We start from the raw sequence: 134346 nt of genomic DNA, 5'->3' as shown, positions 1-134346 counted from the left end.
GTAGGACACTGCTTAAACTATAAATGAGGACAGTATTTTAATTATTTATATGTAGGCATATCATTCTGAGGAGACTGTGGGATTTGCCATAAATGTCAAGACTGAAAATTCAGAAATTATGACAAAACAAAGTTGCATTTAAGGCTACACTATTGTTTTAACTGTATTGTAAGCTGGTATTAGACAGATGGATCCATGAGAGTGTTAAAGTAGTAATTCCGTTAATTGAAGGGACAGTTCTACATATTGGGAAATTACCTTATTTGCGTTCTTGCCCTGAGTTAGATGAGATCAATACCATCTGTCAGTTAGCTTTGCACAAAGACTGGAAACAGCTTGCCTGGCTCTGTCCAAAGGTAAATCGAAAGCTCAATAATTAATTAGTTTAATCTGTAAAAAAAAAAAAAAAATCCCTTTATTCTGCGTATCATATTTATGCAGTGTTCGGTCTCTATCCTTGAACAGCAATACTTAAAAGAGAAACAATTACAAATTCAATAATGATGCTTTGCAGCCTAACACAGAACATTTGATTTTTTTATTTTTACATAGTTCATTAGAATGTGCAGTGTGAAAAAGGAGATATGTTGACATGTTTTTTGCCCATGTGTGATGTGGACTACTAATGCATCTGAGGTTTGGGAGAACAAAGCACAACAGAAAAATACAAAAAGGAGAAAAAAGGGTTTTGAGTGACATTAATGTGAAATTATGGCCCTAGTTTGATCTTTTCACAAGTTGCATAGTTCTATGCACCGGTCATACAAACTATCCATTAAATATTACAAAAAAAATGTGGAAATACATTTGGTACATCTGGTACAAAAAGATGACCCCGAAGTGATGTAACAGGAAGCAAAGAGTCACGTGAAGTTACGTATTTAAACCAATACAGTCCTTAAAAAACAACCTTAATTAAATTAGACAGTTGTAAAAATGTAAAGCTCAAATGTCAGCAAAGGTCTATACAAATCTAACATGGAGCACACTGTTGGCCTGAAGTATGCCAATAAATACATTTCAAACTAAGTATGAAGAAAAAAATCTTTTACAGGCTACACTAAAACCAGACGCGTGCAAAAACCATGCCATTAAACATCAGTTAATGAACAGTTCTTAAAGAACTTAGCTAATCAAAAGAACAACAAATCATTAAAACCATATGGTCAGGAGAACTGTAAATAAAGAAACATCATTTGTGAACGAAAACGATCTCTAGTTGAACACTGTATTCCTCTCAAACCTAGTTGAGAAGAGATTTGATAAATAAATATAATCTGTTGTAGTTTCACATTAACATGGCAATCAAAAACTGTTCCTGTATCTAACAATTCACCTAAAGCTCAGCATTCAGCTTTGACAGGTTTTTAAAACTATCCACACAGATCTCTGTGGCAGTGAAGCCGACGATGCGGCAGGAAGGCACCGTCGGAAAGTACGCAAGTCCACTGGATCTGGCTTTGCTCCTGAATGTCAGAAACAGAACCGTCGATATAAAACCGAGATGGACTGTTAGTGTTAGTGGTAGGACCGACCCTTATCCCTCCTCGTTTGGTATCTATAGTGATGGTTTTACAATCCAACACACCATCTGTCCCAACGTAACAAGGAAAGGATGGCGCGGTGGTTGCGGTGGTGGGAGGAGGTGCAAGAGTCTGATTCTGCCTTTGAAGACAAAGATCTTCACCAACCCTCCTCACATACGTGTCAGAAACTGCGCTGAGATCTCAGAGCTCGTCATGGTTCTTGGTGAGGTCCTCTCCATAGTTGGTGGCCTGGCTTCCCACAAACATGTTCCAGTTTCCAAGGATCTCTTCTTTGGTCAGCATCTGGTCCTGAGGAGGGACAAGGGAATTGCAAGATAAGTAAGCCTTATTCTAACAATATCCATTTAAAAATATGTGACAAAACAAATACATTTTGTTTTTTCTCAGGCCATGGCCACAGCAATGATAAAATTCAAGCTGTATCCGTAAAGATGCATCTGTGTAGAATTCTAGTGTAAGCTGAAAAAGGGTGATCATATAAAAAGCACTTTCAAATTAATCATTATTAAGTGTGGACAAGACCTCATACACAAGATGACAAGAAATTGATCTTAAACACGTTGATGCAGCTGAAACAACGCACCTTGTCCTGGTCAGACTCGTACACCAGATGTCTTGCCTCAGCTTGTGCATGGTCGTAGTCTTGTGGCATAATCCAGTGGCGGATTTCGTCCTGGTCCATTTTACCATCTTTGTTCAGGTCTCGGAAGTCAGAGAACTGTTCCCTCTCAGTCTTGACCCAGTCCGGCTCCGGACCCCCGTCCTCATGAGCAAACATGTCGGCTGAAACGGCCAAGGACAATGGAATTGAAAAAGTTAAAGTTTTAAGTTAATGTAAAAAAAAAACAAGAAAAAAAAAAAACGATTTACACCTCAAATGTCATCTTCTGTGATGCCAACCATAGTAGGCAGAAATATTTCACATTCAACAAACACAGCTTTCATTCCTTCATCAACACTAAATATCTACAAGGTAGTGGAATGCAGTTCAAAACCATAAATGAACAAAACCCAAAGACACATATACACACACACGTAAAAGTGGGGGTAAATCAAAGAAAGGTAATGGATTTTGCTAATAAAATTATGCAAATAACAGCTATGCTGATGATACCCAACTGTATTTTCCTGTCTCTGTGACAACTGGCCTGTTGTTGCCCTTTTCTGTGTAGAAGGTTTACCATTATGAATTTCCATCTTTACTATATTTACTGTATTCTCATTTATCTGTTTTATGCTACTAATTTTTACTTTATGGTTGTATTGCATTGGATAGCATATTGCTATGCTTAATTATTTCAACCAATTCATTTAAATTCATTACTTAAACTTACCAATATACTCATCTTCATCCACGTGTCCGTCGCCGTTCTTGTCAATGTCCTCCAGGGTTTCCTGCATTCAGAATGAGTTAATTATGTCATTAAAAGGGAGACACAAGGGTCAACAATAGTGGAACTTTCACTTTGAGTAATAAATGAGAAACATGTCGCCCCAGGCAGGATGAGTGAAGGTATGAGGGTCAGCTTATAGTTGGACTGGCAGACTGACACTATAATTACAGGATTCCCTGCTAATGAGAGCCAAACCCTCCACATTAAAAGATGATACACGTTAGCAAACATTGTCTTTTAAAGCCCTAGTAGATGGTTTCCTCTCTCACATCCTGGATTTGACAGTGTGAATTTGACTGAATGGTTACTTAAAGGCTTGCTGTGTGAGCTGATCATTAGTTTACAACCACACTAGGGCTGAACGATTAATTGCATTTGCGATAATATCGCGATATGTTAAAACGCGATTTCCTAATCGCAAAGGCTGCGATTTGGTCACATGACTCGCGAGAGCAAATCAGTCTGCACTCCGCAGAGAAAGCATCAACTAGCACGCTAACGCTACACTGTACCTTTTTAGTTTTAGTTTAAAACTTTTACAGCCATTTTAATAAAATGAAGGGTTTTATTCTGGTTCGAGTCCATACGTACAGTTAATGGATACAGGAACGCAGAACTGAAGGCTCGGTTGGCAACGATTAGCTCTGATTAGCGGTTAGCTCCGTTATAAAGATATGAGTGGAGGAGCTGCCACTGAGAGGGGTAACAGTCAGACTGATAAATGACGTTCGGGGAGCTTTCACAGCAGCGTGGCCGCGGTGTTTCAACAGTTTTATTAGTACAGTTAATCCCACGGCAAGAACACCAGCAACTAGCTAACGTAACGATAGCCTCCCTGAGCAAGTGCACACGACAGCACGCAACTTCCCGAGGGGGAGGGGCTGGAGGCAGCTCCTCTCTATGCACTGTAAAAAAAAAAAATACACGTGTGTGTGTGTGTATACTATATTTTTACTTTTTTTAACTGTCTAGTGTGTAATTGTGTGTTGTTCATACTATAAAATGATTTATTGTTTGTCTTTGTTGAATAATACAGAAGACAAAGAGCTTAAAAATTAATCGAATCGCAATATTTGGGAAAAAAATCGCAATTAGATTATTTTCAAAAATCGTTCAACCCTAAATCACACACATGTACACTAATTGCAATGCATCTGGGCATAACACACGCAGCTACACAGATTGAAATGACTGTATGCATCCTTACCTGCAGGTGAGATGCCCTCTCTGAAACCTGCTGAATGATTAATAGCCATGTAGCTTCTGTAGTCTAATCGCTGACTAATAATAAACATGAACATCCATCCATCCATCCATTTTCTTTACCCACTTAACCTGTGAAAGGTTGTGTGTAAACAAGAAAGGATATGTCCATTAAAAATATAAGACCTATAGACCACTATAGACCCCTGTAAACACTGACAGCGTGACAGACGTTCTGTACAATTCAGAAGCATCCAAGAGGCCCATCACAATCACACTAGTCTATTAATCTGACCGAACTAATCTATCAGTTCAGTCAGTAACATACTTATTTACTACTATGGCCAATACTATACAAAAGAGTTGGATTAATAGTCTAAATCACATATTAAACCAGGAATAAGGGTGTAACAACCAATGGCGTCTAACAACATATTCAACCAACCAATCTGCTCAAAGTGCTGATTGGTTAGTTGAATATGTTGTTAGAGTCCAGAATCTTCCACAGGTCATACTAAAATTAACCTGGCATACCAAACATAAGCCAGCATGACGAAGGAAACGTAATGTATTCGAAAGAGGTGTTTGCGAATGTGTGTTGTGATATAGATTTGAAATTATAACATCCAGCCCTACTATACAGTTGACCTTATTATAATGACAGCAGTCAGAAAGCCATCTTGTAAGCCTTTAGGGAAAGCAGAGGAAAATAAAAAGCAAATAGGAATTAGAGTTAAACATCAAAAGTTCAGATTAAGAATGGTATACAATGTACACACAATGTATGTACTACCACTAGCTTATGGGTATTGAGAGATGTTGGCTGGAAGAATCCATGGTTATTCATAACACCACAGATCAAAGGCAGACAGGTAACCAACCTACAACTATATTGGAGGCTCTGTGGCGACCTGGAGGTGAACCATACTCATGTGTCTGGAGTTGCACTAAACTAAAGCCTTTCTGGGACAATATTTACACAACAAGGAGACATTATAAAAGACATTATGGGATATGCCATTCCAAACAACTGTGCTGTGATACACTGTACCTACTAGAGGAAACGGAGGAGGCTATCCAAGGATGAAAGAAACCTCTCAGTGTTTTTTCTCAGTTTACAGTGTAATGCAGTGGAGGTCTCTGGCCTCTGAAAGCAGATATCAGCAGGTAGATACGTGAAGCCGGACATTTAAACAGAGGGCTTCGTTATGTGAATGAGTTTGTAGGTGCACAGTTGACTCAGTGAGATGACTTCATGTTCCTGCCTGAACTTGTACTACAAGCTCCATTAGTGATCTGTCTGGCTAGCCTACACTTATGTCCTTTCTAAAGCTGTAAAGTATCTCTTTTTTTCCTTTTCTTTCCCCACGTAAACCATCAATTACTCATTGTTGCATGGTTGTGTGAAAGATGTGTGTTATAGAAAACGAGTCTAACCACTTTTGTTAGAAACAGGCTAAGCTTCAACCAGATTCACCACAATTAGTGAAGACGCCACTGGCTGGCAACATTCGATGATGTCATAAAAATGAGAGATTAATAATTAACTCTGTCAAATGGGTAGTACAACTTTTATGAACATAGCAGCATAGTGCATCACTGCTAACATTTGCCACGCAACTGTTCCATGAAGCCAAATTTATATTTAAAGATTGGGTCTTAAATGGGACAGTTGGTCTATCCCACTGGACCTGTTCCAAAAAAAATACAGAAAGTCAATAATTTCCCTGCCCAGTTAAAATTGCATAAGTAGTTATCCAAATGTAGTACATTCATCCAAGTGGCCCCTAAGATTAAAGACACGGAGTAGAAACTCAAATCTGTTCCAGTAATTAAATAATATCTCTTAGTGGACAGACAAATTGCAAAACTCTAAATTTATGGAATTTCATTTTCTCCTACATGCAAATCTTAACTGTGCTTAGTGTACCCACAGACAGACTAGCCTTGCCCCTTTCTAATCATACTTAATTACCATGTGGTTACAGAGGGCTTACCAGAACCACGATATCCCTCATGTGTTCAAATTCCTCAGGGTGGAGGAAGGATGTAAACTCTTCTCTGTCTGCTGCAAGGTCCCTGTTCAGATCAGCCGTTTGAAACCTCCTCTCATCACGAGGGAGCATCTTCTTAAAGCTGAACTGGTCTGTTGCTTCATCAAACTCCTCCGGGTTGGCTAAAGAAGAGGAATTAAAATCAGGTTACCGTCATGTGTATAAATAGCTACTTTATTACTGTATGTAAAAAAAGAAAGGACATAGCTGCCGAAAACACCCATACCGAGGTAGTATCCGTATGTGGCTTGCTTGTACTCATCCCATGAAATCTTGTTGTCTTTGTTCAGGTCATAATCTGTCCACACCTTTGCCACATTCTCATAAACGTAACGCTTCTGTACACGTTTTATCCAAGCCTTGAGTTCAGCTGTGGTGATGTAGCCGTCGACGTTGCCGTCTATCCGATCCACTATTTTACTGTAAAGCAAGAGAATAAAGACAGGAAGCATTTGTTAGAGTTATTATATATACTTTCAACGCTCAAACAAGATGTTGAAGATCCAATATAGGCACTTCATCTTATTTTCAAGGATAAATGACGAGCACAAAAGGCAAGTGTTTGTGCTGTCTCACCTCAAAACACTGAGCTACTATTCTTACCAGCAGACAGGAGAGAAAACAAATATTTGGTAGTACCATTTTTACTATTACGGGATGTGGCTTCAGCAGGGAGGAGCAGGCAACCCCCTTTCAGTGAAGAATGCAGTGTAGCTGGGGTGTATTCTTAGACCTGGGTTGCCACGTTGTGATGTTACAGGGGTGACAGGGTCCTCCCACTCTCCTCACCACAGGAAAGAGTTTTCTTTGGGAGGAAAGCCCATTTAGCCAACGTGTGTTAGGCTACATGGTGCCAACTTGACATCTAGGCAGTGGCGAAAAAACACTTTGAAGCACACAAACAGAACCACGTAGCACATGAAGTGTAGATTATACAGTGACAGCAGCTATATATGAAGACTGTCTACTGCCACACAACTTTACTCAAACTTCACTACTTACAAATGGTTCTTTAATGTATAATTTGATGTATAATTAAGATTTCGGCTGAGCAATTAACTCTGTAGAGTAGGAGTGTGTGCGAATAGTACCGGTGGCGCAATAATGCAGCGTTTTATCTAGCCTTGTAGATTTGCTGGCATGCACATCTTTCTCAGGCACTTGTGCTCATGTTGTTAAATTTTAATGTCCTTAGCCAGAAAGGTTACACGCAACATACTCCAGCAGGAGAGAAGTGAGTGTGCGGGATTGACAAAAGCAAAGGCTCAAATGAGCCTGTGACAATAACACCAAGAGACTGATATCAAAATCAGCTCATGTGTCAGAGTAATGATGTGCTTACCTGAGCCTGTCTTTGCTCTCCTCGGGGGTGAGTTGGTCAAATGTTCTGGCCTCCTCTTTGCCAAGAAAGGCCTCATGGTCGTATTGGAAGCTTTTATTGTCTTCGTGGGCAGGCCTTCCCAGTTCTGGGTCATGAAGAACTCTCTCTTTCCTTAACGTTGGCTTACCGTGCACCACAACAGTGCACAGAAGCGCAGCATACACGAAGGAGAAGACGTCCATCAGTCAGTGATGAAGATGGAGGTTCTTTGTTGTAAACAGGCCTGTGACACTACAATGCACAATAAGCAAGCGGCTGTGTAGCCACTTTCACTGCTTGTATCGACCGACACACACTAACTTTTCTTTCTGTCTTCAGCAGCGATGTGTGCAACAATGTTGCAGCTGCGCAATAACCAAACCTGTAGAGAGGACCTGAGGCTGCAGTCAGGTCCACTGAGAATACTTCCAGTCCTCACTCAAACGGTTTTAGGCAATCCTGTCCCCCTTTGAGAACTTGCGCCCTATTTCCTGAGGGAGGGATGCAACCAAACTGGGATTTTCTGCCGCCTTACGTACATCCAATCACAGTGTCCGTTTCAGGCAGGGCCCAGCCTCCTCCGCTGCCAGGATCCCTGCCATTGGTCCGCAGGATGTCGGTAACACGAGAGGGATTCAGGGCGCCACGTTGCACGCTGACGCTCAAACTCAGCTCAGCTCACTATGGAGTCAGAATGTGTCAGTCTGAAACCAGTAAGGAGGGAAAATACAAAATTATTACAGCTCTACAACTAAAACCTGCAGAGCTGCTCAGCTCATGTATCATGGTCGTGTTTCCACTCGTACCAACATGCACCCGCCATTACGGCGTGGCTGTGTGTACATGTTACGAGCGTACAGGTATGTGCACGACGTATAGGGTTCAAGCCCCCATTGCTTATGCACTGTCACCCACATATATGCAACCCTGTAGTATTGTCTCGGCTTTAGTTTGTAATGTAACAAACAAAGCAGGTAGTTGTTGAAAACAAACAACAACGCACTTAAAAATCGTTTAGGTGGCCTGGGCACATGGTCAGACATTGTGTTTGCGTGTTTTATAGACACTGTTGTGAGTCTTTGGATAAAATGAAGTGAATACTGAGTACATGCTTTTGTTAATGATATACTTCAATAGTAGTATGCACTCAGCACATTGCACCATCTAGAGTGAGAAAATGTAGCCTATGTTTGGTTGCTGAACAAAAGCTGTTTGGATATCCCCTAGAATATATCTTTGCACATTCCTGCAGCTCTTTTATTGTATTTTTTTCTATTCTATAGGTTTTTTTTATGTTTATATATGCACCAAAACACCAAAGCAAATTGCTTGTATGTGAAAACCTACTTTAAACCAGATTCTGATTATGATTCATCAGTCCACAATCTGAGTGTGAGAATGATTTTTTTTTATGGAGAATAATATCTGCTAAATCATTTGAGTTTTTAGGCTTGCAAGTTACTTGGTAGTTTGTATTTTAGTTTAGGGACTGTAGGGGAAATAAAATATTCTGGGTGTGATGCTTAGGTCCAGCACCAACAGAACTAGTTCAGTTCATTCATTTAGTGGCAGTCAAAAGCATTTAGTAAGCAACTCTTTGTTAGAAAATGGCTGGAGTAGTCACCATTTTGTTATGTTTACCATGTATATACTGTTGTGAGATACTGGGAGAAGGGTACTCGGATAAGGGTATTGCAGTATTTCTAAGTAAAAAAGAGCATCCAAAGAAAATATTTGGAGTTGGATTTTCTTTTTCCTGAACTACTTTTGAGTTCCCTCACATTAAGTTTTGTGTGCCCTTGCAATATTTTTTGATCCATAGGGACAGTTAGTTTGTTGGTCCAGTCCAGTTCTAATACACTGCCAGTTTAGGGAAACGCTCAGATGCAGATACTACAGAAAGGAGAGATGATGTGATACTTTACATCATGCAGTTATTGCACATTACTCTATCCTACTCCATTATACAGCCACTGGCTGTTAGCACAACTGCTGCTTATCTGCCTGGCTCTAGTGGTTGGAGCTGTGGCTGTGGATATTGCTCAGACTATGACTACATTTGTGGTTAAATCTATGATGCTATGGATATGGCTATGGTAGCTGCAGGCCTACTGTAATTACTTTTTAGAGCTTCTATTAAAATTAGCCAAGAAAACATTGTAAAGCCACATAGGATTTAAAGCCACGGTGCTATCGAATTTGACAAATGTGTTACCAATACACCACAGGAGTTCAAGAATACAGTAACTTCATTAACGCTCAGCCAGCTCAACAATGTCAATTCACTTCCCACAAACAACCCCAGCATGTAGTTAGTGTTATACCCCTTGAAAACGAATGTGTCACAGCCTTAATCACACCAATGCACAGCCATGACTACAGCCACAACCAGTGACAACAACAGCAAAAGATATTTCATGGCTGTAGTCATAATCACAGTTTTTTTAAGTGCAAAGTTAACTTATTCCAATTCCTGGCACCATGGAGCCTAAAGGGACCTTTACATGGAAAGTATTGCAATGAGTTCTACACGGTGAGATTTAAAATTTGGTAAAAAACACTGGTATCGGATCATACTCTGTATTGGTAGATACCCTGAGTTAGGGTATTGGGAGAGAAAAAGTTATATCGGTGCATCCTGGTATTAAACCTAGACAATCACGAGGCAGCAACACTCTAGTCTGTAGTACGCCTGTTACTGTGATATTATGGAGGTGTCCCGGTTTTGTTAACTTCATGCTTGCAACAATGTTTTGAGAAAGACGCAGAAATAGTTTGCATGGGAAGAGGGTGCAATCGTATGACTAGAAGAATCACATTGCTCAGAAGCATCTCAACATGCTGTAATATGGAAGAGCAGACTCCGTACCCTGGAAACAACTTGCTGACACTGCCGTGCCTAATCCTCCTTCATGGGCAGGAGAGACATGTACTTTGCCATTCATCAGTAGCATAATAAGCCAGCACATGGCACTTTGCTGTTTAGCATAAATAGTACACCCCGATTTATGATTATAAAGGGGCCCTGGGGCTAACTAGCCTCTTTATTCAATTAATGAATAGTTAAAATATTTAAATTAGTCCTGCCTGGTCAATTTGAATCAGTGTGTTGTGCAGACATGAAGAAATACAAATGTGTTTTTCCCAGTGAGATACATCTCTAAAATGTACTAAAAATGTATAAATCAACAGAAACTTTATAAAGTCTGGGCTATATTAAAATAAAAATACTTATTGATATTAGACTAACAAGCTTGATCTACAAGAAGAAATTATATTTTTTGTAAACAATATTATAGATGTTTCAACTTTAGCCATGGCGCCTAACTATATATTAACTATATACAGTATATTAAAATATATACCATTTTATCGGCGTTGTCCCCGGTTAACAGTGGATGCTTTTGAGGCATAGCCAATGTGTTAAAGGTTATCGGGAAGTTGGAATTAATCTCAAACAATAGTAGCATGGTTGAACAACTGCAGGCATTAACATGTTGGAGAGAGAAAGTAGATGGGAAGAGTGGCTTTCAACATGAATATTTCACTGAGGAATAGAAAAGGGAGGGGGTTGCAGCTACAGGGGTGTTCAGTTAACCATGAGATTACACACACTGCAGAAGGCATTTGGTTAATGTAATTAAGAAAACCCTATGGTGGGAGACACAGAGCATTAGTGTCCGCGATATACAGTTCTGTGTGGCCTTTCCTGCCCCACGCTCACAGCTACAGACTATTTATCTGATTCACAATATATTTTTTTTTGGTGGAGCGAAAGCTTTGTAGTTTGTTTATGCGTGAAAAATTAATCAGAACGTGCATATTTAAGTGCTTATGAATAACAGTTCTTACACTAATTTATGGACGTGAATGTGACTGTTACCATAAAATTTTTTTTTTTTTTTTTTTTTTTTTTTTTTACATTACATATTGGTGGTACTACTTACCTGGAAGGAAATGCGTCTTGTTTTGAAGATAATTGTTTGATTATTCAGCAATGTTTTATTCAATATTAGTAGAAAAATAAGCAGTCTCTTCTTGAAGCTTTTTGAACAGATGTACCCCTATTTTTAGTGAAGATAAAGCCAGAATCGCATAGATGTTGTTAAGGTAATTTCTCAGCTTTTTGCTGTCAAAGCTTAGTTTGTTGCTTGACCAAATCGAGGTAAAGTTAAGACTGTGCTTTGCTCTGTGCTGTCAGTCAGCTGCAACTCAGGCCAAGTTCATCTTCCTGTTTCGCTTCACCAGGGATCAGAGTGGAAAACAATTCAAACTTATAACACAATGATGATTTTAATGTTACACCCATGTTATACCCAGAAAAGTCCCGTTTGCTATATAATATTTGAATTAAAGCTAATTACTTAGTTGAAAAAATTCATTGGCAACTATATTTTGATAATAGATTCATTGTTTTAGTCATAGTTCAAGCAAAAATGACAAACATTTATCTTCTCAAATGTAAGGATTTAATGATTTTCTTTCATTTATGATAGTTGAATGAATATCTATGGCTTTTGGGCTGTAGTTGCAACCCTGGTTTAAAAAGGGAAAACATGTATAAAATGTGCCCAAAATGTATCTTACATGCTTCAATAAAGGTGCTAGCTAACATTTTCCTTACGTTGTTCAATAAAAGAGTCAAAAAAGCAGATTAGACTAAAACAATCACTGGCTCACAAAAAAACAATGAATCTTATTATAACCATGTGCTCATTTATCTAGAGCAGGCCTACCTGCCGTACATCATCCTTGTAGGAGAGAGAATTTGGCACATTTATTGTTGTGACCTTTGAAACTACAATGTCATTATTTCTTAATTTACTTCTCTGCTTTATTTTTGTCAGGCACTGTAATTCCACCAAAGTTCCTCCATTTATTTTTTCAAATTGTTTGGGGTTGCAGTGTGTTCTTGGGATTTCCCTGTGCTGTTCTTAATGAATATGAGTTTTGTGTCACCTTCACTACAACAGTTTTTAGTCAGGTTTCAGGTTGGTGGAAGAGTTGAAGTACAATATTGATTTGAATGAACAATAACAGGGAATATAGAGTCCCTCATCACACAATTACTCTCCACAATTTCCCTCTCCCTTGTGAATTTTCATAGTTATAATAACTCACCGCCCCTACTATTCTGGATAGATTAATAAACTCCCCATTGCTGCCACATAGGAGAAAAGAAACCTTTGCTCTGTTTAATGACAACTGTAAAGTGGAGGCAATCATGGGATGCCTCCCATGACATTTCCCCGTTCCTGTCCGCTCCACTTATCTTAGACAAATGGCCGTGCCAGGCCACTATCGAGATGAAGCGTTTTCCCCGAGTCATTACGTCTGTCACTGGGGCCATTTCCATATTGAAAAATCTGAAACAATAAACGACGCCTGAGCCTTTAATAACTGTGAAGGAATCATATTTGGAAAATTGCATTGAAGCAATAACCTTTTCTCCCTGTAATTAGATGACAGAGAGGTCCTGGTTTTAATTAAGTCAGCAATTTATAGTCGCACAGCCATACCTCAGCGTGCTGATTAGTATAGGAGGGATCACAGAACAGCGTTGCCTCAATTTGAACAGATTTGATCTAGTAATTACTGTGTTATATGGCAAAGGCTGCAGCGAGTCTCAGACTCAAGACACTCTTGATGCAGTGCTCCGTGAAGCATGGCCCTTCCCATCGTTACTTGAGCTGCAAATATGTGGCGAGCAAGTGTCTGTCTGAATAGGTCTTCAAAGGGGGTCATCAACAGAGGACATAATGTTTGAGGAGGCATATTAAGGTGTGTGTGTGTGTGTGTGTGTGTGTGTGTGTGTGTGTGAGGGGGGATTTGTTTTAGTGCAGCATCATTTTATGCTGCATCTTAATTGATCCCATTGGTCACTGTTAAACGTTAACATTTGCAGGAGGGGGCAGAACAGTTGCTGTTTTAGTGCTGTGTTAATAAACATGGCAATTTACTGTCAATTTATGTCCTGACAGGTCGTAATGGAGACCATGAAAAGAAGATTAGCTGGAGCTGTTACAGCAGACCGTCTGGGGACCGCCATCATGAGACTGTGGGGACCAGTGCTTGTTGTGTGAGCTGGCACCCCTCTGGCTTTCTGTAGCTGTCCACATGATTGACATTAATGGTCTAGTTTTCAGAAATAATGGTAAATTTGTGTTCTTTCTTTTGAGAATATGACATTCATCACTTTATACAGACATGCACCTATTGGCGATCAGAACAATAGCACATGGCAGCTCCCTTGACACATCATTAGTGACATCAAACAGATGCTTGTGATCTGTGCCGCTAATTTCATTAGCTTCTCCAGCTAACCACAACAGTGTGGTAAAGGCCTGTGTTGCAACTAAGGAAGAGGTACAGCTACATCCTTCATGGGGAGTAAGGTATACAATATCACGTTCTGCAAAAAACTCAATGATTTGACAATACTGTGACACATTGTAAGGGGTAGGATGTCTTTAAAATTGAACTGGAAGTGCACACACCTGGTAGAGATCAGAAGAACAGTGTGTGTAGGCTCCTCATGTAGACTACTCCCAATCTAAGCAATGTGAATCCCAGTGGCCTAATGGGAGAATGGGGTTAATTAATCCCAGAGGACATCTTAGATTGAGGAGAGGGGCTCCTCAGCCCCCTAGGTCTTCCCCACATAAAGGTCATACTTCACAATAAGGCAATGCATGTGTTGCCCCTTTGATTACTTCTCATCCTCTCCCTCAAAACATCTAATTTGATTGCCTTCCTTCAATCAGCATAACTATATCGCCTGAGAACAAACCCTGGAACACACTGGGACATCAAATAAACTAATACTAAATGCCGTCCCCAGGCTTTGAATCATCCATAGATCTGTCACAAAGTGGCCTTAGAGGCGATAGAGTCTGGTGCTAAGTGTCTGCCACTGGCTAAACATCATTTGTGTGCTGACGTGAGATACTAAAGACTGTCTCCAGGCCTTGGCTGTTTTGACTGTGGGCTGTGATTTATTGGTCATCATTTGGGTGACATTTTCCTCTGGTCCAACATTCTAGTCAGTTGGCATTACGATACTTTCTTTACACCTTCTCTGCACTGTGGCATATTTGAGAGAAACTGTGCTCAAGTGTGCGCATGTGCCACAGATGCCATTTCCAGCCTTTGTGCTGTTGCTGCAGGGTTGTTCTGTGACAGAGGACACTCGGTAGCTAAGTGTAGCCACAAAGATGTTATTACTATCTGATGTAAAAAGGTTTGTCTCCATAGTCTAATGACCCTAATACTTCTCAGAGCACTGCATCAAGAGATCAATGCAACATTGGCTTATAATTAAAACACTGAAACAACAATCCAAAAACTAAATATCAATACTTTGTCTGTACTACATCTTCTTCCTCACTGTAGGTTATCCAGCAAACTGGTACACCTGCAAACTCTTTCTCTGTATCGTCTGACTTGATCGCCACGCCTCCATCCAGCAGATAGGATGGTGGTGGAGTGGTTTTGGCTGCAGAAAGAGTGTCTCCCCTGTGCAGCAGAGCAGCTCCTGTCCCCTCCTCTCCCTGCAGCTGGAGCTACCAGAGCCAGATGCTACGTAGCTCCACCACCCTCTGTCCCCCCTTTCTCTCTTCCAGGAGGATGGTGCCCAGAGAGGAGGATGACAAACATCTCTGCCTCCTCTTACTGACGGATTTGGACGACCTGACTCCAGCCCTGCACTGTTCCAACCACCAGCACAAGATGTTGACTTAATGGAAGGGGGTTGGCTGTGGATTGGTCCATATGTGTTTGTATTGGGAAAATATGGCAGGGTGGTGTCTGTGTATTCAATAGGACGTGTGTGTGTGTGTGTGTGTGTGTGTGTGTGTGTGTGTGTGTGTGTGTGTGTGTGTGTGTGTGTGTTTTCACCTAGCCCAGACTGCCTACATCCATCATGCCATGGTGCTCTGGCAGAGAGTGGGACTCAGACAGCTTCACTAACACACGGTCAGTTAAATTGCCTGTTAAATTGTCCTGGTCTGCAGCTATCTTAGGTGTAGATAAAAACACTGCACTTAAAGCCTGCACTTAAAGGCAGAAATTGTCAAGTAAATGCCAACCTCCTTCCATGCATAGAGAGGGAGAGAGGGAGAGACAGAGATCCTCTAAGGGAAACATATTTCCATTACAAGACAAAATACTGCGACACACACTGTGTCTATTGTAGATGCCACAACTGTTAGCCTACTTGAGAGTTATTTCTCAACCTAAAATATCAACAATAATCTTTATATGTTGTTGTTGCTGTTTATACTCAGATATTATGAGCTATGTATATTATACTATATATTCCAAGACTAAAACACTTTTTTTTAACTTTGGAATATTCAAAAAATTGTCCAAGAAGCCAATATATATATTGTCCATATGAGATCCAGGCTCACCTGATCAATAGGCTAAATTATGCATGAGCAGCAAAACTGTATTACCTCTTCATCAACCTTCACTGTGCTCCCTTAATGATTAAGTCACAGTCTCAATCCAATACGTTTGACATTTCTCTCCATGCAACCAGATGGAAAATTAAGGCTCATTCTTTTAACATTACTAGGGTATTATGAATAATTGCCTAAATCCTACTTGTGTACCTGGAGCAGAAAGCTTTAGGGAATTGCTCTCCTGTAACCAGTGATGTAGTGCTAAAAAAGGGTGGGTTAGTTAAAGTCTCTGGTCAGTGTTTGTCATAAAGAAAACTGCTAAAAATATAAAGGAAAAGCAGTTATACTTCATCTGACATGAATTTAGATTTTGATGATTTGTACTTAGATTTATACAATTGGTAAAATCTAGAGAGAAAAACTTTCTTAAACTCTACACTACATAACTCAGCAGTCTGTGTAATGAAATGATACTTAGTTAACAAAATCACACTTAATGCTCTGAAATGTTTAATAGGTTTTGCTTTGGTTCTGGATTTGGCCCAAAAGTCAAAATGGCAACCTTTGTGTGTATTCAAATGGATTTTTAAAGACTAATACGTATTCATTATTTATACTAGCTTTATATTAATGCTATCTAAAATTACTTTATTATTTAATGGATCTTGAAAATTGGGATTCATATAATTAGCCATCGGGTGAAAACATGACACCAAAATTGAAATAATCTATTGACACACATGGGTCTGTTTTTTTCTATTATACTCAAAATAATCATGTTAGATCCATAAATACTTAACTGTAAATAGAAAAACAATTTTTGTTCTTGAAACATATCTATATTATCTAATTAGATGTGTCAGATGCATGTTATACAATATTTAAGGCATTAATAGCGGTATTAGAACCTTGATAAGTAGATGGATGGACATAGTCTGCCAACATAAACTCAGTGATATGAGAGGTCATCTCTATTGACACACCAGGGAACTACATACATACATTAACTGCATCAATGAACAATGTGTGTCAATGACTTTAAAAACATCAATATGTGTCAGCAGCCATTAAGATGTTAACGTTTGCATCAACCCATGGAAATATTTTTATTTAACAGCTCCATTGTGTAACATAGAGAGAACCTAATGTATAGTTAAATCAGTTGTGATAGTACTTATAAAGTTACATTTGTTCTCACACCTTGTTCATCATGATTTATGATGTGAAAACCACATATTTGATAAGATATCGTTCATTTTTTTTAAATTAACATTGATAGATGAATGGATAGATTAATATTGATTAAGATTAGCAATACAACTATATCCTCATAATCTGTGCCCCCACCTGAACCTCATTCACGTGATGCCAAAAGTACATAAACATAACTTACAAGTTATCAAAACAGTTTTCATTTCATTCTATAATGTAATTGATGCTAGAACTCAGAGGTAGTGGACTCAAACGGTGAAAGTAGTCATTCAGTAAACCAGTTCACCTGAATACAAACAGTGCCTGGTCACCTTTTCTTCAGCAGAGCGCAAATTAACCCAGCAGCATATTTAACTTAGATATTTAACTCCACAAACCATCACTCAGTTTTGTGTGTGGGTCTCTAGTTGGGCGCTAGGGGGCAGAAAAGCCCCACAAGTGGCGATGAGTGTGGCAGAGAACTGCTGCAACACACAGGCCAAGTTTTCTCCTATCCGTTATCATCTGAAGATGTTTTTTTAAGATTTCGTTTTTGGTTCGCATAAAGAGCTTTAGATATACTTGGTTCGAACTTGTTTTTATTGCTTTTATTGTTAATAATTACTTGTTAACTGTAGGCTAAGCATGGCCCGCCGATTAATTAAAAGATACCTATATGTGTGATTTAAATGAATTCTTGAATATTAGTACAACTACTTACATTGCAGTCCTTTAAAATATAGGGATATCCTAAAATATCACATTATAACCAGAAATTCGGTTACCGTAAGTCAAAGTTATATCACTGGTTACAATCATATCTGTACATAGTAGTCAAATGTTTGTTTACTTTGTTCAGCTTTGTTGTCCTTGTTTTTGCCGTATGTCGATTTCTGTGTACTTTGAGAGCAACAAAAAGCCCCCTGTTTGTGTTTACACTAACTTGGCCATTAAAACGGATTCTGATTCTGATTACAGTGGCACATAGCAATATAAGGACTATTTTTCTTGAGTAGCTGATGTTATTGCATGCGTCAATTGCATGCGTCAATTGCATGAGTCTTCCCATTGGAGTGCTTTTACTTTGGGTCCACCTGACAATATTCTCCCTTCCTCCGTCGTATGGCTATCTGTCTCCCAACTTTGAATCTTGAGTCTTTTTCAGGTCTGCCTTTTGTTAAGGGAGATGTGACGAGGTCGTGAAGCCAAAGTTCAACTTTCTTGTAGGCCCTCTCCAGTGGTGGCTGAGCAGGCAGGGGACATTGCGGGGGATTTTGGCTAAACGTCCCTCCATCTGCTGGCCCATCTGAAGAGTGGCAAATCTTTAACTTACACAATGCAACTTATGAAGTGTGTGTGTGTGTGTGTGTGTGTGTGTGTGTGTGTGTGTGTGTGTGTGTGTGTGTGTGTGTGTGTGTGTGTGTGTGTGTGTGTGTGTGAGAGAAAGCGCGCATAGGAGAGAGATGCGATGAGTGGAGACTGATTGAATATTCATAACCACACTTGACACAGTTTTATTATATTTTAGTATAACGTGATCTGCGTGATTGATACCAGGTGCACTTTTACGCACCACACGTCCACAATAATCCTATAAATCCCAATGTTTGCAGGTTTGGATTAGCAATTAGGATAATTTGCTGCTTTATTATTATTGTGGTATCTATACTGAACCCTTTCTTTACCTTGGATCATGCATGTGCGATCAATTTATTGTATCAGTATAACTTTTGTTCATGAGGCGATTTCTCTCATTTGAAATCGAATTCCTTATTCGTCCTGGGCGTGCGGATTGAGAATCATAACCTCGGATAAATGTATTACTATAAAAGCAAATATATTAATTTAAAATCCAAACGCGACTCCGTAAAGTGGAATATGTAATGTGTTATACCAACTTTTACACGCGCGTTCAACCGCACTCGTGTGATTGATAATGATGACAATGTCCAACCTCCGTACTGTTTGGACCCTCCGATGACGGGCTATAGTGCTCGGGCATCAAACTAATGCAGGGTGACCGGGGGCTCTCTCTTGCAACTAAATCTCAGAGCTGTCTTCAAATCCTTACATGTCAAACAAATATGAAAACAAACACACATACTCTCCTCAGTAAATGGAATAGAGTTTACTCCCATTTTCTGACATAAATATGATAGTAAACCTGGTGCAAGTTACATAAGAAAACAACTGTTTTCATGTTTATTATTCGCACTGTGAAGCATCATGGTGATCATCAACCGCCAATCATAGTTTAACCATAATTATTTATTGAATATTACATCTATGCATAAACGACTAAACGCGTCTTGGTTTGTGAGCTTCCCTTTTCTGCACCAACGCAGGAGGAGGGTTGCATCTGTTAGGGTCCAATGTTAGTCTTAATTACTGGCCTTCATGTTCTCCACGGCCCTCAACCGTCTTTAATTAAAACCTTGATTAGGGGGGAGGAGGTCTCGGGCAAGACTATTACCAGATGGGTTTCCAGCAATAATAATAAAGACTTTATCCGCTACCGCTGCTGCTGCCTGTGTGCCATAAAGCGCAGAGCTCGCTGCCCGTCCATATCAAAGCACAGCGAGCAGAAAGAGGCTGTTAATTACGCCGGTAATTACTTGTCTAATTACGGTTCGTTTGTGATTAGATTTAGAAACGTTTCGTGGTCTATACAGAGGCTTTCTGTTGCCAGTACTCAGGCTTAACACTGTATAGGCTGAAATGTAGTGTGTATCCACAGCGGGGTGCTGCTGAATCGGGCCTATATGAGATGGAGTGAATAAGATCAATAGTGAAGCACTGACCCGAAAGTTATCTTTATTTTTCTCACAGAAGTTCTCAATAATCTATATGCTCAAATTGCCACCAGAGTAAGTCATAAACCTATTCGCTTTTCTTTCTCGCCTTTTTGTCTGCATTACATTTGGCACATTTTTTTTTTTACAACCCTTCCCTTCAGAGTTTGGCTGCCTTTAGTGAGCTTTCTTAAAAGCAGTGAGGAGGTCATCTTAAATGTCACATTTTAACAACGAGCTTTTTCAGCACCTTTGAGAGCCTCTGGATCCCCATCAGTGTTAAAAGAACATTTGCGATGTGAAAAACAGCAAAAAAGCCAAATCAATAATGCATCTTGACATATACCGCAGAATTGCATATTAACAATTTAAGATTCGCCACATTATGAATATATCTTGCCAATGGTCTGAAAGTCATTATCAGTGCGTAGCCTCGCCGCCGCTTTTATATTCAAGACAGACAAACTTGCAAATAACAATCAGTTCAATTATCCTCAAAATATTTACTCCAGGATAGGAGTTGTCATCCAGACCAACGTGCACAGAGAAGGAGGGAGGGGACAAGAAGTGATTTTTTTTGCTGCACTGTGCGTTCATTTTCCAGACGGTTTGTCGTCGTTATTGCCTGATTTAGTGTGTGTTGTTTTACACAGCCCATTTATCTGTGTGAGTTCACGTACAGCGTTGTGCCGCTGCATCCATTTATAGCTACAATATCACACAGATCTGCGTTGAGTTTGTCACATTTGGTGTTTTATGTTCTTCTCCTCTCTTGCATTTATAGACTTGTTTGTAGAAGATCCAACTGGCCCTCACATGCGCATTTATTCGGACATTTGAACATTTTTTTCTTTTTGCAGTTTTACGCACAGAAATAGTCTCTATCCATCTATCTAAATTGTGTGTAGCTGGGTGCTCCACTATGTGACCATGTGTGCAACGTTGCCGACAGTATAATTACCTCTCCTCCTCGGATCCTCTCTCTGCTCCTCCTGCAGCAGGTGCTCCGGCCTCTCCGACCCTGCACAGAAAAGTGCCAGAGGCCAGGTGATGGCATTATTGAAATGATGTCTATTTTTAGGCGCACACCCGCCCCCTTCATCAGCAGAGAAAAGAGGCAGGAACCGAATAAGATCTTTACAAATGCCATCCCATCACCTGTCACTCACCATGCTTGTTGAATCGTCGGGAGGTGAGCCTCTATGCAAAAAAAGTAATGAGTTGTTACCATCTTCTAGTGGAGGAGAGATCCAGGAAACATTAGACATTAGATAGGCTATAATTAAAATGTTTGATAGTGAGTCAAATATTTCAGTGTAAAGAATGCTGTGGGGAAACAACTCTAAAGCGTTTACTGCCTTGTTTTTTGCAGGATGATGTTCAGGACATGTGTTGCCCACTTGACCCTTGACGAAACGTTATTCTTGTCAGTCAAATGTCTTAATGTGTCATAATTTGGTCCTTAGTTTCCCCCAGCTCATTTCAACGATTTTTCAAAATGTGTGTATCCTCGAAAAGACAGATTACACATAAAGCATCATTATGAGTACAGACACCTGCGAGTAAGAGCAGATCATCGTGGTCCTCATAAGATGGATAGCTGTTTATAATAGAAGATGATTAAATAAATGAACAAATAGATATGATCATATAAATATAAACTGGTAGGAAGTCTCTAATGCAGCCAACAGCAGCAAGGGTTAGAGCCCAGCATCAGCCCTGCCCTGGGGATTATGTATCATGACCATAACTACCATACCGTGTGTTGGCTATATCGCACACCATGAATTACACAGGAGAATGCACAACCTCCGCTCTCAACGTTATTCATAAAAATCAGTGAGATAACAGCCCTCACACAAGTGATGGCAAGACAATTTCGGTGCAGACCGTTGCAGAGGCAGGTGACAAGAGTTACATTTCATGCTAACATTTACACGTGAAAAATAAGTCATGCAAGTTGTGTTACATTTCCAGTCTTGGTTGGATTTGAACCTCAGACCTTGACATAATTTAGTGAGTGAATATATCCGCAACTAGAGGCAAATGCTCTGCACACATGTCGGAGCAAGACAATACAGTTGTGTTTTATTTCTGCTTAGAAAACACTAAGACTTATGTTAAATCTTAAATGTAAAAACAGCTTATTTCATATTTTGGTACTGCCCTTAAAATGAAAATATACTTGAGAAAGTAGTCATTACATAACATAAGTCAGCATCAAGAAACAGCTGTTCATTCCAATATATGATCTATTCACCAATTAACAGGTGATATGCTTAAACATTCTGTCCACATGTGAAGTCAGTTTTGCTTTAATTATTTGTCAATCAACTTCAGTCAGTTGCTCGTGAAAGTTACACAAAGTCCAAGTTCGAGATGGTCTGTTAACTACAAATCATAGGTGTTATATAGATACAATCCTCTCTGGTGGGGCTGAATCCAGGCCAACACCCTTTAGCTGATGCGTAATTTACCTCGCCGTGCGTAATTAACTGCGTCGCCGCCAGACCCCGGTATGTGTAACACTTTATTTTGAACGGTGCAATACGTTTCCATTAAACGTTATTAAAGCGCAGGGAGTGACGAGCTCTCATTTGTCTTGTCAGGACATCTGACAACCTCGTTAGCTCCCATTTTCCCCTGTCAGCTCACAGCGCGACACGGACACTGACTTCAGCCACTCCTGGCAAGCGAGTGATAAATGTGCCTACTCAGCCCTGCGCAAAACAGCAGCATTATTGTTGCCAGCACGAAGCATCAGAATCAATCACAGACAAGTCTGCGTTGCAGGTGTCAGTCTTACGTTTTTTTCTTTTTAGATCCAGCCCACTGTCAATCTTTAATCTAATTTAAAGGGTCATAGATTTGTGGCATAATATCCCCTCGTTTGGACTTTCTCTCTCCAGTCTGACTCAGAGGACTGACCATGTGCATCACCGCCGACACAGCCCGCATTTAGCGCTGCACACAGGCCTCACTAGCAGATTAGAGGTGTCGCAAATAGAATTGTTATGCATATTTGTGAGCAAATGGAGGATCTTGTTATTTTGCACTAAAGAAAGGGGGAAGAAGAACACTTAATGGCATGGGATCTTTCCGCTCGCTGCACTTTCAGATGCAATTGTAGATCGAAGTCAGACTTGTCACGTTGAGCCAAAGTGAATTCCTAACATCCAGGACGTGCCTGTCTACTCCGGACAAATTGCATCCAATCACCCCGGGGGAATTCGGCTAATGTCTCGATCCAGGGACGGGGGAGCATGGAGAGAAAACAAATCAAACTCTGCACACAGAGCGTGTAGGGCCTATTAAAACATTTCACACAGGGGGACAGAGAGAGAGAGACGAGGAGTCTGTGTCTGTGCATGTGTGTGCGCGTGCAGTGTGGGGGTTATTAGGCTATATTATCTTTGGGCACTGTATCTTAAATTTAAAATATGACCAATCTAAACATCTCTGCACACTACATTCCGACTGTTTGAGAAGCAGTCAGCAGGAACAGGCCTGACGATTTTAGCCACTGCATGCCAGATCAGGCTCCATTTTGACTAACTTTGGCCTTTCTTTACAATTTTAACACTATCAGGTTCTTTTTGAAGCGAAAAAATTCAAAATGCAATTAAAAGCCCATTACTTTATGCATATTTTACAAAGTTTCAATCACATGTAAGGCCTATTTTACAGCCAGTTTAAAGTTGAAGTTCAGATCAAACTTACCTCCTCGTCTCCATTGCAATTAATCCTAATTAAGATGGATGAAATGCCCCCTTTGAACGCAGCATCAACTCTGCGTGCACCCTCTGCTTTCTGGTAACGTGCTCGGTCCCCTGGACATTTTTCTCTGTCTGCTACAGCGGCAGTAAACAATAAGCTCATGAGGCGTAGGCTATGGCAGCATAATGTTCTGCATGGTTAGAGAGGGGAGGTCGATCATTACACAATTTGTTTCAAATTTGATCAGTCAGAGCGAGCAAGAGATTGACATATCCCTGGAAAGCTCGCACAGGGATCCTTTAAGTTAAATATATTCCCCATAAGTTGTATTCATGTGTCTATGCAGGCCTGTTCACATCAACATTTAGGTGGGAATAATGTCAGATATTTAACTTTTATTAAATGTATGTGGTTGCTAAATATGCATGGCAGTGAAAATTGGGATCACATGAAAATATAGGCAGATCTTTCTTTATCATTAGTATTGGAGTTGCGAAACAGTTTCCATATTTAACAAAATCAGAAAAACTGTGTGTGTGCGTGCGTGCGTGCGTGCGTGCGTGCGTGCGTGTGTGTGTGTGTGTGTGTGTGTGTGTGTGTGTGTGTGTGTGTGTGTAGGAGGGAGGGAGAGAGGTGGCGTTGTGCAGCAGCGTGGTGACGGCAGAGGGAAAACCGGCTGGACAGATTTGCGTTTACGCCTGATCTGCTTCTGGAGAGCGGGGCTGTGTGGGAAGGGAAAGGGAGCACCTGGCTCGACCGCTGTATCCCATCTCTTTTTATTGACAGTCTGATAAGCAGGGACCAAGCCGTGCGGTTTCCAGCGCGGATGTCGAGCACCCTGCTGCGTTGCACAGTATCAAGGCCTCTTAATGGCTGTCCCTCCAAATAATGACCCAAACACAGCCAGTCCTGACTGGCCCGTACCTGCGCTGCCCCGGTCTCTTCCTGAGAGACAGGCGGCGGCGTGGTTGCCCATTTACTCACCGCCTTGTTCAAATTGACACAAACATCAGAGGTTGTGAAATAGGATTCGAGGCTTTTAGCCCGCCTTAGTAAAAGGGAAGCTAAGCCCCATTAGGACAACTTTATAGGGCTGTAGAAAAACAGCCTTCAGTTGTCTCCGACATAATTTATGTTTATGATTACAATTTGAAATGCTTAAAACAAAACTGTACTAGGATAACACCAGAGCTTTGGGGATGTGTCTAGGCCTACTGTACTGTCATGAGGAACAGCGAAAGGCATTTTTATAGGTCTATTGATTGAGACTTGCCTGCACCTGTGCTGTCCACACCTGTTGCACACTGAGCATGCCCAGATTAAAAAAATATATATACACAAAAACAAAAAACACAACACAACTATCTACTTGCTCATGTCTTATTACCATTATAGTCAGTAGCAGCTATTAAGTCCTACTGACTAAATCAATTGTGGTGATGGTTACGTTTTCATACATTTAAAGTTACATTAAATATCTCGCAAAAACTCCATGTAAAGCTTTAAAACTTAAAAAAAGCTTACCAGTCAATGCATACAAGCCATGTTGCATGATGTTTGCATAGAATGAAACATGTATTTTACTAATCTATTTTCAGCTCACGAACCTCCATGTATGACTTGTATTCCTAAAATCACTGGACACCTTGTTTTGTTTTTTTGCGAAATCGTCCTTTAATCTGGCACAACAGGGGACACTGTGGAATAAAAAAAGTAAAATAAGATCAACTTAAATTAAAAGATAAACCAGGACGTTCCCCAGCAGAGTGATATGTTAGCTGTTAGTCCCTGCGCACAGCACACACTGGGACAGTAAACAGGCCGGTGTGCGCCACATGTAGCCTATGCTACCTTGTGCACTTCCCCATTCTGTGCTCTGTGTCCTGTCCAAGATATGACGTCGACCCGTCGCTCTAGCCAATCACTGCCAACTTGAGGCGGATGCTGAAGGGAAAGTTGCTGGTAAGAGCTGCAGATTTTTTTTCCCACTCTCATTGACATTTCAACTCCAAGACGGATCCAAAGGTAGATAGATTTTAATCGGGACCTATAAGTTTCTGTCGCTGTGACTCAGAGGAGAGATCCAGGGAGGGAAGAAGCAACTTTTTACGCACAGGATACCGGTCAGACACAGCTACTGCCTTTCATCCGGTGAGTTTGGACGGACAATATTTGAATTTCTTTTTAATATTTAAAGCCCTGATACTGTTGAAATTCTCCTTTTGAGAATATCTTAATACTGCAAATGTGCGAACTCGGTCCGATCTCCTAAGACTTGAGAGAAAATGTAAAGCAGAAGCTTGCATGTAGATTGATTATAAGCATGAGGCATGGGCAAAGTTAGGTAAAATTACGGGTTACGTGCTTGCACGTTTCTCTGTGTAGCCTACAGGAGGTGTGCACCCACACAACGTTGAACACAGCGAGCTGACTTCGTTTTTGTTGTCATCTATATCACACACACATAGCGTGTAATTAGCGATCTTCACTGAGGAATTAAGCGCACGTCACTCCTTTAAAAAATGTGAGCTTTACTCCTGGGGACAATTAAAGGCTTCGACCTGTACAGTAAATTGAATGTGTATGGGGATCTATTCAGCCCTGCTCCATCCATCAGCGCGGTGGAAATGGCGCTGTCCATCAGCGAAATATTTTTAGTTTGGCTGCGTTTCCTCATCGCGCTGCAATCCATGTGCGATCTTTGGAGAAAAAACTTAATATGTTGGCTTAAATGTTGAGTTAAAAAAGTTATTGGTCGTGTTGTAAAATACATTTTCTAAATGTTGGCTGTAATTAGCAAAAAAGAGGGAATGTCAACTTTCCAAGTACAACTAAGATTGCAGGGAAATGACGTGTGCGCCCTGAGGGGTCTGAGATTGATTTGGGTTCATAAAAAGCCTGGCCTGGCCCTTGTATTTATATTTGTATTTATGTGTTTTTTTTTAAATTTCTATTTCAATCCCAACTCCAATAAGATGAGCTTCCATGTGTTTATTTTATTTTTTTCCCCACAAAAAAAAGATAAAGCTACAATCTGATTTCCAAACAGTAGCTGGGAGACTTTGAATGTCTCAGGTCCAGGCTCGTGTATGTTTGGGTCCGTGTTTCTTTCTGTCACGCTTGCCGAGCAGCGCTGTGACACCATTAGCCCCGGTGTTTATCCCAGCCTTCAGCCTTTTGCCAGGAGACTTCCGTGGACTATACACTTTCTGTGGGCTGCACAACCAATCATAGATCCTCTCCTTGTCTCTCTACAAACTTCAAAGATCGTGCACTATGGATTAGTTAAATCAAAACTACATTTGCATGAGTGTATTTATCCCTCAACACCCTGCCAGGAGGAGGAGCGTGCACCCTAATTCAGCTCAAAATACAGTAGGCCTATTATAGGCATGTAGACCTTTATTGTGATGGAACATGTTTTAAAAGCGCCTATAAAGCAGATGCTTGTTAGGCCTTTAGAAAAGCAGAATAAGGACCATCTGCAAACATTTAAATTGTTCCTAATGGAGTTATGTTTCCTTACATTTTTGCTTGATGTGCTGAGAAATTAGTAGACATTAATAAAGTTATCTTTTCCTGGACGCGCTCCATGTGCAGCAGGGTTTAACAAATATAAAAAGAACTGCGAAAAAGTCAAACAAGGATGTGATTGTTTGATTATTGTTGACATAACTGCACATTGTAAAAGTGCAAATAATGTATGCAAATAAACCAGCGATGTCCTCATGAATCTCTTCACAGAGAATGAATCTGACAATCCGAGGCTGTTTGATGAATGACAGGTCATCTCAACAACAATACATCTTAGAAATTCAGGTCGACATTTGTAGTGATTATTGAGATTACACAATGAACAACACCAGTAAAAAAATAAAATAAAATAATAATAATAATAATAATAATAATAATAATAAAAATAATTATTGCAGGTTCATTTTGATTTGACAAAAAAAAAAATTATATTACTGTTTTTTAACCTAAAATTATTTTTTTATACTAACCGTCAATCCGTCATAACCAAATAGCCAATTATATTATCAGAAACTGACTGTCACAATTATCAGCTAATAAGTAATAATTACCGTCATCAACAATAACAATAGTAGAAATAATAAAACAATAGTAGAAATAATAATAATCATGATATATGATGTATGATATTGGATTTAATTATTTGCTCAACAGTGCATGAAGCAGGTGTAACAAAATGTGAGGCCTATAAATGACCCCTTATGAGAAGCAGGTAGAGTTGGGATGTGTAGGAGATAATAACAGTTACACAGGATGTATAAAATGCAGCCAGCAGTTTCCTGAAACAAATCAAAACAGGATTTGGTGTTGTTACTTCCTAAAGGAATAACTAACTCCTATTAAAATTAAGGGGATGTAGATCAATGCTCCAGTTTTGCTTTTAAAAATCTACATGGATCAGAGGGATTCAGCTAAGCCATCTTTTTATTACTACTAAAATCTTGAAACAATCTTGTAACATGTTCTAATAGACCTCCCCAAATGTCCTGATATATAAAAGGTGAGTGAACTATGACCTCCATGGGGGATCATCACAAAGGCAAACAAGTATTAGTGAATAAAAAAACCACACAAATGAAATAAATAAAAACAATTGGAAGCACTATTCCACCAGTTTTACACATGATGAATTTATCTCGTATAAATGTGCATCAGCCTGTAAAGGGTAAATCCCAAATAAGAACTAAATTAGGGGGGGGAGGGGTTTACCCTGCACTATCATCCTTCTCCCTATCTAAAAACAATGTCACTGTTTTACACTGCAGCTCCCTCCCCTTATGTTTGTCTTTCTTTCTTTCTTTCTTCCTTTTTTTTGCATTTAAAAGTTTCTAGATGTGTACGAATACCACATTGCCTCAGGGGGAAATAGCGACCAGATTAGGTTTTCTTTTCAAGGCCTGTGGCATTAGTTGCTGCTAATCCGAATTGGGCTAATTGCTTTCCCAACATCAGCCTATCCCGTTTTTTTACAGACTTCCACACAATCCAGACTATACTTTGCAAAACAGAAAAAAATATACATGACAAATATTTTATAATAGAGTTGTTGCTGAGAAAGATGGCCTACTTGGCATGCGAGTGAAGGTTGTAAAAAAAAAAAAAAAAAAAAAAAAAAACAGAAATCTGGAGACGAATTAGCTCTTGGAGCGGATTTACAGCTTAACCAAAGAAATCAATAACCTACTGGAGGTATTGTTTCCAAAGAAAACTACTTGACACACTCATCAGGGAATCTGTCTTTTCAGCGAGGGCAGGTTTAGTGGTGTGAATTTTTGACAGCTGCAGTCTGTGACAAATGAGTGGCAATAACATTTGCACTACAAAGGTAGGCTATAACCAGTAGTATTTTGTATACTATTATTTTTTTCTATTTTGTATTTGAAATACATGGGATGGAGGCTTTTTATTGCAATTGAGATCACATTTCTAACATTTAATTGAACGAGATCTTGCATGTTTATCAGCAAACATATTTACACAATTGAGCTCAGCTTAAGTGTCCAAATCAGAAAATGAAATACTCTGTTATGACGTTTGGCTGTGGTTTAGGTGCCACAGCTCTGATGCAGCTGTCTAAGCCAACATGCACTTGCTGACTGACATGAGGATGCATATAGTTTAGTAAACACTGCAGGAGTTCAGACTCCTCGTTGGTCCTGTTATCAACTCTCTATTGTACTATTTTAGTGTTAAGTTTAATTCAAGTGCATTTAAAAGAAATTAATTTCCCAAAAAGTTATTTCTGAATATTAATGATCAATGTTGTTTGAAAGTTTGACTCCACCTTCAGCGTGTCCAGTCTTTCAGGTTTACAGTAAATCATAACCAACACGAGGTCCCCTCATTGCACAAACTCCTATCGGGTGGGGGTGACTGGTTGGGGGGGTCTAATGTTTGTGGTCTAATGCATGTCTAATAGGGGGGTCCTTGACGTGAAAATGTTTGGGAACCCCCCTTAGCTGATATAAGCTGCGGCCATTCATGGTAGGCCTATAGGCTGAGCCACCAGTCTAAGTGAGTAGAAACAATGCAGGAAGGAGAAACAGATGAATGTGCTCGTTTAGTTTACGGGTTGTTTGATGAAGGAGTATTGGCCAAAGTGTTGTTCCTCACTGCGGGACCCTCGGTGACAGTTTGAGCCGGTCCTCTCAGCTCATTATCTCGCCGGCCCACTGAGGGCCCCATTCAAGCCGGGCAGTCCCTCTTTCTGTCTCTCCCCCCTTCCTCCCTCCTTCTCCCTCCCTGCCTCTCACCCTCTCTCTCTCTGGCAGCGTCGTTTGTCTACTCATTGAACCCATAGTCAGGAATGCGATGGTTGTTAGGGAGCCCTCTTTCACCTCCGAAGTGTTTTATTGATGAGCTCTGACTTCTCCTACTTTTTCACATGTCAAAGAAAGTCAAGTGTAGGCCTCCATGACTTCATTTCATGGTCTCCAATCCAAAAAAAAGAAGCAATTTCTCTCCCCTCCCCCTGCTTATGTCTAACCCTCTACTCTCTCTCTCTCTCTCTCTCTCTCTCTCTCTCTCTCTCTCTCTCTCTCTCTCTCTCTCTCGTTGCCCTTTCATGCACCCCCTTTTCTGCTTTAGTTTGGCTTCCACATCCATACAACCCTCATTCTCTTCCCTTCGGTTCTCCTCCTTTTGGAGTGAGCGACGGGGCTCCTCAGTGCTGAGACTGGTGCTGCCCAAAGCTCCGAGTGTATGCTCAAACACGGGCGCAGAGGGGTTGCTTTTGGGTGCGTTGAGGTGTGCGTTAATAGCCAGTCATTCAACCAGCGCAGTTTGGGAGCGTGTGGCCATGGCTACACAGTCATTTGCTTTACTTTATTTACGCGTGCTATTTGCTGTCAGGTCGCAGGAGTGACGTCGCCGTGCCTCGCAAATGTGTCCATAAAAAGCACCGGAGCTTGCCTAAAGGCTGCACTCTTTACGCATGGTGTTCTTGTTGACAGGAGGGGTAAGGCTATTCAGGGGAAGTTGATACCCAAAAGAATCAACAAAAGCACGTGGTGATTTTTGATTGTTTTTAGTGAGGGAAGGAGGGCCGTGCCATTTTCAAATGCAAAAGATTTCCAAAGTATCCTCTCATTTGGAGCGTTTTGTTAAAAATACACACACACAACTTTCACAAACTCAGCTGCACTTTGCAGCACCAGAGGTCTCCTTCTCAGGGATGTTTTGGGGGCTTTCATTTCCTATTTTAGAGCAACATAGAGTTAATTCCTGTGTTAAGATGATTTACGTCTGTGTGCTTTAAATTCAGTAAGAAAGCAAAGCTAATGCAAGTTATTTGAACATTTTGTATTTTGGAAAATTGTGGTCAGTGATGATAACCACCTGCAGGTCTACACGTGAATGCAAAAAAAAAAGAAAAAAAAAGAACACAAAACCTGTCTCCAAACTTTTCAAAAATAACATCATTATAACATGCGTCTATATAACATTAATAGCATCTGTAGAGCATCGGCTGCTTTATAAAAAGCACGCTGCAGCTCTTTGTAATTTTCATTTGGTGTTATGAGCTCAGGCGTTCACGTGTGCTGCTGCTCCACTGCTACTTTCCGTCCCCCTTGCAGCACTAGTTAGCCTCAGGTTGGAGCTGCCTAAGATTTCCTGCGCGGACCCAATTCAGCCTGGAAGAATAGAGCCTTCCGACCAATGGGCATTTCCGAGGCAGTTGCTTTGCAATAGGGCAATATTCAGCAAAGAGAGCGCAGGGTATTTGCATGCGTGGGCTGATTAGTGGGTTGGGAAGACTCGCTCTCTCTCTCTCTCTCTCTCTCTCTCTCTCTCTCTCTCTCTCGCTCTCGCGCGCGCGCTGTCGCTGTGACTCGGCCCCGTTTCCCGCTTTGGCTGTGGTGCAGGGGGAAGTGTTTATATGGGGGATGATGACAGAGGTCGGGTCGCGCTAATGGGCCAGTGAAGAGCGGCGGAGGGAGGCGAGGCGCACACAGCAGACCAGGAACACATACATTAATACACTTGTTCCATCACCAATCAGCATAGGTGTGTTCATTCTCTTACCCCCACCTCCTTCTACCACCACCACCACCACCACTCTCCCTCCCTCCTTCCCTCCCCCCTTCTCTCTCTCTCTCTCTCTCTCTCTCTTTCTCTTCCCCACTCTCCCTCTTTCCGACTCTCTCATTCGCTCTCTCACACGCCAGCGCACATCCTCGCCAAACTCCGTGCGTCCTGACATCTGAGTTCACTGTCAATCTCTGTCCCCTTCGCAGGGATATCCCCTCCGTCTCCGCCGAAGACCACTGGAAACTAATTTTTCCTCTTCTAAACTTCCCGAGAAAGACTGATCCTGGTCGGCTTTTTTGCTCTTTCTGTGGTGTGGAGAACTAGGCTGTAGCCTATAGTTTACCAAGGACTTTGACAACTACGCAGGATGCCCCAAAAAGGTAAGATCCTGACTTAAAGTTTGTCTGTTCTGTTTAATTCTGATTTTTTTTTAAATTGTAATTATTATTATTATTATTATTATTATTATTATTATTATTATTATTATTATTTTATCATTAATTATTTTAACAATAATTATTATATGAATTCGTGTATTATTATTATTGTTATTATAATTATTATTATAGGTGATTTATTCTCGGCTGTAGGTTGAGGTTCAGCGGTGAGGTTGTGGGTGTTTTATCGTTTGGACTGTGCAGCCTGTCTTCTGACTGGACTCTCAAAAGTGCGAACAGCCTTTAGCGCCTCTGTCTGCTTTATCTGCTCGGTTTTGTTGGGGTGTTTAGGCCTACGGATAGCTTACCGCTTATTTATGACAGTAAAGAGTAAAAAGTCACGTTGGGCCAGGACAGTGATCATCGTGGAGAATGGGGCGCAATGACCCGTTGAGGAAAGGTGTCAGATTGATTCATGCAGGCGAGTCACCCAAGCGCCTTCTACAACAAAAAAAAAAAAAAGAAGCTCCATGAAGCACTTGGGGAGGAGGCCAGTGTTAGCGTGTTAGTGTGCAACTTTCCCCATTTGTTCTTAGCTGTTTCCCTTAATGGCAGCGAGTTCAACTACTTTAACATTTTAGCAGTTAGGCTGTGTAGCATTTTAAAATAGTCAGACACTCTTTGACAGGCATATCAGCCTATAATAGTAGGCTAAATAATATTTTAAATAATTCCATACATGTAATGAAACACTAAATATGGATGCAAATTGCTACTGCTTTTAAACAATGTTGTCAAACAGGTGGACAAATTAGTAAAATAAAGCAGGTGTATTCATTAACTGTAAGTATGCATTTTTATTTTTTAATTATGAAGATAAATTCAGCATAATTCATCTTAAAAATATAATACAATTTAAAAAGACTGTATAGCAAAAACATACTAGTATGGCACAATGATATGTTACCATACACTATGTTGGTGGTTAAAGCTGTTGGTACATGCATGGTAATAACTAATTCACTAACTCTTCTGTAATCTGTAGCCTAACACATTTTTAAAGTTATGTTGCGTATTTTGATACAGGCTATATATTTTCTGTTAGCCTGCAACTTGCACCGGGGCCGTTATATTGAAGGCCTACATGCACTATTTCTGCATATGAATGTTGTGAGCGCGGCCACAATAAAACATGTTGAATTAGGACATTGTTGTTACGGATTACTAAAGGAAAAGAAATGCAGATTAGATCGTAGTTAACCTCGGAAACAACAACGTTTGAGCTTTCGACCTTAAATAAATGATTAACCACTTGGACCTTACAAGGCTAAAAGCTACTGAGTGCAGTGCATTCTCAGGCTGGTCAGGCTTACATAGGCTGCTTTTATTTTATTTGTTATTATTCCACCTTAAATCATGACATTAGGCCAATGACAATAATACTGTCTGAATTAGTAAATGGTTGTTTTGATAATTTCAGGTTATGCTAAATAGGCTAACTCAGGCTATGTGGGCCAGTGTGATGGAATCTGAATTTGATTAATGCAGCCTATTTGTTAAACATGAAAGAAAGCTACAATCTAAATGCAATGGCGGCCCTGCGTGCATCCCCACAAACTAGCATTGGACTAAACACAGTATGTTATATACGTCGCTATCAGGCCATTTTGCTCTGCCCACAACACAACTTTGCATGGAGGGAGAAAACGAAAACTTCAGACTTCTCCCTCCCTGGCCCCCTTTTTATCTGTCCCCCCAGTCAATAGCTTCTTTAATGCATTTGTCTTTTCCAATTGAGCGCCCTACTGCGCTGTTGTGTCTTTAAACCCGCTTTACAACCCACACCAGCAGCACGAAATAACCACCAAATATTTGTAACAAGAAATTACTTTTTAAATTTTTTCTATAAAAGCAGGGCCAACAAAACACACATTCACGCACCAGCGGCACCGGGGTCACGGTCGTGTGTGTGTGTATGTGAATGTGTTATGTGTGTGAGAGGGTGTGTGAATGGTCCCGGAGGGGGTGGATGCATGCCTCCGGCTCTTTGTATTAATCTGAACTTGTTGGTGTGTTTAGTGGGGAAGCTGTGTTTCTAGTCGCGAAGGCCGAGTTTTCGCCCCGGGTTTGAGACATACGGAGGCAGAAAAGGGGGTGCATTGTTGGGAGTCCAGCAGGCTTTGTACACCAGCTTTGTACCCCCTCCTGGTCTGGACTTTTACAGAGCAGTGAGGCGAGGCAGACAACGTGTGTCACTGTACAGTTTCCACGATAGACTCCACAAGAAGAGGGTTATCAAGTTTAAAAAACAGAACAAAACAATTTGATTGCCTCTTGCTGAGAAGATGAGGGCTGATTGCTTTATAAGCCTTGAATGGAATAGTGCTGTTAAAGAGTTATAGGCCCAACATCACGCCAAGGCTGTTAGTTTGAATGCATTTTGAGTGCTGTAGGAAACATACCTAACAGAGATAATAATCATAAATAATCTTGTACCGCCTCAATTTTTATTTATTTGCTTGGCAGCAACATTTAGGTTAATTGTAAATGTAGGGCACAAATAAAGATACAGTAAGTGCATCAGTATAGCTGTGGCTGTGCTAATGTGTTGTTTTGCTTTGTCCTATAGGGAGACATTAAGTAGTGAAAACGGCAGATGATTGACTAAATTGTTATAGAGTGGACAGTCAACTCTGTTTCCAGGCAAGTTTAATTAAAATACATACATACACTGAGGATGTGAAAATTCATTATGCATCAATAATGTTTTAAGCACAAAGATCCGCAAACATTCTAATCGAACGATGAGATGAGAAACTTTATTAAAAAAAAAAAAAAAAAAATGTTGCAAATAATTTGACAGTGAAAAAAGATGTGCACATGATACTAACCAGCTTTGTTTTTTTCCTTGTGACGCGTAGAATACCACAACCAAGCCACGTGGGAGTCTGGCGTAGCCTCAATGATGCAGAACAGTAAGTTGTTTTCATATTTATTTAGTTTTTGAAACTTTTGATTACAACCGCAAGTTCTAATGTGGTTGAACACCCACTGACATTATGCACTGGTTGTTATAGCAATAACTTAAAGAACACTTTATGTAGGAAATGTATGTGCAGGCATACATTTACATGCCTTTGAGGTGCAGGGGCGAACTATTCTCAGTTATTTGATGGCCGTTTCATTGCTGTTAATTTATTTTTTGCAATGATAGGTAGAGAAGTTATTATTGAACAAGTTAATCACACGTCGTCCTTCTCCAGAGAGAGAGAGAGAGAGAGAGAGAGAGAGAGAGAGAGAGAGAGAGAGAGAGAGAGAGAGAGAGAGAGAGAGGGAGATGAGAGGGGGTTGGGTTGAGAGGGAGACTTTTGTTTCTGCTTGAGTTGGTATTAAATAATTGCACAGCCGTCTGCATTAGCGTTAGAGCTGGCTGCCAGGCTGCATACAAGATTAGCTGCGTAGAGAAGAGCCCTGCATGAAACATGAGGAATAGCAATAATGTCTTATGTAGATTAGTCCATATTCTTCACGGACAGACAGCATGAACTAGAAAGAAAATGCTCATATTATAACCGCAGGCCTCACTGTTTGGTGCAGGCTGAATTTACAGCGGAAGATAAATATTAACAACCATATTGTCGTGGGTGCCAATCAAAAAACATGGTACATGAAGTTTCTTATAGGCCTTAAAGTGGCCTACATGAGTTGAATATCTGTCTTGTTCCTGGTGTGTGTTGAAACCAAAAAGGATAAACATGAAACATTTTCTCTCTTGCTGCTGGACAAGAGGTGTATGACATCTGTGATGAAGGTGTGTGGGATGATTTTATTTTATTATTCTCCATATACCTTGATGACGTGTCTGTGCTGTAATCTGTGCGCATTAGTAAAAAAAAATGTTAGAATCCAATGTTGGACAGCTGGATTGTTTGGTGTGATTCATAATTAAAGTGACCTGTGATGAAAACCAAAAATACTTTTACAAACTGCTTGCATTCGAGTCTTATTTTATAGCTACTGTGATTTAAAAAAAAAAAAAATATTTTTTATGATTTTTTATTTTTGCTTGCCAGTGTTCCATTGTAGAGATGATGGGGCCTTATCAAAGCTGTGTACAATGCTTTGCAGCGGATTGATGATAATGGGATGCTCCCCTGGCTTGTGATGTCTGTTGCGAATTGCTGAGGACATATCATTGGGCCCGGCCCTTTGGGTTGTCTAAAGGTCGCGACGGCCTCGGTGGCTTTTGTGCTAATAACTCCTGGGTGTATGTGGTGGGGAGCGTCCAAATTGACACCATATGTTTTCCTATTAGTTGACTTGCAATAGAATACAAGGCGCATAATCAGCGCCTGCGGGCGAGAACGACTCTGGGCACTTTAGGGAATTGTGTCATGATTAAGACTTAACCTTGGGAGTGTTTGATTTTTATGTGATGTGCTTATCTGACGAGTTTTATCGATCCGGAGGATTTATATGATAGCTATAAATCAAAGGTGACGGAGCAGCCTACGAGAACCCGCAGAGCAGGACTACTTAATGCGAGTAGGCCAATTTCAGCGTAAGAAGTCTATTAATTCCACTTAATCCTGGAATTACCAAAGAGCAAGAGGGATGATAATGGATTTACTATCAATCAGATCCACGCTGGAAGATTATTACACATAGCGGCCAAAGGGTTATGTTATTCCATTTAGCAGGTTTATTTTCACTTAGCTGTAGCCTACACAGCCCCCCTTTTGATCATTTAGCCTATATAAAATTAAGTCTGCAGTTTAAAGCAGAGTCCTGTGACATATTTCAGAGCAAAGACGCCTACCGATTGCACACAACAGGACTAACAGTGGCTGTGAGCATTTGTTGTCAAATACAAACAAGGGGAGAAACTGCATGTCACTTTTAATATGTTAAGAATCCAGGCGCGCCCTCGTTTCTGTGACCGCGCGTAGCCCCTGGCCACCTTAAAACGAAGTCTCCCTCGGAGGGTAAACGAGTAGCGTCCAATTTTGTCTGAGTGATATCCAAATGCAGACAGAAAGGGTCGTTTTATCATGCTACTATTTGTCGTGACGATGCGATTTTCAAAAGCAGAGCGGTGTCATAAAGTGACATGCCTGCCACAAGTGCTCCAACTGATCTTTTCAATTAGCCTCCCATGCATGATCCGAGGCGACTTCCGCCTATTTCCAGAAATTAAGCTCAAACTTGACGTGCAGCTAGCTTTATTTTAAAGACAAATGTCAGGCAGGCTCATCATATTTTCCCCCTCTTCTATATTTGGAGCTTATTTATTGCTAAGGAGCCTCTGCTCCCGGAGTCAATGTACCGGGCGGCAGCGCAGGGGAAGGGAGCGGAGAAACAGAGAGCAGCTCAGGCACTCCGGGGAGTCAGCTCTCCCATTTGGCTTCAGGTTTGCCGGTTTATTCTGTGCTTAAGAGAAATACCATCGAATAATTTAGGAATAATTTCCAAAAAGCAATCTTTTTTTAGACAATAACCAATCATAAAACATGTTATTTTAGAGCTAGTATGTGGTGTCTGTCTTATTGATGCGTAATTATTGTGTGTTTTGAAGGACTAATGGTAGAAGGAACTTGTCGATTTAAAGTCACTTTCGGAAAAAGCGATGCTTTTGAATGAAGTCTAATTTAACACATTGTTTCAGATTCTAGTATTTTATGTGATTGTCGGTGCTGCTGGTTATTATTTTGAGGATAGTTTATGAGTGAGGTGCTGGTGTTGTTGATGCGCAGCTGCATGAGTGGATGGATACCGGTGCGCCTGTTTTAATACCGAAGTTGCTGGTTTGCTAAAAGGTTGCTGGAGTTTCCTCGGGGCAAAAGACCGACTGAGTTGATCATATATTATATGAAATAACCCATATTGAGATGTTATGATTTAGTTTATGTGAGGCTTTTGTCGTTTAATCCATGTTCTGCACGTTACTGAATAACTGCGCAATGTTTGTCTTCAGAGGAGAATATACCGAGCGGTGTAACCGTTTCTTAAAACTATTGTTTTATCAGTGCACTTCGGTTTTAATTTTTTTTTTTGAAAAAATGACATCAACTGCAATAACCCCTCTGTACATATGCTGTCTTCGTGTTTCATCTTTAACTCGGCTATCCTGAGCGCTTAAACCATTCTCCTCTCCATTAAATGAAACTCATTTGCTTTATCACCTATGTTTTCAGTTATAATACGATGTGATGACTGATGCTTTTGTCTCCACGTAGGTCACAGTGGCGTAAACCAGCTTGGTGGTGTGTTTGTTAATGGTAGACCGCTGCCGGATTCCACCAGGCAGAAAATAGTTGAACTTGCTCACAGTGGTGCTCGACCCTGCGACATCTCCAGGATACTGCAGGTGACAATCACACTCCTTTTTGAACAGAAAACAGGTTTTATGCATACTTTTTTTTTTCAAAGGACACAGACTGCTTTTATTTAAGCAAACTATGAAAGACATAACGGTATGCTTTTCATATTAAATCCATGTTTCCTGTAGCCTAAATGATGCATGTTATGGTTGTTTTTAAGTAAGTAAAATTATGATACATCATTCCGTTTACTGGAAATGTAATAAGGCCGACAAAATCTGCCTGCTCTCATAAAGAATACATATTTTTTTAAGAAATGCCTAATATACAATTCAAGGCATATTTTTTGTGTTTATAGACCCATGATGAAGTCCAAGTGCTGGACAGTGAAAAGGTGATAATTATTTGACGCTATCTTAGAAATTCCGTTAATAGTCGTAAATAATGTATGTGAATTGTGTCTTTTGTTTTCTATACAGGTATCCAACGGCTGCGTAAGCAAGATCCTGGGCCGCTATTATGAAACTGGCTCCATAAGACCGAGAGCAATAGGCGGCAGCAAGCCCAGGGTTGCCACTCCAGAGGTGGTCGCGAAAATCGCGCAGTACAAGCGGGAGTGTCCGTCTATCTTCGCGTGGGAGATCCGTGACAGACTTCTGTCGGAAGGGATCTGCACCAACGACAATATACCCAGTGTAAGTGCACTGACTGTAAGTTATGTGCATGATTTAATTTGCCACATGAAATGACTTTTTTTTCTCATGCAGTGGAGGAAAAGGAGATGGGCAACTAACCATTCAGTCTTATTAAATACACTGTGTGCGGCGCGCATTATGTGATCACCCAAACATACAGTCAATTAGAAGGAGCTCGCTGTCCATTTGTGCGCTTTGCAGGAACATCTTCCTGTGCACATTTATTATGATTTTAAGATGTGTGTATGTGTAGAAACACACTGATGGTGCTCCATCTAATATTTACTTTTATCATATGTAATTTGTCATTCAGGTGTCATCGATTAACAGAGTCCTCCGCAACCTGGCTAGTGAAAAGCAACAGATGGGCGCAGATGGCATGTATGACAAGCTGAGAATGCTCAACGGTCAGACAGGAACTTGGGGGACCCGGCCCGGCTGGTACCCCGGAACATCAGTGCCAGGGCAGCCCAACCAAGGTGAGCCTCATTATCACATAGTGGCAATAAAGACACCTTGACGCGTGCACGTTTGTATCAAAAAAGGATACAGCCGCTCGGTCTCTCATGTATGGTCAATCACAAAAAAAATATTTTGAAGGTGATAAATTAGGATAACTGTAAACTCATACACATAAATTCTCATTTTTGAGTATGAATAGTTTTACAGCTTACTATTCCAGTGGTTCCGGTCTACGACCCTGTTCGCAGGAAGGTATAGTATAGGCATGCTTTGATGCCCAGAACAAGACCCCCAATTAAGACTAGTCGATTAGAGGAAGCCATAGGCCATGCATGCAGTCTGAATGCCTCCACTGTCCCAGACATGGATGTGCGTGACAGCGGCTTGTCCTTTCAGCAGAGGTGTCCACCCAACAGCCTGCATTTTCCTCCCCTCCTGATGGGGAGCAGAGCCGGGGAGCTGTGTGCGGGGATATTAGTACAAAGGAATGTTTTCCTTCACACGCAATGATTGGTTATGGGAACGGTCCGCACTACGTGTAATTGCTCATTAGAGAAGGCTTTGTCTCTCATTATGGCAACATGCAGGAGTGTGGAGATGGTAAGGCTGCTGTGGAAATGTTCCACTTCAGAGGGTTAGCTGTCGGCCTACTGCAGGCCAAACACGTTTTCTTATTGGAAGCACCACCTTACGCTTACGCTGCTTCTTAAATATGCATTCATCAAACAAGTCTTACGATGAGGCATTGAGTCTGACTAATATGCATCAGAAATGGGAAATACAAGTGCTATATGGAATTCAGTCGTTGCAAATCATTATTTGCATTTGTGTGATGACCATTTGGTCACGTGGGGCTGGTATCAACAAGCAGGCAAACGGAAACGAACAAATAAACAGCTAGCCTAAATGATTAACTTTATTTTGGAATCATAATAACATTATTATTATTATTATTATTATTATTATTATTATTATTATTATTATTATTATTATTATTATTGTTATTGTTATTGTTATTATTATTATTATTATTATTATTATTATTATTATTATTATTATTTTACATAAGTAATATCCTACCTTTTTAGTTTTTACTGTGGTCACAGCATTATATTTATTATAACATTATTATGATAACACCAGAAATAACACTACTAACAATATTAGTAATATTATCATTAATAATAATAATAATAATAATAATAATAATAATAATAATAATAATAATAATAATAATAATAATGTTAGTTATTGTGTTTTTAATTCAATGACTTTTTAAGTAAAGCAATTGTCTGAGGGGAACGAAAATATGTTATCCATCCGACAGCCGAGTAAGCAGATATAATGGCTACATGGAGAGTGACAGGCCCCCTAAAGAAGACAAGTCTATCCAAAAAGGATCGAATAAAAACTCCTCACCGATTTTGTCTTTTATCTCTTTATCATTCGCTGGCTATATGGCTCTAAATCCCGTCTATAGGATTTAGTCTCTCACTTTCTCTTTCAGTTCTAAGCGGTTTCTCAAGAGTGTTTTGATCCGGTCTCAGCAGCTGAAAGGTGCCGCAATTGGTTCGGTATCTCTTTTTTGCTGCTTTTCCGCCTCACTGGCCGAGACATCGTGATACTAAAGAATGAGTTTATTTCCCAGCGCTTTTATAAAGAAAACAAATCCCATCCTAGCGTCAGTGGGTCTGGCAGACGGATAAAAGCTGCACATTCACTCCTTTTTATGGATTATCCAGAGTGAAGAAACAAATAGCGCGGATACAAACTATTGGCCTGTAGAAGAATACTTTTGTCTATTTTGCAGCGAGGGAAATTGTCAAAAAAAAACAAAACATGTCGCATCAGGTTTTCCTCCAGTGAACCAAGACGTTCACATTTAGATACACTAAATATGTTTTCAGGCCTACAGCAAACATGTACAATTGCCTGTGAGCAAACGTGCAACTTTGCTTGAACTCACATGATGGAAACGCTTTAAAAAAATAATTTCTAACATCTTTCACACAAGACAAAAGAAAGTTTGCCCACCCAAACTTAACTTTTTGGGTGTGCATGTAACCCCTTTTTAGAGGGCTCAGAAGCCTAGTGCATGACTACACAGAGGCCGTGCTGCACCTGCTCCCACGGTGCAACAACCTCTTGTCCTTGAGCAAGGCGCTACTCACTAACTAGCCAATCCGGTTAAAACATAAACACAATATGCATACAAACAGCTGAATTCCCCTTCATGAGTTCAACCCATGGCTCCAGACAAACATCCGTGAGATATTACATAAACCACCCTCTTATCAACGCACCCCTGCTTACTTTCGCATTAACTTCTCGGTGTGATAATGATGTCCAACAACAAGACAGACATTAGTCGATAAGCCTCGCCCTGCAACTGAATAGATTGGCCTTATTTTGGTTGTTCAGGGGGTTGCATGCTCTCTCCTCACTCATTTGTTTCCAATTGAAGACAGAAATCCTGACTGGCGTGTAGCTGGCCGGGGGACGTGATTAATGATGGTAGTGGATAAGGGTTAACACACTGGACTCAAAGCTCTGTTGACTGGGATCCTCGTGCGCACAATGCCAAAGTACTATAGCCTGTGCGCCTCCAGAGAGAGAGGATCCTTTTGTCATCTCCTCCAATAGCCCCCCTCCCATATATTACACCCACCGAGGGCTCACTGCTCGTCCCTGGCTGTGTCCATAGTTTAATGGTTTCCCTTACTCCTGAAGGCATTGTATCAGTCTGAAAAGCGTCTTCTCCTATTCAAAAGTTGGTGGTCACCTCAATGGCTATGCCAACGCCCATATGGGAACGACCATTGAGGCATTGCTCTGCCCTAAAAAAGGGGCTAGAGAGTTTGGGGTTTTAATACATTTCATAGGCTCTGAAAAGAGGCTCGCCACATCTTGTCACATTTCTCTTAACCTTTTGAGAACACACGCCATTGTTGGGAAGCGATAAGTACGCGGAGCCTTTCCCTCGCCAGCCTGTTTTTCCCACAATATTTTATAAACAGTTTAACCGCTGAGCCTTTTTTTCACATTGTTCCTCTACACGCAGGCAGTCGCCTGTAATCTGGCAACATTAAGAAGAAACTGCAATGATTCCTCTGATTTTGAGTTTAATCAGCCATGATATGGGTTTTAATTTATGATGTTGCACCTCCGCAATCTGTACAATTAGCTGTATGCTAGGCCAATACAACACGAGACCCGCAAATTAATTATTCAATTAGCTTAATTGAATGTATATTTACCATCATGCTTTTTTTTGCAGATGGCTGCCAACAACAAGACGGCGCAGGAGAAAACACAAACTCCATCAGCTCGAACGGGGAGGATTCAGAGGAGACCCAGATGCGACTCCAGCTCAAGAGGAAACTACAGAGAAACCGCACGTCCTTCACACAGGAGCAGATTGAAGCACTGGAAAAAGGTCGAGCAATCAGTGATCTACCTTATTAATTTTTAACAACATCACTTTTTTTTTTTTTTTTTACAAAATGTTATTGTAATTCGTAAAATATAGCTACATACTTCTGGTTGTCTCATGTGAATTAGGAGAGCTACATTTTTTTATATTGTATAATAATAACAAGAATAACAAGCCTAATATCTGTCCGAGATGGCACAAAGCTTAGTCCATAGTTTCGGATTAAGGCACTTGACATACGTTTAGTCAACTAATAGCCCTGCAAAAATTAAATTACCCTCAACCTAATGCATTACGTAATAAGTAACCCTTTTGTTGTACGATTGTTTTCATTGCAGAATTTGAAAGAACTCATTATCCAGATGTTTTCGCACGAGAGAGACTAGCAGCGAAAATCGACCTGCCCGAAGCAAGAATACAAGTAAGTGATCAGAAGTTGTTTTTATTTCAATTTACTTAAAAAAAAAAAAGTGAGAGTTTTTAAAAGTTGCAACAACAAAAAAAAGTGCATGTAAGAAAACTAACAAGCAGCTTTCATTGCAGGTATGGTTCTCAAATAGAAGAGCAAAGTGGAGGCGAGAGGAGAAGCTGCGGAACCAGCGCCGGCAGGCCAACAACTCCTCCAGTCACATTCCCATCAGCAGCAGCTTTAGCACCAGCGTCTACCAGGCCATCCCACAGCCCACTACACCGGGTAGGTCCACCACAGCACAACACTTACAGGATACCCCCTTCCCCTAAAATAATATTAAAATAGAACTGATTTACTATAGTATTGCACAAATGCTGCATAGATCAATGTGTTACAATAGTCACACTGCATTATTACTGTAAACAACACATTTAAATGCCAATGGATTCAAGTCAGGCAGGGTCCATGTGAAATATTACTGAATATTATTATGTGACAGCCTGCAGATTAATATAAAAGGGGAAAAGAGGCCTCGAAGGCTGTGCGCTCTAGTTCACATGAAGAAGCACCGGTGGTTTCCTTTTGATGGATGATTGAGCAAAACTTCTCAGCTGACTATCTGTGTAATTACCGAATCAGGCACGAGGGCACACCGGCAGAGCTAAAGCTCATGCTCACAAGTCAATCACCTGAGAGACACACACTGTACAGTATGTGTCCGGGCCCATCAGCCTGTCAAATAAGGCGTCACCTCACGCATGTACTACTTAACACTAATGAGACGGTCTCTCACACTGGAGGACTGTGTGTGTGTGTGTGTGTGTGTGTGTGTGTGTGTGTGTGTGAGATTTCAGCAGGTTTTAAACACTTATTTTTTATTTTCATTCACAGTGTCTTTCACCTCAGGGTCAATGCTGGGTAGACCTGACTCTGCACTGGCAAACACCTACAGTGCGTTGCCCCCCATGCCCAGCTTTACCATGGCGAACAATCTACCTATGCAAGTAAGTAAAAGACTAATGCTCACTAGTCAATTATATCAAAGATATACCTTTTATCTGATATTCTATGATGACTTATATCATTTAAGGGTGGAATCAATAACACCATGAGTAATTTAAATTGTTTCCTGCCCAAACAAAAAATTTAGAGAATAGCTTTCTCAGAGAACTAAAATTATAAATTAAATCAAGACACTGCCTTACAGTATTACAGACTACAACTATGGTTGGCTAAGCTAATGTAACATTCTCTCCCCCCATCTATAGCCCAGCCAGACCTCCTCTTATTCCTGCATGCTGCCTACCAGTCCGCCTGTGAACGGGCGGAGCTACGACACATACACGCCCCCTCATATGCAGGCACATATGAACAGCCAATCAATGACCACTTCTGGTACCACCTCAACAGGTAGGCAGACAGTTCATTGTTTACCAACATGCTTGGGAATTAATCATAAACAGTGCACTCTTTGAAATATCTGCCACCTTTCCTGTAAATAAGGGGGTACTACATAGCCATCTTTGATTCATGATCTGTTGCAGCAACTTACCTTTTCCCCTCCATCTATTTGAGAAACTTCATGGTTTAAACGGATCAATATCTCTACATTCCACATCATTTTCCTTCTGCAGTCGCATTAAGCTCATTTCATCGCCACTCTACGCCATCGTGTCAACCCCACTACTCCAGCCCATAGTTTAGTTCCACCCCATTAGGATGCTTTTACTGAGAGCCATATATACCGGTTATAGTCATGAAGAGTTAATCATGCATAACCACATTTCCTCTGTGCTAAATTGCTAATTAATTTGATTAATTTGCTGTTCTACTCTCTCTGTTTAAATGCCATTGCCAAAGCCTCAATTTATCGAGCTTGCAAGCCTTTTACTGTGCAACCATGTGCAGAGCATTGTGACTCACTGCGGCTCCACTACTCGTCTACCCATTTACAAGCATTTAAACCACAATGCTCTGTGCCATGAGGCTAACTAGTGTTAGCTGTCACACTAACTGTGCATGGTGCATCCACTCATCTAATTTAGCGTGTTGACTTCTGTTTATATTTTATTTATTTTTTTACTTTTTTTTTTTTTTTTACTGACATCTTTCTCTTTTTGTCTCTGCAGGACTCATCTCTCCTGGAGTGTCTGTCCCTGTCCAAGTACCAGGGAGCGAGCCTGACATGTCTCAGTACTGGTCAAGACTACAGTAGAGAGAAGAGCTACTTCACCCTGTAACCACCCACTCCACCATCGCCCTCCGGCAGTGCTCCTCACACATACACGGCACAGGAGAGTAGAGAAGGCGAGAGAGGGTTGTGAAGAGGCAAAGGACAGGAGAGGAAAGGAGGAAAGAGAGAGAGAGAGAGAGACTCTGGGAGAGCCTTGGGACGTCTGGGCTTTGTGTTTCCAGTGGGACTGTGTGCTGTTCTGTAGCTCTAGGCACATTCAAACGAGGACTTGGAAGAGAGAACAACGATGGAAAGAGAAAAACAATGGACCTCTGTAAAGTGCCCGGTGTTACATTTTTATGGAACAAAAACTTATCTGTTTTTTTTTTTTTGTCTATTTCCAACTTCAGTCATTGTTTCCTTTTTCTCTGGTGTGTTAGTAAATGGCCATTTGTATGTTAATATGAAAAACCAAGATCAAGTACTGATAGATGGACTGCTAGAAAACCATGTTGGTCTTGTGTTTGTTTGAGAGAGGAGAAGCTGAGAGATTCTGCCATGACTATCTTTTGATCTGCTTATATCGAGACTTTCTACCAGCCTTTGCATGGTCTCTGGACGCTGTTGCATATCATTAAAGACGAAAAGCTGGAGGGAAGACTCTTACTGTGTCAAAAAAATACAACAACTATTTATTGGTCTTACTTCTTACGAATGGATATTTAGCAGAGGAAACTCAAACTCGATCCACCCACTGACGCTGTGGTCTTGACTCCCCTGACGTGGGCCTGTTTGCCGGCTTATTAAACACGGATCACTATCATCAGCTCAAAGTGTGCAAAGACGGCGCAACATGCGACACAACCTTGGACCTCTTGCTTCGGTGGTTGGATTGACTCTAGATTACCACGAAGAACATTAAATGTGGAAAACAGGTGTAAAAGAAAACCTGTAGTCTGTAAATGGTAGACTGCGTCTTCGATATAATCCAGTTTGTTTGTCAAAATGTAAAGTACTTGTCTTCCCTAGAAATCTTTTCTCCAAAAAGATTTCACCAATAAAGGTTGATTTCATTTATATCCCCGAGAATATTCTATAAATGTTCCATGCATCATGAAATAAATTTCTTTAGGGTCAGGTACAATTTGTCTCTTAGGTATAGTTGTATTATAGTGTCCTATGGTCAAAAAAAAAATTTGTGCAACTAGAAATATTTAATTCCTATAATTATGATTAAACATTGCTTGACAGAGTTTTAAACTTAAGTGTTTGGCAGTTGTTTACAAGTACATATCAGATTTAATCATTGTTGATTGTAAAACAGACCAAAGCCTTTGTATTTCATCTAGTACACAATGTTTTTTTTTTTTTTTTAAGATATTAGTCTTGTGTTGCAAAATTTTGTAAACACGTTCTGTTCGATTCTGTTCGATTACATTGGCTTCGAGTTCGTAAGACTGCAGTCGAACCCCGCAGTCCTTATTTATAATTGAAGACCATGGGAGGGTTTTTCTAGCATCATCTGTCATGCTCGTTTGAGTTTTGCATTTTTATTTCAGTGTGTACGTAGAACATGGACACACACTGGGTTTACGTCTGAGCAATGCTTCTGAGATAAAACGTCTACACGCTGTCTCTTAAATATTTCAATTTAATTTTATTTAAAATGGAGCTTTCTAAATGTATTTTGTGAAAACTATAAAACATTTTGTACAGTAAAATTGTGTCTTAAAGAAAGCCTTTTGCCTGTTCAATGCTGTGTCTTATACAGTGTCAATCTTTACTGAGCAAGTAGAGTAACATTTTTTTTGACATAATGCATCATAGCTGCAAATTTAAACAAATATAAATGCTGACAAATGCCAGTATGAGGGCTTGTAATGCACACACAACACTTCCAATTCCCACCAAGCAAAAGTTGTCCAGAAATAACAAACGTCTCTTGATGTATGGGCTGAACCAAGTCGACACAGACCACACAGCACAACACTGCTGCCCAATGAGAAAGGTCAAGCAATTCACCATTACTGGCTCTTGTTGTAGTAGAGTTACGATGCTATGAAAAAAATACAGAACCAATGAGGATGAGAGAGCAGAGAAGAGAGGAAAAAAAGTCATGGAATAAAGCAGTCAGTGCCTAGAGCGAGGCAAAGGAGCGATTGTGTGGCAGAGTGAGTTATTTTGCTTCACTTGCTGCCTCAGCAGGGGGGTTGTGTCTGTGTGGATTTGAGGGGGTGTGTTGGAGAGAAAGGGAGAGCATCTAAAAGGAAAAGATGTCCAGAAGAGTGAGGTCAGGTAACATTCACACAGCATGTAACAGCACCAAATATCTTGCTAAACTGATTAATTGAATTTACACGTCTCACTCAATATTTAATAGTCCCATCAGAACTTAGAGGATTGGAGGTTAATCAGATTTTTAAGAGGATTCTTTCCTTTCTGGTGGCTAATGCAATTTCTCTATTCATTTAATCCAGTTTATCACACAGACGGAGGGAGAACCGGCAGAGGAGGAACATTAATAATTACAGAGAGAGAATAAAAGAGAGATTCAAAATGCAAGAAAGACTGCAATTAGTGGAGGTCTAAATAATACACGGCTCCGAGATAAAAAGGTTTAAATGTAATTCTCGCTCGGAAACAAAGTGAGACAATATAAGTTCCTGGAAAAGTTCCTGAGAACTTTGTGCTCTTTGATCTGTTTTTTAATTAGACAACAATTCTGACCTGGAAAAATCTGAATTCCCACAGCAGCGAACAGAAGCTGACACTCTCCTGTTTAGTGTGCTCTGTGTGTGTGCTTTAAGCAAACACAAATTAACATTTCCCTCCTCATTGGAAATACAATACATAATAGTCAAGCTTTGTGCATTTTGGAAACTGTATTTGGCAGATAGGGTAACCTCATGTTTGCAGATACGTCTGTGTTATTAAAACAAAAGTGGCAGAGAGATATCCAATGTGGAAAAAATGTACTGTCCCACATTGTGTTACTTGAATAGTGCTGCGATGTGACGGCTGTTCAATAACAGCATCCATAAGACCTCAGCTAAAGCTGCTGTAGGAAAACAACTATGGCTTTGGATAGGAATCAATAGGACATGAGCGGCAGCTGCCAAAAGACACAATTATAAAAGCTTTATCCTCAACACTCGGCCCCACGGCTTCCTGTCTTTGCTGAAGGCCTAGTGAGGCTTTCAAGAAGTAGGTCTACTGAAATGTGCCAACAGCACTGAGTTTTTATCTTATGTTATTGTTGTAGATTTCATTAATATTAAATGGAAACAAAAAAATAAATGGCCTGATATGTAATACTGACATTTAAATACTTTATGATTTGTTATAAAACTTATAAAACAATAACATGCTACGTATAAACCATTACTGAGATTCAAGCAATAAGAAAGATTAAGAATAAGAAATTAAACAATGTCTGGGTTGTCCTAAGTACAGTGTACTGTTTTTTTTTTTTTTACTGTGGGTGAGGTGAGGGGGATGAGGGTGTCTAAATAGCCTCATATGAACATTTATTTTAAAAAATCCTCCTGAAGAGAGAACACGTCCTCAAGCTGATTTTTCCATGTATTGTGTTCAGAGGCTTAAATTAATCGATATTTCTTGTTACCCTAAATTACTTATTCATAGTTATTACAGAAGCATGTGTGACTAATCCTAACCCACAGTATTGTCTAACCACGTACAACCAACTTCACCTGAGGGAAGAACACTACCAAATCCACCGTCAATCAGGTATAGGAAGTTATATTTTAAATGTTTATTTTAATCTCGATTAAATTGCACAGCTACATGTATTATATATGTAAATTGAATGCGCATAAAGACGAGCCTTGGTTTAATGTGAGTACTGGGACCATGTACATAGAAATGTGAGAACCCTCATTGTTTATAATGTGCATAGAAGAAACTGACATTATAAAACTTTGTTGAGGGTTTTAAAACTTAAAAAAATAATCCGCTTTCTGAACTGACTAAACAAAAAGTGAATCAGCACCATGGTGACATGGAGACGTGGCAAGTGTAATAAACAACACAAACAAATGCCAAAATGAATTTGTTGTTCTTTAATCCTACCTTAAAAGCGTACCCTGAATATGCCAGCTCTTCGACAACAGCAACTTTTTTTTTTTTTATCTTAACAACTCAAGCTTTCGTTCACCTGTATAAGTGACCTGTGTATGTCATCTTTCTCTCTCTCTCATACACTGGATATAAGAGCACTCCATTCATGCATGAAACTGTCAGGTAACACTACCCATTCCCAACACGTGTTGCAGATGGTTACCAATACTGCCAGTTTTCACAGGCAAAATTATTCAAACTGGCATCAGCAGCAGACTGAGGAAAACAAAAATGAAACATTTAATTTCTCATGTTGTTTTTTCTCTGTTTCTCCATGTCACCATTTGACCTAATTTGTTCTTTTGGGCTTGTCATGGCAGAGCAGCTCATCCAGCAAACATGCCTGATGAGGTGTGAAGCCTGCACCCAAATCCAGCTTTCCTACCCTCTGCCCGTATCCCTGCTCAGCTCTCCAGCTTACTGGAAGTAGACGTCACTCACCGGCACAGTCTCAGGGTCAGAGGGAGGCATCCCTAGTGAACCTGAAATCTGTGAGGCAGACCAGAGATCAGTCATTTATAACATGCTCATTTTACATCCTCACAGTCTCACAGGTAGTCAACGTTCCCTTCAAAGCTGGTGTTGAGACGCGGTAAAGTATAAAAAATGAAGAGCATATGTTTTATACTTTGTATTTCTTTTCTTTTATTTACCTTAACAAAAGCACATTTCATTGCATTATCCAAGAAAATATTTGACTTTACTATTGTACATAGTGGAGCTAGTTAGGAGTGGCCACTTATGTTTGTACAGTACGCTCGGAGCTAGGGGGAAACAGCTAAATTATTTAATGTTTGCCATGAGTGAGAGTCTGTGAAGACAAAAAAAATTATTACACTTTACTTGTAAGCGAAATCCCCAGAGAATGGGCAACAACAAAAAACAAACAAATGTACAACATCTTAAATAAGCCTTCCATCTTTGATTTTAATTGGGTTAAGTAATAGTCAATCTGCCAATCATATACCTTCATATAACATTTTGAAAATACCATAGGGCTCACATTATTTTCAACTTACATTGGAAAAAAGCAAACTGTCAGAGAAAAACACAGAGTGTACTTTAGGTTTATATAAAAAAGAAAATATAAAATATAGGATGAAATGTGTCCGTTATGAGATGAGGTACTGGGGATGTTTAGATCTTCACCCCTGGCTGGGACAGTTGACAGGTGGTAATGTCTGGCAGGGTTATCGAGGTTGACATAACGTGGGCGAGGGAACAACCTGGTCGCCACGGTAAAGAGGACAACGCCGCGGCGTTCCAGGTGTTGGTTGCCCATGGCTACTGTGTGGGAGCGCTAGAAGTCCAGGTGTTTGTTGCCGGAAGTGCCAGTGCCACAGCCCGAAGCCACCATGACCGCTCCGGCCAGCTCCCCCCTGCTCACACGACTCACCGTTTCAGACAAGTCTGGAGGCAAATGCAGTCTCTACAGAAACCAGAGAGAGAGAGAGAGAGAGAGAGAGAGAGAGAGAGAGAGAGAGAGAGAGAGAGAGGGGAACACAGAGGGAGGAAGGGAGGGGGGCAGAGTATTAGATCAGCTTGTATGGAGAAAAAAAGAAAACATTACAGTGGATCAACATACAGTAGATGGTACACTTCAGTGATGTTTATTCACAGAGAGCCATGTTGGGTTGAAATTGCATTAGTTGCTTCAGCACTCCCCTCAGAACTAGCAACATACAGTAAACCTGCTAGCGTGCTGCTAAATGCTTCAGAGAGCTTTAGGTCTGTTACAGCTGACAGGGAATGTGTGTGTTTTGAGAAGTTGTGTATGGGACACAACAGCAGGCATTTATGAGGTGAGGTAAAAGAAAGTGTGTGTTCAGACACAAATGTGAATGCAAAATCTGGATGTGTTTGCACTTGTGTTGATTTGCTGAGTTAGTAACACAAATGATTATGTTCAGCTAATACCAGAGTCATTAGAATCAAGACCTTTAGCTGTTTCATAGCTTATCTATGGAGCAGCCCTGTGCCAACTCAAAGCACAAAGACGCTAAGAGGTTAATGAGGGCCACTCATGTAAAGCCCCCTAACACCAACACGCTAACTACTATAAAGCTTAAGAGGGGCTACACTGCCCTGGTCTCGCCACAAGCGGCTAGAAAGGCCGCCAATGGCACTCCATGAACAGTCTTAAAGAGGTGCTGAGAGCGTGAGAGGAGGTGAAGTATCTCCAAGTGAGTCAAGTGTGAGCCCAACAATGGTGTTGAGTAGCATGTCGCTCGAGTGTCTATCGAGGAAGTTAAATCAGAATACAAGCATCCCGGGTACAAGAGAAGTTAAACCCTGTAATTTGTCCCTGAAAGAATCTGCCATGACATATGACACCCACTGGTCAAAGCCTGTGCTATAAACCCCACCTCAGCCCTCAACACCTTCCCTGCCCGCCACATCCTTACCCCCTCCAGACATGGAACTTTAGGAGAGCCCTTCCACTCCCACAGATACTTATCTTTTTCTTAATGACTAGGTGCTTGGGTACAGGGTTTAACAGCGTCATTACTAAGAGATAATTCAGGACTACTTCCACCCTTTGCTTAATACCATTGTTTTTAAGGAGCATTGAAACTTCTCAGTCTGAATCGCAAAATGTTCATGTCTGATATGAAGCCTTGTGCTCCGGCTACTGTCGCTAACAGGTCAGAGACGCGTCAAGTGGTCTCTTTTCTGTTCAACACATTGCCTTTGTGTGAGTGTCAGAAGTCCGTTTATCAAGCAAGTAGAGGAAACAAGAGGAGTAGTCTTCATGCAGCCCTTTTTTACCTGGGGCAGGTGAGCTCTGAGACATTGTGAAGGACCTATAATTTAATGTCAGATGGTAAAGGTAAGGTTACAAAGGACATCTAGAAGCACGGACGGAAAATCCTACTGCGAGAAAAGACAAGACACACATAATGAGCATAGAATAACTCTTGTGACACCACAAGAAGAATGATCACGTTGGAAGAAACATGATAAATTAGTTAAACTTCTTTTTGTATAACTCTTTCTCTGACTCCCTCTCCCTCTCTCTCACACACACACACACACACACACACACACACACACACACACACACACACATATATTGGCCTTGAGGGGGCCTCCAGAAGCTCCAGCTTCCACCCCTGCCAAACCTCACCTGTGTAACCTTTCGTGTCTTCAGCTCACTCGAGTGTGATTGAAAAAGAAAAACAATGCATTGATCAAGCCTGGACTCAGTCCTGCTTAGTGCACTGCAGCGGAAACGCGGTAGAGAGAGGGGTAGGAGAAAAATCAATCACATATACATCACCCTCAGTGGGTGAGTAAAAAAAAAAGACATCACACCGTTGTCTGGCTGTCACGCACCCACGGGCCTGGCTATACAGTGTCTGTTTGGCTCCGAGCTCTGTGAACACACTGAGCATGTGCAGAGCGAAGGTCAAAGCAATCCAGAAGTGCAGCTCAGCTCCTCTAACCTTTGAGTTCAGGGGCATATGGGAACAATCAATGCTAACATCAAAGTTGGAGGGAGGAGCAGACATAACCAATCGATCTAACACAGAGGGAAGAGGGAGCCTAGTAACAGTCAGCAACCACCCAGCACATTATTGACAGCCAATATTAGGGCTGATAACTTTTATTGGTTATCAGGCCCATGAAAACTTACTTTACATTCAGTTCCACGTCAAATAAACTACTTTCATATCACTGCTAATGCAGGTTAACTGGATGAGGACAATCCAAGAAAAATATTTAAATTCTTTTTCAACCCCAATTTTGAAATTTACACCCAAATATGTGATGGCAGCCAAGTGCTGGGCTACCATCAACATTTGCATTGACACCAAATGAATAGAGGTCAGTGTCGGACTCAGACAGACATAACCAGGGAGGCTCTAAGTCTGCTTCCCTACGACCTGCACACTCCATGATGTAAACAAGGACATCCGGAAAACCCTCAGAGGCATAGTGGGGTGGATGTGTGTGTGAAGTCTTTCTCTGCTGCCTGGCAACCTTCACGAGGGTGGAGAAAGAGGAAAAAAATAAGAGAGGTGGGGGTGTTGGATGGGAGTGGACGGCGGGAAAATAGACCATTGGCTGTGGTGCATTGGTGTGTGTGTGTGTGTGTGGGGGGGGGGGGGGGTGTTGAAAATGGATGTGTGCCACAATGTTAGTGTGAGTATGTGTGTGAGAGTGCGTTTGAGTTGTGATGTTAGTGTTCCCTCCCTGGTGGCGGGCAGGGGTAAAGATCTGTGGTTCAGCTCCGCTCCACAGCCAGAGGGGCTGGGGACATGCTGGCAACAGGGTGAGGGGTGACAAAGCTCCAAACGACCGCTAAGCACTTGAAATGAGCCCTGAGGGCCGGCCCACAGACTAGCTTTGCCTAAGAGGGTTACTAATATCACCCCACAATGGACAATTCCCTTCAGCTTACTAAACACCGCAAAGAAACGGTTCTTAAGGAATATGGCGTTTCATGCTGCTCGTAACCGGTTGTTCCCAATCTCCACATACACCAGTGGTTGTTTGTTGATATCACATCAGTGTATTATGGCTAGTTTTTAAGGTTTGTATCATGTTATGGTTCTGAGTATAAGAATGTTATGTAAGTGCATTATATTCCAAGATACAAACGGACCACTTTTTCCAACTGGAGCTTAAACAGGACCTACTCACACAAAGCAGCACCATCAAAGGCATTCCACTGGTGGTAACGGCTTGCTAATGACTGGAGTATTAGGTGCTAATTTAACGAGTCATTTCTTCCATAGAGTTTTAGCCACACTTTCAAATGGCCCGTGTCAATGTACAGCTTAGAACTATGGGAAACCCAACACCTTGTTGGAACATTTGACGACCGGTCTGGCTGTTCCAATCAGATTAGCCAATGTTGTAACATGCTCATGGAAGCGACATGATATTTACCATAAACACCTACTTAACACAATTATTGTTGTCATTTGGTCAGCATATTATACGCTCTATCAAGTCAGTGAAATGAGAGAAACCTAACTTTGTATCACTAAGTTGAAGTCATTACAATCACAGAGGAAATGTCAATAAAGCAATCTGGCTATATGCTGTGAATGCATGAATAAGAAATTCCAGTTATCGTATTGTTGCAGAACACACTATATTAAAAAAAAATACAGTTTGAATGGATTTATATACCACAAGTCCAGTATTCATGGACAGTGGTCACATTAGAGGTGATACCTTTTGCCAATTCAATTTCCCTGAGCAGCACAGCTGCAGTGCAGCCACTGTAAACTAATGTGTATGTCTGTCCATGACAACAGGTCAATGTCCTCCATTTCCAGTCCCATTTCTACAACCAGCCAAGGGTCAAAATGGTAGCAGAATGAAATTGGTAGAAATTTCCCAGACTTGCTGGTCTATCCAGTCACTAAACTAAGCTAAATCACCTCCCAGTGCCGTAATCCCTCACACCTCTAAAGTTACACTGCGTTGTGTGGGAAATCATTTGCTGAACCTATAGGAACTAGTTCTAACTTATGCACAGCAAAATCCACATAATGAAGTTATGTGCTTTTCTATTGGAGAAGCAAACTATCATCGCATTTAGGTGGAAAACTTCACACAATACTTCCGCTACCTTACCAGAAAAAATGCAGAAACAACCCAGCATAAATCCCATCACTTTGGTAATTCTAGCCCACCTGCACCTAACAAAAGCTGAGAAGAAGCTCTTCCTTCCTCTTCTTTTGTGGTAACAAAGAGTGCAACACGATCCCTGACCTTGCCCTAACAATAACCTGTTGACTAGGGACGTTTTTATCCCTCAGACTTAGTCATTTTTAGTGTTTAAATGATGTTCTTTCATTTATCTTCCTCATTGTTTCACACAAATGTGATTATTCTTTTGTCAAATAAATGCTAATACATTTATTTTTTTGTCACGGCATTTTTGGACCATCACCCTGCATCCCTCAGCATCAGCTGAATTCGTCAAGTATAACATTTGACATAACATGTAAGGATTGGGTACATTTTCCAACTACACTATCCTGCTGACATGCAAATAATGTAAACGTAAATGTTTAAATCAGTAAAGGACGGGCATAAGGAAAGAGTATAAGAGTGACAGGAGAAGAACGACACAAATGTAAACTACACTGGAGCTCATCTCGAGTTTCTTTTTGGTAATTGGGTGATGGTCACCTGCTCGCCATGTCACCTACTGCCTGATCCAGGATAATCTGAGAGGCAAGCTTACAGACAGTCAGGCGGACTGACAGACAGATACAGGCTCCTCATCTCTTCTGCTTCATGGCTAATGCATCTGACAGAGTAGGCAGCAGGCAGGCAGAAGGATGAGTAAGCATTCTGAGTGTAATTATATTCCCAAACACTGGAAGAATAGGAGGGGACTAATAACTGACTGAATTCCATTATTAAGTGAGCATGTCCAAACAGGAAATTGATTAGCTGACAATATTTCAAGGTTTTTTAATACCTAATGGAATGTTTATTCATGTTAATAGCTAGCTCCTCACTTACCCTTCACGCTCCACAGACTGATCTAAAACAGCATTGGATAGTATCTGTCATGTTACTAAACATGACATGCATGGGAATCAGTTAGCTCCGCGATGCTTCTGAATAACCAAATGGACAAACAAGGGCCAAAGTGTAACTGCGCTGTAACACAACAACTTGACTTGTTATCTCCGTCGTCATCATCTTCAACTGAACCCTCCTCTGGGGGCCTCTGCGCAGGCCTGTCAAAAGCTTTGACAAGGGAAGCAGCGTGGGGCCATTTTGTCTCTTTTCAGTTCGGTTTTGCTTCTCTTTGGAGGGCAGTGTTGGTATGGACCGTGGGCGTTGTAGGGTGAGGAGGCGAGGGCACGTTGACCCCGGTGGTGGTGGGTAGTAAGGGGGGGGTTAGTTGGTGTTATGGACTTGGGCACAGTCAGGAAGTGCTGGTCCGCCCTGGAGTGACATGGTGCCTGGGGAGAAAGGGAGGGGGATGTAGGGCATAGAGTACAAACATGTCTAAGTGCTGCCTTCACTACAGATAGGCCCATTGCAAAGAGCGCGGCTGCATGGGTTATGACAGCATATCTGGGGGACCTCTTGTGCCCTCCGCCCCTCAAACACACATTTTACGCCTCAAGCCATGACTCTGATATATACGTCCTCAGGTGAAAACATCACTGACACTTTTGGTAAAAGCAGGTTTTCTAGTGCTACATATATGCCCTTCTATAATAATCACACTTGGGAGAAAATGTCTACATATCAATTTATTTCATCTCAAAAACAGCACAAGGCTATAGCTTAACCCACTATTCAACTTTCTATAGGCATTGTAGCCCATTTCCTCATTATAATGAAGTTTTTAGGCCACTTTGAGTGTTGAGTGGTTTTTTAATAAAATTATCATACCACTGCACAGAACAGTTTGAGAAATCAACTGACTATAAATATTTAAACAATGTATGTAATGGTTTAAAGGAATAGTTTGACATTTTGAGACATACTGTACGCTTACTTGCAGAGTTAGATGAGAAGATGGACACCATCTCATATCTGTCCTTTAAATATGAAGCTGGATCAGGCAGACAGTTAGCTTAGCGTAGCATAAAGACTGGAAACTGGTGGAAGGAGCTGGCCTGGCTCTGTCCAAGGGTAACAAAATCTGCCTACCTACTTTTAAAGCTAACTACTTGACACTTTATATATTGTTTGTTTAATCCATTCAAAAACAAAGTGTAAAAACAACACATTTTGGTTTTTAGATGGATTTTGGGCAAAAAGAGTCTCCGCCGCTGGTTGCCTGGCAACCTTACCGCAACGACATGATAAAAAAACAAATAAGCGTATTTACCAAAATGTCGAAATTTTCCTTTTAGATCACTGTCCTAACTGGCTCTGTCACTGCTTTAGTCACCAAAAATAAAAGCCAGAGCATTACCAAGGATATTTTGACATGTATTATTCATTATTTTATCGTGTTGCACTCAGTCTACAAGTGCATACAACCATGTACAAAAGCAGACAGCCACACACTGCCACTTGCCTATGCATGTGTCACACAGAGGTATTTACAACATGAGTGCACAAAGCCGGCCAGTACAACTAGGGTTTCCTGAACCCAGCCTGTCTTCCAACAGAACACCTTATTTCTCCTGTTGTCTCCTTTTTTGCACTGTGATGGAGTTCAGGCAGTTTACAGGCATAACATTTGGCAAAGCGAAAGGTCGTCTGGAGGTTACTGTGTCAGCCTGGGTAAGTGGCTGACCCCTTAGCAGGAGTGGGGGCGACCACACTCACTGAGGAATAGTTTGTTGTTGTGTGAGCAAAAGACAAGTATGGAATAGGGCGGACAGAAGGGCGAGGATGACAACACATTATCTGGCATTTGAAATATTTCCAAGATCAACATGATGACGTTAAAGCTCTCCACAAGTCTGTGAACCTCATCTCCAACCACCTACTTACTAGTACTAATCTTGGACAGTTTTATGACATTGTAAGGCACAAGACCCAAACTGAGAAGAACATAGCAAAAAAAATAAAAAATACAAACTGTTTTCTGCTGGCTTGGTGCCACAATGAGCAGCGCAAAATAGCATATAGTATATACTCTGTTTACTCATCAGTAAAGGAGATTGACCATAGAGCAGAAGAGGTGCAGTTGTGTTTAAGCATCACTGATAAATTATTTTACATTCAGGATCATATACTCAAGTTCAACAGCTTGAAATCTACAGGAACTATTCAAGCAATCACATGGAACACACATACATCTAGGATGCAGATACGAACCGGCATTCATGGAGCAAATGTCTCTGAGGATTTCTACATCATCCCTCAGCAAAAAATAGAAGAAAGTAAACAGAAGAATATTGAAGAGAAAGAAGTGACTACACCTTCTCTGTAACTCAAGATTAATCAGAAACTTTATTTTCATGTCTATGAGAAATGAAGGGGACAGTAAATGAACAACGCAAAAGCAATTGATGTTGACCTGTTATGTGAGTATACCTAAGAAAACCGTCTATTAAAACACTTGTTTAAGATAAATGTGCTGATGTGTTTGTAATACTTTTGATGTCATTGTGGTTGTACGTATGCGTGAGAGTTTGTGTGTATGTTTGCATGCATCCGTGTCTGTTAGTCTGCCCGGATGAATAAAGGGGGGTGGGTATAATCCATCACCAGTTGATAGTCCTCACAAAAAAAGGAGCCCTTTTTGCTGAGAGGACAGCCCTTGTGTGGACAAAGACCACCATACTGGGGACTTCATAGGACCCAGCTGAAAAGGTGTTGCCCAGAGTAACCCCATTCACATTAACAGGCATGCTGGCCAAAGCCAGTCATTACTGCTGACTTGGACCAGCCGGGCCACACATAGACCAGCCTAGAGCCTCTAAGGCCATTCACTCCACATCAGCCCACAGGCAAATGGCCTGAACTCTGCCACTGGGGAGCATCTAGAATTGTTACCATTCTATTGGACTGTCTGTCTTGAAAGCTTCAATATATGCAACCTTTGAATAAATTTATAAAAAGCATGAATATACAGTTTTAAAGGGAAAGAGTCTTTGCCTATTCATTAAAATGTGGCAAGAATGTGGCAATGTCAAAATAATAACTGACAATTTATAATTGCTTCAGTATCTAGTTAATCTGGGCTTTTAACTAAAAAAAGCTGTTCCAATATGTTATCTCAGGTAATAAACAATAGTAGCTAGGGAACTTCATTTAGACTTTTAATTATAATTAAGATGAGACACATAAGAAAGTGTGGTGTTACAGAATAATACAGTTGCAACAACTATTTTCCCATGGACAGCCAACAGCTGTGTGACCAACAGTGACTAATAGTGTTCCTGCAGACGTGCATCTCAACTAACAACTTTCCAGAGTACTAAGAACTTTCCAACTTCTTGCATTTTGTAAAATGAAAATGTCTTGGAGTAAAAAAACAACATAACATAAAAGAAATGAGTTTGATTAAGAACAGAACAAATACAAAAGTACTGGAAAACATTATACGACATTTCTTATGAGATGTTTTATATTTAGTCTTGCAAAGGGCTCAGGTATTTACAGCCACTCGTCCTCAGTCTACCACTGTTATTTGTGACACTGTAAGGGTCACCTCTTTCACAGTTACACAGTGAAATTATATGAGAACACAGCTGATGTGCTCCCAGTGGACTGGAATCCCTGGGGGCTGAAATGCTTGGTTCCACTAATCCACTGAACTCACTGGAAAACCCAAATCTGACCTATTCTCTGTCTCCACTCTGATGCAACTTGCAGTACAACAGAAAAAAGCATGCAGAGAGCAAAAGCCGAGCCAAGAGGGACAAAATACTAAGCAGAAATGTTGAAACTTCTTGGATAAAAATCTTCAATCTCAGTTCAATGTAGCTACTTAAACTTGACCTCAGTCTCCCACCCCCGCCTGCTCTCTTCCCCTATTTGTCCTCCATCCTCACCCCAACTCCACCTCTGCTCTTCTCTCCAGTATGCTCCCTGTGGGCAGGTGGTTGTGTAAATTTAGCCACAGCTAGGTGAGGTGCTTCCTGGGTAGACTGTTGGCAAAGCCACCTTTAGGGTGTTCAAGATGTCAAAGGGAATGAGACATCACCTTGGCTGCCCTGTCAAAAAATTCACCACCTTTCATTTCCCCCGTTACCTCTAGGTCATAGAAGCACTGTGGGTGACGGGGAATTCTTGTTTTGTGTTTTCTAATTTTGCCTGAAACACATTACCTAACCTAGAGCGCTGGCTGAGTGTTAATTGTGAAGCATTACTAAAGCCATTAAAACAGTGAGCCAGGGCCTGGGGAGGATGCATGGTAAAGTAAAAAAATCAGAGAGACAATGCTAAATGCATGTGATAACCTTCTTACAAATGACCCCTATAAGAGGAGGCACTACAGAGAATGTAGTTTTAAGAAAAGATAAAGTGGCATGAACAGAATTTACAGATACATTGTCAAATCATAATGAATTTGCAATTTGTACACATTAGTAAAAGGAGACCAAATACTCCATCCATGCAATGCAGACTTTTCGTCACAAAGTCTTTAATGAAACATAATATTTAATATCAAATGTCTGATGTAGACATTTGGTAAATGTCATAGTCCAGGTGTTTTATTAGAAACTCCTCTTTCACAACATCCTCATTTTATTCTGTTACTCTTTGGCCAATTTAGCATAGTATAATTTCCCCTAAATGTGTTTTAGAGTTGATTGGAAATGGAGGAATAATTAATATCAAAACAAAGTTTATCTGCAGGTAGCAAGCTGCAGTACCAGTTTGGTTAGTAAGGTGACTATCAATCGAAATAAATAGGCAATTCCTTTCCTAATTTTACAAAACTGCATCTGACAAAATGAACAGAATGGATGATTTTCAGTCCAAAAGTCACTCAAAAATGTTGCTCAAATGTTCTGTAATTACTGAGCCTTTCATTTTGTGGTAGAGTTTCTGGCAACAGTTTTAAAAGAAAAGTGGAAGCGTTTCTGTGGTTAGGTTTATTTGCCCAAAACCTTTGGAGTGCAATTATGTTCTATGAAGTAGAGTTTAAAATAAAAAAGTAAGAGTGAGCACAGAGATGGCTGGAGAGGGCTGTTGAGTTGAAAAGAATAACAAAATTGGAAAGCGTTCCAAATGTGACTATCAGCTTCTTCATTCTCCCCGATGTCAAGTTAGGCGTTTTGCTGGGAAATGGGCGGCCTGCCAAATTGGGGCCAAGTCAGAGTTGTCAGGGGATTACAGTTCTGCCTTGCTCACTGCAGGGGGTGCGGAGTGGGCCTCAATTACCCTGGAGCGGCGTGTTTGATTTGGCCCGGCACTTTTGGGGACAGACCAAAAGCTGAATAATGCACCATTAGCAACTCAAAATCCTGCCCTAAAATGAGTCCACTTATGCATCACATACAGTAATTGTGTGTCTATCAAAGGCTGGCAGGTCTACACCAATTACCCTGATAACAACAAAACAATCTATGCATAATATTATCTGCTGCACACCTGTGGGCAGCCTCAAACATCCAAGCTTCCCGGATTAAAACTTCTACATCTCATTCAGAGTATGTCATCAACACACTGCGGTGAAATGAAGTGTCAATTTTAGAGTGCTAAAAACGATGCAAGGTTGTTCTAAGATAATACGGGGGGAAAAGTAAGATGGTAGAACTGTTTGTATTTACAAATACGGGAGATGGCAGAAAGAGAGACTGTGAGAGAGGAGAGAGGGATGGAGAGAGAGAGAGAGAGAGAGAGAGAGAGAGAGAGAGAGAGAGAGAGAGAGAGAGAGAGAGAGAGAGAGAGAGAGAGAGGGAGATCCCCCTACTCTGGCTACAGTTGGAGCTGTGCAATTGAATTTCACAGGATATGAGGCAGCAAATGGCATGTAAAGGCTGACGCGTTAGACGGTTGCTGCCACACGGGCCAGACAGATAAGGGAGGTGTAAGTGAAATCATTAGGTAACTCTGTAGGACATCAGGGGCAGTTTGAGGTTGGCAGGGGGCTATGAGAGCCAGAGGTCCTCCTTGAGCTCCATTGAACACCCACTCAGCCTGATATACATGCACTTACAAACACACAGGGAAAATCACTTATACAAACACAAGCCGCAGAGACAGGCCAACAACTAAGCGCTGTTTATTTCCCTTTCTACCCATAAATACAAGCACATGAACACATGCAAGGATATGTGCGTGCACACACACACACACACACACACACACACACACACACACACACACACACACACACACACACACACACACACACACACACACCACTTCAAACTGCAGACGCCTCATTGAGGTATCAGCCCCTGTGATTGTGTTTGTCCACCTGGGTATGAAAGAGCCATTCTGGCCTGTGTGGAGGAACAGCAGTGTGGTATAGCTCAAGCCGGAGCCCAGCTAGGCTACGTCTGTCTCAGGCTCTCAGGGAGGGGAGCAGCCAAGTGTGGATGCACCTCATTACCTCACTCATCCACACACCAATTACCCCTAAATAAATACACCCAGCCCACAGGCAGCAACAATGACATCCAGCCTGAAAGGGAAGAAAGGACGCCGTTCAGAAAGCATTTGCACGCACAGAAAAGTGCTGTTGGATAATGATGAAAAAAAAGTACAGAGAAAAGAAGCAAAAAGAAGGACATGCGGGGGGCTCCAAGTCTTTTAAACCGCTCAAAGACGAGACGGAGAAAGAGAAAGAATGAAACAAACACCGAGCAAGCAGAGTGAAGTGATTCAGAAAATGATAATTTCTTGCTAAATTTCACCCAACACATCCGCAAGTGATTGTTGTGGCGGGGGAGGGGCAAAGTTTAATTGTTTTAATGCGTGCAGCCATGAGACAGCTCTGCCGCAGACTAAAATGGTGATCACTGTAGAGCCGACACATACTTTCATGTAAGACAGACCGCTTGGGGTAACGGTAACAGCAGTGTGTTCGAAGGCCAAAGAACATTAGCTAAAAAGAGAATGAACTTGCAGCCAAAGAGCTCGATCCCCAGAAAGGCCGACGAAATATGGCAGGCCGCATGACATGTGACAAGGAATACTCCGAAGGAATACAGTTTTTGGCCGCCCAAAATATGAGAAAACATTTTAAGCTGTTAGCAGTTAAAAGTCTCTGTTACTGGAGTGAGAAGGTGAGCGAAGGATGCAGAAAAGGTGTGTGGCAAAGAAAAGAAGACAGATGTGTTTTCAGGGAAGGGGGGCACAAGCGAGGAGTGGAAGCCAAGAGTTCCTTCATGCTCCCTCCCTCTCTCCCACCTCCCTCCATGTGGGATATTTCTGCATGAGTGACTCTGTCATACCTGGGGGACACAATGGTCTCTCTCTCTCTTCCTCTGTCTCTCTCTCTCTCTCTCCCCCCAGTTTCTTCCTCCCTCTCCTCTTGTATGTCTGTTCTGTGACTACGAAAGCCAAGCCTGGTTGGTCGTGTGGCACTGTGTTGCAAAAGAGCCTGAGGACTAAAGGAGCAAGTGACGGGCTGAATGAAATATTATCATCATTAGTAATATCTTGAAAAAAATAAAATGAATAAAAGTCCTTAACATGTCAACTTCTAAATCTCAATCACTGAGCAACTTGTACAGTAAGTGAACCACTTTTCTCATGGCACCTTAAGGCAAAAGAGATGATTCACTTCCTTCTCTGACACCTGAACAGTCAGGTGATGGGTGGAACTTTAAGTCACTGTGGGTGGTGTGTAAGGGGGGTGCATCAGAATAATTCCGGATAGGCTGCTCTCCAGTCACCAGGATGTACGAGCACATCCCAAACTTGAAAACAACCCACATGACCAGGGCCGACCGGTTCACCTGACCAGAGGCAGATTCCTGGTTAACAGAAACAACGGCTGGGAACGTGTCAGTTTTACACGCTGTTGATTCGGTGTAATAAACAGAAGATGATGGATGGAATGGAAGTGAAAGGAGCAGGTTTATTAGGATTCCTTCCTGATGGAGGGCTAATTGAGGGAGGGCACGCTGAGAATGTCAGGTGCCACTGGTAGGTGGAGTAGTGTTGACATGCTGTGGCAGCATAGCCAGGATTCCTGGTGTACAGCTCAACCCTCAGCTGGAATCAGACTGCATGGGAATCCCAGGCTCTTTCACATACAACACAAAAGGCAAGGCCTGTGAAGACCAACTGGTGTTTAACTAACACAGGTTCAGCTACTAAGACTGCCAGCTGGCCCTTAAAATAGAAGGGTTCCTTCACCCTTTCTCTCTTCTTCCTCTCTGCTTGACTTGGCCTGGAGGGTCCTTCTGTGAGCTCCAGTGTTTTTAATTTCCTGCACCCTACAACACCTACATGTGTTGTCAAACTCTGCAGCACCCTTCACACGCACTGACATACTGGGAACACATCATTGTCTTTAAGGTTTATGTTTCCTGTTTATTTTTTGATTAAGGTATTTAGGGTCTTTGGTGTTTTTTGCCCCCAACGTCTCCTCCCAGGCAGCGCGGCAATGGTTATGTTTAGGGTTAAGGTTAGGGTTAGCTGCCTGGAAGGCGCCGTTGGAGGCAAAAAGCACCATTGAGCGGTATTTAGGCGTGTTACAGCCATTACAATTATATGTGTTTAAATATGATATGGCAGCCATATAGGGGAGCTCTCCAGCACAGGTGCAGGTGATTGGCACTGGATGAGCATACAGTTTTTTAACATGTCATAGAACGTGTTGTGTCATGTAGAATATGCCCGTTGTTTGTTTCAGATGTTACAAGAGCGTAGTAATTATTGAGTGCACACGTCTAACTAGCTATTCCCAGTCTAGCAATCCCTCTGCGACTTTGAGTGGCAAAAGTCACCAACATGGTGCACATACACATTTGTATACATCAATGGAAGATGCCCAGGCAACCCCTGCATCTGAACCTCCTTGGTAGAAAGGTTTTCGTGACCTATGAGATTTCACACGCTACCTGTGCCTGAGAAGAATGTACAGGAAATATGCAGGATCCTCGAGTACACACCCAAGGATGCTTGATGATCTGTAAAAAACAGGAAATCAAGCAGCTTTTGTTTGTTTTCATGAACATGTCCTGTGGGCAGGATTCTGGCACGTCAGCCAGTTATGTCTTTTACACACAACAAATTGAAATGATTTTACTCACTCATGATGAACTCAGTGACGCGATTTGGAAATATAAACTTTCACTCACTAAAGGATTTTTGTTGTAGCTTTGAGACCATTGAGATATGGATAATACAAAAAAAAATGTTGTGCAAAAACCCTGTGACACCTTACCATGACTTATAATAATGCACATATAATGGATTTTTATGAATGCATTTTGCTAGAGCACATCCACATGTGTGCCAATGCAGAGGACTCAGAAAAAAGTTCAAACTAGTTCAGCTGTTGCCACAATAAAATGCAATATAATCAATCAATGCACTGTGTTGGTCAATCAAAGGAAACATTTTAGGTAAATTATTGCGTAACACGAATGGTGTAATACTACTGTTTACTTCGCAATTGCTAAGATAGAGGATGAAATGAGTTTTTTTTTCAGTCAGATTTGTGTGTCACGTCCCAAGCCATACAAGTTCTACAAAACATATGACTTTTACATCAACGCAACGCAAGATTGATCAGAATTCTTTACTGGTGGTCTGATGTACATAACATTAGTGGTGCTAATAAGAAAGATGGGAGACATCTCCAGAGACAGTCATTATTAAAGTGTTTGCTCTCCTCTACTTCCTCATGCAAATTACATTCTGTTTGCTTATGTATGAGCATATCAGGTGAATGACAATTTGTTATTGTTCTTCTCAACATACTGATCCGTTCAGGAGCATGACCTGTTGAGACAGGTATTGGTGAAGCTTGTTGTGTGAAAATTGGATTAGTATGCTGTCTGAAGTCTTAGGTGTTTGAACTGTCAGAACGCATATAAATAAAACATCCTACATAAAAATACTTACTATACTAATATTAATATCTTACTTCTTCCTTCTCCCAATGAGTGGGGGAATGTTTAAAATGTATGTTGAAAATACGCACGTAAGAAAACTGTAATAAGTATTTACAAGGCTGAGTTAGATAAACTACATAATTTTATCACTTTTAACACACATAAAAAGCATGCCATCTATCCACTCAAAGGAATATCTCTGAAAAAGATTGAAACATTACTGATTTTTTCATATACAGGGCTGTGCTAGGCACACTATGACATAACTCAGACAAGACTTACTGTAACATTGGAGTGAGGAGAATTCTGTATGGTGTCAAATAAAAAATGATTGGGTTTCAATGAGCCATATCACAATGTAATCTAAAAATTTGACATGATGGCCCAATCTCAGAATTAGCAGGACAAAAACAGCGCATCCCAGTTATATGGGCCATATACATTGGCAAACACACTTACTTCATCTGCCAAATCCCTAAATTAACACCTTTTTGGTGAGAAAGCTCTATTTGGAACACGTCACACAAACACCACAGCTGGCATTCAAGGGTAAAATTAATTACTTCAGATACATGTGCTTCCTCTCAAAGTGGCAGACTTATTTGCATTGAGGAACATTCAGCAGAAGTAATCGATGCACACACAAAATACGGCCACCCAATGACCCCAGCCCCGTCTCAAAGTCCCTCCCCATCCCCGAAGCCCTGGCGGCTCATCCATGCATGGAGGAACAAACACAGGTAGCGAGAGCAAATCAGACTGCAACAAAACAGAGAAACATGAATGGGAAGCATTACAATGATGGGCTGGATGCAGGACAATGAGCCCGACATTAAACAAACGGCAAATCCCAGGATGGGCTGCGGGAGTATGATACAGATTACAGGCACCTAGTCCCTGCCTGGGGAACAGGGGAGAAGGAGAAAAAAGGACACAATATTGCAATCTGACAGCTGACGTCTTCATATAAATGTATGAATTTACATTCCAATTAGAGGAAATTTACATCTTAATCACAGCGAGCAGTGTGTCGGTCCCTCAGTTAGTGTGTTGCTACGGTAATGAGGTGGGATGCTGCTGTGCTCTCTCATCCAGACAGTGATCTGTCAGCAGACGACACCTCCCTGTTATGAGGGAGCTGCACCCTTAAATGCAACCACCACCACAATCCGGTAATATCCGTTGAAATCTGTCTTAAATACCAACAAGGTGGGAGCTGCCACCCAGGGATAATATGCCAAATACGGAGTTTGAAAAACATCAAACATATCTTAAATACAGTGCACTGAACCAGGAGTGTCTTTAACTGTCACTCAAGTGACAAGCTTTCAGTACTCTATGGCATTCCATTTCTAATTTCCATACTAATGATGGGTATATTATCTTTAATGGTTTGACTTTGTTTTATGGCATTTGAAATGGATGGTGAAGCCGTCTGTGGAATTACTGAAACATATCATGTCATCAGATCACATGCTGCTGTGGTGCTAACAAAGGCAAAGTGAATGGGTGAGATGGAAGGATTGGGAATGTATCATCAATATCCTTCTGGTCATCATTTACATCACTGTACATCATACCAGCTCAACCTCAAGCAAAGCACACAATGAGTCGGTCAGAGGGCGTGTGTGTACTTGTGGGGAGAGAAAAAAGGCAGACAAGTGCAGACAGTTGACAGGAAACAGTAAAAGTCTGCTAAAAGAAGAACTTTGTAGTTCAAGTTTCAAGTTCAAGTTTGTAAAGTCATTTTGAGGACACTTGTTGTGGTTTAGTTCAATTAGCAGACAAGAGCTGCTGGTTTGAGGTTTTGGATGTGAAACCACACAGGCACGTCTAAAGCTTAGGCAGGGTCCTTTTATAAGCTCACAACATTTAAAGAACATATGTCACAATGCATCCATTTTAATGAGTCCAGAAAAGGGACAATTTAATGAAAAGCTTCAGCATTGAAACTTTGCTGAAACAACTTCCATCCAGTGAAATCATTTAGTTGTAGAGCAGCACTGATTGCTGACAATGCAATCAGGAGGAGCAGATTAGCTACCACCACATAGGAGAGCACATAAATCAGTTTAACACAGTCCTTAGCCATCTTCACGCTTGACTTTAATACAAGGATGTGTGAACAAAAAATTGGAGGTAAATGAGGCATGGTTTCTTTATCACCTACCTCGTAGCCAATCGGGCTTCTCCCGTCAGAGACACTGCTCTAATGGCTGATATCTATGGAAGCAGCCTATTACTGGATACTGCCTGTAATTAAGACAAGTCAGATTACACCAGGCCAGTGCCTCCTCTCTGATATGTAGGCTGCCATTAAGGCCAGAAGGGTTGATGCGCTTGTACACTGCATTGAGAAAAGATAGAAGGCTCATGTGTTTAAAAAAAAAAAAAAGAAATGTTGCGTGTCCAGAGTAGGTGTCGGATGCGTCCCCAAACATCACATGGGGTGATGTGTGGGGCGTGGCTGGGATTCCACTTTAGCCTGCAGGGTGTTTGGCACTTATCTTGCATATTCTTAGCTTGCAGATTGATTCCCACAGCGGTGCTGCTGTGTCTGTGCACTTCTGTCTGACCATCCAAATGAGCTTGCCTGTCTTTTTTTTTTCTTTTTTGGGGGTGGGGGTTGGGGTTATTACAACATCTTAAAACAGGCACCAGCTTATAAAATGCCAAGCTGACTTTGTGTCTGGTAGCTGTGGAATAAAGGCTCTGAATGTAGAAAGAGCAACACTCTTTAAAAGCTCACTATGATTAAAAAAAGAGGAGTAGAGGGAGCAGCCGACAAAAGAAACAGAGTGATGGGGAGAGAGAAAGAGGGAGAGAGTTTGAGATGGGAAAGCACTTTTTTCTGTACACAGAGTGACCTTGCTAACACTCTGCCTACTCTAATATTCACCACTACACATGCTTTGGTGCACTATTCCTCGCCCATATAAGCACGCAAACCCTCCTTTCAATACACACACTACTCATTATACAATTTCACTAGCCGGTTATCCAAGACTTGCACAAGCGTTAACACTCACAACATTCAAAGCGCACACAAACACAAAGATGCTTTATCTATTGAGAGGTGCAACAAATTCAGTGTACGGATTTAATTATAATTTTGTGCATTACATGTCCTGCCTCCTTGCAAGACTTCTCTTGATGCAGAAAGCTCAAACGATGACTGCTGAATGTCAGAATGTTTTTAAGGATGTGCATCAAAGAAGGCTGTTAACTTTCATGTTTGATGAGATTTATCTGGAGAAGGATGTTCATTGGGATCTTTCATCTTGTTTAGGTAAGAAAGTAATTTCTGATATGCGTAAATTAAGACACTCAAGAAGTGAAAACTTTGATATGTGCAACACAGATATACAATATTACCATCATACCTTTGAGTGAACAAACAATACTGAATTTTTTCAAACTTTTGGACTTAGCTTGTCTTACTTTTTGTCAAATAAAGTAAAGCAATGAAACAATGTTTAGGAAACGTAAAACAAAACTAATGCAAAGGCTTCACTGTCAGGATTAAATGCATACTAAACACAGGCGCGCGCGAACGCGCGCACACACACACACACACACACACACACACACACACACACAGTGGTTGATGAAGCAAACGGACATGACGTCCCCATACAAACAGTCTGTGTAAGTGAGCGTACAACATCAGGCCATCAGATCACTTCCCTCTCCAAACATGAAGCCTTTAATAGATGTGAAACTCCAGGCCCTGGATCTTTTCACACCACTGAGTCGCAACTCACACAGAAGAACAGGAGGCAGAGGATAACAGAGCAAAAAAAAAAAACAATGAACCCGACTCCATACTGAGCCCATATATTTATGAGGGGATCAAGCACAAATGTACCTGATTTGATTCATACAAATCTTTCTAGACTTCACAGAAAATATACTTGTCTGAGGAAAAAAAAAAAAAAAAGATTCATAAGAATCCTCAGACTAACATATGGAGTAACCTTTGTGGCCTTCCGGGACTTGGGGGGTGGTGTTGGGGTTACGCGGGGGGGTCTAACGCTCCGAGGACCTTAGGCACGCTAGGGAGAGGTGAGCTGTCACCCCCCATTACGATCACTGCCTGAGCTCAAAAAGGGGGAGGGGGAGGGGTAGGAAGAACAGGCAAAAAAAAAAATAATACTGGTTCCTCGCTAACCGCCATCTAGAGCCATCCACGGGCCTCAGAACCCTCAGTCTACAACTGCCTCCTGGGAAACACTTGCACGCAAGTCCTCCTCACCCCTAGATAGCAGTGGGGCAAAATATTGTGTGTGTGTGTGTGTGTGTGTGTGTGTGTGGGGGGGGGGGGGGGAAAGGGAGGGGTTTCTGTGTGTAGAGTTGAGCTGTGTAAGCACAATGTATAGATTTTACGTAACAAAAGGACAACTGTGCATGTTTTCTTACTTGCTTCAGAGTGAGGGGATATACTGATATGCAGTTTGGTTGGGTTAAGAAAAGGAAGTGATGCAGAGAGAGAAAGAGAGAGTATCGCAAAGCAATCCTTGTTGTTATTAAAGTTTAAAATAAGGGCAAAGAAAAGGCAAGAGGTATCACAGGAGCACAATGTGATAAGACTCCCAGTAGAACTGCTTTTGGTAAGCAATAACTGACAGAATGTGTATACTTCAAAAGTACTTTTTTTAAATGATGTACAGGATGGTAGTGAAACTGCATAAAAAAAATACTGGCACGTCAGTCTGAGCACAGCAGAGACGCGACGTGTTTTAGCTTATTATGTGACATAGCATGGAATGCAATGTTATATGCCAGTGGAAAAGAAGCTTGCCTCAAATTTGACCTTTTGCTGCCTTTTGTGTGAGTTTGGGTGAGCACTGCTTAGGCGCATTCTGTTCCCCAGATCCCACTCCTAACACCCCTGTCACTCATCATCACTCATCATTGTTAGGGACAAAAGGAAAGTTTGGTTAAGCCACACACTGGAGTATTCTCCCATCCAGTGCCTCCCCCACCTTCGCACATTCACGTATGTGTGTTAGGTAGCACACACACACACACACACACACACACACACACACACACACACACACACACATTGGACAAATGCACAAAATGTTTTTCTATTTTTGCAGCATAAACACAAGACCACCGCCTCAAACATGCACCTTAATTCATGGATGGGGTTGCAAACATTTCGATAAGGCGCCATCACCTTGCCCTCTAACTTGCCTTTTGAAGTGCAGTCTTGTCCTTCGAATGGCCCTGTGACTCATCTGCTTAGTGTAATTAAAGTCTATTCAGGGCTCTATTTGTGTCCTAACTATCCTCCATCATCTGGCCAGGCCTTTCAATAGCCACCTGTGAACTCGGAAGGACAGGGACACTTGCCCTCATAAAATTCACGAGCACTGCTACATTCAACGGCCGGCAACTTTTTCTCAATGGCCAACACCACTTTAAACAACTCTGTGTTGACTGTTGGGTGAATCCTTTTTAAATACAACCATATTCACAGTAGCAGGGGTTAAGGAGCTCCTGTGATTAGCTGAAACAAATGCCTTTATAGTGTGCTTGGAGATAAAGAGAAAGAAAGAGGATCAAGACACCCAATCTGTTTTCATCAAGCAAGGACTTATTGAGGGATTGCTGACAGAGAAAGCATTTAGAGAAAAAGGCTAAGTGTCCAACTGGTCTGGCATCTCTAAATCTACTTTTTTGTGATGCAAACAAATGAATAAAGCATGAGCACACATATTCTGTTGTGAGGAGTCTAGAAATTATGGACTCCTCACAATACTACTTTCTCACTCTCCTCAATGTGGATAGGATTTCCAAAGACATTAGTCTCACGTGTAGTAGTAAGAACCGAAAAACAAGCCTTTAAAAATTTTTGACATTTGATTGTCAACCTTCACAGACATGACGAAGTGAAGTGAGTGTGTGATCTCAGAAAATGGCAGACATCAAAATTGGGGTTTACCTCCCTTAAACAAAGAAGCGTTTTTTGTCATATCCTATATGTGTCCATTCAACTCCCCTCTTTACCAAATGACGAAAAACAAAAACAAATAGTTTTTCTGCCAAACTATTGAAGAGGAAGAAGTATAATAATAATAATAATAATAATAATCAGAAAATTAGTGTGGACATCATCGCAATAGACACATTATTTGTGTTTTCAAATGTGTTCACATTAGAGAAATACATACACACACTCCTCCTCCTGACCCCCCTCAGGACACTGAGCAGTGAGAGTGTGGGAAAGTTATTTTTAGGACCCAAGCAGAGAGCCTTCCTAAGTTTGATGCTCCTGCTCTGGATCAACATTCCACCTTTGAACCACTCCGACCATGGAGCTGTTTGTGCCCATGATGGCAATTTTAACTTTCTGTGGACCAACAGCAGTGAGGGGACTGTTTTATTTTTTTTTCAAAACAGGACAACCTTTTTTTTGCTTCATCATATGTTTACTAGTTTTTATTAACAACTAAGTCTGAGTGTTTAGTGGTTTACATGGCCAAGGATCAAAAGAAAATGACGAATTGTTCTTGACTGTGAGGAAAAACAGTAGAGGTTTTGTAAAGGACGAACACATTTATCACTCTTGCAAATAAACAAATTGGTTTTAGGACTTGCACAAAAGTGCATGGACCTAAGGCAAAATTGGGAGATAACACAATAAAAAGATTCAGAAGCCAAGGATACAGTGAAGACCCAGTTTATAAGCACCAGGGGGCCTATGGTTCCCCAGTCACTACCATTATGCTAATGGCGAGCCCTTTCTGAACACACTTACACATACCCTATAGTACCACAAGACCCCATGGATGTAGGGTGGCATGCAAGTTACAGCCTCTTTTCCTTTCTCTCTCTAATGGGAGCTGAAGACAACTAGGGCTACTTTAATCAGGTCTGAGCCCAATGTAGCCAGTATAGTCTGATGGGGGCTGAGTGGTGCATGGACCATGTTAAGGGTTCACTGCTCACTGATGAAACAGCTTCACTTCCAGGGCGAGTTAAGGCAGACCACACTCTTACTCAGTCTGGCAGGAGGAGCACATATGCCCTGTTTTGTTTTCCTTTAATACTTCCTGTTTGCAAGAAACGTTTCGGCATTGCGTTGATATAGTATAGAGGGCAGCACATTTGGCAAAGTCCCAGATATTCTCTTACTGCGCTTTGACTGGGCTAACAGCAAACACAACTGCTGCTACTTTCTCTCCCTAGGCGTTTGGCAACAAAAAAAACTCATTAGGGACTGTCATAACCGGTGTCCTTAATGATTTCTGAACCTTGACTTTGTCAGAACAAGCACATCCTCCATGCCCAGAAAACTTGATTTCACATCAGATCACCTATGCCACTGTTGGGGGCCAAGTTTGCATTTCCAGCCATGAGACTCAGTGGATTCTTTATGAGATTCGGCATTTATGAAGTGGGTTTGGTTTTCTTAATCAATAGATTTAACAAACATCAGTATTTAAGGAAGTGCACACACTTACTACAACACCACAACAAACAAACCCCCAAAACATGCAAACATTTCCACCCCCCCACACACCCAAGACCCAGCACAGAGACCTTACAAGCTGGGCCTTTTCAAACACACATGCACATTTGCAGAATAGATAAAATCCCTGTTAAATAATAGATGCAAATCTGATGTATGTTGTGAATATTGTTCGGCTGAGGGGTCCGATCGCGTGCCACTGACTGGCCTACACCCGGCTCTCTCTCTCTCTCTCTCTCTCTCTCTCTCTCTCTCTCTCTCTCTCTCTCTCTCTCTCTCTCTCTCCTTCTCATACATGCACAAACCATAAGCACACCTCATTCCAAAATGCGACAGAGGCTGGTGTGCACCAAGGGAGGAAGTATAAATTATTCAATTGGAATATTATTCCAAAAGGTCCATTCTAATCTCATTGTGATTCCCAAGGCAGGTGTAGGAATTACAGGCCGATGTATGAAGAACCTAAGGATTTTTACATGCTACTAATAGGTTCAAGAAAGAAAGGCCTATTGTTTGTATTTAGTTTACTCACAGTCTGTGAATAGTTATTGTGATCCGCTAATGGAAGTAAATATTAAATGATCCGTTCAGTTCTTTCTCCATTTGAGTTTTCTTTTTTTAACATTGTTTTTTTCTGATCTTTAGTACCAAGCATTATTTCAGACATGGGGAAGCAGATATACGACAAGGCATGGAATACAAACAAACATATAAGCAAATACACAAACAAGCCCTGAGGACTGGGTCTCTGTCTAACTCATTCTGCATTCTACAATTCTTTCTTTCCCTCCCTTTTTATTTCTCTCTCAATAAAACGGTTTGGTGCCTCTGAGGAAAAGCCCTCATTTTAATTAGACCTGACCTGAGAATCACTTAACTGCTCCTCTCCGCTTATGCCTTCCCTCCTCCTCTCCAAGCCTCGCTCTGTTCGTCACATAGGTCCATTAACACCCTTCCCTCGGCACCCACAGGCTTCAACAGGGGGCAGACACAGGCGTTGTCTTAAAGACGTTTTGAGGACATGCCAAGAAACATTAACCTACTCTATACACCTCCCTCGGACTGTTATAGTTTGGCTTCCTCTTCTCCTTAAGTCTTCTTCTACTCAGCACCATCATCCTCTTCATCCCCCTTTTCTGCTATCTCTTTGCTTCCACTTAGCTTAAAAGTATACTTAGCTGGGTGATGTCAAGTTCATGTCATGTGGGATGGAAGGTCACTGGACAACATGAGATGTTTTTGTGATTGCAGAGTTGGTCATGTGAGGGTTAAAAATACAGTGCATAGTCAATCTAGGACTATATCTATTAAATTAGCATTTGATTACTTACATGAGGCATCTGTGTTTGTTTGCTATTTTGGGCAATTATTTGTGGGTGTTCAGACCAAAAACAGCTTGCATTAAAACAGCCCAGGGGCTGCGTTGGTGGGGGTGTGTTTGTGTTAGGTACCGGTAAGATGATAACATACAATTCAGGAAGTCCAATTATTTAAAAGATGAGTGTCAAGGCCTAACAGATGCCAAAACAATGCACAGCAGTGTATAATACATTGAGAAAGGTTTTTACAACTCACACAGGCAATTATTATGTCTTTCATTACGGCGGTAAACAGTAGAAAAACTATGTTCATGTTACAGCTAATCTGCCAAAAATGTGTGCTTGCATGTATTTCATTGGTGAAACTGGCGTTTCGGCAAAAGTTGAGCCAGGTTCAACTTTTGTGTTTGTAATTCTGATTTGGATGTTAATGTGAACTGTATTTAGAAGTCAGAAACTGTGAATTACAATAACCAACATCAATCAGTTGGGTATGAATCTGCCTAGGACCTTCATCATGTGTCTTTAACTGACTCTCCAATGATGACTTCAAAATGACTATGTAAGATAAAAAAAAAACATTAACATAAAACTGTTCCCAAGACCACAAAGTTGTCCTTAAAGCCAATAAATGTGTACAGACTGCACAGCCATCCAAGAGACAGAGCTCGTCAGTGACGCCTCCAAAAAGCCTGTCTAAGATAAGACTAATTTGACACAAATCCCCGTCTTATACTGTATTTGACCCTGTGACCTGCCTCTGGCACCCCAGTACCCCACAGGCACATTGCCTGTCAGTTTAAAGGGTCAAACAAAGGTAAGGAGAATGTAATTGCGTACCACTTGCATTCTTCAGACCTTCATCCTCAAAGCATCTTGCATCGTGAAAGTAGTGACAGAAGCCCGTGTCGGCTTAATATGAGCGAGTGAAAAAATTCTCGCACGCAATGCGTGACACCAACGTACATGGGTTTCTCAATAAGTATGTGCTTGTGCTGTTGCATGAATGTCAATATCTATGTGTTTGAGTAAGCAATGCTTGTGTATGTGTCTATGAGTATGTGTTAATCTTGTCTAAACACCTAACACTCCTCCACCTGCTCAGACAGAGCCATGGGTTAATTCTGGCTTCAGGCGTCATTGCTAATAACTGCTCATCAACCGCAGTTTGAACTCTTGGAAACGTCAACCATTGTCATGGTAACCTTATCAGAGAACCAACAGAACCTTGATGATTGTGCTGAGTTTGGGACTATCAAATTAGGAAAAAATGTATTAATACAAATAACTGAACACAAAAGTATGTCTTTACTGACAAAACCTATACTCTGTGTGCTGGAAAACAAATATTTTTTTTTCACATTCCTGAGGCGCTAGGTGATAGAGGTATGAGTCAAACAGCAGTTAAGAAATTAGTTATCAGCATGACTCCATGCACAGTTGGGGTGACATGTAGCTGCCTGACCCAACTGGTGAGAAGCTAGCGCTGTCAATCACCACCACATTTCAAATTAATCCAGATAGATGATGCACAAAGTGAGGCTGGATTTGCTGCATTTAAAATATGGAAAAGGAGTCGAAAGTTGAAACGCATAGCAGGAGAAGTGATCTATCACTACCACAATAAATATGTGGAAGAAGTAAGACTGTGGGCACTTCAGAAAAAGAGAATGCTGTATTATATGGCCCCAGGCAGAGGAGTCCTGTAGTTTGAGTAAATGAGGTGATTAGCTGGGATGGTGTGAGCTGTCACACATCAAACACTGGGATAAGAATCCAATCACCATCTCATGTGCCAATCAGTGGCCCACCGAGGCAGTTGACCAACAGTTCAAACACAGTATACTAGGAGCCACGTAGTAAGAGCACAACGGTAGTCCTGCATGCAAAGTAATTCACAGGTATACTGATATAACCCAATATCTGCAATGAGGCCAACATGCATACTTTTGTGACATCTCCATCTAAGATGATGTACAAATTAATGACAGCCAATCACGGTGCCGCAGAACCCAGCACGAGAATGTAATAGCATATTACAATGTGTGTTTTGATTGATTTGATGCATGTGATACAATAAAATGTTCTCTGGGAAATTCCCTGACACATTAAAATGTGTCATGGCCAAGGATTGTGATTGACAGTTTATATTATGTACTCTCTTGTGTCAACAATCGCAGCCATTTTAGAAAAAAGGTCTTCTGTGGATATCACTCTTTTAATGCTATGTGTATGAGGGCAATACAAGAGTATGGTTACCATTCAACAACAAAACTCCAATAAAGCTCCCTAAACAAGGAAGGAATACAAAGCTTGGTCTTTACAATGTGCTGCTGGGATATATGACACAGTATCTAGGCCCCACAGAGCATCATGGATGGCTCTAGGCCTCTGCCCCCTGGCCTGCCCAATACAGAGGCCTAATTAAAAGACCATTGAGGATAACCACCTTGACTTTTATGGACCATATAAATCTATACTGGAGTGGCCTATTCAGGGGGTCAGAGAAAGGAGGGGAAGCGGGCCAATACAGACAGGAGAAAGGCTTAGAAGGGTTGGTGAAGGCTGGCAGAAAATGAGAAGGGGTTGACCGTAGGATGTGAAGAAGGTTTGAGGGGTGGCCATTCCTCTCCTCCCCCTCACCTCCTGCCTGAGACAATAGGACTCACTAAAAGCCAAGGACCAGAGGGTGTGATAAGGTAATGATAATGTAATGAGGACCAATCATGAGCCTGAGCTAAGAGGAGGGCCCCTTAATTTGTCTCTAGAGTAGTAGTTCAGTGACAGATTGATTGCTCGGCGAGAGAGTGATGATGTGACACATGCAAAATGGATGCGTCTCTGACGAGAAGAGAAAGAGGATAAGAAATCATCAATCAAAATAGAAGAAATGGGAAGGCTATTCAATCCTGTGCTGTGTATATGCACTATACTCTATGTCGGCAGAGCAAACATAGCTACCCAAATTGACACTGAGTGACCTGTATACTGTGTGGAAAATGTGAAATGGCGCTCTGAGCGCACGGTCTCAACCCTGGGATTTTACGATACATATTTGAAACAATGTGTGAGGGCGACTCAAGGCTCCGGAGGCACTTTGATGCTCAGCGAGTTTTCAAAAGGACCTCTAGCATGATTCAAAATGAGCTGTTGAACTTCTGGTACGAGGTGTACAGGGAGGAAGTTGCTATGCAAGTGGCTGAGACATTGTTTGTTGCTGTGCAAGTGGATGATGTGTCATGCAAATCCCAGCTGGTGCTTGTATTGAGATACGTACTGCCAAACAATACAGTGAGAGAACGTCATTTAGAGATGGAAGTTAAGGATAAAAGATGCCTTACACCATCAAAAGTGTACCGGAGAAACTATAGTTTGGGGAAAAGTTGATCGCAGTATGATGGTGTCGCCATGCTGAGTGGGAATGTCTGCAGCACACAGACCTTGATGAAGGAAACCTATCCAAATGGCCATTTTGTGCACTGCAATGCACACAAGCTCTCACTTGGCAGCAACTGTGCTCTGCCAGGGGTGTTTTTTTCAGACCTGAGTCTGACGGCCTTCGTTACCTTCCTTTCGGGTGTCTCCAAAACTAGTTACAGCCCTCGCAAAGGCCACCAGCTGTCATGCTGCAGCTGGAGTCAGCAATGCTTTTGTTCAGTTCAAAGGTAATATATCAAACAGCAAATATGACACAGCAAACTGAAAGATTGGCCACTACAACCCAAGATGTAACAGATGAACTGGCTAGAAGAGTCACTAATACAGCACCAGTTACAAATGAGGCATGCAACATCATCATCTCACAGGCTGAGCAGTGACTTTTAAAGAGTGACCACCTTATCGCTGCTTATCTAGTTGACAGCTCTTTTTTCTCAGTTTATTTTTAGCAGCTACAGGATTTTAACTAGCCTGATGTCGTCATACTCAGATTCTAGTCAGAATATGAGTCTGATACCTCTCCATTGGGTTGTGATTATGGGGCGTGTTTCAACCGAACCAGGAAAGAAAATGCCTCTGCACTCAATTGGATAGACCTACAACCAATCAGAGCAATGGAACTCAACTCAACTGTCAACAGAACTCAACACCAATGACACGAGACGAGACGAGATGGTGTATTGTCTCGATAGCAACCACTCTTTGCACTTCCGTCCTAACTTCCGACTTTTAGACTTTTTTGTAGCTGAATATATAATTTGTTTTGTGTAAATATGAATGTGGGATAACGTTAGTGATAGTGAGATGTTTGCTACAGTTGCATTTCTAGTGATTTTATTTCTCTGATTCACTGCTTTGTTCTAACGCCGCTGGGCGCTCCCTCTCTTCAGTCTCTCTCTATCTCTCTTGACCATATAACGTTACCGTGCTTTCGGGCGGTCGTTGAGGCTCCGTCTAAAACTCTGCCATTTCAACCAGCTGTTTGTAACATAAAAATAAAATGGATTATTGATGATTCTATGTCTAGTTTATAGCTGACTTTACCAGCTGACTTCTCTGTTGGCTCTTGAAACAGGAGACGTCTCTTACGTTCTAAAACCAGGCTCTGCGACTTGAACAGCAAAGTCGCAGAGACACCAGGCATCAGCTGGTTTGAGTCGAGCTGAGATGGGCGGTTGAGGATTTTAAAATGAATGCGCTGTCGATATCTTCTATAACAGACGCGATGGCGGAATCTACACATCTCAATTCTCCAGCAGCAGCCACCTTTGTTGTAAATTAATTCAACCCAAGCGCTCTTTGGTGACGTGGTTGATTACGTTACTTTTGATCATCTGTCCATCATCATATAAAGCCCGCCCTGACAATCTGATTGGTCCGAACAGCTCTTGTTCAAACATAGTTGCTCCACAACAGATCAAGTCCAGACCGAACTTCCCAACCTCAAATGTTGTGGGCGGGGCTAAGTTCGGTGGGCATCCAGGCTAGATTTTAACACCAGAATCATTGAAAAGGTTTCTCAGAGGACAAACTGCCTCTGAGAAAACAAACTGCCGTGCCGTTGTTGAGTGAAATATTTTGTTTATTTTGTTGTTATAGCATAGTATGCATTTGCAATCTGATTACATCAGGTTACTTTTCTAATACTTATGGCTAGACATTATGGTGAAGGCTTAGTGTGAAACTTAATGCTGCTGAACGGTTTAATAATGTGAATAGTGACTTTTATTATTTGCCTTTATTCATGGGGATACTCTCCCTTTTCCCCAGTCCTCTTCTGCTCTCCTCCCTCTTGCATTCAGTTCAAACATACATCTGCGCCAAATGCCACTCCTATTCACCTCCTATTGCTATCATTCAGTGTGCAAGCAGTGTTAATCTATCACATTGCCTCATTTTGCCTAATCCTGCAGTGTCTTGTGGTTATGCTGTAGAGGAGTCAAAATATAATTGACTCATTTTTGGACAATATGTCAAATTGTCAAATCTGTCTAGTTGTTTGCCCACCATTTAAACCACCACTAATCACACTGCCATTCAAATGAGCTTATAGGCTACAGTATAAAGTAAAGTGGCTGTCTACTGCTCGTTTTGTCTCAACAGGTCTTGGTTGTTGCCAGCTGGGTAATGAATGAACAGTGACCTTCCAGACAAAGTAAGCAGCACCTACCGTACACAGCTTGTTCCCATGAGAGCTATTGTGGCTTAAAATGTTTCTGATAGTGCAACAATAGTTTGTTGTGATTGCTTCATTTTTGTCTGTCATGGATGGCTGGGGACATGTCCATGTATTAATATCTTGACTGGTGATTAATTCATACTCCTTTAGTTTCAGTTTATTAAAAATGTGAACTATACCTTTGACTTAAACTGCCACCAGTATTTTTTCATTGCATATTTATGAATATAAATAGACATTTTTCTCACTCTGTTGCCTCTTGACACTATACTGGAGTAAGTGTGGCTGCAACAGTGTATAATCAATAGCTTCACCTTTGATGTTGACACCCAATAGTTAAAACAGGCTGGCAGAACTAACGCGAGAGACTTGTTATTATCATCAACACTTAATTTCAGCACTGCTATGAACACAATGAATGGGAACAAATGTAATGGTTTCCTAATAAATAATTACTTATCTAAATTCAGCTCTTGTTTTAGGTTAATGGTTACATGGCAAGTTACAAAAAACACATTAGCGTAAAACACACTATAACACTATGTTTTGTTTAAGAACACACCCTGGCATATGCTAAGTAACCTTGACAACTTACCTCAATACTGAACTGTTTTCTCTTGAGCTTAAAGGCCAGGTCCTTGTGGTCAGGGAGTTTACTCGCCAGACAGTTCAGGTGAGGTACTTGGCGTACATGTAGAAGACCTGTGAAGGACAGTGAAAGCAGATTAAAACTGAATGGGTTGAACAGTGCATAAAAAAACTACAGTAAAAATTCAAGCAAGATATTCCAGTCCTATCCACAATGTGCATGTTTTATGTTAAACTGTGCCAATACAAAACAACCTAGACAAAGTTTTGTGCTTCCTTTTTAAAGTGTAAAATCTTGTTAAAATAATGCAATTTACAGAGGATTAGGATTCTCTGTCCAAAGTTTTCTCACGCTTGTTTTACACATAAATCCGCCTGCTGAATCCAAAATGCTGGATTAAAAGAATTATATTTTTTAAATGTTACACAAAAATCAATGTTACATTTTTCCTTATTTGATCTGAAGAAGATGGAACTGTGCTTGTCTACTTGGACAGGCATTAACAAACCAGTAATTTTTATAGATATCTACATTTGTACTACGCTTCATAATTACAGTAGGTAAACTCCACTGACCAGAAACTACAAACATGGTGGGATTGCAGTGAAATAAAATGTATCACTGTTAGACAACACTACCAAATAATTACTTGTTACCAGATATCTTTAACAATTTCCCCATGTATTCATTGATACTCTTGATTCTACTCTTCATTTCCCTACAGGCTGGGGCATTGGTGTATTTTAAAGGAAATATGCCAATTAAAGGGCACATTAGAGCAATGAGGGACAGAAAGTAAGCATACAAGTTTGGGATTCCTGCAAAGGATAAAAGGAAGGCAGATTTTTTTACTCTTTGTTTCTCTTTTCCTGGCATCACAAAGTTACATTTTCATAAAACTGGAAAAGTACTGTAGAAGTGGGGTTGTATAAATGAGCGTGAGAGAGAAAAGAAGAGATCGAGGGAGTAATGGCGAAAGGGAAACAGACAGAGAAAGTGGGGGATGGTGGGTTCTCTCCTCTGTGCACTTGGGTGATTTCCCCTTGCCTGATTTGCAGTGACAGGCTTCCCAGCATGCTTTGAGCAGCCCTGAACTGCTGCCGCAAACATGCACGCACGCGCATCCGCACGCACTCTCACACTCGTACCAGATGCGTTTGCACTCATGAACACACATCAAAACAATCATGCACATAAATGTATTTCATAACCCAACCAGAATTTCTCTGGCTGGTTAAACAGAGGGCAAATATATTCTTGAGCAAAAAATTCAAATATTATTAATTGCAAATTCCAATCAACATTTTTGTACTACAAAATGATTTAAAAAAAAAATGATGCACTGAAACGGTCATACTTTCAATGTGTTTACATGCCACCTGCCTTTACAGTGCAGAGGAATGTGATAACTATGGGATGTGCTATCTAAATAAAAGATGCTGTTGCCATTGAATGTTTTTACTCCTCATCCCTTCATCTGTCACAACCGGGGCTGTCTAACCCGAGGAAGGGAGGGAGGGGGTAAATGAGAGGAAAAGCGCAAGAGTGAGTCGGAGAGTTCGAGAGGCACGGCTAAAAATACCTGACTCGCTTAAACTGACCTTTATGCACAAAGAGTGTGATAGAAAAGGGGGAAGCAAACAGGAGAAAGAGGGAATGGTAAAACCGTAAAGAAGAAGTGATGGTGGGGACCGAGAGAGCAGAGATAAACTATGTTGCCCCCCTCCCTTTTTTCGTTTCTGTCTCTCCAATCGTCCCTTACCGGTGTCCTCTTCCCCTACTGAAAGCCTTGCCCTCCATTTATTAGCACAGCATGTTGGCCACAGAGACATTGAGCGAGGGATGGAGAGATACAGGCAGAGAGGAAGAGAGAGTGATGGTGAGAATATCGATTCCCCAGTGTTGGTTTGCTCTGCTCCAGAGCCTCAGGGGTATGGGACTGGGGATGGAGAGGGGGCGAGGCGAGAGGGAGAGAGGCTCTGCTGGAGGGGGGGGGAGGCAGGGATGAAGGGGGTGAGGGTGCGAGGGAGAGGGGGTACAGCGTGGCAGCTGAATCCCCCCCGGCCTGTCTACTGAGGAGCACGTCTGATTGAGCAGCAGCACACTAACACGCACTGACAGCCTGGCCTGCAAGGGGGCTGCCCTGCCTCCATCCACAGCCCAGCCCCAGCCTTAATGCACTGCTTGTGTGTATGTGTGTGTATTTGATGGAAAAGAGACAGAAAGATAGGCGAGTGTGTGTGTCTCTTACCATGGTAATCTTTGTAGAGTGGGTTGGTCTCTCTCTCAGAGCCTTTGAATGATTCCAGGGCTATGGCATTGTCACATAGCCTGGTTATGCTGCCCATTAGAGCTCTGTCCTGTAGGGTCGAGAGAGTGAGTGAGAGGGAGGGAGGGAGGGCGAGAGAGAGAGAGACCGAGAGAGAACCATGAGCAGGTAATTAAAAGCCTCCTGACGGGCCATCAGTGTTGCAATTAAATTAGGTCATCATGTCCCGTGGCCAGGTCATTTGTGGCAATGGCTTAGGTGAAGGTGATGAGGTATAGAGGGGAAATAGCCCTAATAGGGGTTACACAGGTGATGTCAGGGCAAGCAAATGGACACACACCTTACATCAGGCATACAAAAGTTACATGGGAACGTCAATGGCAACACACTATTTTACGTCATCAAACAAAGTCTCACATTTGGTGCACAAACCTGCACACAGCAGGGGAGGAAAAAGGGGAAGTGAGGGAAAGCAGCAGAGGCTTGATGGGGAGAGCTCCCCCTACTGGCTAGGTCAGTGACTTGACAACAAAGACCACACACCAGGGGCGAATACAGTAGATAGAAAGAATGAAGGAGAAATATACAAAAGGGTGGAGGCAGAGGGTAAAGAGAGAGGAGGGGAGAGAGAGGGACACTGGGATGGAGGGAAAGAGGGAGTCCTGCATTATTAATCCCTTTGCCTCTTGAATCATTCACATCCTTCTCTCTGTGTTGGCTACCACCGCCTAATGCAGTTTTCATGCCTTCATGTCTTTTCCCCACTCTTTCTTCTTCCTTTTCATTTTTGTCCTACTTTTAAAGTATGCATATTCCCCTACCTAGTCAGTACCACCAGAACTTAAAAGGGTATGTGAGGTCACTCAAATGCAGCAATTAAAATCAGTTTTAGTGTAATTCAAAACACTAATGGTACAGTATAGCCAATAGTGTCTGTACGAGAGAGAGGGTCTGCAAAAACTTTATCAGTGCGAGTCTGTAATTATAATAACTCTTCTGTGCTTACTTAAATACAAAGATGAGGCTCCTTGGCAAAGACTCAAAAGTTTAAAACTCAGATGAATCCAAAGTGTCCACAGAGCTGCTGAGTACAGTGGCAGAAGGGCAGAATGACGTCAGCAAGACATGCACGTGCTCCACAGCTAGTTGAGTTTAAGGAGGTGTACATCTTTTTTGAAAATGTTATTTATAATTGATAAGGGGCTCAAACAAGAGTCACTTCAGTTCTGCAATGAAAGTCTATGCTGGCTCAATTAGCTCAGATTCCATCAGAGTAAATCCTTTGAACACCCTATGCCTCAGCTGAACATCACTGACTGACTGTCATTAGGTGGGTAAACCCCGGTCCCTTCATGTAACCAGTTACTGATAAATCCCAGTTTTATCACAGTTGCTTGGCTCAATGGGTTTTATTTGGCAGAAGTTTATCTAAAAAAAATATGTGATTTCAACTGGGAACAGAGGGACAGTTTCTCAATTAAAAGAAATCCAAAAAAAAGTTATTAATTTATCTAACGCAATGTCCTCATTTAGGATCCTAGTGGCCTGAGGGTAGAAGCTCCTCCTCAGCCTCTCGTTGCTAGCCTGGTGTATCCGGTACCTTATTCCCGACCTCAACGTGTGGTTTGTAGTGCAGTGCCTTGTGTAAATATCCTTTAGCCAGGGTAGGGCATCACCTATTGTATTTCAGCCAAACAAACCACTCTTTGCAGGGTCTTGCGATCCAGTTCGGTGCCATTTCCGTAATTGGCAGTGATGATCCCCGTCAGACGCTCTTGATGAGGCAGGAGTAGAAATTCCTTTGTATCTGAGGGGATACCCGAAATTTCCTCAGGTGTCTAAGGTGAAATTATTATCTGCCTTGCCTTTCTCACCACTGAGTCTGTATCCAGCACCAGGGTCAGGCCGGCTCCACCAAGGACCAAGTTCCCTGCTTCTTCCGAAAGTCCACTATCATGTCTTTACTCTTGCTGACATTCATGAATATGTTGTTGTCCTGACATCAGCTCGTCAGGACCTCTACTTATTTTAGGTAGGATTTTTATTACCGTCTGTGATCAGGCCCACCACTGCTGTGTTGTCAGTAAACTTGATGATGGTGTTGGAGTCGAAAGTTGCTACACAGTCGTGTGTGTACAGGGAGTACAGCAGGGGGCTCAAAACACAGCCCTGGGGTGCTCCGGTGTTAAGGATGAGGGTGGAGGTGTGTTCGCTCACCCTCACCACCAACCACAGTTATCATGATGATTATAGGGTTACATGCCCTGGTTTAAAACTTGCGATGTAAAATACAAACATTTTTACAATTCAAAATACTAAAAGACTGATTGAGATGGACAAACTACCGTTGGAAATTTGCAATTACCTTCCACTAACATTAGCAATAAGGTCAGCCGAGTTATCAGGATTTTAATCAAACAACTGAGTCTATCAAAATGATGTTTAAGTTTGTTATTTCACAAATATTTTATGAGAAATTATTTGTTTCAGTCATTTTTCAAGCAAAAATGCCAAACATTTGCTGGTTCAAGCTTTACAAATGAGATAATTCTTTGTTATATGTGATAGTAAATAAAACATCTTTAGGTTTTGGACAGTTTCCCATGGCTTTTGGCACTGGGAAGTTGTCACGTTGTTTTTCATTATGTTTTGATATTTTATAAACTAAACGATTATTAATGAAAATTATCAGTATATTAATCATATCATATAATCGTTAGTTGTGGCCCTATATTTAATTGACTAAAAGCAAACAAAAGATAAGTAAAAGATATCCGTTTTTAAACAAAAACGTATTAGTGTGGATGTAGCCTGAGTCTAAATATTTGCATAGGTCAGGACACCACTCAGGGGGACAAGGGCTAGGGGTAAGACGAAGGGGTAGGAGTAAGACAGAGAAATGGGATTCAGCCTTAGTCTGAGCAGCAGGCGAGGTGTGTATGGATATATTTTAGGAAGACAGTGTAGTTTGTGTTTGTGCGTGTTTACTTGTGGGGATGGAGATGGTGGCAGGAGATAGTATGATGGAGGAGGACCAGGCTATGACAAGCCTAATTAATGTTTCAGATGGACTGTGGCACTGGGCTGCTGTGAGGAGGCTTTCAGTGAGTTGCTCAACTTCCCAAGCTGCTCAATAATGGATAGAGAGTCCAGTGCGGTCTCGGCCAGCTAGCCCACTGCTACTAGTCTAGACAGTCTTCCAAAGGCCACACGCCATTAACTAAGCTAATTATCTAAGCAAAGATAATGGCAGAATGAAGCTCTGCTAACATATCAACACTTAAAAAATACCAGACACTGTTGTCAGTAACTTAAAATGAGCAGCCTGCACACCTTGGTCACCTCAGCTGATCAATTAGAATCTTTTTTTATGACAACACCAAGTGTGATTAAACTAATCATAAGGTCAATTCATAGATGCCCATTTTAACAGCCTCTCATTACCTCCACGTTGGCTTAGTCACCCAACACCTGATTCAATCCAAAATGTCCCCCTCTCCTCTTCTTCCCTCGCTCATTCACTTCACTCCCCAGGGTGGGGAAGAGGGAGGGGACAGATTAAGGGTTTGGAGGCTAGGCCAGAGAGGGACAGGGGGACTGCTCCCACCACAGCTGACATCTGCTAGTTAGCCACTCTACCTTTCTTGACTAGGCCAAGGCCGCTGTGCACTGAGCATATAGGCTTGGAGCCAGAGCATGTTGTGACAACACAGCTGTTCTGAAAGTTAAGCATCGACCTATATCTTTCTATAACGGATCAGATGCAGCTTTCATGCTGTTGTGTATGAGGACTATAAGGAAGAAGGGTGTTTTAAGTGTAGGCAAGATAAAACATTTTAGTAGAAAGTCTCAGATGGCTTTTCTGGTGAGTGTGCTTCTATGGTCGACTGTCTGGGGGAGGGCTGTGGTTTGCCATATGCCTCAGCAGATGACTCCACCTTCACACTGAGAGGCCAGACTGTACACAGACGCATGCGCCCCCCCCCCCAAAAAAAAAAAAAAAACCCACACACACACACACACACACACACACACACACACACACACACACACACACACACACACACACACACACACACACACACATCTACAAGGAGAGATATTTATTTTGCATACTCAAGCACATACTCTTATTGTGTACAGCTTCAAGTAATTAAAAGCCCAAACAAACAAACATAGATTTAGAAGCCTTTGAATGAAGTGTGCACTCGACTGGGTCTGTTGGGGGAGCGATGCATGAGGAAGAGGCCCCCGCGCAGGCCTGACTCATACCAGGGTGACACTGGACCACAGGGTCAAGAAGAGGCCTCACTACAAAAGACTTCAAACTTTGTTCCCCATTAATAAACAAGACAAAGAAAAAGCACATGGGCCAAACATCAACCCACGCACAAAAAACCCTAACTGCCTATTATCTGTAAATTCAAGTCAATTCAACGTTTATTATTTATCCCTCTGGCGGCAATTTAAAGTAAGTGGTTTAGGACACAAAAGAGGAGCAAATACAAAGAGGTGAAGAAGAGAATAAAGCAGAACACACTGCAGTTATGACATGTAAACCTTGCACATCACAGTATTCTTTGTACATATACTTATACTTATATTGTTTATAACTATACTTATATTGTTTAATATTCCATCTAGAGAATGTGTGACGTGCACCAACAACACCAAAACAAATTCCTTGTATGTGTTAAAAAAACGTACTTGGCAATAAAACCCTTTCTGATTCTGATTGCAGTACCACACATTCCAGAAACTAATGACAAACTGTTGTGAACTAATTAAAACTATCATAAAAACTGGACACATCAGTTATACAATAGGTCAGCAAGTAATTGCTAATCAGATAAATTGTATTCTAAGTGCATGTTGATGCTTATGAACTGTGCCGAGTTCTCGTGTGTCAAAAATTGTCTTACCTGGATGAGATGTGAAGGCACAGTAACTACTGCAACTGACAGCGATGACCTCAGCAAAGCACGCAGTCCATAGAGAAAGGTAGTGAGAGCGTGGCCATTTCTAGGGTTGTCATGGCAACACAGGTCATCACCCCACAGAGCCGAGCCAAGAGAGTGAAGCCCAATTCGCAGGATGTTACGTGACTTTGACTATAAGAAAGAACAAGCAAGAAGAAGGGGTCAGGCAAGTCATGAAAATATGTAATTTTCTACAGAAGCACACACATACTAATGTAGTGACAGAATTTCATTTGATTTCAAGTTCTCCCAGTGCATTTGAAGATTAACAATCTGTTGTCTGGTTTTGGATTATTTTGGAAAGGTGCTGTTTTGGGTAGTATTCCCAAACTCTGGGAGAGAGAAACTGGACAGTCTGCTTACCAGCACAGACGATTGGAACACAGTGCCCAAACGTGACTGGACACAACTGCCCAATCACAGAGGCCATCTGACACATGCACAATGGACCTGTCAGACAGGCTTCCAATATGGCCGCCACCCAGAAACCCCAGCACATTCTTGGCACAACAGCGATGCTCTGCAGCCAAGGGGGCCTGGGTAAGGGTGGAGGGCCTTCTCTTGAAACCCCCCACCCCACCACAACAGATCAACAGTAACCCACCCTCACGAAAATGGAGAAAAAGTGGCCAAACATTGGTGGGAAATATATCACTGAAACTGAGAAAATGGAGGACCCTGTGAGAGGTTTTTAACCTTTCCTACAATTACCTTTTATCTAGGGTTTCTTCAGGATGGCTCCTGATTACTGAGGTGAGAGCCAAGAGTGATTAACTGGCCTAAAATCTGCTCACTTTTTTCCTTTTTTTCCAATCTCTCCTCTCTTTGATCCCTCCCCCTACATTATTTCTACCCTCCCAAAATCTCCTCTACCCCACTCCCCATCACTTCCTCTCCCAACAGTATGACCTAAGCTTCGTTTGGATCTGGATCAGAATCACAGGCATCTAAGAAAAATAAACCCCATTGTTTCTAGGAGTTTTTCACAGTTGGCTCATAGTTTCCCAAAGGAGGGCTCTCACACCACACTTTACATTCATCCTCCTCTACACTATTCAACATCACTGCTGAATCACTATACCTTACTATACTTGAGCATTAGTGCTGTGTGTGTTTGTGCTTTTGTCATTATTAGATATGCCCTTTCTTTGTTTAACAGCCTTTGCCTACATAGATCTTAGGGGCCACAGAATTAGAATTCTATTTCTATGTCTGCAGCCCAGCAGGGGGGAACTGTGGTAACACGACTGTTGCTGTGGCATCAAAAGGAGAGGCCAAACTTAACTCCTATAGTTTAGCCTATAGAAAAATCAGGGAACAGTGCCAGTTGAGTCAAGCCAAGGACCAGAGGCCAGCCATATAGACTACAGCCAGCCTGGGACACAACCTAATCACCAGCCAATCTCTGCAGAGACTCATAGTCCTGCTGCTGCCCCTGTCCCACTCATCTCAAAAGACTTGAAAAATACGCTCTGGGAGATTCATCCCTGTTCTTATCTCTTGTTTACATAACACAGTTTATATGAAATCTACATTTTGTTACCAGTCCATAATGGCAGATTAACAAATAAACATATAAACTCACACACACTGACTATCACCCATACTGGGCATTCTTGTGCCAGTGCCCATGTCGCTCTGTGCCGAACTGCATTCCTGGACTGTGCCAACAGCATGTCAGGCGGCCACACTGCTTTAATGATGTCAGCAGTTAATCTGGCGTGTGAGTGACAGCGCTCAGGGAGAGAGGGTGGGGGGTACTGGAGGTAAATCCTGTGTGTGAGTGACAGGCTGAAGAGGTGGCTCCAGGTGACGAGCAGTTGGGTCACTGAAAGTAGGTGAATAAGGCGTGGGAGGCACGCACGCGCACACACACACACACACACACACACACACACACACACACACACACACACACACACACACACACACACATATATACTGTATATATACATATATACAGGCACATCACAGTGTTAAGAGGATTACACTAGGTCCTGTGGGAAACAGACGGGGCCATGGCTGTTTCTGGCATTCTGTAGAGGACTGATGATTATTAAAAAGATGTATGTCAAAGGTAAGACTCACACAGCTGGGACACACAGGTGAGGCCAACCTGAGCAGGTGACAGAGATGTAAGCATACTCATGAGAAGTGGTGGTTGGAATGTGACAGAAGAGCTTGGGGTCACAGATGGAGTTCTAGTATCTCTGTTTTAAAAATGCTCCTCTAATGCATATCACACATAATAATTTAAATGCACAATAGTTTGACTGGGCTCATTGTAATTAGTGAGGCTACAAACAGACATTTGCAACACAAACACATGAGCACCAGCAAGTCAAAGAGTTCACATTTACTGACATTTAGTGCATAAAAAGAAAGAATATGCACCAGCCTTTTGTGTTGCATCACTGCTAGCGGCAGTTTACTGCATGCCTACTGCATTTCTGCAATGGTTTTCGTGAATCAGAGAGCCAAAACCAAATCCACAAACACTGGGAGGAGACCAGATTAAAAACATTGGATTTGATTATGGGAATTAACATGTGTGATCAAATTGGACTGGTGTGTTTTGTTAGTAATATAGAGTCAATTCAATAAACAAAACCAATGCCATTTTACTCTTTACTTACTCTAACTCAACCGGTTGAATGGGTTGTCGTGGTGATCACTCATAACATGAAGAGATTGGTGGCCTGAAGTCATGGGACAATTTTTCTTGTTCAGCTGTACTGCCTGCTATTTTAGCTGCAAATGTGTACTAATAAAGTCACAGTGTGATTGCTGTTTGGTAAAAGTTGATGTGCTTAAAATGGTTTGACAATTGGAGATACAAATTTCAAGAAAATTGTAGTTGCAGAAAATATGTGGCAAAAATCCTCTAAATTCAGGTTGAAAGAAACAATTGCAAAGCAGTCATCCACTTCTGGTTCTTACCATAGGGGCTGCTACATCAAAGCCCTCCCTGTGTATGACCTCTTGAAGTGACTTCAGCAACGCAGAGTAGGACTCGGGCATAGTACTGAAAAGAGCACAGGGCAGAGGAGAGAGTGGAAATAGTGGAGGAGACAACCAGAAAGAGAACACAAAAAGGTTACTTAGGACATGTAAACTGTAATTGAAACCATTTTGATAAAACTGGGCCAAGCCTTTCACCGCAGTAGCTTAATCCTATACGACTACAGCATGTTCCTCCTGACTGTGCTTTTCTGGAAGCACTGAAGCAGACAGATGATCCATATCAAGAGATCCAATTAATTTATTTGGTTGATTAAATTACAACATGACTGGTTCTCTGTCAGCTCCCTGAGGATCTGATTGTGCCGAGACAGACAGACAAACAGACAGATGAGACGTGCATATGCACAAACATACACACAACAAAGACGATAAGTGAGAAGGAGGGGGGGATTAATGGGCTGATATCTAAAATTAACAGGGAACAGCATTTTGGTGTTTAATCAAGGGTAAGATGTGCACTTCTGACAAAGGGCATACAATACCATCGGAGCAACATTTAGCAACAGTCAAGCAAATGTTAACCCCATCTTTTTACACAGGTCCCTCAACTTAAGAACGCCCCACCATTGTAATGACCACTCTGTAGAGAGTCACAGTGGGCTGCTATGTCAGTTGTCAATTCGACCTACAGGCTACAGAAGCTGATACACATGGATTGGTCACACGCCAATAGCCCTGCATAAAGAACAGTAATACACACTGATTACACTTGCGCCAAGTACATCTATGTACTCTATTTCAGTTATTTAGCCCAACAATGGTGCCTCCTGACCCCGCTGGGGCTAATGATAGAGCTGGTTTGGTGAAAGAGGGACACCTACCCTCCTTGGCCTCTCTGCCCATGCCCCGGCTCTGAGGTAGGGGGCTGGGATGGTTTGACATGCAGTTGAGCAGGAGGTTGCCTCTGGTTGGCAGCCATTGTGTGAGACGGCATTGTGTTTTAGCTACCCCTACTGAGCACCCCTCATTCAGGTACCAAAAAGGTCTAGGTGCTTAGCTACAGGGGCTAGTGCGTCTGCTAATTAGGATCATACACAGGGAAGCTTCTTTATCTCGGTGTTCGTCTTTCAGCGAAGGAAGAAAGGAGGAGAGAAGGGGGATGCTTGGTCTTAAACAACAGGATCTGTATCACCTAGAGAGCAATTTGTGCCAATTATGCCTTCAAGTGAAACGGAGCAATTTAACAGCTAGGGTATCAACATGGGGCTGTGGACACGTGCAAGGGGGAGTAGCCTGCTTAGTAGTTTGTGTGGTATATGTGTGTGTGTAATATGCTGAGTGTGTGTGTGTGTGTGTGTGTGTGTGTGTGTGTGTGTGTGTGTGTGTGTGTGTGTGTGTGTGTGTGTGTGTGTGTGCATGTGCGTGTGCGTGTGCGTGTGTGTGTGTGTGTGTGTGTGTGTGTGTATAGGGGCCTGGGGGTACAATGGTGCGGTGCAGGTGTAGTTTCCTGCTGTCAAAATGTCTGTAAGATCTATAACCGATTCAGACGCCACAACAGTACCACCATGTCACTCTTACTCCCTACACTTCCACACAACGCTGCAAACATCAATGGAGAAGATATTTGATATGTTTTGAAGTGATATTTAGTAAAATACCGAATGCTGACCCCTTCATGGTCTACACAATATATACTTTAAACTGAATATCCACAACATTTAATGTGTTTGCATTTGTGCTCTGTTAAACAGTCTCTGTTTGCTGAAATAAAGAAAGAGGGATTCTATAAAGCCTCCTCCACATCCTCTGTGCTCCAGATTGCTGTATTTACCCAGTGTGTGTGCCTTCGTGTGCCCTTGTGTGTTCAACAGCACTCTCTGAGTAAAGAGCCTGCGTGACCTCTGAACCCTAAATACACTCAACGCAGGAGAAATCAAACAGACACTGAGCAAACAAGACCTATTTAAATAGACATACACAACCTTTCCAAGAGGCTGAATGTCTTAGGCCAATGGCAAGCTACTCAGAATAGAAGATAAACCAAGCTGTTTTTTAAACTGATTTGTATAAGCTTTTAAAGGTTAAAAATACTGATATTTCAAAATTAATAAAAATTTCATTTAAGCATGATGAAAACTGTGGATGCTTAGATTTCAGCTGTAATGATTAATATTGTTTCATATTTTTAAGCAATTTAATGAATCTCAGTAACTATACAAAACAAAGAAATTGTACTACTGTACTTTATTTGCTGAAACAACTAATTGATCGATTAGATGATCTACAGAAAATTAATCAGCAACTATTTCGATAACTTTTTAATCATTTAAAAGTCATTTTTTAAACAGAAATGTGACACATTACCTGGTTCCAGTTTCAGAATTTTTTTCATTTCTTCTGTTTTATATCAGAGTAAATGAAATATCTTTGCTTTTTAACTATTGTCGCGCAAAACAAAACATCTGAATATGTTAACTTGCGCTCTTGCTTTTCCTGTTATCGGCATTTATTTATTTTTGGTTCAGTGTGTTTGTTTGTCAGCAGGATTATGGAAAAACTACTGGCTCCATTTTCATGACACATTTTTTTCACTTTCGTTTTGCAAGACAGGTCTGCACTCTGACATTTTATGGACAAAACAATTAATCAAGAAATGTGAAAAGATGAATTGATAATGAAAACAATCATTAGTATCAGCCCTACAGTTTATTAAATTCTTATAAATAAGTATAGTATTTTTTTTCTCCCCTTTCACTTTTCAACAATTGTCAATTAACCTTTCTTTTACTTACTTATTTTTTACATGTATGTGCAGGTATGTATGTACAGTATGTATATATTTATGTATTTGTATATGTATGGGTGTATGTATATGTGTATATATAAACAAAAAAAGTATGTATATATACTTTTTTACTTTGTGTTAACTTTGAGCATCACTGCCCCATGGGGTGGAGGGTGGGGGTTGGGTGGCATTGAAAGCTGTGCATAACTGTATAATGAACTTTCATCTGGGAATTTTTATTAAATGCAATAAAAAATATATATAGAAAAATAAATGAGTATCTCAAACAAATGGCTCTGCATGATACTGGGGAGCGCTAAATCTTTCTTCCTCTCAGGTTGACTTTTCTCTAATGCACATGCTGGTTGCAGGGCTTAGAGTATGCACTCTTTAAATTATGTTAGTCTGCCCGCATTGGTGGTTTACCTGTACTGTGAACGATGCCATGTTTGCTTATTGTGTTCTGTTGAAGATGTCTTATTTGTGTAACTGTGTTTTGTGGATGATGTCGTGTTTGTGTGCCTGTGTTTTGCAGATGGTGTCTCATTGGTTTCCATGCGTTCTGTGGATGATGTCTTGTCGTTTTACCTGTGTGTGGGTGATGACTGGGTGGGATGTTCTGTAGGGTAGAAGCGATGGCACTTGGCTGCCTGGCGAATTTCTGGCTCCATAGTCTTAGAGACGTCATAGTAATGCCCGAACCGGGATGAGGATGCCAGGGCACTCTGCGGAGGTCGACAAGTCAAACTCACGTTAAAGCATATGAACACTAAAGACCTTTAATTAGAGAGCATTTGAATTTATTTTCAATCATCCCTGCCTAACGCTACTGCTTGCTTTAAAGTTCTTACAACAAATGATGCATTTAACTAATTTCAGATAAGAATAAAGCAATTGAAAAAAATCGTATTTGTCTTTCTAAAATGTTAAATGAACGTGCTTCACAATGCTATGGTAATGCAATTGCATTGTTTATGGGTCATTCCTTAACATTCTTACAGCCGAGAAGTTAAATAACCACTACGACCACGCTCTTAATCATTTCTTCACATAAATGTCCACTTCTGGCTGTGAAAGCAAACGTGTCAGGGAACGGGGAAGGCGGATGTTTTCCTGCAGCTGAAAGAGAGAGTTTTAGCTCTTCTCTCTCAGTGAAACCAGGGATTCCATTGTTAGAGGGGCCCTTAATCTACTCCTAATCTGGATTAGGGCCCCCGGTGTGTCCCTCTCCTGGCGGGACGAGGGGGTCAGCAGGGCAGGGGGGTCAGGGGCTCATCTTCTCTTTGTGAGCTGGGCAACCCGCTTAGCGTTCCATACCCGCCCTGACGGCCTCACCTTTGATCTGATGTCTTCATCGGGAGAGCGACACAGTGGGCTATGCCAGGAGAGGTGTGTGTAAGGGGAAAGTAAGCGTTGACTCTGGGGGTGAATTTGGGATGCAAATCCTCTGGTGGGGCTTACTAGTGGTTTGTAAAGACGATTTTACAGGGGAAGGGGGAGAGGTGAGGAAAGGACACAGATATAAAGAAGTTTCCAGGGAGAGAGAAAGAGGGAGAGGATCCCCAGGGACACACTGTGTGCTGTTAATCCACATAGCGATATGGATTATAGACTGAAGGGGGGAGACTGCAGAGAAGTAGAAGGGGAGGGTCACCTCTCCTCAAAGCGGAAGAAAGAGTGTAGGGCTGCCGACCCTAGCAGGGGGAAAGGCAGGGATTTGGGGGAAGACAGAGGCGCAGGTCTGGGTCACAGGGTTGAGCGAGCAGACATGTCAATGCACAGGCTGCAAAGTACTCTTGTTTCCCAGGCTAAGCAGGGGTGCAGGCGTGTGTGTGTATGTGTGTATATGTGAGTTGGGGACCAGTGAAAAGCCTACCTATTGCCAGCTAAGTGTGAGTAATCTGGTCCAGCTCTGAAAGGAGAGGCTGAGGCCTCATTCACTCCACAAAGGAGTTTAGAATTTAGTGGTAGAGACAATTGCCAAACCACTAAGACCAGAGAGCCAGTGCTGTTCTTTCGCATATAATAATTAACAGAGAAACATCTTGGACTATTAATAAAAAAAGCATGATTACAAAGTTACCTATAGTCTACTGTATATTCAAGTCCAAATATGCTGCACTCATTATAAAAACAGACAATATAACTGTCATGTGATCACCTGATTACCTGTACTTTTGGAAGATTCTGATAACGCCAGGCAATCTTCATGGCATCCAAACTGTTCTGAGCTTCACAAGACAGCCTGGGCTGCTCCACGGGTTTATGGATAGCAACATCATCCAAGATGGGAGCCGGGAGTTCCTGCACAAAATGATACAATTAATATAATAAGTTAAAATATGTTGATTGTGAATGGCCAAGAAACTTTTTAATTATCCTTATTGCTGTGTAATATCATATGACTTGTGTCATATGACAAGACAGTAAGGTCTTATCTATCAGTGCATAATGTACATGTACATGCACTTAAGTGTCAGCTTTTGACAGTAACCTGATTTCTTGAATGTAAACAAAAAGCAAACGTTTCTTTAATTTTATTGGTTTACACATATACAAACACATAATCAATTAAAGATGTGATGGAGAGATACAAAAAAAAACCCCAGAGAAGCTTAATCTGGGCACTATCCAATGCATAATCCAATTAAAATAGAAAGAAACTAAAATACTGAAAAGAAAAGCCAAAATTAAAATTACACACAATATCAAATCAACAGAATAAATACAAAAGGTAAAATAATATTAGGAGTTTCATGGGTTGTTTACAAAGACATTCCATTGGGATAACATTGCACAGACAAAAACAAACCTTTAAAGGAGAATTCCGGTCGATTTCAACATGTAACTCTGTTGTTTGTAAATTTGGAGTGCTGTCAGTAGCGAGAAAAACGGAAACAATCGGTGTTGCCTACACAGTGTTAGCCTACACTAGCATTAGCACCCAGGAGATTGAAACTGGGCAAGTTTTAAACGTGCTTTTAGCCTCTTATCATGTTCGAAATGTCATTACAAGTGCCTACCCATGTGAAGTGATTCCTTCCGAGTGAACACAGTGAATCTGACTGCAGTAGATGTGAAAGAAATGCATAAATGTTGTGCTAATTCAGCTCTGTTTAGTTCCGGTGTTGAGACGGCAAGACGAGTGCTTAGGGACCGTCTACAAACTACAACACTGAAAAGAGTTACAAAAAATATGTATTAATTTAATGATTAAATAAGTTAGTGTCTCCAAACTTACCTCAATTATAACTTGTCTCCTGCTAGTAGTACTACAGCACTTACTTCTAAAAAATAAGCATATGCCTATTTTTGAAAATGTTTTTGTATCTCTTTTCGGTGTTGTAGTTTGTAGACAGTCCCGAAGCACTCGTCTTGCCGTCTCAACACCGGAACTAAACAGAGCTGAATTAGCACGACTTTCATGCATTTCTTTCACATCTACTGCAGTCAGATTCACTGTGTTCACTCGGAAGGAATCACTACACATGGGTAGGCACTTGTAATGACATTTCGAACATGTTAAGAGGCTAAAAGCACGTTTAAAACTTGCCCGGTTCCAATCTCCTGGGTGCTAACACTAGCAGGAGGATAACAGGGTGTAGGCAGCACCGATTGTTTTCGTTTTTCTCGCTACTGACAGCACTCCAAATTTACAAACAACAGAGTTACGTGTTGAAATCGACCGGAATTCTCCTTTAACAGCTTTCTTAAATTGTACAGGTATTAGATTTGAAAAATCTGATGGCATAGCATTCCATATCACTGAACCTCTGTAATTTAAACCAAACTGAAGTTGAGATGTTCGACAGATAGGAGACCTGAGATTGTAGTTACTTCGAGTGGCATGATTATGAAGTTGGTAACAGTAAAAAAAATAAATAAATAAGAGTTCATTATAAAATGAAGGAAGTATCTTGTTTAGAGATCTGTATACAAATAAAGCAATCTGTAGCTGACTTGATAAACAGTGAGGATGCCTGATCTTAAAAACAGGAGTTGAGAAGAATATTTTTTATGCAGACAGTAGATGATTCGTTGAAGCAATTGAGAACACCCAGATAAAACAGTGAGATTTTTCCTGGAAAATCCTAATTTCTTGTTCACGTATAAACTTAACAGGGTTGCTAATGGGGTTTTTACAAGAGCACGTGTGCATGACAAAGTCTTCACACAGGAAAAATATCGCTGTGACAGCAGTGCGAAGGGATGATTGATCCTTATAGCGGAGTGTCCTTGTATCAAACATATTTAAATCTAAAGTCTGACTAAAACTGGAACTGAAAAAAGTCAGTTTAAGTTTCTTAAGGTGCACAGTAGACTGTACAGTAGACTATTGGTAAAATTCAATGTGATGCGCAGAATAAGACAAAACTGAGCTCTCTCATAAGAGAGCCTGTTCTTTCACTGTGCAATCAGTCAAATGTTTTTCCAACAAAATGGAAAATGGAATGCTCCTTGGTTCATGGTAGGGTGGGTGGAAAATCTGACTGATAAGCTGACGCATGCAAAAGTGTTTTTTTTAAGTGCGTGTGAACGCGTTCTCAAATTCCCTGCTTTAACTTGATGTCTTTCAATAAGCTTGTTTCTTGTGTGCATGTTAACGTAATGCATAAAGTACAACCATAGCATCTGAGGATTAGCATACTGTGAATGCAGCTGTGAAAACACTAAATGATGTGATATATCCCCTTTGGGAGTCCCCCTCTCTTAATAAGCCTTTGATATGTAAAGAGAGGGTGAGGCTGTGACCCCTCCCACTATCAATCAGTGTGAGAGAGGACCTCCTCCTGTATGCTGGGTGGCAGTCAGCTACTGGGCCTAGGGTCCTCTTCACAGAATGATGCATTGGGAAACCTTTCAACAATGCCACAACCATGCCACCCTCGACCTCTCAGATACCCCCGCTGACCCTGACACATCTTGTGGAAAGCTGTGCGTCTATAATACCTGTTAAATCATGGTCTGACCAGCGCGAACCAGACTCAATACTATACAGTGGGAGCTGATTGATATATTGTGACAGAAAAATACTTCTAAAAAGTAGGCAGAATATTTTCAACATCTTCTGATGACTAAAAGGTAAACAAAAGTTGTTGTTTTTTTCAAAAATTGTCTTTTTGACAGTTTCACAGTTGTACAGGGTTAATATTAAAGTAGACATATTGAGGCCATTCTTTCTTCTTTGTGGAGGGTTTGTCAAGACTTATAGCTTGAAAATCACACTCAAATGCGGTACAACAAATTTCCTTCCTAAGAGTTTACAGACTAGACGGCACCTTCTCTCATACCTGTAAAATGTCATCTGGGTTATCTTGAGCTGCCGCCACAAAAAGTTCATGTCGACACACCACTCCTTCTGCCAGGAAGTACTTTAAGATCATACGAGAGTAGCTTTCATATCGGTCCTCCTCTAAAAGAGAAACAAAGAATTTGAGTGCAAGTGGAAAACTCAAATAAACACACTCTGTCAATCAATGCCAAATTGCTAACATTGTCTGGAAGGCCTAAGAAAATGATTTAGTGATAAAATAGGTACAATGTCTTCCCTATGAAAACTATATCAACCTCAAGTCTATCATTGGATCTTGTCTCATTCCGACCATTCATTCAGACACCACAGAAGAAGTTTGTGACCACATCACAGTTGTTAACTGTAATTGATGTAAGGACCACACTCGGGCTACCTTTTGTAGGGAACAGATCGTGACAATCGACATGGCACAAAAACATAGGTGTTACTGTGTGACCTGACTATCAAAGTGGAGCTGACATCTTCAGCTCTCTTGTTAAGGTCCTCACAGTATTCCTGTCCACTTTTACATATCATATCCCCAACCAGCGGCGGAGGTGAGAGGGAGACACCTGTCTTAAACATTCACCTGACACCTCCCCCTGAACACAAGAGGAGGCAGAAGCAGGATAAGATAGTGCCTGTCCTCAGAATGCTTCCCGGCATCTAGTTCACTTGAATTTCTCTGCTTTTGTGTGAATTCTGATGGCAATGGCATCCTTTCATTATTATGTTTCTACTGTCATTCACATCAGGTGTACTGTATGTATTATTATTAAAGTAGGTTAAAAGGCATACAAAGGTTACACGAGATACTTTTAAACACAAGTGGAAAGGATCATTGTCAGCTTGCAGTGATGACATTACAGTCTAATTTAAAGGAGTGTCTCAAGCACTAAATGGACAGGCAAGTGATTCTACCCCCCCCCCCCCCCCCCTCCCTAGCAGGGCACATAACTCTACCCAGCATGCTGCTGCTGCTTCCTGTCACAATCATCATTTTGTAAAGATTTCATCCTCTCCACACAATAACAAACAGTGGGCACAAGGACAAAGGCAGCAGTGACAGTTTAAGGTAATGGGCATACAGCTGACAGCTTGGGAATGACATCCTGACGTGTCATCCCCAAACATCCGGAGAATTCCCCCCTCCCACGTTCCCGGTCTATGTCCTCACCTACGGACTTAGGATGGCACAGGAAATTCCATGGCTCTTCAATTTGTTGTCGGTGGGGCTCCCTGTTCTCTTATTGATGGGTTTCTAGGTCAGAAGGCCTTTGTGGCTTTCAGCAGGCCCCACAAAGACTCCCAGATGGGCCCTCTCAAGATGGGGCCTATTGTGGCTGTGTTTCTATGGGAGCCTTACAAATGGAACCTCCAGGAGTCATTAGGCTGTTGAGGCGGGGGGTAAAGGAGGGGGTGGGAGGTGGCGGGGGTATAAGAGCAACAGGGGGTGGAGGACGGTCATATCTTTGAGGTAGATCAGTCACTCTGGACAGTCATGGGATGATTTTTTATTCTCCTTTTTTACAGATTCTGACCAAGGTTTGGTAAAGGGGGGAAATGCCTCTGCTTCATTTGCCTTTAAACAGGGGAGTGGGAGTGCGAGAGTCCTGAATCACATCTGCTAAAGGGGGAGGAGATAAAATATCTAGGTCAGGGTGTTTTCCCCTTTGTATGAATCTTTGGTCTAAAGCATTTCTACTAACCAGCTCAAATTAATTTATTACATATGGCAGGTAAATTAAACAAAGGCACTTAACGAAAAGCACTTTAGCTTCAAATTATCTAATTCACTATTGTAAATACAGCTGCAAAGGTTGGTTATTAGGGGGATATTACGTTACCGTTAAATGTCCATTAGCAGCAACTGTCGAGCCCCATATACAGTATATGTCTGATATATCTCTATTGTTAGGCTTCAACTTGTGACAATTGTTCTTCTTTATCAATTCACTTTATTAGTGTTAGGCACATGGTGTTATGATTTTTTAAATTGACACATTAAAACTGCAGTTTTTAAACAGATGACTTGGCCTCTTTGGAGCTGTTAGGAGTCAAATAGTTCCTCTCAAATGTAGAAGTTACAGCTGAAAGAACCTGCTTATTATCTTATGTTATCCCTATTCCTATTGTAGCAGTTTTTCATTGCTTTTAGAAAAATAAATTGTATTCTGTATTGCATGTATAGAACCAGCACTTTTAATGTATTTTTATTGTGTTTACATTTATATTTTTTTATGCTGATAAAAGAATTTCCTCTTGTGGGACAACAAAGATCTTAACTTACTGTCATGAAACCTAACATAACCTACCTGCAACACCATAGAAGTGTTGGTAATTGTGAATAAGTAACTTTAGGGTTGATGTATTTTCATTGTATCTTGATATACTGCATATTCGTTATATAAATATGTTACTAAATATGTTATATGTACTTTTAACTATTTGGCCTGATTAGTTTGTCAGAGTAATAATTATGATGAACTACTTTCAAAATAGATGTTATAGAATTCTACATAAATACTAAAATCTAAGATAATTCATATTCAAAGTGTACTTTAAAGCTTCGAAATATTTAAACATGTAAAACAATCAGGCCACATTTAATAGTAATTATTATGGGTACATTAAAGCAAAAACATATTCACTTAAACTAATGGAATGAAACCATACATGGCTGACTTAATAAGAGCTGGAAAGCTTTGTTCCTTCTGTTACAAAAACACAACAGATGAGAGATCTTCAGACAGCAGCCATACTGCACTGATCCCCCTCTAGTAGACAAATCAGGATGGACAGCTCAAGACACTTCAAAGGCAGACAACGACCAGTCTGATAATTTTATGTCTGTGTCTCACAAACAGGCCATCACAGCTAAAGGAGTGTAGGAGATGACTGCCTGAAACAAACACAAACAAACACACACTCCAAACTCCCCCCCCCCATACCACCCACCCACCCAACCAACAAAACAGACACGCAGACAGCACAGTGTGCACACACACGTCACTTTTTCAAACACAAGAGAGCTCACACACGCAATTCACCTTTACTGTGTCTCTCATTACCAGATGAAACCAACCGTACATTGATTCACAAAATGGAAGGGAAGAACGCATTAGTGTATAATCACTGACTCCTGAATCGATTGGGGGGGTGAATTAAAGGGCAAAGCAATATCATGAGTTGGTATAGGCCTTTGCTACACACAAATTACAGCTTGAAGGGGAAACAAGAATACCTTAACCTTACTGTCTACCAGTGCATATAGCCTAGCCTATGATGAATGATAATAACAATAATAATACAGTGGAAGACATTTATGGGCCTAGAAAACACACTTGCTTTGAATGTACTTCCGAAAACTTCTATAACACATCTGCAGATGAGCATGTCAATTAAGGAAAAGGCAGACTGTATCATTAGCTGTGGCATGCTAAAAAGTGCAACTGAATTCAGTTTTCGGATACATTTTAATATAATATAATATTTGCTGTACATGAATATATAATATGTATACTTTCAGTGATGGGTTAATGCGTGTCATGTAAAATCTATACAACTTATTGATTAAGAGAGTTGCCAAATAGCTGAAGGCTATAATGCTTTAGAAAAGAGTAGCATATATGCATCTTACTGGCTTGAAATATTAAATACGAGGTATCTTTTTGAACAGTGAACTGAACACCAATGCACTGACGTCAACCAAGGCCACTGCTATTGTAACAGTAGTTCGATACTTGCAGCTTTTCTTCCATGGCTGCAGTCAGAGAAAATAAAAGGATATGGCTTCAGGTTTTAATAAAGCATTGATTCACAAACTATGATAACACATTAAACTTGCTTATGATGCTTTAAGACGTAGTTGTAACCTGAATGAGGTGTACTGTTTGGTTACTCTCATTTATAAATGGCTATAACTCAAGAATTTGGCATCTGAAACAATTAAAAAAAAAATGATTAGACAAAATTACTCACCAGACGATATGGTCATAGTTTGTGCTAAAATAATATAATAAAATTAAGTATCAAATGAAATGTGTACTTTCTGGAAAATAACCCATCTTCGGTGGGAATCTCATACTGCATTAGTGAGGCTAACACAAAAGACCAATAAAGTCATCACACATTTTTTTTTTTTAACAATCCTGCCTTTTAGGCTGTCCAATCACAATACAGTTCTCTCCATAACTGATAGCTGATTGCTTTGAACTTACAATGTATTCCTCACTGTCTCATGTCCTGCCCAAACACCCTGTTTCAACAGGGAATATCACATTAAAGGGTAACCACAGTTTTTTTCAACCCTATTTCCCTATGTTTTTGTGTCTAAGTGACTGATGGGAACAACAATCTTTGACAGTGGTCCAGTATTAAGCAAGATCGCTGCAGTCGGCAGCGGCAAAACAAGCTACAATTTAAGTTAATAGGGCAATTGTGCAGCTTGTATTTACATTCACAAAAGTTCTCGTTTTGCCACTGACAGGCTCAGATTAATATTCTAAGTGTCTGACAACATTATGGAAAGGATTTGTAAGGAGGTCAACCTTTCTGTTAAAGAGTAAGATCCTTTTTTAAACATAAAAACATCCACGAAATTGCGTTCGCTAAACCCATCAGACTCTATGTAAATAAACAGTAATTTTAGCATCGTAAAATACATTTCATTCAAAGTCGACAGAAACCAAATAAAACTATGAAAAGCCGTTTTGGGTCGTCTTTCCACTTTTCCAACCATCACAACTCTAGTTTACCGATTTACATGCGATCTTGCTTAAAGGTCCAATGTGTGGGAATTTCTCCCATCTAGCGTTGAGATCATATATCGCAATCAACTCTCTCGCGCCACGCAGTTCAAAGTACGTATTACAGCTACGGTAGCCTTTACGCTTTTTTCTGATTACGCCGGTCTCTTGCTCTTTTCAATATCCTTTTTCTTTTTCTGGGCAAAGAAGAAGACTTCTGTTCCTGAAATTTGGATTTTGAATACGTGTGGTCCTCCATGTTTCCTTCTTCAAACTTGCCGGGGCCGGGAAGCAACAATACCCATTAGCAGCATTAGCAGCACCTGTGAGTTTATCATGTGACAGTGAAAATGCGAAAAGCAGAGCAGTATATCCTGTATGTCCCTTACCGGTTAATGTATTTCAAGATGGCGCAAATGTAAAATTTCAAGCCAATAGGAATACTTGGAATTGATGGTGGTGGTAAATAGCCATAAAAAGGACAAGTTTGTGAACAGGCAACACAGATTTGAACTAAAAACGTTACACACTGGACATTTAATACTGGACAAATGTCAAAGATTGTTGTTCCCATCAGTCACTTAGACACAAAAACATAGGAAATTAGGGTCCAGGTTGAAAAAAACGGTAGTTACCCTTTAAGGAAGCAATCATTCCATTTAATTGGACCTTTAAACCCATGTTCAATTTGTCAAGTGAGAGACTTACCTATGAGAAGTACTGTTCCAACTGCTAACCCGCCACCTGTTTGTGAAGACAAAAGAAACAATAATAATATCAGTCACATATTACAGAGACTGTCTTACTCTGAATCATTGTACACCACTTGGAGCCTCCCTTTGGCCAACTGTTTCCTTCACTGTCCCGTCTGATCTCCACTATGCATTCATATTTATAAGAAAGTAGGCCTCTTTCACAGCAGCCACAGAACTTTCTTTTATTATGCAGCTTGACAGTCAGTTATAACAGAAAAAGAACATAAATAAACTACTTTAACGTAGATTTTCTTTAGGGCTTTATTACGTGGTATCGGATCGGTGCATAAACTCCAGTACTTCCCGATACCAGCGTTTTAGGCAGTATCGGAGCCGATACCGATAATCATTATTCTCATTTTCATTGAAAAATATTAAAATGAAATTGATTATTGTGTGAGTTTTGCGAGGACTTAGTCTGTTGGATATGATTTGTAGGCTGGGACGTCTCGGCAGCACCACAATACTTAATTCAGAATGGTTTGACAAATATTTTTCCTTTAACAAATATTGCGCCCCACCTGCGATTTGGATTTTGCACTAGTCCATATTGCGATTTTGATACATTTGCAATTAATTGTGCAGCCCTAAGCACAGGTATGACTAATAACAATGGCTCTGTTCTATTCATGTGTCTCAGTAAAATTGACATTGAGCACAATACAGTAGCAGGACCTTGAAACTGAAGCAGCTAATTGAAATTCAGGTATTAGGAATTTTGTTATTTACACCAGTGCTTTTCCTTTTATTTTAAAAACGATATTATTAGTAGTATTCATCACATACAATCATACAGTACAATGTAGTGAAGTTGAATCTCTGCATTTAACCAATCCTAAGCATTACGAGCAGTGGACGCCACATAGCATCCGGGGAGAAACTTTGGAGTTCAGTGTCTTGCTCAAGGACACTTGGACATGTGGCCGGAGGCCAGGATCGAACAGCCAATCTTGTGGTTGAGGGCCGACCCTCTCTACCTCTGAACCACTGCCACCCCTACTATGACATGTCAAAATGTTTTCTGATAAAAAGGCCCTTTGAAGAACTAGATATCTGAAGAGATGTCTTGCATGTTTTGCTTTCAAACTGGTTATGGCAAGCATTTCATTAACACTGTTAAAAACTGTAAGACCACTGGTAAACTTGGTGATTCTGAATTCAATTAACACAGAACATTGTTTGTTTTTTATTCAACCCACAATGTTAGTGGGTTTTGCTAGACCTTGCTCCTGTCTGCCAGGGCAGGAGAGTACATGGCTCGTAATATATATATATATATATATATATATTACGAGCCATGTACTCTCCTGAGAACATATCAATTAGACTATACAAAAAAAAACGTACACCACGAGAAGGTAGTGGCCCAAACACAGGAATGCATATAAATTCATTATATTTTATGAGTATCTTTGGGCTCACAAATACCCATATCAAAGGGGAAAATATGCTATACCATGGTGATTGAGACCTGCTATTTATTGTGTTAAAATATGGCCAAGAATAAATAGATTATCCCCATCAAGGCTTTGAGAACGGAGTCTAAATGGGGATGAGGATAGGAATAATCTTGTTTTACCTCATTTTAAAGATTTTCAATGTTGTATTCTCTCCTTAAGAACATTAACTTCCATTATAAATGTTTAGGAAAAATCTGAAAGTGATATTCCTTATACGATTTGCGGACACAACACTAACGTACACTGTTGCATTTACACAGACAAACTACTCATAATCACACTTAGGTGTATCAGTGTCCAGCTTAATAACTTGCTCATAATAACAATGGTGTCAAGTTTATAACCCAACTTTTGCTGTCTAATTTTATATTATGAATCATCAATCTCACCTTATAACGACATAGAGAAGTTGTCAATTGATATCAGTTAGGTGGATAACTGATATTAAAACATTTCTTGCCATTTATGTTAAGACGTGTTTGTTACATACAAATGTATTAAGACTGAACAGTGACATCATAGTTTTTTGGACTATTTTGGACAGTTGAGAATGCTTACTGTCACATTAGCTTAAGTGCACATTAACTTACAGACAAAACTTAAAGCAAATACCTTTCCGTAGGCCATAAACATTGCAATGTAAAATCATAGTATGTGAACAAAACATGCCTGCTGAAGTCTGCATAATGCTAACGTTAACTTTCACACTTTCAGTACAGGTTGTATTGTCCTGACTCCTGACAGTGACAAAACTCCCTATTCTGTGTCAATCATACATTTCCTCTTTGGGGAAATGAATTACATTATTATTTGGTACCTAACTTCAGTGTGTATAGCTAACGTTACATTAAGAAACACAGTTAGCCTGGGTAGCTAGCGCTAACGTTAAATCTCAACAGCAGACTGACCGAGCAGATAGTCGAGTGACGTGACACCGGTCGAAACTAAGAGTTGTCCATTTTGAACCGAGGGTCTGGTACCAGGTATGGAGATTAACTTGCTCCTCGTTTTCTTCTGAAAACTCGTAGTATTGAACGGTGAACGTTCAGCTGAGGATTTACCCACACTGCTCATGGGGGCCGCCATACTGCTTGTAACTCGCTGACGCCTGTTAATGTTTTGGAGCGTGTTGTCCAATCAAAGAAAACTTTGGTTGTCCTCGACCAATGAGCGCAGCGATTGTTGCGGGGCCCCGTGGAAGCTGTCAAAAGGAATTTCTGTGTTGTGGTAAATGCATGGTCGGAGCAAATCACTAGCTAGGTGAGTAAAACTAATATCGCTTGTTCTTTTTTTTTCTGTTTACATAAATGTGATATTGTGTGTTCTTGGAGATGGCCAACAGCCATTCAATGCCTATAAAGATAAAGGTCACCTAACGCTTTGTAACGCTATGACCTCGTTGGTTCATTGCATAACAGTACAGAACCCGAATATTGTTTGTAACAATCAGCCCCTTCGTTTACATATCCATAGCTTGTATAGCACTCAGAGTATAATTAACCACAATTAAAATACTTTATTAATGCATTACATAATACTTTAACTAGCTGTAACAACAGTACAATAGGCTATTCTATTCTATTCTATCTTAGGGGCGAGGAGGATACATTGTCACGTGCCAGATACCACCCTTCTCGTAGGGAACATTTAACCTACACGTGAATGGGGAAATTATGTTTAATAAGCAGTAACCAAAAATTGTACATTTACACTAAATTGTTTCACTGCATAATAGATTGCCTTAAGTGTAACTGAATATATGTGTTTAACACACAGCAACATGCATGAGTTACATGACTCACACCTGTATATAAAGCAGACATGACTGCCAGAAATTGGACTATTTTAGATTAAGTTTGCATATATGATTCACAGTATGCGCATATATTCAAACTATTTAATTTAACACAACAAAAAAGGCAAATTACTACGGACTAGTATAACACATTCGTTTTTAAATTCCAAATGTTAAAAAAGAACAGAAATGTTTATTGCCAGGGTTTTAATGACAAATGGCAAAAGAGTATATTGTGATGTTAGCTGCAGTATCTCAATATAAGAGACCATATCACAATAGCTGCATTGATAATTTATCACACCTCTATTTTATTCTATTACATTCCCTGTCAAGGCATGGTGAGGCAATCTACTAATTTACATCCTTAGGTCATGATAGGTCTTATGTAATTTAATGTAATAAATAGGTCACTGATTGCATTTGTACAAGTGCATCACAATACAAAGCAGCTTCATGTGTCTGTGCACATGGTAGCAGCTCTATGTAAATTGCTATGTGTATTTGTGGTTATACTGTAGTCACGTTCCCAATCACATTCAGTTTTGGAGGGCTCAGCAGGTGTGAAAGTGAGGTGAGGAACGCCCAGAGCACTGCAAGCATACAGTAGGACGTCACTGCAGCTCAACAATAGCTGTGGATAGATGTGGGGAGCACCAGCATCTTCTGAGTTGCACTCACAGTTTTAGAGTTGTGAGTAATGATCACCGGGTAATGAGCACTAGGTTTAAAGTTGATAATGCCAACATACACTATTCCTGCTTTTACCTTCACATTCAGTGTAACCTGATGATGAACTGCTGGCATCTCCCTTTTTAAATTGAAATGCATTCATGTGGTAAGTTTTCCTAAAACATAGTAGTAAATTGGAGTATTTGAGATCCAGTTGTAGTCTTCTTGGAATGGTAAAATAGTGGAAATATGTATCAGACATCTGTTCCATTTTAATCAATTGTCTATTTCTCATACACAACAAAGATATTGTAGATTTTACCATTGTTAATGAAGTTGTATTCAAGTGTAGTAATTCCATTTTATATCATGTTTGATATAGATTTTTGTCTCAGAGTGGTCCAAAATACACTATCTAGAATATATTATTAATATTATTTAAAATATTAAATTGGCATTCCGTTTGAACTAGGGCTGTACAATAAATAGATTTTTTTATCGTCATCGCAGTATCAACTCGAGCAATAAACACATCGCGAAAGGCTGCGACATATCGCAAGAGTCACTCAGATTTTTTTAGTTAGTTGAAAGAGAGTATAGAAAACTGCACTTTAAAATAAATGTCTTTTTTTTTTTTTAGTGGTGCCTTTCATGTTCAATTCAATGTTCAATAAAAGAATATTGGAAAATATTTCATTTTGTTTGTTTTTAATTCAACAAGCAAGTTGTTATATTTTAGCAGAATACTGAAAGTAGCAGAAAGGCAAAACTGAGTACATTTTAATATCTGTGTATCGCAATATCGGTATTGCGATATTCAACAACGTTATCGCATATTTTTACTCATATCGTGCAGCCCTATTTTACAACAGAAAAACAAGTATTGCAACAAATGAATCTATAGATTAAATGTTTAAAAAAATAATTAAGCACATTGTAACTGCCCTTTTGTATGCTAAAGTCTCCACCAATAACTAAAACTAAAATGCTTTAAACTCATACATGAGTTTGTAAGGGAGGTTCAGCACTAAATGTGTAATGTATAATGTAGAGCTCTGATCTGCAGCTAATAAACATATTTCACAGGAGACATTTTGACATGTCACAGTAGAAAAAGCACAGGTAAATAATAAAACGAATGATGGATATATTCCATTAAGCTGCTTTGGTTACAGGGTCACTTTCACACTATCATGGGACACTTGAATAGAACAGAGCCATCATTAATGTTATAGTAACACCTGTGCTGTTCCTAATATGACAAGTCAAAATGTCCACTTTTGGAAAAGCCTACTGACGATGGAAACCTCTTTCACATATCAGATCAGGCAAACCGCTGGCAGGGGAAAGGCCAATCTCTTTTGCACTGTATAATGTCCACTATTAATACTGGCTGACTGATGAGTGATAAGTGTAATCCTTAAGACAGCTGTAAAAAAAAAAAAAAACCTTTGTGTGGCTAAGAGAGGCCAGAGGCAGCACAAGATCACAGGATACTGTAAGGCTCCAGAGGAGGCAATAGCCCAACTGCTCACTTTACAAATGCTCTCAGCAGAGGCAGTCCTGCTGTTTTGACAGCACTGTTGAGATTTATATGTGCTGACAGGAGACCAAGGGAATATATCATGACTGACAACACTGGGCATTGTGGAAAGCCTATATGAGACAAATAAGATGCGCTGACTGACCTGCATCTCAGACGGAGGAGAGCTAGCTTTAGTATTGCAACGTGCAGGATGTAGGAGTACATTGCTGTGGAAACTTTCACCACGTCCTCTGTACAGTCACCTAATTTTTCCAATTGTCTCAAATCCTAATTTAACCCTTGGGTTCTGTAGCACAATTCAGTCTGTGGTAGTGTAAATACAGCAGCCTAATTGTACAAAAACAACATCATTTTCCCCGTTTTTCAATGTGTCATCAGTGCATGTTTTTGTTTTTCCTGCAGTCTTTTTGTCAGTTTTATCAGTCTCTGTATCTGATTGAGCTATATAATGGCAGCAGTCATAACATGTCAGACCTTTCCTGGTCAGATTGTTTTGGTTTCTTCAGTTTATTTCTGCCAACAGTGTGGAGCTGCGAGAAGCAGTACACTTCTTGTGTCCGGGGGATGCAAGATTATCATCAACATGCACCATATTTGTTTTGTTAGCGTTGAAAGTAAAGTAATATTCTAAGGGCACAAGTACAATAAGAGTAGGATGGGTTTTGTACGCAGCTAATTTTGTCTAAGGATTGGACTTTTTCCATTTATTCAACATCCCATATTTTAAATAGCTTTATTTTGATTTTCTTTAAGATTTTTTTGCTGATACGGCATGCCGTAAAGCAAGCCAGATTTAGTTTGATTTATAGGATGGAAAAAAATAGACAATGAAAAGATATATTTCATTTAGAGTGAAAGGAAATCACATACTTAAAAATCATAGGTTTGCTTTTAGGTCGAGGTGTCTGTCATTAGCTAGTGTTAAAATATATCAGGCTTTGTTGTGAGCCGGCGAGTGCAAAACACAAACTCCTTTGTGAATCTGATAACACCAGATAAGATCTCTCAATTCTCTCAGCACCAGGCCAGCACCATGCATTCGCTTGTGGTCAATACAATAAGGCTTAGTGGCTGATTTTTCCATTCTATGTAATTGGCTGGGGACTCTGTCAACCCACACTTCCTTTCAATTCATAGCAGTTGTATTCATATCACTTGGCTATTATTTGCTCTGGCTGACCCATTGATTGTAGGTTTAAACCCTCAGCTCCTCAAATAGTAACCTCGCTCAGCTGTTTCACGGCTGTGTTGCCGTTAGCAACAATGAAAAGAGCAATATGGAGATCAGTTGCTTCAATTAAGCCTCTGATAGAAGGCAGACCTATAAAAGATTGGGGGCTAGACATAGTACTCTGTGACTGGGACTTTTACATCTGTCACTCCCCATCCAGCCAGGTGTCTGTGTCTAAATCAGCAGGATTATCTCTGAGTGGACTGATAGTTGAAACAGACCCCCCTGGTTGCCAAACCTCCTCCTTTTTATAGATCACATTAAGATCAAATCAAGCACAAGCGCAACAGGACTAATGCCACACCCTCCTCTGCCTTCTGCTGCCCAGAGGAAGACATCAGAGGTAGGATTCATCCTCCAGACTCCCTTCCATCTGGGATCCTCAGGGAGAAAAAGAATATCTGACAAGGGGCTTGTAAGCCTCTTAGCCCCCCTGTTGCCTAGCTCTCTCTCAGCCCATGTTTTCCTAATTTAGTTGTGTAAGGAGTCCACTGCAAGGCCCTTATGTACTGTTTGGATTGTGATTCTCTTTGTGGTTCTAATAGACTGGCCATGTTTATCAATTAACACTACTCAGCCAGTGGCAGGTTCAACTCTCTTGAGACCAGTAGCGGTAATTCCTTTTTGAATATTTTCTCATGGTTTCAATAATGTGTTTAATTAGATATCAATTTTGATATAATTTTGATATGTTGTTATTGGCCTCACCTTCACTAAAAAAAAGCATTTGCTTGCTGTTCCTACACAGGCTTAATTTCCTAACTGATACTTAGCAAAATGCAACAGAACTGGCTGCGTAGCTTTGACAGAAAAATGACAATGTTAATATTTTTTTACGTTGATTTGAAGCAGAACATTATTTTCAATCTACAAATGTATTTTTATAGAACTATTGAAGCCATTAGCAACAGTATCTTTATCTTTCAACCTTTAAAACATGTCTTGTGTTAATGCTTCTAGATGCCACCAATCTTGATTATATGACAATTTACTTAAACATTAGAATATTGCCAAGGTCATTTCATTGTTTTCATCCTGAGGAAGCATCACATTTGATGATATGAAAGAACAATAACAACTTGCCCAATGCTTATCAACTTATGAGAGACTTTTTCCATTTTCTCTTGGACTTGTCTGTCATAGCAACATTCAGGAAGCCTCTTTATTCATGTCAATGCAGATGGCAGAAATGCACCTCGTTCACATTTTGTTTTTGCAGCAGTGTCTCAAATTGTACACTTGAAATGCTTTTGACAGCTCGGTGGACACAGTGATAGGCATCCCTATTAATGCTGCACTTTATGCTCATAGTTGTTATTGCAAAAAAAACAAAAAAAAAAAAACTTTCAATTTCATACATACTACTTGTGGTCGCTCTGTCCTGAGTGAACGGGACTCCCTAGTAAGAGGATCACAGAGTTAAACACACAATGAGGTGTTTCCATCCACAGCTATTCATTTGGGATCCCCCTCTTTTCCCCACTGTAACGCTGTGCTGTGACCACAGGAGGCCCATGGCCACAGATGGTGCTGCAGAGAGGGCTGCGCTGACTTTCTTTGTTTTCCCATGAACATGTTTGGCGTGTAATCCTGGATTAACAGAGAGACTTTGTGTTAATTTACAGCTGTAATACAGCATTCAATTAATGTTGATGCTCCCCAACACACACGCACACACACACATGCACTGGGTATTAGGGCTAAGAGATAGTGTGGGTTGCCTGACTCTGCTCGGGGAGTTAGAAGTAATAGAGATCCAATCAGAGGTCTCTGTGGATGTCCACCTCATTCTGAATCCCAAAGGAGTCGCTGCAGCTCATATATACACTTTCTATGAAACACATAGGTAATGCTTTTGTCTGTGCACAGTCGCACCACATCACACCACATGTGCACACACACAGGCACACACTATCAATGACAGAGGGTGCCTCAGAAAACCAGGCGGCTGCATATGGACTCTCTTGATATCAGTCACTGGCCGTGTGATCTTGTTATGCAAAGTCCCTTAATCCCTACCTATGATGAATGCAGGCTGGAATGGAGGGAGGGGGGGGCTGAAACAGAGATATGAGGGCAGCTGTACGGGAGGCTGTCCACTGTGCTTTGCGAATGAGTGCTAGCAAAGATTCCTGATCCCCAGCCTAGCAGAAGGAAGAGCACGTGTAAGATCATGGCTGAGAGTGCATTACAGTACCGCAATGACAGAGATGCTGGTGGACGAAGCAGAGGGCAAGACAAATAGAGCTGAACATGTCGCCTTAGTGCAGACCTAGAGATTCACATAAACCTTTAGACCACTTGTTTCCCAACAGAGGAATTATAGGGCCAGAGGTGTCATTGTACCAGCTGTGGGAGGACTGCGTTTATAGTTCCTGTGGAACAGAACAAGAGACCAGAGCAGAATGTGACTGGAAAGGGCCACTTCATTTGGGCCCTGTGCTGAGCATATATATGTCCCCCTTCACCTGCTCGAGTGCTGTTATTCACAGTGGCGGCAAAAAGCAGAGGGTTGCCAGGGGTGATCAGGGAACACGGGGAAGAGTGGAGTAGCAGCTCACGGGGAGGTGAAAGGATAGAATTGGTCTTTTTTGGATCAGAGAGGATGGCGAATGGGCCAAAGAGCCAAACCATGCTAGGGATGAAAGAATGGATAGAGGGTTTAATAGGTGGAATATAGTTGGCATGAATAAGAGGTGTGTGTGTGTGTGTGTGTGTGTGTGTGTGTGTGTGTGTGTGTGTGTGTGTGTGTGTGTGTGTGTGTGTGTGTGTGTGTGTGTGTGTGTGTGTGTGTGTAGAGCTGAGGGGGGTAATGGGATTAGGGGTAACACCTTTGGCAGGGCTGGGAGAGCCACCTGACACCCGGTCTGTTGGGGACCTATGGAGAAAGGGGGTGGAGGTGGTGGGGCAAGGGAGAAATTGGGGGTCTAATCCATGTCCATCTTTGGGAAGTCATTCCCAGAGCTCTGAGGATTTGGGGCTTTGGTTTCCGCTCTACTTGCTTTTGTTAATAATACCCTGGGAGGGAGAAAAGACATGGAGAGAGAAATAGAGAAAGAGACAGAAGGAATAAGGGAGACGGAGAAAAATATTTCTTTACCCTGTGGTGGACTGGCAGGACAGCCGCCTAAGGTAAAAATATTTGAAGTGCAGACTAACCTCTAAGCCAAGCTCTATTTATTCTTTTCAAAAACATACAGTTTCAATCTGTTTGAGTATTTGCATATGTGTGCGTGCAGGTGTGCCTGCGTACACACTGTGCACGGCAGTGTGTAAAGATTGACTTACTTTCTTCTGTCCATCCAACAGGTTGCAGCTTGAGTAAAAGTCAATAACCTGAGTGGGGCTGGGATGTTTGCTCAGAAGACACACGGATAGTCCTTGTGTGTGTTTGTGTGACAGTGTTTGCAGGGCGGGTGGAGGAGTGCTGGGGGTGTCTTTGTGTTTCTATGGTGCTGACAGAAGTTGATAACTGCTCTAATGATTGTGGTGGTAGTGGAGGCAGTACAGTGTCAGGGACTAGCTGCAGACGGTGCAGAGCTGCTTGGCTGGATGTGTCACAGCCTCTGTGTTTGTCCATCACCTGAGCGCAAGGTGTTGATTGGTCCATCCTACACAGGATCAAAGTTCAGGGCAGTTTTCTAGTGTGAACTGTCCGCTCAGCCTCTGAGAATGAAACACCAGGGAATGTGCCATCTTAGCATTAGGCCAACTGTGACAACCTTGTCCACACCTTTAGAAATTAAACCCCAAACAGCTTTTGTTTTTAGACATCCTGTAAAGGACATAAGGCTATATAAATGGATCAAACACTGAATCCTTTCATACCACTATATGTATAGAGAATATGATAACTATGTACACTGACATTGTGCCATAACCTATGGTTGTGTTTTGTGCTGTAGGTGGAGATGTTCCGCAGTTTGCTGGGGAAGACCTTGGGCTTTGTGGGCTACACAGTCCAGTATGGCTGCATTGCACATTGTGCATTTGAATACATTGGAGAATTTGTGGTGGTTTGTATTATTACGATTACAGAATGAATGACATATTTTTGTCTCAAATTACGTTAATTTATCTATGCACAAGAAATAACTATGTTTTCTTTCTGTTTTTTTTTTACTTTAGTGTTCTGGTCCATCCATGGAGCCTACCATTGTCAACCATGACATTGTTTTCTCTGAACGGATGAGTCGTCAGCTTTTCAAAATACAGAAGTGGGTTTCAGACAGTGGATTTGTATGCAATTTAGACATTTCACAATTTACATTTTTGATTCACTGCAAGACTTTTAGGCCAATTTTCTTTTCTTTTATCTTTTTAAAGGAGGTCAGGATTACAGCAATTTTCTACAAGTATACTGTACATCATAGATAATTTCTGTGAATTATTATCAATCAATCAATCTTTATTTGTATAGCACTTTTCATACAAAAGCAATGTAACACAAAGTGCTTCACATTATAAAAACAAAGACATCACCACCCTACACACACACACACACACACACGCACCACACAGATTTAAAAAGGCAGGAAGAACACAAGGCCCTGAGTTGTTATAAAAGAACTGATTATGTTTATGTTTTTTCAGGGGTGATATAGTAATTGCAAAGAGTCCATTTGACCCACATATGAACATTTGTAAAAGGGTTATTGGACTGGAGGGTGACAAGGTCTGCACAAGTTCCCCATCAGATATTTTCAAGGCCCACACATATGTGAGTATGTTTACATCCTACAAGTCCATATTTGTTATAAGTGTCATGATTTCCAGATGCTTTTCCTATACATCTTGTGATCACCTGCTTTACCAAGAAAGGTTCATGTTAGCAGTTTTAGAGTCTCTTTGGAAGATAAAAGGTTAAAAAGATACGGTAAAATAGAGAATAAATGAAGAATGTGTATGCAACAAAGAACTCGATAGTTTGTTTCACCCTAAAATGACAAACAGAATCTCTATGCATAATGCAAAACCGTCTCTGTTTGTCTTTGGTTTTCTTTGTGTGTGTGTGTGTGTGTGTGTCTGTGTGTACCGCAGTCTATAGGCTATCATAGTTGTTTACATTTTAGGCTGCACACATCCATTTTGTGTCATTGGTCAAAATATCAGCTTTTGACAACACCTATATTTCCTCAGAACAGTGATAAAACCAGAGAGTGAGCAGGGGTTCTGCTGCTGAAACCACGTCATTGCTTTTCTATTACTTCTCTCCCCAACGCCCACAGCTCAGGCCTGCAATCTCTCTGAAGCCTGTTAGAGTTAGTGCCAGCCGAATGGACAGACTGATGGGTGGGCGGGGGTGTGTGTGTGTGTGTGTGTGTGTGTGTGTGTGTGTGTGTGTGTGTGTGTGTGTGTGTGTGTGTGTGTGTGTGTGTGCGCAAACCAAAGGTTGCATGTTTTTGAATTTATTGTGTATTTTATAGACTATGGGCAGACTGTTGAATGAGTTCAGCAAAACGTAGCATAAGGCCAAGCTTGTAAGTGTCATTCGACAAATGAAATAGGAAATAAAGAGGTTTCCTCTTCGACTAGCTTCACCCCCACATACAGAGGACTGAACTTGTAATAGGTGACATCATTGCATTGTGATTCGTGATCCCAGGATGTAGGGACAAATGTTTCAGTTTGGGTCATTTTTAAACTTCCCACTAGGTGGACAGCTATTGTATTTTTGGTTTGTCCATCAAGTTTTGGATAAAGCTTATCGACTTCCATTCATGTTGATGCTCCTCTACTTTCATTCACTTTTATCTACCAAAACCAATCAATAGATGACAATATCTTGGTGGCATGTTGTAAGTATTAGGCCACTCTGTAAATCTTCAAAGCTTTCCATTCATTCATCTGGTTTCTGTTGTCAATCCAAATCAAGATTATGGGGATCTGCTTTACACTCATTATGAATATGGTTGTGTTTTAATATGTAAACTGTGTAGCTTGGTCCAGTTTCACACATAACTTTTTTAATCAAACATACACGTAACGTACATTCTGTACTGTGACATATTGTCTCAAATCAACTTTGAGATTTAAAAAGAAATCTATATTATTAACTACACCTCACACAGATAAGATTTATATTAGTCATAGTGTGGGAATACACAATAGTGTATTGTATAATTTAATACAAGGGCCTGTGTTCAGTCTATGCATGGGGTGAATTTAACAGGGTGTTTTTTTTTGTATTTTGTTTAGAATAGAATATATTATATATGAATCTGTTGAAATATCAAACACCTCTTTACAACGTCAAAAATGCACATCCCAACATCTAGGTGCCAAAGACGATGTCTTTTTTTATCCTTCTAACAGTTTACAACTCAACGATATAGTGATATTCTCACATTTGAGAAGCTGGAAACAGAGGATATTTGACATTTTTGCTTGATTAAACAATTGAAATGATTAGTCGATTGCCAAAAATTGCTGCAGATTAATTAAAGAGGAGTAATAAATAAATCTGTTGAACAACACAGTGCTCATGTATTGTGTGTCCCCACTGTCACATCAGGTTTTATGCCATAATGAAATATAAAACATTACTCACATTTGAAAATGTAAAACTGCTTAATAAGTATTGATTCTAGACACTGTGGCATTGTATTTGACCCATCAATTTTTAAATGGTTACAGCCTTACATGTTTTTATTCATGTTATCTGATCAAATTATTGCTTTTCAAATGCAATAAAATAATGCAGGACTAAAAGTGATATTTGTAAACCTCCAACATAAGGGCAGGAAAGCTTTGTTCACTAGTACAACAAATGTACCTGGATTTTCTTGTGTATCTGGTGGATGATTGGAGTTTGGCTCATTATGCAGCAGGAATAGAGAGACAGAGAGAGAAAAAAATACTGAGAGCTTTTATGTTGTTGTTTTTTTTGGTTTTCGGGTTAGGACAATTTCCCCCTTTGAGACTGCATTTATAGGCATAAGCAAGCGAGCTTGTGTCTTGTTGTGGACATTTTGCATTTGTAATATTTTGCTACTCCAAATAAACAAAGCAGATGAGAAGCTTGAAATAACCAGTATGCTAGTCTACTGTCACTAAGCATTTTATTTGTATATCATGCAGCCTAATATGCTTTCCGCTGTTAATTCTTTTAACTCCCAGGAGCAAAATCACCGGCTTTATGTGACAACATTTGGGGTAACTGAGAAAATACCCGCTGTTAACATAAATGTTTAGGCTCCCTCAGGGAGTTTTTTTCCCCCAGAGGATGTATGTGTTTGTGTGTGACTATTAGGATGGTGTGAGCCATTATGGGTGGACCCGTAAAGATAAATTTTGGAAGGCAGTGTTAGACCCTGTCATCACCTCCTTTTTTGTTCTGACAGACAGGCAGGTCCTCTCCACCCTCAGATATCCAACGGCAGACTAATTGCCCTGTCACCTTTTAGAAAGCATTTCTGTGTCTGAGCTATTGTGTCAAAACAATGACACTTGATCCCTAATATTATAGCAAAGAGGGCGAGAGAGGGTGACAGAGAGATGAAATGTCCCCATATGTTCTGTTCTTTGGAGTAAAGATAGACAGAGTAATATGGTGAAAGATGAACTACATACGCCTGTATGTATTTAAGATGAACATAATTCACCACCTCAATCATGTTAATGTAATGTAATGAGCACTGTAATGGTGTGGCTGTTAAACAACACACCTCCACAGCGAGGAGAGCTCCAGTTTCAGTGCCTCTCGACACGTCTCTGACAGGTACACGATGCCACGCGTCGACCCAGCCTACAACCAAAGAACGTGTGCAATCTCTGCCGTCCATCACACCAGAGCCGCCGGCAGAGCCAGTCAAAGTATCTTTACAAAATACTACAACTGAGTGTTGGGCCTACCCGGATCTTTGGGAATCTTTGTGGTTGCAAACATCTGTTGATGACAGTTTTATCTGTTACACTGTCAAAATCACATTTATACTGTTTATGTGCTAATCTGACAAATGACTTGGGTGTTTCCACACCACCCTGTCTGCAGAGAAGCTTCTAAAACACAACCTTTTATGTGCATGCAAAGAATCAAGTGACGCTAATGGCTTTGTGGCTATTTACAGGTGCATAAAACAGCAGTTGTCTTTGAAAAGCAGAGTCAAGGAAGGCGCATTATCTGGTTACACCGCTGCTTTGCATCAACCTAGTTTTAATTCAGAGCTTTGCATTGACTTACTCTTTTTTTTTTTTCTTGTTCACACACCTGCGACTTGCAAGGTGATATGCATAAGATTTTATCCTTGTGCTGCCCACAGTACAGCAGGTCAAGTTTCAGACCTCTTTGCTTTCTCACTTTTCCGAAATACTGCTTGGTTGATCCTTAAAGTACTTTTGTCTTTACACAGGCTCGGGTTTCTCAATAACGTCATGTGTTTTACAGGACTCAAAATCAAAGTGCTTACTTTAGCTGTTGTCGATCGGATTGATTGACCGTCATAGTGGTATTACTCAGGCTGGATCCTGAATAGAACTGAAGTGATGGCGAGAGCGCCTACAAAAAGTTTCCATCCATTTCAATAAATTAAGTTTGTGTGTGCAGTGGTTTCACCAAATTCTGGATAGCAGCTTGAATTTTCTTAATCAAACCTCTATGTCTTGATGGGGATGATTTTTTAAATACAAGATGAGGAGAAATGGCGGGTTCTGGTTTGGCAGATGACAAACGGTGGTGTTTCTATTTCCTGTGCTTGGGAGCCAGCATATGTTACCATGTTAATGAGGTGTAATGGTGGGAATCCAGCATGCTGACATATGGTTCTCAGATGACTCCTTTAATGATATTCATTTGTGTCGTCGTTATTCAGTGAGTTGTTTACCTCATGTTAGGTCAACATGTCACTCGCTCGTTATTATGTCACATCATCTGTCTCAATTATCGAATATGAAAAGTAACGCAGCATCCCACAGTAGGACTGAAGGCTCTAATCAAAGAGCAGGGTGATGGGACTAAGAAATACGGGCAGAGGCGAAGACGTGACGTCACCTCAGTGAAGATAATATTCTGTATCGTTATTCATGTTTTTCTCTTTCGTCAAGAAGACTTTTTCCGTTAAAAAGTTAGGCAACACAAAAATAGACTCGTGGATTGTGATGCCCATTATGACAATATAATGTGTTGTTGATCCTGTCTGCACATATAGGGGGACAGCGTACTTAATTAGGGCCTTGACAAGCCTACTCTCCTAAAGTGATGAGATTAATCATAATTGGTGTCACTGTGAATTAGAGCCCGCTTGGATGACCGCCCCACTGGCAGGTCGGACCGCGGTGGAGACCCTTGGACACTGCTGCTAGCCGCAGCTTAGCCCTCTCTATCTCCCTCATTCCCCATTCCATGTCTCTCTCTCTCTCTCTCTCTCTCTCTCTCTCTCTCTCTCTCTCTCTCTCTCTCTCTCTCTCTCTCTCTCTCTCTCTCTCTCTCTCTCTCTCTGCCCCGCTATCTCAGGCCCCTCTCTTGCTTTGCCCTCCCTGGGTAAGAGGGGCGCAGATCTCAGCCAACAGCCTAATGACCCTGTTTGAAGTTCTTATAAATCCCTCCCGACCCTGCCCGTTACCCATGACCCCTCTCCTAAGACGGTTCGGGGTTAAAGAGGGACAGGCAGGTTAACGTTAAGATAGGCTAAGGAGGGAGGGATGACCGGGGATGACTCGTTGGGGGTAGGGGGTGGGGTTGAGGTAGATTCTCACTATATAATAGCTCAACTCACTTTTACATATTAAAGTTAAGAACCGGTGCAATTTCAGAGATTTGCTTTCTATTTGATTCCTTTGTTGTGGGTTAAAACAGTATACATGTTAATCATTTTTTGCCCTTTTTCCATGTGGTGATGGTTTTTAGGTTCCAAAAGGCCATGTATGGCTAGAAGGGGATAACCTCAGGAATTCCACTGACTCAAGGAGCTATGGCCCAATTCCCTATGCCCTCATCCGAGGGCGAGTATGCTTAAAGGTAACAGGGGAGGTGTACTGTATTTTGTCATCTATTATAAAAAATAAATATAAAGAAGTGTTATTTTGCCAAATGAGGAAAATAGTTAGGATTTAACCTCTCATATATTGGTTCTAACAGTGTTCATTTGGGTTTTCATTAGTCCAGTATGGCCATTTTTAAGCACAATTCAGAGATGTGAGTCAGTTTGAAGTTCAAAGCAAGTGTGTCTGATTGACCAAAGCCTGGACAACATATTGTCTAGCTTTCCATTCTGCTGTGTTGTCATGTCACTGGATGTCATAGCAACCACGACCCTGGAAACAGGTCAGCCAACCTTCTGTCCATCTGATTGGACAGCGGCACTCCACTGGAGGCCCTATTACGACAGCTGATGAAATAACAAGATCTTCTATGAAGTCGAACACATCATTAAAAGCCATATTAGCAAATGTGTCCAAGAAATAAGAAAAAGTGTTACACGTAATGTTTGGAAGTCCTTTATTTTGTTGTTCTGTGAGTCTTATCTCTCTTTTAACCCATTGTATCTCTGTACCCTTTGTCCTATACAGCTTTGGCCGCCAAATAGTTTTGGGACCCTCAGTGAAAGCCCAACCAGACGGATCATTAAAACTCAGAGTGACACAGACTGACTCATTCACTTTGTTTGTACCGTACGTTACTTTGTTTTCAATCATTTTTGAATAAAGCTGATATTTATTTACATTTTTATTTTAAAATGTTATTCTTTAATCATGCTGAGCTGATTTAATCAGGCTCACACCCAGTATTTTAACTTGCTTAAGTTCAAAAAGCAACACCATGCAATCATACATGCTTCATATCCAGATTAATTTTACTGTTTAATAACTGACAAGGCCTTGTCATCTGTGGCTTATAGTGTGTTGGCTGTGGCTGTGCAGCACTATAGGAACAGCATTGCATGAGCAGCGAGTTAAGATGTCTCTGTGGAACTGCTAATGGCAGAGAGGGAGCAATGGCAAAGATGACACGCAAATAATTACATTTTAAATTAACACACTAAAGACTAAGTTATACCTAACAGTACATATACTGGGATGGTTACTTGTGGTTGAATTTATCTGTTTGATTTAATTTGCTCTGAAATGCACCTACACCACAGATTTGCAGGACAGCTTTATATGTGCTTTAAACAGGGATATATATCTAAATCTGTAAACTATGTCCCCGGAAAGACATGTCTCATTTCCTTAAAAAAGGATATTATTAATTTCATGTTTACCCTTACTTAGTATTATGGTAAAACAAAAGCTCTCTTATTGTTTAATATTTCACTAGGCTGCCAGGGCAATTGAAAATATGTTAACATTTCCCATTTAACCATACAATATTAATAAGCACTTAGTAAGGGCCTCACTCAACACTGAAAAGTGTGTGTGTGTGTGTGTGTGTGTGTGTGTGTGTGTGTGTGTGTGTGTGCACTTAAGACACAGCATTATTGTCAGCTTTTTGTAGAAACCAAACATGTTTCTCTTAAAGAACTAAGAAAAAATTGAAAAAAAAACCATGACTTCTTGGTCCTATAAACGTTTAACCAGGTTTCTATCTGGACTTTCACCGGAGCCCATGTGCATGACAAAGACTTAACGGGGGAAGTAATGTGGCAGTGGTGTGGAGAAAAGAGAGCATTACTGTAGCTTTATACATCTTTGTTTTGTATCCAAAATAATTAAATCCACAATTTGAATAAGGTGAAGCTAAAATAAATGAGTCTATGTAGTTACCACCTCTGAACAGCAGAAAAAATTCAAACACAAGCACACACAGAAAAAACTGTTCTCTGTCACTTGAGAGCCTAGATTAAGGCATAGTGACAGCAACAACTTTTTCAGAAATCTGACCAGAGGGGAAAACTATGCTGGCTGTGATATCATGTTTTTCATCAGCCTGCTGACTTTCACAAAAAGCCCTGCACTGCTGCCCATTTTTAAGGCCTGCTCAGACCTTCCTGGACACGGGGACATAACAGCACATTCACAAACTGGGCTGGAAAAGCTCAGCTGGTCATTCTCCGAGGTAGAGAGGGACTCTTCCTTAGAGCTCCCCTGGGGAAGTGAGTTCCAGGCAGCCGTGGGTCCCTGTCCAGCTGCTTCCTCTGTCTGGAGGGGGCCAGAGGGTCAGAGACAAGGCTCCCTGTGACAGTGAATTATCTGCCTGAGTGTGACTGTGCCTGCTGGGAGGGACGCTCAAGATTGTGTGGGCGTCTGTGTGTGTCAATGTGTGTGTGCATGTGAAATAGATTTATGCAGGGTTTTGCTTCAAGCACATCTTTGTTTCTCAAGGTTTAATATTCATCTGCTGCGTGTCAACACGAAGCCAGTGTTCAGCTGAAATGCTGACACAAGTAATGTTAGCGTGCCCCTTTAAAGATACTGCCCCATAGAGGGAGCTCTGACTGTTTACTAATGTAACTCAAGCCCTGGTGGATAAAAATCAGTTTGTGATTTAAGTAATGTTAACAAGGTTAAAGCTGAATATTGTGGATTTACACCACCTCCAGTGTAGTACAGCCAGTTTCATAATTATGCCTAATCAGACTCTCCTCATATAGCCTAGTACCTAAGTTTGACCTGCATATTACTTGAAGTATACAGATACAGTACATCCTGTATGTTGCTTTTGCTGTCATTCTTTGAGTTGTGTCAAGAGACCAGAGTTTCAAAGAGATGACCGGGCAGAGGTGTATATCATTATCATGCTGAGTGGGCACAAAGCTGGGAGTGAGGCAGGAAGAGATAGAGATCGGAAGAAACGGACAACAGACAGCTGTGCTGAGCTATGCAGCACCACAGAGTCAGACTGTGGGCTGTCAGCAGTGCTGAGGTGTGTCTGCTGCCTCTGTAACAGAACAGGGGACAGAACACAAGTGTATTGTCATAATGGTGCTACAGTATGTAGCTGTGTATCTGAAATATCAAAGGCTCCTCAGTATCTGATGTTATATGGGCATGAAGAGTGATTACATAGTTAGATTTTGAGTTAAATATTTTAGCATTTTCAATATGTGAATATTGAATATGTAAAAGTGCAAAGTGAAAGCCAATTATTCAAAAATCCTTATTGCTTGTTTGTGCCAAGCCAATGGCTAAAGCTTTAAAAGAGTAATCTAGCGATTAAGCATTGCACTCCTATAACATTGTCGGACTCATAATGGTGAGTAAAAAAAAAAATCAAAATTGATGCAACAGAACCAAAATTGTCATCTTTTTTTATTCCATGTGTTCCTCTTTGTCAAAACCTGGCACCTACATTACCCACAATGCAACTCCAACCGCCTACTTCACAAAGTGACACAATTAGTACAGCAAATGACCCTGATAAAGTGCTCATTATGTTAAGTTAATGAACAGTGGCTGTCGTTTTCATATGTTTACCAAGAGCTACAGCATTGAGTAAAAAAAAGAGCAGATTTTTGTGAAACAATTATCAAATCTTGATTCAAGATTTGAGTAGTTATAATATCAGGTGGGTCCTTATTTTCATAGTGTGCAACATAATCTTTTTGATTATTAACATTTTGATTAGTGTATTGCTTTGATAGGATGATAATGACCATTATTTTCAGTATTATTATTATTACATTAATTATTATTATTATCATTGTCATTATTATTATTTAACTCAGCACTGGGTCCTCATACTTGCCCTTGCTACTGTATTTCCTAAAACTGCTGCACAAACAAAGTAAAGGAGTTAAGCAAGAGGAAGATGAGAAATAACTGAAGGGGCAGTAGGGACAAGAGGCAACTGGAGTGGAGATTATTTGGATGTGGGGCAGAGAAGGGAAGACAGGCAGTATCTGTTTGCTTGATTCCTTAGTTCAGTTCAGGTTAATTGAATCCTTTACTGTAAAAGTGCAGAGACACGTGAAAGAGGAGAGCGGGAGGTATGGGTAAAGAGAGTAAGAGAACCGCCCATCACTGGTAATGGCCTGGTTTGTTTGTTTTCATATCCATGGCAGAAACGTGACCCAAAACTAAACTTGGGTCAGACTCTGCAGCAATACTCTGACAGCCAAATGTATCTTTTAGCACTGTCTGCAAACAAAAATATCCCTAAAGATGCACTACCAGCAAGACGTCACTAATGAAAACTTATGTGGCCTTTATTACACCAAACTTTTGCTTGTCAATAACTAAGCTGAAGCTACATCAATCACACTGCTGCATGAATTCAACCATGCATAAGTTCTCCTTCTCCCTTTGCATACTTCTGTTCTGTTGATGCATCCTGTTTTCTTCCTTCACGTTTCCTTTACTCTCCCTCCTCTCCCATCCACTCATGTTGCTGTTGGCTGATAAGGGAATTGCTTCTTTCATTGACAGGTCTTTTCATTCTCTCCTTTTAATCAAGCCTGTTAGTACTTCTTAATTAAGACATCACAGTCGCGTTTGATCACACTTGCTTTTCTGTATGTGTATGTGTGTGTGTGTGTGTGTGTGTGAGAGAGAGAGAGAGAGAGAGAGAGAGAGAGAGAGAGAGTTTGAAAAAGAGTGGGGATACTTTACCAGTCCCTATTCTGTGTGAAGATGACTGAACAGCTTCAAGTGGGGAAGATACACCTCCTCCAACTCAGTTCTGCCAGCCCTTGTGGCTTGTGCTGTGTATCCCAAGCCAACAGGCATCAACCTCCAGAGATCCATACTAGACAGATGGTATTGGAGGCTGGGTAGGACGGCTATCGAGCTCCCTACTGTCAGTTTGTTGTGATGATCACACACACCAGGCTGTCAATACTCACAGTCCACTAATCAAAGAGGAGGAAAAAAAACAAACCAACACAAAGACTATTTAGAAGACACAACTTAACTTTTTCTGGATTTCATTAAAGAAGTGAGACTGTGAACTTCTAAAAACCAAAAGTAACACTTGTATATTTTTGCTTGTATTATAGTAACACATTGTGTGAATGAAGTCAATAGGAGGGTTTCGCAGGAACATTTGCCCGCCTTTGGCCTTAGTGTTTTTCGCCCCTAAAGGCAGTCAACACTATTAATACTTTTCCCCTCTAATGGTGCGGGTGGGTGGGAATTTGTGTAAGGATCGGGTGGGGGGGGCCTCTGCTGTACATACAGTACACTCACTGAGGGTCCTAATGGAAAGCTATGGGACCTCTGTCCTCAGGCAAGGAGTGATGCACAGAGGGGAGGGCAGGGAGGGGGGATGACAGAAGCCTTGTCTGACAGGGCTGACCTATATCTCTTGTTGCTTAATAGAGAGAGGGAGAGAGTAATTGGCAGATACACATTTGCAGTTAGGAAGCGCTCTCTTTCTGGATAGTATTTTTCTGTGGTCGCTATATAGAGCAGGAGGCGAGGGTGTGGAGTTTTCCCTCGTCGCTTCGGTCTCTTGTTTGTCACCTTTGGAAAAGACCCAAGTTAATAAGACAAGTCTATGTCTATGTCATTAGCATGATCATACGTCCAATGGCTGCTGAAATAAACTTAACTGTGTCTCTGTCTTACTCTCTGATGGTCAGTCAATTAGTGTGTGTGTGTGTGTGTGTGTGTGTGTGTGTGTGTGTGTGTGCGTGTGTGCGCGTGCCTGCCTGTGCGCGTGTGTGTGTGTGGTCCCCCCTGGCATGTCCTGGATCCCGTAGCAGGGTACGCAGCCCTTTCTGCCTGGTTTACTGATAGGGGCTGTTCGGCTTCCAGACAATTTAGCAAAAGAAACTCTGCACAACAAACATAAACAGACTGATCCAGGCAATAACAGAGAGCACATACACAAAGAAACACAGAAACGCAGATAGTGACACGTGTAGATATGCAAACAAAAGACATGGTAATTATCATACATGAAGGGCTGTATGTATGGATGTAATGGATGAGTATGTACCCCATGGATGATTCAGATGACACTTTGCCATCCAGCCGAGTCCCATCTCCTATTCCTATACAACCACTCTCTCTCTGCTCCCCCATTTTCTAACAGATTCTCCACTCCAGGTTAGAGCTTCCAGCTTCCCTTTCTCTCAATAAGCGGTCCATTTGCCCCTAAGGTAGAGGAGGGAAGGGGCAATGAAAGGGAGAAGAGAAGAAAGAAAAAAGAGAGGTCAGAATGGAAAACATCTTAGATCCTTAGAGTGGGACATGGGCCCAAGTGGTGATGAAGAGCTGGCATGGGGAAGCAGAGCATTGCGTGCGTGTGTGTTTGTGTTCCTCTTTGGTCACTGTAGTTCAAAAGCTGAACCGTGTCCAAGCCTTGGTAATGATGCAGCCATCCAGAGTAGACTACAATAACCAACAGTCTATGGCTGGCCAATTACTGTCTGCCGCAATTATATTTCCAATTCAGAGGTAACAGGGGAAAGTGGCCCAACTCAACTAATCATTTCGAGCAATTACTTTTAAAACTAATTAGAATGTCAGGTTTGGCTGTGCGTGCCTGAGGTTGGGGAGGTTTTTGTTTGTGTTTTTGTTGCTGTTTTCACTTTGTCAAATGGATGGACTTGAAAGGAGAGAGCAAGAGGAGGGGGCAATATCAGCAACAGTGCAAGCCAAACATCAACCCCAGCCATGGATTGAGAGACTTGGTCATTATGGGAGTTTTGTGAGTTTGGGGGAATCCATTGTGCAAGATTGAATGCTGTGTTCATTCTGTTGATGCCGAGCACTTTGCTGGACTGTTAAAAGGAGTTCTTGGTGATGTCAGCTAAATGCTGTGAGAGAGCAAACAGTTCACAGATCTGTGGAGCCTCTAAACTGAAGAGAGGGAGGGAGAGAGGGAGGGAGAGAGGGTGAGAGAGAGAGGGTGAGAGAGAGAGAGAGAACATCATCAGTATGTGTTGGTTCCAGTTGTAAAGAATGAAATACTTTAAAATGAATTCCAGACAAGCTGAATTAAGGTTATATTGCAAAGTTCATGTATTTGAGAAGAAGTAGATTTGAGAAGATCAGAAAGTATGCACTTCACACTTGCATACTGAACTATGGACTTTTGCTTGACTTTAAGGTGATTTGTATTATGATGATGTGATCAAATCGTGTTGTGTGTTGCAATCATTTGTTGTCAAAATTAATAATTTCTAGCAAACTGTAATTGTAACCTAATTAAAACCTTATTTTTAAAATATGAAGAGTTTGCACTGATTAAATTGACATGCAAGTGTTGTTGTGACATGTAATGTTTCTTTACAGTTTCTTTACAAATACTAGGAATAAATCAGCCATGTCATCTCACAGAGAAAAGAACAGATTCAATAGACGTGCTGTACAACTGACTTAAACTGTTTAAAGGAGCATTTCCAAAAGCTACTGCTTAAAATATGACCGCACCCCAGTGTGTGGGGGCATGTTGAATGTGTGTGTGCCAATGTTTCCAATCGGAAAATCTGCAAGATGGGCTGTGTTATATATTTTATGAGTCTTGGGGTTTCTTTTTATACCATACCACTCCCAGACACGCAAATACCTGCTATACATAAAGCTGGTTAAGACACACACACACGCACACATAGTGACTTGTAAATGTAAAAAGCTTACTTTAAAAAGAAGTGGATGGTCCACCTCAATAACAGTGATTCATCCAGTAATGCAATTCAGGGTTACAGCAACTCACGCAAATTTGAGTAGACACGTTATTTAATGTAGACAATCCCGATGTTAAAGATTGTTTTGTTTTTTTGCAATTGATTTCATTAAATTACTTAATGAATGCCAAAAATAAGTATAATTCACATTATAAATACAATGTCAATACGATCAGTGCTCTCAGGCATGTGGACAGAAACTATTCACATTGATGCTCCTTTATTTCCCCATTGCATTCTTAAGATGATAATATTACGTATATGCAATCTTTCTGGGGATTCTGTCACTCTGATGATCATTCTAGTCTCTTGCATTAATAGTGTTCATGTCCATCATCATAAATGCAGTGTAGGCCTTTCATTTTTTAAATCTTAGAAATTTGCAATATTCAGTGTTTGCTTTGGGCCATGAGTGTCCAAATATACACACATACACACGTGGTGTATACAACCAAACAAAAACACACAAAAATGCCTCTGGTAGTTGTCATAACAGACCACCCCTGATGGAGAGATGTCTCATTAATAGATGGCTCGCAGCAAGAGAATGGCGTTACCTCTCCCACTTTTACTGGGCCATGGTGACAGTTCTGCTTTTATCAACAAGCAAGTGTTTTCCTCCCTGGTCCATCACTCAGACACATTCCCACTGGAAGAAGAAGTCAGCAAGTTTCTGTTGCAATACAACCGAACGTGTTATTGTTATTGCACTCTAAGGTACACTGTAAACGTTTGATGTGAGTTTACAGCTAAAATCTCACAGTATCTTACTGTTTTATTGTTATAAAGGATCATACTGTAAATGGTGATGCATTCTGGGAGAAAATAATATCACAGCACTATCTGCGAATGTTACAGATTACAGGTATTTACTGTTAATACCAATGCATCTTGGGAAAATAAAGGAAAAGGAGGGAATTACACTGCAGCCAGGATATTCTGTAAATTCAAATAATACAGTAAGAAACTATATGTCTATTTACAGTAAAATAGCTTACAATTTAAAAACGGTATGCTTAATAAACAGTAGTTTACTATAGTATATTACTGTAAATTTACGGTGAAAAGTTTTACAGTGTATGACAATATAGTGAACACGTTGTCATCAGTCAAAGGAATTTAATCTATTACACTTTTCTGTAAAGAAGAAAACAAGTTCTCCCTGTTAAATCACTGTCACACCAAAATTGACATTTCAGTAAATTCAGTATTAAAGCATGGAGCAGAATAAAGCTGTTTTGTCAGAATACTCTCAATAAGAGGCCATGTACGTGCGCTATATGTTTCTGAAAATGGTTTTATTGTGAAATGAAATGAGCTAAATTAATCCTCTACACGATCCATTTCAATGTAATGCTATGTAAGATAATGTCGCACTTTCTTCCCACAAGGAAGCATAAAAATAACATTAAAGGTTATGGTACGATAGGATACAATACAAGGTCCATGTGACAAAGGAAAAAAACCCTGCAACAATAAGAATAGGGCTAAGATGTACTTATTGCACTTGAAATAAATGAAGACTTGAACCTGTTGAATGAAGTTGTCTTACTGTATTTTGGCTTTGTGGCTTAAACTGTTATCCAGCATTTATTTTGCAACAGGAAACAAACTGAAGTCTTTAGGTTCGCACTTGCATCACAGAGTTTTCTGTTAATTCCTTGTTCTTGTTTCTTTCATGCAGCTTATTTTGTTTGTTAGAATTGATGGATGGATGATTTAGACTCAAAGATACAAATTAAACAAATTGAGAGGGGAACACACTTTATTCTCATAACAATTTGTTTCATGCCATTGCACAGTCGTGTAATTATCATTGTGGTAATTACTAATTAGGTAAAAGGGATCCACAATTGTTGATTGTTATTTGTTATCTAATGCACTGAGGGATGAGAGGAAAAATAGTTGGACAGAATGTTCTGATGTTTGTTTTCTACTTTTGTGTGGCTGTTGTCCTTGCTGATATGCAATTAGCTTAGCCATTAAAATGCCTTATTATTTACAGTTACACATCTGTAATTGATGTCTGCCTTCATCGGTGCCCCGGCCCATCCTTGTCGGAGCATCATGCTCATTATGTTCACTGCGAGGATCTCCAGGCTGGAGATTTGAACCAGAGTTTTCTGGAGTGTGCACACTGTGAAGGAGAGGAGTTGAGATGGAAGAAAGAGAGACACATAGAGAGGAGGGGCAGTAGCAACCAAAAGTGGAAAAAGAGGAGAGGTACTTTGATTGACAGTTGTCTGGCCTGGTGCCTGCTGAGGTTGTTCCCCCCGTCGACTGCTATTATCAGCAGAAGGACTTCCCCATCGCTTTGGCAGGGACTGTGTCACCCCTCTCCCCTGGAGGATGCTATCCCATTTGGGAGGAGATGAATAAGGGTCCCCTCGCCCTGTATGAGGTCTCTTTGGACAGAATCTTTACAGAGGGAGCACAGTGGAGTAAACAGGCTTTATGTCAATACCAGCATCTCCGACATCATAGCAAATACTGGCCTTCCAATGGTTGGGTTTCAAACTGGTCCATTTGGGGAATTTGTTTGTGATGTGGAAGAAGGGCTCATCTAAATTATTGTCCTCCTCTTTTTAAAGTTTTTTTTTTTTTTTATTTTGTTCTGATTTAAATATGACAAATGTGAAATAGTATGAGACATTCAATTTCCATGGAAAAACAATATACTATTTGGAATGATACATTACAAATGTATTTAATAAGTTTTTGACTTAGTGTTTATATTTTATTCACCTGTGGATTTACAACAATACTATTGTCAGCTGCAGTTCAGAGACATAAATTACACCAGTTGTCTGTCACTCTAAGGTTCAGCTAAGCTTAAAAGGTATGACATCTTGAAATTAATCTTGGAATTAAAGTGCGGTGAAGGGGTGTGAGACTACACAGTAGCAGAGCTACTGTTCATTTGTGTACTGAATGAATCATGACAGTATGAATTTAATATCTTGGTCAGCATTAGTCATTCAGTTATGGTAATTAAAAACTATTTGAGTGATTTTGACATGCAACTGATAGAACAGCTTGTCACGACATTTGTCCCCAATTTAGCATTTAAAGCTGCATGTCTGAGAGTATTTGAGGTGCACAGTTAATTTCTAAAGGAATGCAGACAGCTCACAGACAACACACAGACAGCTGCACTGTTGGGTGATTGGCGTGTTCAATGTACTGTGTGTAATACAAGTAAATCCTTCACTTAGGCAGGTGTGTGTGTGTGTGTGTGTGTGTGTGTGTGTGTGTGTGTGTGTGTGTGTGTGTGTGTGTGTGTGTGTGTGTGTGTGTGTGTGTGTGTGTGTGTGTGATAGAGAGAAAGACAAAGAGAAAACACAAGAGACGCTGAGAGAAAGAAAGTGTGTGTCATGGACAGGTTTATTAAATTTTGTTTTTTTTGACAACATCCCTGCAGTGGTGGGTTTGGAGAGCCTCTTGACTCACTCTTAAATATACACGTGTTGTTCTCTGTGGCTTATTGTGGTTAGTGAGTGTGATATATACAGAGGACAGTATCCCCGGTGAGAAACTGTAGATATGTATTGCACACTTTATGTATACCAGGACACCTGAACCCACTCACCTATACTGTCATCCCAGCTTTTCACTTGCAGACTATAGCTGACCATATTTGGATCATGCAGCAACCCTGCACCCCCCACACCCACACACACACACACACACACACACACACACACACACACACACACACACACACATACACACATACACATAATACAAGCACACTTCACTTCTTCACTCTCAATTTAACCCTGGTGTGTGATGGGGCCCATGGTTAGGCTCCTTGCGGGTGTTAATGGCCAATGGAGCAGATATCGTAATGAGTGATCAATCTAGTTGCTTGCCGTCACAGCAACACATTAGCCATTCATACAGATTCAGTCCACTCGCCCAAGCAGAAGATCTGGATGCATATTTAATGTTTATCTTTTACAGATCTCGTTTAAGCGGACCTGTTCGTAAAGCAAAGTCTTTGAAAAGGTGGCAAAGTCTATGTGAAGCCAGCACCTCCCTGACGGAATCAAACAGGTTCGTACTGGATCTCTAAGAAGTGCTACTCTTCTTTTTAATGAAGAAGAAAAACAATTCTGCCTCTGTGAATGATAAGGAGGTGATTATTACGATCTGCTGAAACTATCTTGCAATTAACACTAAAGCTTGCAATAGGTGCATTACATCAATTAAATGAGACCTACAAAAAAGTGGCAGGAGATGAAAGAGCTAATGCATATAATGTCAGGATTGAAACGCATGAGGAGAATCACAGCAACCCTAAGAGATCAGAAGAGAGGAGGAGAGTCGCTGAGAGTGTCTGCTTTTAAGTACCTCAATCATGCACCTGTCACTCCGTTTCCTTGCGTAGACATCAGTGTTTACCAAAATGAGGGCTGACAGAAGACATCAGAGCTGGTTTGTGTGCAAACAGCTTGTGCGGACAGCCTCATGGAGCCAGCCACCACTCGCACACTGATGCATTTTTCAGGTTTTACAATTATGCAAAATCCCATTTAAGTGTATTTGAAGCGGGTGAAAGTTCAGACGTCAGGAAGTCATTTTGTGTCAAAACAGAATGGGTACAAGACATTGTGCACAGTTTCCCTACCATACCTTACTGGCAGGCTATTTGTAATTATTATCTTAGGCCAGCGAAATACTGTATGAAACACATTAAGTGTCTCGGTATGTTAAAAGAACCCTGAATAAATTTGCCATGGAACCCCCATTTCCGAAAGCTCAACTATTGCAGCATCATGCATCCCAAGTCACCCGAACAAAGTCTGAAAGCAGGTTTCAGGCAAGGCTGGTTCCAATTCAACTGTGATAAATGGGCAGATAAGACAATCAGTGCACACCGTGACATAGCACAGCGCTAGCTGTCAGACCAGCACTCTGCTGGGGAGTCCAGGTGCACCCACAGTCCTGCAGCCAAGGAAGGAGGGAAAATCAAGGGCACAAGGAGGTGTCTTGCAGACTGTGTGTATAAATGCTCAAACTACAGTATAAAAGGTAACTCCACTGTTGACTACATGCATGTTATTGAGGCCTGTACACATGGAGAAATATATATTTTGGGATAATTAAAACCAGAGTGTATTAAGTAATTGTTATCAACTAATGCAGGATACACTGCTTATATCCCAAACCCAGGA

At 40.9% G+C, this 134346-nt stretch overlaps 4 protein-coding genes across 20 annotated transcripts; 2 read left to right on the top strand and 2 right to left on the bottom strand.

Annotated features, from left to right (window-relative positions):
* Nucleotides 1-518: 518 nt before the first annotated feature.
* rcn1 (reticulocalbin 1, EF-hand calcium binding domain) lies at nt 519-23808 on the bottom strand. 2 transcript variants are annotated; one of them, XM_035999412.1, is made up of 7 exons: nt 23667-23808; nt 20908-20967; nt 6425-6618; nt 6142-6320; nt 2882-2942; nt 2131-2330; nt 519-1835 (listed from the first exon to the last, which is right to left on the bottom strand). In XM_035999412.1, the coding sequence occupies exons 1-7, from the start codon at nt 23678-23680 to the stop codon at nt 1728-1730; spliced, it is 816 nt and encodes a 271-aa protein (XP_035855305.1). In that variant the 5' UTR covers nt 23681-23808; the 3' UTR covers nt 519-1727. The 2 variants fall into 2 exon arrangements, with proteins under 2 accessions (XP_035855305.1, XP_031170175.1); XM_031314315.2 differs by lacking the exons at nt 20908-20967; nt 23667-23808 and adding an exon at nt 7541-8074.
* A 1811-nt stretch (nt 23809-25619) lies between these two features.
* Nucleotides 25620-46794, top strand: pax6b (paired box 6b). 13 transcript variants are annotated; one of them, XM_035999404.1, is made up of 15 exons: nt 31551-31703; nt 31934-32107; nt 34734-34807; nt 35026-35079; nt 35892-35915; nt 38341-38471; nt 38783-38818; nt 38904-39119; nt 39433-39598; nt 42859-43017; nt 43353-43435; nt 43558-43708; nt 44318-44430; nt 44695-44836; nt 45556-46794. In XM_035999404.1, the coding sequence occupies exons 4-15, from the start codon at nt 35067-35069 to the stop codon at nt 45639-45641; spliced, it is 1320 nt and encodes a 439-aa protein (XP_035855297.1). In that variant the 5' UTR covers nt 31551-31703; nt 31934-32107; nt 34734-34807; nt 35026-35066; the 3' UTR covers nt 45642-46794. The 13 variants fall into 13 exon arrangements, with proteins under 13 accessions (XP_031169937.1, XP_031169938.1, XP_031169929.1 ...); XM_031314069.2 differs by lacking the exons at nt 31551-31703; nt 34734-34807 and adding an exon at nt 25621-25814; XM_031314070.2 differs by lacking the exon at nt 34734-34807.
* A 3570-nt stretch (nt 46795-50364) lies between these two features.
* On the bottom strand, nt 50365-107529 carry elp4 (elongator acetyltransferase complex subunit 4). 3 transcript variants are annotated; one of them, XM_035999409.1, is made up of 11 exons: nt 107327-107529; nt 104912-104947; nt 99454-99575; nt 96332-96466; nt 94751-94887; nt 91354-91438; nt 88357-88545; nt 83417-83525; nt 81172-81278; nt 65159-65227; nt 50365-51168 (listed from the first exon to the last, which is right to left on the bottom strand). In XM_035999409.1, the coding sequence occupies exons 1-11, from the start codon at nt 107502-107504 to the stop codon at nt 51040-51042; spliced, it is 1296 nt and encodes a 431-aa protein (XP_035855302.1). In that variant the 5' UTR covers nt 107505-107529; the 3' UTR covers nt 50365-51039. The 3 variants fall into 3 exon arrangements, 2 of the variants coding, with proteins under 2 accessions (XP_035855302.1, XP_035855303.1); XR_004896859.1 differs by lacking the exon at nt 65159-65227 and adding an exon at nt 56232-56680 and having other exon boundaries at nt 51081-51168; XM_035999410.1 differs by lacking the exon at nt 65159-65227.
* A 17-nt stretch (nt 107530-107546) lies between these two features.
* immp1l (inner mitochondrial membrane peptidase subunit 1) lies at nt 107547-122322 on the top strand. 2 transcript variants are annotated; one of them, XM_031314080.2, is made up of 6 exons: nt 107547-107671; nt 115565-115678; nt 115791-115879; nt 116256-116382; nt 121507-121617; nt 122169-122322. In XM_031314080.2, the coding sequence occupies exons 2-6, from the start codon at nt 115574-115576 to the stop codon at nt 122247-122249; spliced, it is 513 nt and encodes a 170-aa protein (XP_031169940.1). In that variant the 5' UTR covers nt 107547-107671; nt 115565-115573; the 3' UTR covers nt 122250-122322. The 2 variants fall into 2 exon arrangements, with proteins under 2 accessions (XP_031169940.1, XP_031169941.1); XM_031314081.2 differs by having other exon boundaries at nt 107581-107678; nt 115568-115678.
* Nucleotides 122323-134346: the final 12024 nt, after the last annotated feature.

The sequence above is a fragment of the Sander lucioperca genome, chromosome 3 (genome assembly GCF_008315115.2).
Source record: "Sander lucioperca isolate FBNREF2018 chromosome 3, SLUC_FBN_1.2, whole genome shotgun sequence".
NCBI classification, from domain to species: domain Eukaryota; kingdom Metazoa; phylum Chordata; class Actinopteri; order Perciformes; family Percidae; genus Sander; species Sander lucioperca.
Note: the sequence above shows the minus strand (reverse complement) of the source record. Positions and strands in the feature narration are given on the sequence as shown.

Bases quoted from the DNA above. Each gene is read 5' to 3' on its own strand.
- rcn1 (XM_031314315.2), bottom strand. From the start codon at position 7,761: ATGGACGTCTTCTCCTTCGTGTATGCTGCGCTTCTGTGCACTGTTGTG. The intron at 6,321-6,424 runs GTATGGGTGTTT...CCTCTTCTTTAG, and splicing joins CACATACGGATACTACCTCG to CCAACCCGGAGGAGTTTGAT. The intron at 2,331-2,881 runs GTAAGTTTAAGT...TGGCCGTTTCAG, and splicing joins GGATGAAGATGAGTATATTG to CCGACATGTTTGCTCATGAG.
- pax6b (XM_031314069.2), top strand. The intron at 35,080-35,891 runs GTAAGTTGTTTT...CTGCTGGACAAG, and splicing joins AGCCTCAATGATGCAGAACA to AGGTGTATGACATCTGTGAT. The intron at 43,018-43,352 runs GTCGAGCAATCA...TTTTCATTGCAG, and splicing joins GATTGAAGCACTGGAAAAAG to AATTTGAAAGAACTCATTAT.
- elp4 (XM_035999409.1), bottom strand. From the start codon at position 107,504: ATGGCGGCCCCCATGAGCAGTGTGGGTAAATCCTCAGCTGAACGTTCA. The intron at 81,279-83,416 runs GTAAGAGACACA...TGTCCTTCACAG, and splicing joins ACTCTACAAAGATTACCATG to GTCTTCTACATGTACGCCAA. The intron at 51,169-65,158 runs GTAGCGTGTGAA...TGGTTTCTGTAG, and splicing joins TACATTCTTCTCAGGCACAG to AGACTGCATTTGCCTCCAGA.
- immp1l (XM_031314080.2), top strand. From the start codon at position 115,574: ATGTTCCGCAGTTTGCTGGGGAAGACCTTGGGCTTTGTGGGCTACACA. The intron at 115,880-116,255 runs GTGGGTTTCAGA...ATGTTTTTTCAG, and splicing joins CAGCTTTTCAAAATACAGAA to GGGTGATATAGTAATTGCAA. The intron at 121,618-122,168 runs GTAACAGGGGAG...TGTCCTATACAG, and splicing joins GAGGGCGAGTATGCTTAAAG to CTTTGGCCGCCAAATAGTTT.